We start from the raw sequence: 141,302 nt of genomic DNA on the forward strand, positions 1-141,302 counted from the left end.
TGGCTTTAAAAATAACCGTCAAGGGCTCAGTAGCAGTGCATGTAAATAGCAACATAGTATCCCTAATAACTACTAAAAACCTTCTGTCAGTCGTCTCCTTCTACATGCAAGCTTCTCTTTATTCACCAGCCATAAATTACCATTTAAAATACTCCATATTTTCCCCTCTTTTCTCACAATTAGTCTCTTTCTCTGCTGAGAAGCTGCTTTGAGTCATTTTTTGTATGTATATCAATGAGGCATGGGTGTGTGTGGTGGGGCTTAGGCCAGAGACCAGTTAATGAAGGTCTGATAATGTGAAGCTACTGCCACCATGTGGCCATTTAAAAATGATGTTGCCTTTTAGCACATTACTCTTTACACGACATTACAGCTACATTTCTTCTTTTATAATTTTACTGTTTTTAGTTATAAAAATAAATAAAGAGTCAAAACGTATTTCACTGTCCGTATGTAATCCCAGAAGACACGGGCATTTTGACTAACTACTTACAGTAGTGCATATAACATGCAAGCAGACATAATAAAATCATCAATAATAAAATCTACAGTCCTCGTCATTCCAAACTCTTAAAGGAGGAACACTGGCTTGTGGTTGTCGTTTTCCTTCCTCACCTTCACATCTCCTAATCCCTCCTACTTCCTTTGGAGATGAACAACTCTGACAAAACCTCTCCACAAGAAAGAGTACCTGCTGCACACCCAGAGTCCTCAAAACCTGAGCCCACCTTATTATGTTCTACAGGTGGTCTTAAAAAACACATTTATTGCCTCACCTCATTTAAGTCATTCAGCCATTTAATTAATTATTTTATTTATTTTGACATGTCTGACTCTCTCCCTGTTTTATTTTCCCCAGAGACCTCGGTTAGCTTCCTTTCTCTCTCTCCTTGCATTGTGAGGCTGAGGAGGCTCTCTAGCTTGCCCGGTTAGAAATTTTAATTTTATAATTTTTCCCTGTTTTATTGTGAGCTTGCTCTGCTAACTGTAAACACTGCTATCAGCAAGATTGAATTAACTAACACACAAAAAAAAACTAAATTTAGCTGACATAAAAAAATACATTAATAACAAAAGAAATGTAAAAAGCTACATTTAAATCTTCTATGAATGTATAAAATCTGATACCTTTATACTACATAAAGTATTGAAACTCTGGAACAATATGACTTATTAGGGTCCCATATAGGTTCTTTTTAAAGTAAAATAATCTACTCAGTCTGACTCCAGACTGCGCTCAACTGAATGTACTGTAGCGTTCCTTCAACACCACTCTCCGCCGCTAGATGTCGCTGGTCCCTGCGTGTTGTGGCTTGTGGGCTGGGGGGGGTGGGCTGGCTGGATGTGGACTGCTGGGGGCAGCTGGGTATGTCTGTGAGTGTGTTTAAGACGCGTCGACTCGAGCAGGAGCAGCAGCAGCAGCAGCAGGAGGGGGACTTGAAAACTTCACTGCGTCCAGTAAGAGCGGGGATTTGGCGATTTAGAGGCTTCCAGTCCAGCTGCGATCGTCGGAGAGGAGGACCGATCCGGTTCTCGGCACTGGAACCATTTCCGGCCAACATGGATGATTTAGGTAAGTTCGTTCGCCGCGGAGGCAACATTAAAGCAGACCGCGTGAGAGTGTGTGCTTTTAGCGTAAACACACAATGCTAGCGCTGGAGGGCTGACCAGCCCGACGACGAAGAGGAGGGGGGCTTTTCCGCAGGTGGTCAGTAGATGTAGTTGGCTTGTTTAAGTCGCAAGTGTTCCCCGTTGCCAGGTGGGCTGAGTTATCCAGGTTCAGCTGCGAGCAAGTGCGGGGTTAAATGCACAAAAGGGCCTCGCGTGCTGCTGGCACGGGGAGGCATCTCGTTACGATAATGAATGTAACAGTCGTCTTATTAGCTGGTAACGTGAAGATAGTCCGCTGAACGGTACGTTTGCACTGTCCTCCTCAAAAATGGGTGACGGAGTCGTGCAGGACTGCCGGAACTTTTTCATGCGCACACCTGGGATGAATGCGTGAATCAAACCGCTGCTCATTTGGCTTTTTTTTTTCACTGGTACACTGACCTATGCAGCCCCTCCTGTTGGGTGTCAGGATTATATAAGTGCCGCAGCAGGTGGGAGAGAAACAGTCCCATTAGTGCAGACTCTGGTGACACGCGATCATTGACAGAGTAACACAGTTTGTTTGATCAGTTGGATTCAGCTGATTGTTGTCAAGCACGCGCAGACGAATCCAAGAGACCCGTGTTGCTTCTGCCAGTAAAAATCAGGTTAACCTGACTTATAGTAGACTTTATAGTGATATCAGAAAATAATACATAGCGGGGGGGCTAGGTTCTGACAGTTCTCTTGCTTTAGTAGTTTAACATTCTCACTATGAGCCAGTCAATCCTCAACTTGCCTTAGGTTGACAAGCTTACAACCGTGCATTTAAAAAACTGTGGAAGAAGCAGCAAGAGGCTGGTACATAAAGTGGTACATAAAGGAACAGTTTAGGAACATTTTCAGTCAGTGAGATGATTGCTTATAGAAAAACATTTTAGAGAGGTAGAGTTTCTCTGATGGGCCGGGGTTTACAAATCTGGAGGGAATCTGTAGAAATCTCTGTGTGCAAGGGGACAAGGCCAAAAATTGGGAATTCTTCCAGAAATCATTGTCTGTGAACACGGTTTGTCATGCTATCTGCAAATGCAGGTTAAAGATCTATCGTGCAAAGAAGGAGCCAAACGTGAACATGATCCAGAAACGCTGCAGTTTAAAATGGACTGAGGCGAAGTAGAAAGCTGTTCTTTGGTCACACGATTTGAAGTTTGAAATTGTTTTAGGAAAATATAAGGGAGACCATCCAGCTTGTTACCAACGCTCAGTTCAAAAGCCTGCCTCTGTGACCCATCAGTGCGCGTGGAATTGACACTTTGCACATCTGGAAAAGCACCATCCATGCTGAAAGGGATATACAGATTTTAAAGCAACACATGCTCCCATCCTGGTGACGCCTTTTTTAGGGAAGGCTTTACGTATTTTAGCGAGACAATGGTGAACAGCATACTGGATCAATTACAACCACATGGCCTGCCTGCAGTCCCGACCTTTCACCAGCTGAAAACATTTGGATACAGGACTGTTGAGCAGCTTATATCAGACAAGAATGGGACAACAATCCTCTCACAAACGTTCAGCAGCTGCTCTCCTCTGTTTCCAGATGTTTATAGATTGTTGTTAACAGAAGATTGGTGCTAAACGGTGGTAAACATGATCCTGTCCCAGATTTTTTTGAAATGTGTTGCGGCCATCAATTTCAGAATGACCTTTATTTATTTATTTATTTATTTTGTAAGATTTGTAAGATTTTCTCAATTTAAACATTTGATATGTTTTTTATGTTCTACAGTGATTAAATTAGGAGTTTATGAGATTTGCAAGTCATTGCATTCTGTTTTTATTTACATTTTACACTGCATCCCAACTTTTTTGGGAATTGCGATTTATCTCCAGGGAGATAAAAGCATCCAGTGTAATTAAAAACTAAATAGAAGTAAAGAGGCTTGCACACGGCTATCGGGATCAGCAGTTTCTTGTTAGTTTTTCCCCGGTGACTGCATGGTTAAGTTTAGCAGGACATCCACGAAATGCATAGGAGTCAGGTTCATTGGTTGCTATAAAAAACACAACCAGTGTGTTTTTGTGAAGTCAAAGATGATGAATGCCTTGCAAAAGCCATCCAAAGGGGATTAGCACCCTCTGAGAGCTGCAGGTGGACTTGCTGGGAAGAATGTTGCAGGCACGGCTTCTGCTTTCAAGTTCTGCATGCTTAAAATATCAAAAAAGGAATGAAACAATGGTGTTTCTTTTTTTTTTTTTCTGTTTTCACCTGGATGTAAGCCTTTCGGGCCAAAACCCAGATCTCTGCTTCATGCGTTGGTAGTGGGAGTGTACCAAGAAGTCACTCTATATCCAGTCAGCGTTTATGGATACATTCTCAGCTTACACGGGCGAAGGGCTTTCCTTAAAGTAGCTATGTAAAAAAATCCAGCCAAGGGTAATTACCATGTCACAGGGCTGTAAATTCTGTCATCATTTTAGCACAGATATGTAAAAACTGTTGCACACATACGTAGCGAAACGTTGACACCAGATCCTCCCCGTGCGATTGATAGATCTCTGTTATCACGCTGGAGCTATGGAGCTACAGCAGGAAACTTTACCTCCACCTGCTTATGAAAATTGGATGCGCTGAAGGTTTAAAATGGCTTTAGAAGCAGTAGGGGATATAAAGAAGCACCACCGGTGGAGTTTGAGTGAGCCAGTCTGTCTAGTACACAACTCAAAGAGGACAACGAAGTCTAGGTGTATTTTTAGCCCGAGGAGAGTCCGTCTTCAAGAGCTGAGCCAGCAGGAGCACCAGGAAACCTTTCACCAACCTGCTCTCATCGCTCTCTGCCCTGTTTTCCTCACTTTTCATTCAGTTTTTTTTTCTGTCAATTAACTGGCTTGTCTTTACTCCAAAGCAATTTTTCTGTGATCCACACATGTTCACACCCAGGGCTTTTGTTATATCACTGTGTTCCTTCCGCAGCGGCCGCGAGAGCAGAGCACCGCTGATCTCAGGCTGGATGTCAGGGTGAATCAGGCCCACATGCAGGGTTTGGGCCTCAGCCAAAATTTATCCTCTTTAAAAATGCTGCACTGCCCCACCCTCTCTCTTCCTACTCCCCACCATTCCTGTGGTGAGCCACATGGGAAACTGCAGGCTCCAATCTATTGACAGTTTTAAGCTGGCTGAGTTTGCAAGAGGGGAGGTTATTTGGCTCAAAGCAGATCGCAAAGCTTGATCACTTGCAATTATCAGCTTTTTTTTTTTTGTTCCTCCCCCTCCTTTGTTTTTCTTATGCAAGACGTGTAATTGTGTTATTTGCATCTCCTTTTGTTTGTGCAGTCCTTGTGGTCTAGGTGCTGTGGCATGTTCTGAGGCAAACTTTCATTGACCTCCCCTCCTCAGCTATCAGTGCTGCAGAGCGTTGCTCCGTGCTTCACTGCCCTGGGCCTGCAACAACACGACATGAATGTCAAACAGCCTAAAAAGTTAACTTCCCTTTTACTGACTAATGCGCAGCACCTTTCAGTATTTCCTTTTTATGTCTGCAAATACAGTAACCGCTGCGTTTGTCTCTCACTCAGATTAATACGTTTCACTGTCACTTTCTCGGCATCACTTCAAGTGGAACGATTCCTCAGAGCACTGGCGGCGCAGCAGCTGCAGTGTTGGAAATGTCACTCACCTAGTGGGCGTGGGCAAAGCAGTTCTTTTACAAAGTCCAAATGAGATGTGATGTAGCCTAGATACCCAGCAGAGTCTAAATTTAGGTTGGCTCATTGTTTGTAGACCAAAGCAAACATCAGACGCCGCTCACGTGAACATCTGTCATTTTTTCCCCCGCGTGTTCTGTGTTACACTGCGACACAGATGTCATGTATGCCTGAGCGGTACTTTTTTATTCTGTCAGCGACGCAAAACGAGCTAGAAACTTTCCCCTTCTCTTTTTTGCACTCACTCGTTTCCAGCAATTGTTCTATTTCTAATTCCAGATTTAGCTAGAAGGCCGTTAATGTTGTCTGCCATCAACAAAGCAGTTGAAGAAAATATCACGAAACCTGCCCCGGTAGTTTTTTGCATAATCTTGTGCCGTCTGACCTAAGAAATTATTTTGCAATTTTACGTCAATAGATGGTGTAAGGAGAAGCGAACGAGATGAATTTGCAAATAGATGAAGTACATACCTGAATTTCATGCTAACGTAATGACCTGACTTTCCTTTGATGTATTATTAAGATTCTTTGAACGAATAGTGTGACAGTTACAGCTACATATGTCAACGGGGGATCTTTCTGAGGTGTCGGGAAGCAAATTTTGTGATCTTTGGACTAGCCATGCTTTTGGAAAGGACAGCCACCAAGAGAGGAAATGTTTCACTGAGCCTGATGCTGTCGAAAGCAAGGCAGGAAGTCTACGTTGTGACCGCCAAATTACACTTCCCAAGTGTACCATATTCAGATACAGAATATGTAGATTTACAATTACTTGTAAAAAAAACAAAACAAAACATGGAAACATATTCAATTATTTTATGTAGCTAAGTGTTCAGTTATTAGGCTTAAAGCAGCGATGTCACACTGATTTTTTTTGTTGTAGCCGATGTACAGCGCACTTGGAGAGAAGTTTAATCACACATTAATTCCCTGAGATATTTTAATATATAAAAAAAGTTCAGTTTCAATTATACATCTCACTGTTTCTACATGATAAAGAAATAATACATTTTTATAGTGGCAAAACGGGACCTTTCTTTCATTTAATGGTTTATTGATTACTTGATGACTTTGGTGTAGTGAATGGTCATGGAGGAGGTCTTTATCAGTAGGAAAAGCTGTAAAACTTGTGGAAATACAGCTAAAAGCCTCAAATTTATTTCACATTTTCTTTGCGCATTCTCTTTGGCGGGCTCATTCTGCCCCCTTAGCCTTATGCTTGACGTCCCTTAAAGAAAAAGAAGACAGATTATCTTTACTGTTGAAGAAAACCTTCATTATCTTTACAAGGACACAATATATTTATTTCCTATTGGGCAAAGGTGTTGTTGCTCTTCTTTTTTTGCTCATCGATTTTGCATTGCAGCTTAAAAAATAATTTGAAAGTTATTTACCAGGAGTTGAGATTTCTGCAGAAGATGACACTAATTTGCGTTATTTGAAATAGTGAGTTCAGTACTTTTTGAGTTTAAAAGAAAAGTTGCAGTGTAGCTTTGTCTGCTTCTGTTTTTGATTATGGTTGCTCATTGCTGTGCTGAGGTGCAGCTCTAAATCACCTTAGTACTGTGAAGTGTAAAAATGTGACTAAGCTTGAAAGTTCACATTATTCAAAATCCTCTGTTTTTCTTTTCAGTAGACCACAGAAAAACCCCTGCAACCACTTGTCTGTAGTGACTCTTGCCCACGCTCGATGATAAGTCTCTAGTGACACATGCGTGCAAGTCAGACATTCAGTGTGGCAGCTAAAGGCTTGAGAGAATAGCTCACCTCCTCCTCGGTTTGTCCATCTGTTTGACTTTTAAAAATAACGATTCTGCAGGGCTTTGAAACATATGGTGCACTTACACACACACACACAAACACACACACTCACTTATATGCACTGAAAACAGAACTTATTCACGCTACTGATCACAGAGTGTTGGTGTGGACACACATCTCTGAATAGGAAGCTGACTAAGCAGCAGCAGCCGTCGCGTTATCTCTTATGGTCTCAGCACACGGTAACAGCAGCCTGCCAGGTCGATACTCAAGCAGCTACTATAGAAAAAGCCCTCAAGTTAAAAACAAAAAAACATATTTAGAGTCACAAGATACAAGCGAAATCTCTCCATCTTTATAGTCTATAGTCTAACCACAAGCCAGACTGTTGTTACCACAATGTGCACTATTTTTTTTTTTTTTGTCAGCTGATTTTTTTTTCTGCACTTTTTTATTGGGCAGCTTCACATTCAGCTTGTAGCCATGAGGTTTCTACACTGCTAACTGACATCCTGGTGGGTTGTAGTTTTGGTCATTCTAAATGATGAAGCTGCCACATCTTGTTCCATATTGACTCTCCGAATGACTTCCTCGCTCGAGTTCTTGTCTTTGTTGCTTTTTTCTGATGTTTCCATTATTTGTGTATACACCAGAAGCCGTTGTCAGCCTTCCTCATCCCCGCTAAGCTCTGATGAGTTGTGCTCCCTGCTGACTTTGCTGCAAGACTCTCATCCCTGCCAGTCCATCAGTGACTGACAGCTCAGTTGATGCGATGCTGCGGCTCCTTTGATGCGAGCCGGGGAACAGCTGGTGTAACGGTTTTGCATAGACGATGGTAATTGTGAAATTTTGTTTGGTCGCGGTAAGAGGAAGCACCATGTTTTTGTAACTATACTGGCGTTAAAAAAGTGGCCCAGTGCTTCCATTTAAAGCCTCTCCAGCTCCCGTGAATATCACATGGCCTTTCAGATGCTTTTAAGCCTCTCCCCTAATTGCTTCCTAAATGTCATTTTTCATAGAGGTGGCACGTTGATGTGGCTGCAGGCTGAGATAAGACATCGCTGCGTTATTAGGAAATGTGTTTGCGCCTAGCAGGTTTCCTCTGCCCTTGGCACAGGTTTAAATAGTCACTAACGCACTGCCGGTGCTGCCCTACTTGGGGTATAGAGCTACCACAATGAAAGCCTTTGATGAAATTGGGAAGTTGGGAGAGTGGAGGAAAAATGAGTGTGTGCAAAAGTGTTTGTGTGCGCGAGCGTCTCAGCTGGACTGAGCATTAGCTCTGTTTACAATCAACATCTGGCTTGGTTAAAAGGGTCACTGCGGACACTCCGATCAGCTCCCATTAATGTTAATGGCAACACTCATGTGAGGATTAGTGCTCCTCAGGTTTATACGGGTGTAGTATTAACATGAGAATACACAATTATAAGTGGCTTCTGGCACTTGGATGGAGTTGATTGTTTTTCAGTGAAATGATCTGGCCCACTTTGCAGACCTCGCTAACTCTCCTCTTCATCCCCTTTCCTTCTGTCCTTGTCTTGCCAGAGGGGACAAAGAGCTGCTTTTTTTCTGGTGCTATGACCTACTTCAGCCCAGGAAAAGACAGAACCCGAAAGAGCTGATTAATAAAAGGGGGAAATTGCCCATCTTTTTGTTTTATTTTGCATAGCAAGCTTTGCAAAGTAACATAAAAACTGAGAATCATTTTCAGCTTAAGATCTATTAAGAAATCACTTATCTACTTACACGCTTTCTCTGGAGATTTCTCAATTTCTATGATATGATATTATGCATGATGCATGAAGCTTAAAGTACGTCAGTTCTTAAGCCAGATTTGTATTAATTCGACCCTGTAACGATTATCTGCAGTTTTATTCGCTTCATTTGAACTATAACAAAGAAAATAGCTGGTATTTGTGTTTTATAGTTACTGTTGTATCAGAAACTGAAGCCATATAACTCACTGGTCTATGCTGCAGTTTGTATTTTCACATTTATCTAAAGAAGGAACAGTTAAATCTTAACAGTAAAGTGGAGTTTTGCACGCACACATGCATATATGGTATATATAGAATTGGGTCAGGGATAATGCACAAAATCTACAGACAGTGTGGCACTTCTGCTTCTCTCTAGATCGGTAACCTGTAGTGTGCCCTCAATTACTCCCTAAATCAGTAGATTCAGCGGCTGACAGCAAACACTGGCATTCTCTGTTTGGTGGTAGGGCTGAAAAAGGTTTGGTTTAATGGGGAAACGTCATCACAGCAGAGACTTCTTTGTAGTCCAGTGCAGACTTCCTGTTATAATTATAAAACCTCAGCATGGCTTTATGCAGATATTCAGGAAGCGCTTCTTTTGCTCGTGGCTCTGCTGTGTATTTTTGCTCTTACTTTCAGTGGAGAGTCATCTTATGCAATTCAGTATAACACTGAAAATGATTGTCTCTTTTAGTAGATGACCCCACCCTGCCCTCCCGCATGGTACTGCTGAAGTAATTTCAAGCAGCTTTCACTTCATTCACATGCACACAGTCTCTCAAAACAACCAGACTGGGCATCGGTTAAACCCCAAACTGCCTCAGCCTTTCTTTAAAAACCTTTGAGTTAACGAGGGTTTTGAGCGAGAATAGGATGGAAGTGAGAAAAAGCAAGAGGGTTTTTTTATTATGATTTTATTTTTAGTTTCTGCTATTATGTACAGCACTTTGTGAACCCTGGTTTTATGTTAAAGTTCTCTATAAATAAAGGTCGTATAGTATGGTAAGAGGACATGTTGTATCTTTTCCCTGGTTTTGTTTCACTTGCAGATACTCTCCTCGTTAGTCCCATGTATATTATTTGAACATTAAAATTGCTGCTTCCATTACTTTCCTCTTCCCTTCAAATGTAATAATTCCATTTAGTTGATAACAGGAGAGCAAGAGAGCAACAAAAACAGCAGAAGCCAAGTAAACCAAGCAACAGCCGACATGTAAATAAGCGGCAGAGACAAGAAGAAGAAGCGGAACTATTAATAACAACAAATGTCTCAGTGTGATATTAATAATAACGATAGTACTGAAATGTGAATTGTGACTTTTTTTTAAAAGCATCTCAGCGATCTCTGTCACGTTCCCGCCGTGCAGAGTGAAAAGAAAATATAAAAAGAGGACAAATGTGTAATTGTGTAAAAGCAAAGCTGAAATAATATCACTAATGGACTTACTTGCTTTCTTGGATGAAAAGCTCCCAGAGATCTTACCAAGGAGCCACCTGGATATAAATGCTATAAATATGTTATAAAAGTTAAGATATGGCACAGTTTTTGTGTCAGTTGGGTTTGATTGGATGAACTTGCAGTGGCGGTTTGACACTTTGAAGTGGTACTTCCTCCGTGGAACTTGACAGAGATGAGGTGTCATAGTAGTTCAGCAGTTAGCATGATGTGGTTCAACCCTTCTCAGAACAAAAGTGTGATCAGTGTTAGAAGAAGGTTTTTTTTTTTTTTTTTTTAAATCAAATAGCTGACCTAACTTTCCCTCTCGCCTCAAGTCACAGTAGACTAATCGCCTCTTTCTCAGACAAAGGAGTATGCATGTAACACAGAAAGAGAATCATTATGAGCTTTGAAGTTTATTTGGTGAATAGTTATCAATTTGATACCCAGCAGGATCAAAGTTTGCATTTATTTTTATTAGTAACTGGTGGAGTGAGTTTAATATTGGCTCTTCTATTAGCTTTTTTTTTTTTTTTTTTGGTCATTAAATCCTGGGAAATATTACCTCCTCCTGTGTTAAACGCTTTAATTTGCTCAGCAAACATTCAGTGTCTTTGAAGCTCTGCTGTTAGTTGCTGGGGAGGTTTGTGTATAGCGGGTTTGTCATAGTGTTTTGCAGAAAATTAGCTGCCTGCTGGGGCAGAAAATGGTGAAATGAGAGCAGAGAGGTTGAACCAAAACAGTGAAGTTATGCCCTGGGGTTCTGCTTTTTATGAAATTTCCACCATGCAAATTGCAAGTTGCAACATGAGATCATCCTGTCTGGTGGTAATTTTGGCACTTATGACTGTTAAAAAGAGGCCAAAACCTCCCACAAGGCTTTATAGAGCTGAAGGAACCGGAAGAGTCTTAGTCATTTTGTCCAGTGTTAAAATAAACAAAGTGATAGCCTTGCAGGATTAGGCTTAAAGGCACTAAAAAGGTTGATTCTTTTTAAAAAGAAATCTAAAGATAAACTGTAAAAGATGTCTGTTTACTTGTTTTTGCATTTGTCATTTAGATGTAGAAAGAAAATACTGGGTGCAAGGCAGAAACACAACTAGAACTACATCTAATGATAAATTCCTTTGATTAGTCATCAGATTATTTAATGTTATTGCTATGTTAATATTAAAATACTTGATGTTGATCTTCTCCTGCTTTGTGTTATGTTTTGTGTGTGCTCGCTTTGCATACATCGATGTACTCTCACACTGGAGTGCATGCTGCTGTGTAAGCAGCTGCATTCTGTCTGCATAAAATAGCATCTGTAGCACTTAATTGATCTTAGAGTTACTGTGTATTAAAATATGAAACTGCATTGATTCTAATGGTCTGCAGGAGGTGACAGGTTAGTTTGCCAAAAGAAAATGACTTGCATGTGAGAATGAGAGAATTACAGTACTGTTAATTGTTATATGACCTCATTAAAACACTTTCTTAATAAGTTTGTGGTCTCAGTCGCTTGTTTGAAGTCTAATTTGCCGCTACATTATATTCCGCTGATACCACCAGTAAAAGTAAAGTAGATAATAAAAGGTATTCTTCAGGGCTGTGGTGCCCTTTGCTTTCACAGTCAAATTCAGCTCTCACTCAGCACACCTGATGATGATGATGATCTGTCAAGATTGGTGACCTATCCAGGGTGTACCCTGCCTGCAGCAGCTAGGACATTGTAAGGTTTGGTTTTGGTGGTCATACACTCTGTGGTCATTAACAAGAAAGTTTTATTTTGAGCATTACTCTCAGAACATTCAGATCAAAGAAATTACATCATATTTCTTTTTCTATAGAGTACAAGTGCATACATGTTAGAGCAGATGTAATTTACAAGTGCAGAACTTGCTGGGTGGTCTGTAACGCATGACTATTGCTTTGACCATCGTGGTCATCCATCATCTGCTTCGTGTCTCTTCTCCCACAGGTCAGGGTCAGCAGGAAAGTATTTATAGCGTGCCTAGATGCCTCAGTGTGTCTCTCCGGTATGAGTAGTCAGCCATGCTGAAAGGCACCTGCGTTCAGTGTCGCCGTCCACTGTTGCACCCGTGTGTGCGTTAGTTTCCTGCGTGATTCAATTTTGTGCTCACGTAGCCGTTGAAGCGCTCCAAATGAACGCAGGCACAGGCCTTCTGCTATCTAACACGAGCCCGGAGGGCTGTACGGCACATGTTTTTTCTTCTTCCTCTTCTGGTACAAGCAAAGAGAAGGATTCATCATTTCATGTGATGGTGTGTCAGGTTGTGTCACATTGAAAGGCTAGTCCTGTCTGAACTGCACATGAAAGGCTACGTGTCACCACATAAGTCTCAGAACAGCACAATACTAAGATTGTTCCACACATTTTATTGCATTTTGAAGCGTTGCTGTTTTTTTCCTCCCTCAAAGCGGATCTTAAACCAAAAGTCTGACTTTTTACCTTTTCTTTCTTGCCTTCAGTCCCTACTTTTCTGTCCTATCGCACTGTCTCGTTAAGCTGGCATGCACCTCGCATTTTTCTCCGCCTCTCCTTCTTTTTCTCTCACATGGAAGACGAGCTGTGGCACGCAAGAAATTTGTATCAGCCGGCGTGCACCTTGCAGAACGACAGATGCACAGTGAAGAAATGAAAAGAATGAGGATAGAAAGATGTAGAGAGGTCAGAGAACATGGGTAAACTCGCTGCACAGCCAGGATCTTGCCGCTTAAATTTTCCTTGTAGTTTCACTTTGGTGTCAGCTCATATCTCAGTAAATGTCTTGGCATTTATGAACCTAGCAGATAAAGACTTTTCTGTATACCAGCCCTGAGAAGGGAAGGGGGGGAAAAAGCTTGAGCTTGGCACTTGCACGTAGCTCAACATCATCCCCTGCAGGCTGATAAATGTACTGCGCTGTTGCGTTGAAATGAACTGCTACCAGCTGGGTTAAATAAACAGGAGTAGATGTGTTGAATAGTGAACAGCATTGATTCACTCCTAGCAGCGGTCAGCACTTATAGAAGCTCATGCAGTGAGTGCAGGGTCAAACAGACAGGACATCCTGTCAGGGATAATGGAGACTTGCCTTTGTTGACATTCAGGATGAAAACTGTTAGGAGCACGAGTCTTCCTGTTTGTCTAATTGGATTCTGTTCACATTTTATGTTGAGTTTGACTGTGAAAAGTAGTGATTTACATGCTGGCCTTCACTGTCGACATAGTTGAGTCTTGAAATTGTTTCCTTCTCAAACCCTCCCTAACCTCTCCCTTCATTCCTCATTTTCCTGTCTTTTTCATCTCTTCTTCTTTCCACTCGAGTTTTCCTAGTCCCCCTTTTATCTTTCTCTTTCTCTTTCCTATAATGAGCCCCATGTGAAACTGTCTTCGTGTAATTAAAATGCACACCATTCATCTGGGAGGAAGGGAGTCTCCTTAATCTGCGTCAACCCACATTTTAGCCTCTGAGGATTGCCTGCTGCATGCCACACTCACACACACTTCCCAGTTTCACTCCTCTCTCTCTCGACACTCCTACCACCATTCCTCATTGTTTGAGCCCAGCTGTGCTCTGCCGTGTCACATTCAGTGTCGTGCACGCAGAAACCGACTGAATGCTGGTGTTTTTCTGTGTTCATTGGCTGCAAATTAAGAGGGATGACTGCGTTTAATTGATGTATTCAGGCTGTTAGCTCTACGTGCAGCCTGTTTTTTCTCCAGGTGCTGAAAAGCAGATTTGTCCCCCTTATAAAACCTCCTTCTTCCCAAGAACTCCAGGGAATTAACCTGCGCTCACTAACAAAATACAAAAACAAGCTCACCTTCACCTTTCAGTAGAAGACATGAAACCATGTTTCAGTAGATATTTAGCACAGGTTTTTATGTGTTCTTTATGTTATTCCTCTTTTCATTTTTGGCCTTTGGAGACCTTGTGTGTGTTTTGCACTGGAGTCTGTGTCACGGTATGTTCTCTTGGCAGAGGAAGCTGACACACCTCGGTGTGCTTGTGTAGTTTGTGGATGGGTCAGAGCACGTCTAACATGCTGCGTTCACTAAACAAACACAGCCCTAAAACTTAGCTAAATTATATTCTGTTAATTAGGACTGCGCGCTAATGACATTGCCGTGGGAAATGAGCTGTTGATTTCAATTAGCGTGCCTTATTTTGGTAAAGCCTCTCTCTTGTATTTGAAGTCAGTATTCTGGTGTAAGGCAGTGCCAAACAGAGTATGCGTATCTGTAGCCTGGAGGTTCATGTTTTAGCAGTAACTGTATTTTAGAGAAGCAGATTCTTTATTACCAGGGTTAAATCTAGTTCAGCTTGAGAGCTAAGTTGATTAACATCTCTTGTGTAAACCATCTGGACTAACATCTGTTCACTGAAGTCTCCACCAGCTGTAGTAAAACTTTGTTCTGACATCAGTAACAGATATGAGCCCTGCAGATATTTGTACCATTTATTTATGCAGTATTTCAGAAAAGTATCTGATGAAACCTAAATTGTGTTCTGCTGTGATTTGAGTTAGTTCTGATTTATTCACATCAGATTTTTTTAGGTTGTTCTTCTGAATGCTTTACATAGTTATGTGGTGTGGTGTAGCATGGCTCAAATTAGGGTAAAAAATGTTGGACTAAAGTAAAGTGCTGTTCATAAATGATGTTTTGTAAGCTAAATGTACATGGAAAAATTCATTATTCATTACAATACAAAAACAAAAGTTGATCTGTGTATAAAAGATGGGACCCAACTTCAGCAGGGGGCGAGCCCTGTGGTTGCCAAAAACTCAGATAAAAAATGGTTGTATGGAGCTCCACAATGGTAATCTTAAAGTAAAAATCCAATTCATATTCTCCATAGGGATTTAGATTATGAGCCATAATGCTGTAGGCATTGAGAGTAGACTTTCAACGAGCTGTGACGCTAAAACGATGGTATGATATCAACCTTGTTTTAATAAAATCCTGTGTTATTCACGATGTCATGGAAAAGAAATTATTCTTCCCACAATCCTCAAAGACTGATGGATGGAGACTGTTGTTACTATGGAAGCGTTTAAACCACAAAATGTCAGGTCACTTGAAAACCCATGAGTAGTTACTTCACTGTTAAAAGTGAACAATCTTATACCTTTGGCTTTTCCATGTTCTGTTTTTTTGTGATGCAGATCAAATCTTTGTGTGTAGCTGCTTGGCTTGGTTCGGTTCAAGGCTTTAAACCCTTTATATAAAGATCTGATGAAATGGCAGTGGAGAAAATGGATGGGAGGTTCACTTCCGAAACCGGGCCTCTTAAAAAAAATAGGTCTTTTGGGAAATTATCCTACTGCTGTTTTTATTTTAAAAATTTCCACGTGAATTTATGCTTAAAATCGCCGGTTTCAGATTTGATTGAATACAGCGTGGCGTTCAGTTTGGAAATTATGGCTCTCTGAGGATGAAGCAAGCTATGAGCCTACCTTGTGATTGAAAAGTCATGACCCCACATAAAAGTGCAGTGTCCCTCGCTTTTTAAGTCAGGTCCACCCCTCACGTGTGAGGGTTTTAAAACACCAAGATGGTGACAGCCACTAAACACTGGGTGACGTAATTGTGGCTATGGTGGTATTTTGTAGACTGTGGTGTGGAGAAAGATGTGCTTTTGTGATCTTGTATACAGATACGAAGCACAAAACTCCATGTAGATCGCCACAGATCAAAGCTCCCAGTACAAAATCTGACCCTCTGATCTGATTGGATTTCCTCGATCTTGAGATACATTGTAACGATTGTAAATTGGTCCAATCAGAAGAGAGATAGTGATGGTTGCTTTACCAGTTATGTTTCTGGCCTAATTGCTGCTGCAGGTCCCAAAAGGAGAAGTAGATTTACAAAACGCACTGTTGCGTAGGGCCTTCAGCAACCAGAGGATTTTGAAAACGCACTACACTTTTCAGGAAATGGAACCAGCTGCTCTCTGATTGGACACTTTAAGCCCATACAGAAAACAATTTTGTGTAGATTTGTTTTACAAATTTTCAGATGTTTAATTACAACTACAAACTTTAGACCTATCTATGAGCATCACATTACATGATCAAACTCTCACTACTTGCTAAATCCAAAGGATCTAGTGGACTGTTTCCTAAAAGTGCATCTCTGCCGCAGTTTCCTTGCGTGCTGTGCGTTATGTCACACTGTTAAAATCAGCTCTGGTGTGAGAAACGTTGTAAGGAAGAAGCGTCAACTTCATTTAAGCAAGCAAGCTCACAGTCCTCCTGACTTTGTCTTCTTGTGGACCAGAAGTCGAGCCGCACTGTTGAGTGTTAGGTACACCTGTGTGTGTGTGTGTGCTGGCCCTGCCGCTGCTTCTAGCCATCTTTCAATGGAAGGTTTTATCACACACCATACTTGGTATTTACTTTAAAGTGACAGATGTGTTGTTTCTGCCTCTTTGCTTTTATGGGTGTGCTTGTTTGCCGCTACCAAGTAAGAGATGAAGGTGCACGCAGAGCTGGCTGCAGTAGTGTAAACAGTGTGCTGCTGTGTCCATAATGAAACTCTGTGGAATGTATCCGGGCTTCTGTGTCCAGAGAGGAGACTCTGCCGTGAAACCCTGTCAACTGGCATTTTAACCACGTTAATTGTGTTTATCACGGTAGCGCTAAGGTGCTCCAAGTGGATCTGGTGTTGCTCTGGCTCAGTTTCTGCTGTGTCTCCTCTCTGTCTGGGAAACCTTGCAGACCGAATTACCACTGTACTCATGATAGTTCGGTATACCCAGCATGAGTTAGTCTCCACCTGAACTGTGGCAAGAAAACACACTTGTATATTTACGATTATAATTAAAGGACTAAATATAATGCAACATGCAGCATTAAAAAGTAGTCATGAGTCATGAGTAACCTGAGCAGAGCTTACGCTACCAGTGTGAAGGAGGGGCTGATTACAGCCCCTTATATACCTTTGTGATACCACTCCCATAGTTGGGCATGTCTGTGTTGATAAGGGCTCCGATTGCTTTCAACTTTCCTCAGTTCACCACATTGTGTACTCCTTCAGTTGCTCAGACCCTGGACACTTTTTCAGAGGATTGTCGTGATCTGTGTGAGTAGTTACTTAAGCTTTCTTACTTAAGCTTTCAGGCAGCTAGTTGGAGCTGGCATAGCAATGAGGGGATGAACCTTACCCCCCGGCATTATTTTTAACCCCTCCTTCCCCTCTCTCCGTGATCCTCTCCCCCTCCTCGTCTCTCGTTCTGCTGCACTGATGGTAGAGTTAAGAAAGGCAGTTCCTGCCTGGCAAACGTTGTGTTTAGGTTGCCCTCTTCCTCCTCTGATTCTTTTCGTCTCTGTATTTGTGCCTCTTCACTTCCTTGCGTGTACTGTCTTTGCCTTTCTCAGAGGTATGTCTCATGTGCTGGTTACTTTAGCTATGGGTTTGACTGCTGACCCAGTGTTTAATTTTAGGAAGTGGTTAAGCTTGCTAACCTATGTTGAATACTCCCTAGCTATATGTCAGACTTTGTAATAGAAGGTTAGAGAGTGCTGTGCGCTTTTTAAATATTTTTTTAGTCAGTGCTTTAGCGATACAGAATGAGACTTAATGCTGATCGTTACAGTTTTGGTTATATACTTTAACTTTGTTAGTTTTACTGCTTTAGATTGGCAGCAGTTGTGCCTTTACCTGTAACACACTGGTATCCTGACAGTGTGTTTAAACTGTAATTATTTATAGTTGCTTTATTCATAAAACACATCTTATTGGATCAAGTTTGTTCTTCAATTTAGGGTCTTATTTTTTAGGACTTGTGAAATTCTGCAAGAGAAACTAAACCCTGCTCTGGTGGGTGAGTATGCTAAAATAAGCCCGAGTATTCAGTAATACAGCCTGTGCTCTTCATTAAATCCCCTTTAATGTTATGTGTCCTTCTACCTACTTGCTGGGACTGCTTAATTAGTAGTTGTTTTCTTGGCCTGCATTCCTCTGGGGGACCTGTCTGCGTTTAGATGGTAAATATGTCCGTGTGTATACCTGTGTGCAGATTTGACAGCAACCCTTTAAACCATTTCACAATTGCAGGCAGGAGAGGGTCAATAAGTAACGACAGGAGTGGTCATGACTGTCTGCATGATTCAACTTTTACAACTCCACTCCCTCTGATGTCAGCGCTCTTGGGGGTTTTGACAGGTTGCGAAAGAAGCAGTAATTACTTGGTGTTCGTGTATGCAAGCAGCATATCATGAGTCGAATATTATTCACTAGAAGTTCATTGAAAGTACTAACTTTTCAGAAGTGCACCAACATGTCCGCTCAACATCGATATTGGCCTTGTTTTATGCTATTGGACTTTTAGCAGATTGGAGTGTTTGATAGATGGCGGTCGCTGACTTTTCCCCCCTGTTCCATCACATTGGTTTTGTGCTGAATGCTCAAAGATCTTGTGATAGCGCGCTCTGATTTCTTTCTTTCCCATAGACAGAGTCATGAGAGCTATGGTGTTAGAGGTTAGTAATACATTTTTAAAAAATGGCAGCTATTAAAGCTCTCAAGGATACCTAATACATCAAAGTACAAGACCATAAATAATTGAACGACAAAAGTTAAAATTCAAGATAGGATATGGCATAACCAGATGCTAATCAATCTGTGCTTTTTTTTGTTTATGTAGATGCTTTGTTGGCGGACCTCGAGTCCACAACATCCCACATCTCGAAACACCCCCTTTTCCTGTCTGAAGAGGCCGCCTACTCCTTTCCTGTGCGGGGTCAGACCCAGCAAGACATCTGCTCTCCATCCCAAGTCCCACCTACTCCCTCAGACCAAGCTCTGAATGGAGTAGAAGAAATAGAGGTAAATGCATGCATGCTGTAAATGTTGGGGAATTAACCAAAGACTGTTTCGTTTCAAATGCTGCTTGATGAACTCATGGATGAGAAGTGAATTAGTTGCTGCATTGATCCTCTAAATTCACTATTGTTATTTTACTTCCTTATTTCAGTCTGTCAGCACAGCGCAGAGAAGTCCTTGGTCTAGAGATAGCAGCAGTCTAGGCCAACCCACTGGTGGAGAGGACCACGTGTACAGGTTAGAGGTCATGTTAAGTCTCAACGAAGCTCTTGAGACATCTTTCCAACAACAACAACAACAACAAAAAACTCAGTACAACTAAAAAAAATTTAGAATATGTTTCTGAGTCGAAACTAATAAGTAAAAACATTTGATCAGAAATAACCATTTCCACTTGGTGCTAAGCTTGAAACAAGATGTTGTTGATAATAAATGTTGTTTCATGTCTCTGCCCTGTTCAGTCTCCCTAATAAACATAAGAGCAGTGACTCATCAGCTGGTGCAATGAACTCACTGGGCAGCAACCTGTCTGAGCTGGACCGCCTGCTGTTGGAGCTCAACGCTGTGCAGCAAAGCACCCCTGCCTTTGCCACAGAAGGTACAATTATGAGGGAGGTACATGAGGGAGCATTTCATAAACTGAAATGCTCCCTCATGTTTCTCTGAAGGAATGTCGATGTCACCGTCTAAATATGGTACTTCTGTTTTTGTGGTATTACACAATGGTCTCATTCTTTCCACTGTATTCTGTTACTGTTTCAGTGTTTGCACTTCACACTATGTATGCATTTTAGATCTAAGCAGGATATGCATTCATCTTTTTTCTTTTTTTCTTTATGCCGTAGAGGAAGCAGCTCCACCGCTGCCTGGCAGCAGCATTGTCCACCACGTACAGGAGAATGGAGTCTCCACTGCAGGTAAAGCCATTCCTCCTGTGGTGGAGAAGCCCAAACGTAGTGGACCCACTCGAGGAATCGAGGACGTTCGACCAAGTGTGGAGAGCCTTCTGAATGAATTGGAAAGCTCTGTCCCAGCACCGCAGTAAGACCAAAAATTGTTACAGAAAAACTGGATTTGTACTACCGAGAAATTTGTGCCCATGTATTTTATGCTAGCATGAACCACTTTTATACTGTACGTGGTTTATATTTGTATTTATTTTTTTAAAATCCAGTCATTTTGGTTGACGGTGGTGTTTTCCTCACTAGTCCCACACCGTTGGTGGTGTCAGATGAGCAAACAGATGGACAAGAAACGCTGTCACAACAACAAGCCAGAATGTCTGCCTCCTCTGCCACACGAGAGCTGGATGAGCTAATGGCCTCCCTGTCTGACTTCAAAGTGCAAAGCAATGTGAGTGTGGTTCAGAAGTGGGTTGACTTTGGGTTGATTGAGGACAGTTATTTTTGGTATGTGTGGCCGTTTAGAATTTAGCTGTACTGGATGTTTTTGCATCTCTTAATTATAGAAAGTTGCCAATTTTTTTTTTTTGGCATTTGCCTGTTTTTAAGTCTTATTTTTATGAGCAACATTACTGCAACATTGCAGTGACCAAGGTTTTTTTTATTTTTTTATTTGTTGTCAGTATTTGTGATGACATCATTCATTCGTGTTGAAACAACTAATTTTAGTATTACAGTAACTTTCCAGGTTTTGCTTTGTGATGCTCTTTACTGTCCTTTCTCTTTCACTCTCATCTCATTCTTTATTTTCCTGGTCTCTTTCTCTTTTCTCTACCACTGTGTATGTCTTGTCTTTGTATGTACATTGCGCCCTTCACATAATTGCACCTGATTTAGTCTGGCTCTCAGGTGTCTGTCAATCAAGATGCAGTTGACCTATTATTAGTTGCTGGTTCACCAGTTATCCACCCAATAACTAACCCACCTATAACGCCTCAGATTGGTTCCCCTGATACTCCTCTACCCAATAGTTACCCTGCTCCGTCCTGTACACCACTCCCGCTGGAACTCCACATAGATGAAGATGGTGGTTCAGCTCTTGCATCTTCACCTCTTTCTGCTGTAATAATAGCATCATCTAAGAGCCTTCAGTACTCTCAGATCCAACAGAAGGCTAATGATGGCACTGTCACTTCTGAGATCTCACATGTTGAGAGCTTTAGTATTTCCAGTACTGTAAAAACCTCCAGTGAAACTGAAGTTGACACCCCCACTCATATAATAACTAAAGAGTATGCTAGTCCAGGTCCTGCTGCCACGAGCTCCAAACCCGTGGTTGTTTCTAAAAGTCCTGTTACAGTCTCTAAAAGCCCGAGTCCCACTGTTAAAGGCAAGAGTCCCAGTCCTCCTGATGTTGAATGTAAAAGCCCGGTCCTTAAAAGTCTCAGTCCTGCTCCTGTAAGTCAAAGTCCACAAACAGCAATACAGAGGGATAGCCCAGTTACCGTGCCAACCACCATGGAAACAGTGCCCAAGTCAGCTAGTCCATTAACACTTCCGAGACTTTCAAGTCCAAAGATTTCAAGTCCTGTAACAATTCCTAATATCTCTAGTTCTCCAGCTGTATCTAAAAGCTCCAGTCCTGAAACAGTCCCAAAAGATACTTGTCCTAAGAGTCCTGCTCCAGTTAGGGGGAAAACATACACATTTCCAAGCAGCAGCAGTCCCAGAGGGTCTCCAGTTTCGGTCACCGCTGTGCCATCAAGTAGCTTGTATGCACCTCTTACAGAAAGTCAGGGAGGCGAAGTGCTGGGTTTAACGTGGCCATGCCGGGAGCCTTTTTTGGATGATACTTTAGAGAAACTCTTATCAATCGATTCCACTCGACTGGGTGAGAACCAGCCACCGACTGCTTTTGTGCCCGGGGAAGAAGACAGATCTTGGGAGGAAGAAGATGGATTTTATCCAGATCTCAGCCTAGAGGGAACCCTGACACCCATGACTGAGTCCAGCTGGATGGATGAGTGCTTTACCCCCTCCACCTGCCCTGGGACTCCAGATGCAACGCTGGACTTGCCCATACAGCAGCCCTCTGCTGTTGACCGTCTATCTGCTTCTGGTCAAGTAGGAGGCTCAGCTTGACTTTTCCAAAATAAGCTGCTGGCACGAAGCTATAGAGGATTTAATACTTTGTGGCTCCCTTTTAATTGGCATGTGGCTAAGATATAAATTATATCTGGAAGTAATGGCAGCAGGGTTGTATTAATTGGTTGTTCAAGCAAAATGCTGAAAAGCTTATTTTGGGCAAGCAGCTCTACAAGTACTCGAGGAGCTGTGCAATAGTACAAACATGTCAAGATGAGGAGAAATTCCTCAGTCTCTGTGGTGTGATGCATGTGGTGTCATATAGCAATTTCAGAATGGCTTGAGGGAGAAGTCGCTGTGTGGAGATCAGTTGTGGCTGATGTTGAAAGCTTTGCTGAAAAGATGTCTCTGCACGCCCCCACTTGCTTCATTGACATTGCTGTGTTAGTCATAGCACCTGACATGTCATGTTCAAGCTTTTAATCACTGACACTGCCAATACGGAAAGACCCAGACTCCACAGTAAAAGGGATATTTTTTACCTTCCCTTTTTTGCATTTGCAGATGAATTTAAAATGCACACTAGAGCTCTGTTGGTTTAATCTTTGGCCCTGCTTTGGCATGTGCAGAGTTTTATGAAGGCATTTTGTTATAGACGGGTGTTTTCCATCGAGCATGCCTTGCCATGGATTTCCGGCAGGTTTTATGTTGATATTAAAGAATGAGCCTGTGCAGGAGGCTGATGCTCGGCTTCTGCAAACAAAATCAATTAAATATGCCTGACAGAAAAACTGCATAGCATTTTGACCCCAGCCGCTGCGTGAGGGTTTTTTGCATTTGAGTGAGTAATCCACTTCTGAGCCCATCCTGCTTGTGATTGATTTTTTTTTTTTCGGCGTATGGCACAATTCCAGCTTCCCACACCAACTTGTTGTCTGCTCTCCAGCTCAAGTCAGTTATCCGCCGCACCAAAGAGACGTCCAACGTGCACCCAATGTACAGGGAGGGAATGTTGAGACGTAAAATGGGACCAATCATTATAAATAAAAGCAACTCGCAAGATCGACTTATTGAAGAGCTGCAGGGAAAACTGGGGATCGGGCGGTTGGAGCGCAGGCGTAAACAACAGCCCGATGACTGGTTGACGGAGGGAGTCATTGTTACATCCAACCCACAGCGGACACGAGAGGAAGGGATTCAGCCATCTGTGGATAAGGTAGCAGGATGAAGGTGGAGATGAAAAGCCTCACTGATGGTGTAGTTTATGCCTTTTTGGCTTTTGATCACAGGATTAACTGGCAGATATTAGATATTTATCATTTTTCAAACTTAACCATAAAATTTTACTTGTTATTGGCAAACAGTTTCACTTTTCGGGCCAATATAGTTTTCCTTTTTTTTTTGTCTGATGTTTCCTCTCCTTTCCTCGCTGCTTTCTGTTTCCTTCTTCCTCCCAGATCATCATCCCTCCTGAATCACCCGCCCCACAGAGAAAAGTCCTTCCCCCTCCACTGTCTCCCCCAGTTCTCAAAAAGCCACCCCCCATCAAGCAGACTCCTCCGCCACTACCTCCTCCCCCTCCAACCCCACCTCCTCCTCGAGAACCTACCCCTCCACCTCCCAAGGAACCTAGTCCTCCTCCTCTTCCTCCTCCTCCTCCCCCACCTCCTCCTCCTCCCAGGGAGCCCACACCTCCCCTTGTCCAACCTCCTCCATCACCTAGCCCTCCACCCAAGCCGGTCACGCCACCCCCGCCTGCCAAGCTCTTTGTATCAGTGGGTTGTCAGACAGAGTACGACCCCATCTTTCCACCGATTCAGGCACGGATCACCTTTCTTCCATCTTCCTCCTCTAACTTCATTCTTTCCACTTTCTGTCACACTTTGAATTGTTTTACTTGAGCTTGTTTGTTGGCTACTTGGATATGTATGGGCGTTAAGGAATTTGTCCAGACACTCGTTCTGATTTTGGCCCTTGGTGTCAAACAGGTAACCTCATGAAGGCTTTGTCTGCAGTCCAGTCACAGGGGTGCTGACATTCAGGCTAGAAGGACTGAGCCCACATTCTAATTCTGACATCCAGTGGCGCCAAGAACAGTGTGTTAGAGTGGAGAGGAGAATTTAAGAGCTTAGAGGAAAGCAGAGTGTAACTCCCTGATATTCCCGTTACACTAAGAGTCCTGCCATGCATAGGAATGGAAGGATTGCAGTGCCACTGAAACCTAATCTGCCGCATGACAGCACAGTTACCGTCACAATTATAGCATGTCTCACAAGACTTAAGTCAACATGTCCCATTATGTCAGACACCAACCAGTTGAAGCTGAATTTCTTATACAATCATGCTTTTAGAAAATATAGTGCCTTTAAGCAACTTTGTTAGAACCTGCTTTAGCAGAATAGCACAACCATGGTGAAATACCCAGGAAAAGGCTGTGTTTAATTTTATCAAATGTATGGAGGTCGTGGGTGTGGGTGGTGGTGGTGGGGGGCATGCAGCATAGGTGCTATTTTCTCCTTCAGTGGAATGTAGGAGTCATGAAGCTCCAATGACAACACCACCTGAGAAGGTCTGTGTTTGCTTGCATTACAGTCACCAGACACATTTACACATACATGTTAATATTTGAGGCCTGTTAACATAGATTAGGGCTGATCTAGGTGAAACTATTGGAGCTCAGACTTCATAGGCCATCAACTACAAAGACAGTAGAGACGCTGAGGTAACTTATAGCACACAAGTAGCCATTGTAGCTTCCACTGTCTGCATCCACTTGTGGTCAAAGCAACTACACCTCTAATAATCCTTTAAAAAACTATAAACTGCATTTTAGCGTTGAGTTTTCATTCCTGGAGGTTTCTAGGTTTCTTTGTAGTTTACATGTAAGTCTCACACCTCAAGGGTCCCTGGTTCAAAGCCAGGAGGAGACACAAATCCCTTTGGGGCTGCATCAGGAAGGGCATCCAGTGTGAAAATCTGCCAAATCAAATATGCTGAGCCATCTGCTGTGGTGAGCCCTTGTGAATAAGAGGGCAGCCAAAGGAAGCTTTTTAAATTAATAAACTCTCAGAAAATTTTATGTTTATACTATATCGACTTCCAGAAAGCACCACTGCGACTTTAAAATTGTTCCTCTGAGTGCAATTTAAATCCCAGTTACAAAGACAGCTACATGAAGTCAAGTACGTGTGCAAGAAAAATGAAAACACAAAATGTAGCAGTGGTGCGATTCACTCACACTAACTGATATTATACTGAGGTTGTTTATTGAAGCATCTGAATGGTGTAATTAAACACTTTGCTTTTCCATCTCTGTCAGATCCATTCACCGGGAATGACTTCTCCCTCTCCTGCCCCCAAACCAGCCAACAAGCTGGACAACATGCTGGGAAGCTTGCAGTCTGACCTCAACAAACTTGGCGTCCAGACAGTGGCTAAAGGGGTCTGCGGTGCTTGTAAGAAACCGATTGCTGGGCAGGTAACAGCACAGAAACATGTAAACATACATGTATGTTGAATGTGGCTCACATACTAAACTTTTAACTTGCCTATTTTTAGATGCGTGTGCTCGCAGGCTGTTATTTTTATGCACGAATACCCAGTGGGATTTTGCACACATTAATGCAGTTTTCTGTTAATGGTATGGTGAAGAGAAGATTACACTTTAGATTTATTTGCACAATGAGTGCAGTGTTGGCTCATGTTTCACTTGCTTCTGGCTGTTGCTTAACCTCAAAGCTGCTTAGTCTATCAATAGCTCACCTTTCATTTAGTTTACAGCCAATAAGTGGGGTAATAAATACAATGTGTGTTTCATTTTACCAAAGTGTAGCTTTAAGCTCAATATAAGTACATGATATCCAGATAAGTTAGTGAAACTAACTTATCTGGATTTCAGCAGCAGCTCTTCCAGAAAAATGATATTTTGCGATACTTTGAATTTACAGAGGCTTAATGTTTTCACAGGATTATAAAGATGTTTTACTTATGTGAAACAAGATGATTGTAAATATGAAGTAAATATGGTTGTTGTTCCTTTTAAACTTTGAGTTGCAAACATCTGCTGCTGTTTGCAGGATTCCCTTTGCTGCTCTCATGCTCTGCTGCAGAGATTTTCTCTGCTGAGCCAGGTCTTTTCTCCTTGCAGCTCATTAATTTTTCATGCACCGTGTCTCCCCACACCAGGTGGTGACTGCCATGGGCAGAACGTGGCACCCCGAGCACTTCGTGTGCACCCACTGTCAGGACGAGATCGGCTCTAGGAACTTCTTTGAGCGCGATGGGCACCCTTACTGCGAGAAAGATTACCACAACCTGTTCTCACCGCGATGCCACTACTGCAATGGACCCATACTGGATGTTAGTAATCCAAACTTCAACACAAACACACACACACGTATATGCATACATGGTTGTATACAGAGACTGGGCAGATGATATTTATTTATTCATAACTTAATGGATGAGGATCTTACTGAAAACAATGTGCTGGAAAGTGCTTTTCTTTCTCAATCACTTACGCTGATAGTCCGGCATATAAATATAGCATGCATGCACAAGGTCCTAGAAGCAGTTGGAGCAAAGTGACTTCTAGTTTCCTTGTGCATGTAGGAAGTAATGCATTATTCTGTAACACATGAACACATTACAAGTTAAGGTTACAGATGCTATTCATCCTCCTTCATATCCATTCATAAAGCTGCTGTTGACTGAGTTTGATATAGGCTTGGTTAGTGGTTTAGTGTTTTGTGTTCACTGGTTGGGATCTAACTGAGGTGCACGGTAGGTAGAGGCTTTTGCCAAAACAGTAGAAAGAGAATTTAAAGTGAAATTAGATTTTTGTTGTGTTGTTGGCTGGCTGTAGTGCAGTGACTGAGGCGGTAGGAGATGCAGGTCTGTAAAGCTTTCCAAATTGTTGGGCTGCTTCCTTGTTAAACTGCAATGTGTTGTGATATATATATTATATATTTTTTTTAATAGTTAAAAAACTGAATAATAAAATATGTATTTTAAAGATGCCTAATTAGGCGAGCAATGTCAGTATTTTGTTATAAGTATCGGATTGCAGATCTCAAATAACGTCCACAACGCTGATGCACACAGGCGAACTCGCTTTTTTCGTTTCTGTTATGTTCACGGTGACACACTCCCATTGAGGCCTTTTTTTCCCCACCCATTATTCACACTTGCACACGCATTATGCTCAGGGTACTGCAAGGGAAGCAGACAGTGAGCAGTGGACCAGTATGAGTCACTTCTAAGGCTTCCTGACTGATACTTATATAGTGTTTGACGTCTGCAATTCATCCAGCCTTGCTTGGTTCCTTCTCTGTTTTAAGAGTGGTTGAACTTAAAGTCTTCCTTTTTTGTTTCATTATCAGTGAAGGGGTAGGATTTTTATCTTGTGGATATGTGAGAAAACCACTGACATGAACATGTAGATAGTGCTGTGGAAAAAAGAAAATACATATATAGGAGAGAGATGTTATCGTCTGTTATGCATCTTTATTTTTAGCTGTTTTATTTGATCACGAGTTGCTCTTTTATTAATTTTAATTCACTTTGGTGATGATCAGTTGCATACATAGTTCTGTGTCCTGCTGTAATATCCTTAATTATCTTTGCATCTGCTTGTAGAGATGATAAATTGCATTTCTTAAGATTGCCTCATTGCACCTCCTGGTGGCAAAGTAGAGAATCACTTCCTAGAAGTTTGTGATTTACAGCAAATAGCTGTCGCTCAGCTGAAACTATGCAGTTGTGAACATGTTTAGATTTTTTGTTACGTGAACACTGTGGGTGTCCCTCCACCTGAAGCTGTTGGAAAGTGCTTGAAGGCCTGAGAAGCATGAGCTAAATGTCGCCATATTCATCTCTGTGAACGTGCCAGTCCTCTTGCACCTCAGTCACTGATGTCCATTTGCGTTATGCTTAATGTGAACTTCCATGAGAATCGGCTGGTTCTTTGTGTGTTTATATTGGCTTAAAGCAGGGATGTCAAACTCATTTTACATTGTAGACCACATATAGCCCACTTTGAACTTAAATGGGTCAGACCAGTGAAACCCATGAAAAATGTGCAAATTATAGAAAAAGTTAGTTAATTTCGCAGACTGTCCTGTAATTATAAAATATAAAGTTTATAAAGTTTTTGCTAATTTACCTTAGACAGCAACTTTCCTATCATTTAATTTTTTTGTCTGTTTAATAATTACTTTGGAGTATGAATGCCAATGGATATGAGCAATCTTTATCAACAGGATGATCTGTAAAACCTATGAAAATACAGGTAAAGGATAAAATCTATGCACTCCTTCACATTTTCTAAAGCCGCACAGTGGGCCGCATACATGTCTTCGCTGGGCTGATTCTGGCCCTCGGGCCTTATGTTTGACAGCCCTTCCTTAACGAGATTGTGAATGTCTAACCATTTACTTTGTCTTTTTGTTGACAGAAAGTAGTGACTGCTTTGGACAAGACTTGGCATCCAGACCACTTCTTCTGCGCTCAGTGTGGAGCCTTTTTTGGTCCAGAAGGTACCAGCACACAGTCTTTGGCATGTGTTGAACTAGAATGCTTTCATTATTATTATAAAAAGAAGAGTGCAGTGTGAATCGGTGATTCTTTGCTTCTCTTCTAGGTTTCCATGAGAAGGATGGAAAGGCGTACTGCAGAAAGGATTACTTTGACATGTTTGCCCCTAAATGTGGTGGATGTGCCCGTGCCATCCTTGAGAACTACATTTCTGCTCTTAACTCGCTCTGGCACCCTGAATGCTTTGTCTGCAGGGTGAGTCACCGGGTGTATCTGCAGTGTGTTAGAATCAAGAGAAGCCGCTCCACAGAGCACTTTTGTCATTAAAAACATCTGCTGTGTCTTCCAGGAGTGCTTCACGCCATTTATAAATGGCAGCTTCTTTGACCATGACGGCCAGCCATACTGCGAGGCTCACTACCACGAGCGGCGTGGCTCGCTGTGCTCTGGCTGCCAGAAGCCCATCACTGGCCGCTGCATCACAGCCATGGGCAAGAAGTTCCACCCCGAGCACTTTGTGTGCGCCTTCTGCCTCAAGCAGCTTAATAAGGGCACCTTCAAAGAGCAAAATGACAAGCCCTACTGCCACGCCTGCTTTGTTAAGCTCTTCAGTTAGACTCTGTGCCTGTGTGCCAATGTGTGTGTACCAATGTGTGTGTGTACATGCGTCTACACGTTTAATGTCTAAATGCACATGTGGATGTATGTGCACTTGTATGTCTATGTGCATCTATGAGTCAGTGGTTTTTCAGACAGGAGGTGTTAAGGTGAGAAATGTTTCCTGACTCTTAGCTCCTGATACTGGAGGGACTTTCCGGGTTGCCCAACCTCTTAGGTTTGGCCTTTTACACTTTTACTAAAGAGATTTTTAACAGAGCCCAAAGAGATTTTTATTTTGCTCCTGTGCTTGACAGGATAAGGGAAATTGTTGTTTTTTTTGTTTTTTTTTTAATTTCCCCTTCTGTGTGTGTGTGTGTGTGTGTGTGTGTGTGTGTGTGTGTGTGTGTACATAAGTAAGCATATGAGAATCAAGATAAGAGCCCTGATTTGCAAATGATTTTCTGCCCCCGCTGCAGGACAACATCCTGCATCATGTGGCAGCGAGTCTATGTTGGCTAGTTTAATGCAGATATGTAACAGTTGCTTGATTGCATGGACCACGGAGAGTTGAGTTGCGCAGTTTAAATGTATGTGGAGAGTTGAATACACAGTGCTTGGCTAACGAGTGTTTAAAAAAAATATGTATTTTTCTAGATTTGGAAACTATTGAGGTGCCATTTAAAATAACTATGAAAACTCCCCATATGTACATAAATATGTATATGGAGCGCATATGTACACTGAGACACACACTGAACCATTTCTCCTTTACTTGTTTAAAATACTCGTCCAGTCTCAGCACACGCCAACAGCAGCTCTTGATGAGACCATCTTCAGGTGCATTTTCTAAGTTGGTCCTCCTGACATGAGTTCTTGTTTTTTCTACAGTTTTTCTATGGAAATGAACCCAGGTGTTTTCACAGTTTAAACATAGGTTACTCACATTTCTGCTCACATTTCTAGCGTGATTATTTCCCAATAAAAGTGAAATTAAACATTTCATTTGATTTCACTTATAATATTCTAATTATATACATTAGAATATAATCATATTGGATCTGTTTTCGGAACTGGTGCAACCTCGGTGTGTGTGTGTGTGTGTGTGTGTGTGTGTTCTTTACGTAAACAACTTTCAGATGAAATCGAATTACTACAAAAATAAACATGGGTCAGTGAGGACGGTATAAATAGTTTGGTTGACATTGTGAGAATTTTTATATATTTTTTTAATTTATGAGGAAAAAATGCCAAAACAAAGCTGATTTCACAATAAATGAAAGCAAATTTTAATCAAAATAAACAATGTCTCATTTACACATTTTCCACATTTTGCTGTTGCTACTAACGTACATTTATCACTGTTTTAAATCGTATTAATAAGGCCGGGGTAAAGATTTAAGATGTGTTTGTCCTTTTTATTTCAATGCATGCTGACTTCTTATATGTGGAGTTTGATCAGCACCAGCTGCCAGTTGCTGTTACAATCAGAATCTAAATTTGTATACGTGTGAAACGCTCGAGTCTGTGACACAACTGTGTTTTGTCACAGTTTTGATGGAAATTTATATATTTTTGAGCTGCAGAGGCTCGGCCTGATATGCAAAGAGCTGGCTCTGTTGACATGTAGCCTGACAGTAGTTTACCCTGGTCTCATTCCTTCACACACACGCACGCGTATACCAGCTTGGATTCCAGTGTGTCAGTATTTTCTTCAGTATTATTATTTTTTTTTTTTATATGAATTGTTATCCTGCTGTCGGAGTGATATTGCTGCAAAGCTCACAGATGGAAGTTTGATGTGAGCGTTAGCTGGACAGAAATCACAACATGAAACCAAGCCAGGGCCAAGCCTTTAGCAAAATTCACTTAATGACTTTTAGCAGCTTTTTTGTTTTGAATTGTATCTTCTTTTTTTTTTTTTTTGCCACATAAAGATTGTGGGTTTTTTTTCTTTTTGACATTAATCTCTATAAATTTAAAACTATTAATACACGGTATCCATATCCAGATTGTTTTTACTTTGAGAAAATATCTCTTGTGCCAAATGTGTCAATGCAATAAGGTCTTATACACTGTGGAGTTCTCAGCCTTTTCCTGTGATTCGACTCCTTTTGGGCTGAACTCTGGGAGGGCTTCATCTGCTGTGGTGCATCTTAACCCCAAACTATACACTGTAACAGACAAACCGAGGTGAAGCCTGCTGTACCAAGTCATTCAGCAGACACTGTGGTGTCCACCTGTAGCAGATTGAGAGTACTGGATGTAGCAGGGGCAATGTCGACGTTCGATTACGGGGTTGAGTCTTCAGTTAAAATGAGAATGCCTCATAAAAAGAAAATGAATTCTGCTCGTGTATATTTGTCTTCTTACAGGTATTGCCTTATAGTTTTTGCTTCTTTCAATGAATTCATGAGAGAAATTTAAGCTTTTTACTGTTAATGCAGTTAAATGGACTTTGCTTTTTAAATGGAGACCTTCATGTGATCTTTTCTCTTTGTGGGTGGGGCGTAAGCCTATGTGGGTCCTGATTCTTCTGCAAATAAAATATTAAATACTTATTTCTGGCCTTGTTTTTTCATTTTTACATTGTGTGCACAGTACTGTGCAAAAGTATTGAGTCACTCTCAATTTTATATTTTGCTTTCAAGGAGTCAGACTGGTGTTTTTCTTTGTTTTTTTTTTAAGTCTTGTCTAAAGTAGTAGTTCTCCAAGATTTCTGAAGGTCTTTCAGTTTGACTTTGGCCATTGGCTTCTTTCTTCCACTCATTCTCAGTCTACTCCTTGCCTTTGACCATTTTCAGAGGAATTATTTCTTTTTTCTATTGTTTGCTAAGCCACTTAACACAGAGCTATGAATCATTCATGCTCCTGGCTCAATAGATGAACTAATGTATCTTTAGGAACTGTCTTGCTGGTCTCATCAGAAATTGTGTCAGTGGAAGGGTGACTGTCAAGAAGCCATTCTTAAAGAAGGGAAATGGCAAGTAAATCAGTATTGATCTGATGGAGTGATAAATCCAAATTTTTACATTTTTGGTTCAAATAATCAGTATGAACAGAGGTAAGGAAAGAAGTACAACAGTGAGTGTCTACAGCCTTCTGTAAAACATGGTGGAGGCTCTATCATGATTTGGGGCTGCATTTGGTGTTGGGACTCTTTTCAAAGCTGATGAATTATGAATGCAGAAAAGTACAGCTAGGTTTTGATCCATGCAGTACCATCTGGAAAGTGTCTGATTAGTAACAACTTTAATTTTCAGTATAACAGTGATCCAAAACAGTGTTAATGCAATAAAAGCATGCTTGGATAGTGTCCCATTATGTTGTTTTTTTTTTTAAACTGTTAAAAGTACAAACCCTTGTAAACTGAATTTTCATGTTTCAATGAATTGTCATTTTCCTTGTAACTTTTAAAAAAAGATGAGGGTGGGTTTAAAATTTTGCATAGTGATGTACATTGTTCAGAAACTCAGGACTGTATTAAAGTTGGACTGTAAATAGAGTGATGCAGAAGAAATTTTAGTCAACATTGTACAAGCACACACTGTGTACGTCTAACAATTTTTATTTCACATTATCAAAGGGATCATTAGAGTTGGTAGGAAACATTTATGCTGGTTCTACCCTTTCAGCTTACAACCTTAAAACAGGTGCATGTCTGCTGAAATAATAATTAAAAGACAAAAATCTTTAAAAACATTTTAATTTATTCAAACCTTTATAAGAGGTTGATTCCCCTGAATAAGTTAAATAATCCAAGGTATGGCAAGGCATTTTGGATTCCTGAGGTGAAATAAAACTACCTCAAAAAGTTCAGTAAACATCGATTATGAGCAAGTCTCCGTGTTCCCACTCAAATAAAAAAGTTACCAGATCACCAGGTTAATAAACGTGACAAACACAAGGACATGACAGTGCATCTCTCCGGTAAGGAAAGATTCTGATCTGAAGTCTGAACTCGGTGAGAGCTTGAAGCTTGCCAGTGAGCACAGACAGCTGTGGAGTGCTGTCCAGAATCTCCAAGTATCTAAGATGTTGCAGGTGACGAAGCTGCAAGAAATCTTGCTCCGGCACACGTTCATGGCGGATTTTAAGACTTTTGAGCTTTGGAAACAGCCGTGGGATTTCAGCGGTGCGAGTTCCCAGATGTGAGGGCCAGGTGTCTATATGGAGGTGGAGGAGATTTGGCAGCTGCACCGCTATGGCAGCCATGTCCTTTGAAGTGATTCCTGCAACACACAGTGTGAGACTGGTCACGGTGGCTGGAATGGAGGTGATGTACTTATTAACCGGGGGGCCCTTAACGATGATCAGGGTTGAGAGCTGAGGTAGGTCATGCAACCATGTTTTGAGGCGACAAGGAGACAGTGACCACATTTCTGGAATGTCGTGATGTGAGTGCTTGAAGAAGACAGACAGACGTTTCAGGCCAGGCAGGAACTGCAACCCGTGCGCCGGCAATGAAGGATCCATGCAGTCGATGAGCTCCAAACTAGCCAAGGCCAGTGCACCAGCGTCCCCTGAGGGACCTGGACTTGGCTTAGGATCACTGTGACGATAGGTACACAATATATGCACACCTGACAAGGAGAGATGCTTCAGTTTAGGCAGGCACGCGAGTGTGGAGTGCAACATCCACATCGTTTCTCCAACGATGCCCACCTGATGACAGATAAGAGAGTCGAGGTTTTTAAACTGGGACAGCACAGAAATGAATTTACTCACTGATGTGGTAGGGAACATAACGCCACACATGCTTAAGTAAGTCAGCTTCTCGGGAAGAAACAATGGGAATCTGGAAATGTCTAACAAAAGATCAGAGCAACTGCTTCTTAAAACCAGACGTCTCATATTTGGGAAGTCCTTTAAGCAGCTGAAACACTCCTGGGAGCTTTGGTCCATTACCACCGTGGTGAGGATAGGAAGGAACAGAGCGAGCTGTTTCCAGTGTTTCACTTTGGTGCTCTTCATTACTGCGCTGGAGACTTTTCTATGACGAAGAGTGTCCCAGAACTTCCTGTTGTATGAGCCGTTTTTAAAATCCAAAACCACTGTCCAGTTTTTCCACAGAGATCGGTGATCGACAATTGTCTTGAAATACTTGCAGGTTGCCCGGACGTTTAACTTTTCTGTCGCTGACAGATACCCAAAGACGTTATTCCAGACCTCAGGAGGCAGCTTCGAAGGGTTCTGTGCCATCACTTTGCTCTGCGGGCAGATGTCTAAGCGGGCTCGATAACACCGTCACACTAACGCAGTCCCAGAAATCCTTCAAGTAGAGTGCCATAAACCACGCTTTCTGCATGAAAACTGCCACGGAAGTACTAATAGTGACTTTAAAGTGATTGACACAGAATTCACCCAATAGTTATGAAGGTAACGCCCATAGCTGAGTTGTGATTGGTTATCTTTTTTAATACATATCCCTCCCGCGCCTGTCCTCTTCCTCTTTCTTTCACGCGACCCTACGGCGAGGTACGTTTTTTTTTCCCTCGCTTGTTAATAAGCCGAAATGCTCGGTCTTTATAGGATTGGGCCAAATATTAGTTTTGTGTTCGTGAGATAAACATTTAAACCACTTAACGGGATATGTTTTGTATATTTTAAACATTCAATAGGTGTCATTTAGCCAAGCGAGGCCTGTTAATAGAGCGCTAGGGTAGCTAAGGGTAGCCGGCTAACCTTAACTATCGGCCACATGTCCGGAGTGCAAAGTACTGACCAATTTCGAAAGTACCGTTAATATCCTTGTTTTTCGTCCTTTATTTGCAGATCCATCCTTGTCTTTAAACCAGCTGTGTAGCGATCCTTGGAAGCACTGCAGAGATGCCCAGGGAAGACAGGGCCACGTGGAAGTCCAACTATTTTTTGAAAATCATCGTGAGTACCTTTTAACATAAATGCACTAGGTCTTTGATTCTATAGCATGGGCACCATAATGAAATTTATGTGACGCACAGTGGTGTATTTACAGCAACTTTTGGATGACTATCCAAAATGCTTCATCGTGGGAGCAGACAATGTGGGCTCCAAGCAGATGCAGACCATCCGTCTGTCCCTGCGTGGGAAGGCTGTGGTGCTGATGGGTAAAAACACCATGATGCGCAAAGCCATCCGTGGCCATCTGGAGAACAATCCTGCACTGGAGAAGTGAGTTTACTGACAACCTTTGTTTTATGATGCATTGAATTATCAGTTTCTGTGTAGCAGGTTAGTTACGGTGCAGCTTGTGTCGTGCTGTATTGTCGTTCCCCCTGCTAAAATTAACCTGTTTCCAGCTATCCCTGTCTGTCTACACCCCTCGGACAGCCAGGGACGCAAGGTCTCAGACATCTGATAACTGCTCATGTTGGTAGAAATGATAATCTGCTTGTGTAATTTAAGTTTATGCTGTGATTTCACAGGCTCCTGCCCCACATTAAGGGTAATGTGGGCTTTGTCTTCACGAAGGAGGATCTGACTGAGATCAGAGACCTGCTGCTGGCCAACAAGGTGAGAGCCCTAGAGAAGAAAATTGACACTTAATTGTTGGGGCAAGCATAATCTTTTAAAGTCAATGTTGTGCACCACTTTTTTCCCTTTAATAAAAAAGCTTATAGATAATTTAGATCTTGTCAAAGTGCAGGATAAGTTACAATGCAGCTTTTGCAGTACTGCATTGTCGTTCCCCCTGCAAACAGTAAATTGTTTCCTCGCTATACCTGTCTGCCTGCATCATTTGGCTGCCAGGGACGTAAGGTTTCAGACACCATAACCTGAGTAGTTAAGATCTTAAAGATTTGGTTCTAACAGAGTGGTCTATTAAGGGTTACCCTCTCTTGTATCCCAGGTACCTGCAGCTGCCCGTGCTGGAGCCATCGCCCCTTGTGATGTGACAGTGCCGGCCCAGAATACTGGTCTTGGTCCTGAGAAGACCTCTTTCTTCCAGGCTCTGGGTATCACCACCAAAATCTCCAGGGGAACCATTGAAATCTTGGTGAGTTTGATAATTATACTGTTGAAGAAACTGTTTTACACATAGGTATTACTCACAATGCTAATGTGTACTTTAAAAAGGGTAAGATTTGAAAATCTCTGCATCCACTAATCACTCTGTATGTCTTTGTCCGCCAGAGCGATGTCGGTCTGATCAAGACTGGAGACAAGGTTGGTGCTAGCGAGGCCACACTGCTAAACATGCTGAACATCTCTCCGTTCTCCTATGGACTCATCATCCAGCAGGTTTATGACAATGGCAGTGTTTACAGCCCAGAGGTGCTCGACATCACAGAGGCTTCTCTACATGCCAGGTTCCTGGAGGTGAGAATTGGCTGAAATAATTTGGCATGAGTTGTATCTGAATTTTCAGTTTCTCAAAAGTTATTTTGCCCTCCTAGGGTGTGAGGAATATTGCTAGTGTGTGTCTGGAGATTGGCTACCCCACTTTGGCTTCTGTCCCCCACTCCGTCATCAATGGCTACAAGAGAGTCCTGGCTGTTGCTGTGGAGACGGACTACTCCTTCCCCCTGGCAGATAAAGTATGGTTTTTACATTTTTCAGACAGCTCTTGCCATTCTCAGTGTTAACACACGATACTTGACTTGGACTTGAAAGTGAAGTTTTGCATTAACAGAGAACTAATGACATCCTTCACCCTCACAGGTCAAAGCCTTCCTGGCTGACCCATCTGCATTTGCTGTCGCAGCACCTGCAGCAGCTGCTGAGACTGCCGCAGCTCCAGCTGCTGCTGCTAAGGAGGAGGCCAAGGAGGAGTCTGAGGAATCAGATGGCGAGATGGGCTTCGGTTTGTTCGACGAATAAAATACAGCGAACAGAACCACATCTAATCAGAACATGATTCAATAAATAATGCAAGATCCATGTGCTGGTGTCGTCTCTTTGTTAGTACAACTAAAAGGAGATTGTAGTCTTTGTGGTTGAAAATGACACTTTGTAGTTGAAATGGAAAGATGTAACAAGGGGAGTGGGTCCTTTTTATAAGAACATTTCAAAAGCAAATGGACTGTAGACATGTAGTCATCTCACAAGTTGAACTGTAAAAGCTCATACATCCAGAATTGGCGCACTGCAGAAATTGAGCACTAATTCCTAACCGGTCATACAACCAGTTCCAAATATCTTGAGACCTTCGGCAACGTCGACTTTCTACCGGAAGCTCATCTGACAACATTTCCTGTTTGGGCGTGTCGTATTTCGGAATAAAATGTTTGAGATGTGTCGTTTCATGTTTACATTAGAATTGTTACATTGAGAAAATAGCAAACCAACGCATTTATTAGTTTGAAACCCCTAATACTTAGTGTAAATGTTGTGCGTTCACTTGCATTTCGAGGTTAAAACTAAATTACTGCCTTGTACATCCGTTTGACAGCATGTCATCTGCAATACGTCTTTGGAATGATTTCCTTTTGCCAGTTCAGAAATTCTTGAAATGAAATCTACACCACTTTCTACAATTTAAAAAAAAAAAAAAAAAAAAAAAAAAAAAAAAATTTAAAATCTGGACTCCAGAGGGTAATGCAATTGTCAAAGCAATAAACTGTTGTTAAGAAATACTGTCGTCACAACAATTTTCCAGTAAATACTCAAATCACATTTTATTTTGAAAGCTTTGGGCCGGAAGTTGCATTTCTTTGGCGTGGCTGGAAAGAAACAGACGCGCATCAGCTAGTGGGGCGAACCTCTGCTATGGCTGAGGTAAGCGTTTTTGACTTATTTGATCTGAAAATACTGTGTTAGATGAATCTTTAATCGGATTTACACGTCTGGTGAGATTTGTTGCTTTGGGTAATGATTAAAGCTTAGATTGCCATACTTTCTAGCGACGGTATTGGTCGTCAGCGCAAGCTAATATTTTTTAAGCTAACATTAGCCCATAACCGAAGCGGGTGTTGGTGCGAAGTGTAGTTTTTGACAATTTTCAACATTATAAATATAGTTATTTTCATCATAGGGTCATAAAAAAAAGCCAGCTGTTACGATGACTGTTTGCTTTTAGGTTATGTAATGTAGTGTGTGTCTGGTTAACGTTGGATATTAGTACTGTTCGGGTAAACAGAGTTTAGGTGTTGTTAGCTTACAACAGATGCTTGCTTTTCCAACCATTCTGCTCATTAAATTAATATGCATAAGAGTAAATTCTTTGTGTAGACCCACAGCTTACAGGACCTCCAGCAACCAGCTGTGTCCTCCAAGGTGTTCATCCAAAGAGACTACAGCTCAGGCACCATATGCAAGTTCCAGACCAAGTTCCCCTCAGAGCTTGAGTCAAGGGTATGTACAGAGTTAACCTCCATGCCATGGTTGTTTCCTCACTGCTTTAAGTTTATGTTTTTAAAACTGCTCCTGTGGTTTCAGATCGATAAGCAGCAGTTTGAGGAGACCATTCAGACGCTAAACAACCTGTATGCAGAAGCAGAAAAACTCGGGGGGAAGTCCTACCTGGAGGGCTGTCTGGCTTGCCTAACTGCCTACACCATCTTCCTCTGCATGGAAACACATTATGAAAAGGTAAAACAAAAAAAGAGCTCAAAAAGAATTTTCATTGGTTCCCCCCCCCCCCCCTTTTTTTTTTTTTTTTTTAATTTTAGCCTCAAAATTGAACCAGTATGTGTAATTCATGACAGATGTACAAAAATGTTTTGGCTAATTGGCTTGGCTAAAAGAAAAAAAAATTGAGACCAACTGTCTTGGAGTAGTTTTATAATATAGGTTGTGTTTAAAATATACTAAGAGGTTTAAAAACTTCACAAGTACAGATGTAATTTTTCTTGTGCATGAAAATAAATTTAGCAACACAATTAAGAGGGCATTAATAGCTTGTCTCACGCGAATGGTTTTGCAAGGACAAGTTGTTGTGTCTCCAGCACTGGGTAGTCCGATAAAAGACCCTGACCCTAAACGCCTCTAACCCAAACCTAACCCTGATAACTGCCTCTTAGTTTATTTTAAACTTAACCTGAATTAAATGACTTCTCTAGGGCAACGTGCACACTTACAGAGTGACTGTAAAAAAAAAAAAAAAAAAAAAAAAGATGGAATGACTCTTACATCGCCCTCTTTCTGTGCTCAGGTGTTAAAGAAGATTGCCAGATACATTAAGGACCAGAATGAGAAGATCTATGCTCCCAGAGGCTTGCTGCTGACTGACCCCATAGAGAGAGGCCTCCGAGTGGTATCCTTAATTCAGCTGCATGCTTACTAGAGCTAAGTTATAACTGTTATAACAACAGTCATCATGCCCCACAAACCACCAACCCTTGGTCTATTTATACCTATATACTCAAACAGCGTATTTCTGTCACTTTGTGAGCACCTCAGTTACACATTAAGTCAAATATAAATGTTTATTGACTTTATTGATTTCATTTTATATCTCTACAGTAGTTAAGTATGCTTTTGTTCTATAGACAAAGGTGGATTATCTTCAGTTACTCTACCCTTTTTTAAGAATCATGCGAGAATTGTAAGCTGGAGTCATGTGGCAGTGAATCTGCTTAAATTGTGTTGTATATTGAATGAATTGAGAAATGTTGGAAAAATAAATATAAGTAAAAGTAAAATCAGTGTCTACAACCTGTAGATTTTAATAAAAGTACTGATATTTGTGGCAGTTGTTTAGAAACATTGCAAAAAGAAATCGGAGTATATTTTATGCATTTTTTTTTTGCCCCCCTCCTAAACACAGATTATTTTTGTTGATCACATAGCACTTTGTATTGGCCTTAACTTGTTCTCTTCAAGGTTGAAATTACCATCTTTGAAGACAGAAGTATTGGCTCTGGAAGATAAAAGAATCCATTCAGGTGCAGCTTTGATAAAGATTTGACTTCGCTCCACTGTGTTGTTCATTTCTATTGTTAAGGAAATCTTTATAATTCAACTGCATAATATAAAATAAGCCAAGACAACACTAGAAATGTGATTTACTTTCAGTTGTAACAGGGTTCTCTCTCTCTCTCTCTATTGCTGTACTCTGTAGGTTGAAGACTCCTTATCTGTCTGACATCACATAATCAGAGTCCCGCTTCACCTAAATGTTGTATAGAATTTTGATCTGATCCTCCTTTTTTCCTCGTTATTTATAAGTGCTCTACTTTCTGCCTAACCTTATGTTTATAAATGTCTTCATGTCTTTTTATACTCATCATGACCTTAGTTGATAAAGACCAGTCTCTATGAATTGTGCCATTGTGTTAAATGCCATTTTTGATTATGGTAGTTTTGTGTGATTTGACTTGTGTGTTTTATAAAAGACAAAGTAAAAAAAAAAACCCTCAAAAAACATTACTGCTGTAGAAACAGGTTGGGATGGAGTTGTTGGTATGGTTTTGGGTAGTTCTCCACACAGTGTGTTTAGCCACATTACGGTTGTTGGCATTGATGATGCAGATGTTCTATCCGTGTATGAATGTCACCTTTTTTCTTGTGCTGGAGCAGATCATGTCTTTTTCACATTTGCATATTGGGAGTTGTGAGCTGGAGTTGGGTGACTTCCAAGATGGAGCATGTTTACCTTTTTAATAAGATCACTTCAATAGTAACATGTCCTTCTCCTTCACTAAAATCTTCCTGAATCGTGCTCATCAGCCCTACATGTTTGTCAAACTTCCTGCAATGTTGCAAACAACATCCCCTTGTTCACAATCACCAAACAGTCCGTGATTGCTGTATATGGTGTTCGGACAACTGGTCTACTTTTCTTACAATTATTATGGTTTATCTAAATAAATAATTTCCTGAAAACTGTTGGGCTGCTGTTGATTAATTTCAGAGTACGCATTTATTACACATTTAGTTTTTTTCTTTTAAAAGAGAATGAGATGTGATATTTTGTGTTTGACACATTTCACTCACGATGAATATGAAAACCTTTATTTTGAAGTAGTCAGAGCGGAAGTCTTGCTGCGTTGGTCTGACCCAAGTCAACGTTTGTTTCCGGAAGCCAAAGGATACTAGCTACCCTGCGACTTTTATTTGTAGGCGCTTTCCCTTGTTCGAGCTCCCCATCGTGCTGAAACTACAACAAGTCAACACTGTACGCTTCAGCCTCAGCTGTAAGAGTATTCAATTTAATATTCACAGTTATTAACGTAGCTAGAAAGGCGGTTAACATTAGCACCACTCATGAATTAATGTTAAGCAAAGAAAGCTAGCTTTGGTTTAACTTTTAATTGAACATGTAAACACCGAAGATGCAGCTAGTTTTACGTGTTTGTTTGGCATTAGCAAACGCTTATCATTGCCTTGTTCAAGTTATGTTGCTAGCTAGCAGTGGTGATCACTGTCACTTTTCATTTTGATTTTTAATTAGGGCGAGCGAGGAAGTTCACTTCACCCTGTTGTCAGCAGGACCCGGCTTTCTTTCTTCGTCCACCCTGGCGTTCCCCTGTTTCGATGGAGTGTATCTCCCAAAACAAGAAAACAACTTCTTGCATCATGTCCTGGATGAGCTGGAAACATACCAACAGAAAAACAGCCACAACAGGTAAAGTTAAGAAAGATGGAGCAACCCGAGCAGTTTCATCACATGAAGTGAAGTGATCACTTCCTTCTCGGTTATAGTGATTTATTAGTGAACCTGTTTAGTAAACATACACAGGTTAACACTGTGTAAACAAATGGCACAGGTGTTGAAACCCCGGTTTCCTACATTCTAAAGAAAACGAATAGGATAGAAACAGACAGTCATGCCTGATTATCACTGTGCCTTTTGTTTCATTATGGAGATAATAAACACGGGGCACGGGAAATCAAAATATCCGATCAGAAATTAAAAAAAAACCCAACAATGTAGAAAACACTGGGTATCATATTCAGATTTTCTACCACGGAAGCCAGTGGTCTCGATTTGCTTGAACCTCAATTTTTTAATACATTTTTTAATTCTCTTTCTTTACTGAGCTACATTACTGTAACCATTTTCAGTCATGCACTTGAGCCCAGACACAAACACAAAGTGAGTTCAGAATGGTTCAGAATCACTTACCCTAGCACTGGCAGTCAGAATGTGATCACACGAAGATGGTTAGCAGCCTGCTGAGTTAACACAGAGTGCTAACATGTTAACTGTGCGTGCACATGAAAGGGGGGGGGGGCACCATCTGACCAATCACATTTACTGATAACTGTACTGGCCACAGAAGGGCTGATTTTCCAAATCAAGATTAAACTATTAAACATGTAGCGCTTTGGTTAGTGAGACTGGGAAAAAGTTACTGTATTAATTAGTTTGGCCTATTTGAAGCCAAGAAAATAAGTGAGCAAAAAATGCTGAATCTAAGTTAACAGACCTCAATATGAAAACTGTCATTAAAACATGGAAGAATCTGATGCATTAAAATCAAGTAGTTTAATAATTCAAGTTTAAAATTCAGTTTTTATTTTTTCAGCTGCAGCCTCAGTGTTGTCTGCCGATCTGAGAATAAAATGATAAATATAAAAACAAAATTAAAACGTAGCTTAGTCTATTTGGTTATTTGAAATAAGGTCAAGTACTAGTAGGTGCTCTGCTTTACAATCAGATATTGACGCTTATACAGAAATATAATTGTAGTTAGAAAACAATAATTAATTATAACAATAAAAGTCAAGGAATAAAGTTACATATGGGAATCTGTATTCAGTACCGTTGTTCATCAGGGAAACCCAAAGTCATTAGAAAAACTTTAGACCCTCTTAGTGTCTGTGGACAGAAATCCGAGGGATCTTCCTGGAATGGTGACACTATTTTCCAGAGAACTGATTCTTTCCAAAAGATGTCAGCGTCTGCATGTCCAAACTGTCAAGTAGTGTTTCAATTTAGGGTCATGGGGTGAACTGGAGCTTTATCCACCTCCCACTGGGCGAGGTGCACTGTTGATGTGTTGCCAGTCCAATACATGGGTCGTGCATAGAGACAGACAACTATTCAAACTTAAGGCCAATTTAGAACCATTCATTAACACAGCATGTATACCGTTAGGCTCTGGGTGAAAGCTTAAATACACCTATACAAACACAGAGAGAACATGCAGTGGGCATTTTTCCTGTCCTGTCGCCATGCCTCCTATCGCCCTCATATCCTGGTGTTTCCAAACAATCTGAGTCCATAGAATTTCCAAAACTCAATTTTAGTGCTCAGAATAGTATGGGAGCTCAGCATAAAATCAGTTTTAGCCGTTATTATGGGGTTGAACTTTGGTTCATAGAGGCAATATTAAAAAAAAAGGCACTGCAGCTATGAGAAAAATGTCTTGTCATCATGAAAGCATTATTCTAAGTCCCCAAACTATAATGAGCCTGTTAATGGGTCTAATAAAAACTGTTTAACCAAATATTGAATTGCAAAGTTCTTTCAGACTTTAATATTAACAGTTTACTTTGGAGTTTTCTGTGATTGTGTTTGAAATTTATGTTTTGTGTGTTTGTTTATAACACATCTTTAATGTGTACTGTGATCTTTAAGCCTAATCGCTCCAAGAACTATGTGAATAAAAAAGCTGCTGTGTTTACTTGATCAAATAATGTCTGCTGCCCTGTGTGTCCCTGTCCAGTGTGCTGCTGTTTCCTCCCTTACCCAGCAGACTGCGATACCTGATTCACAAAACCATAGAAGACCTGCCAGAGCTCACCACCTTCTCAGTAGGGGAGAGCTGGTGCCGTAGGGTGGTGGTCTGCCCTTGTGAGCTCAGGTTTGTTGGCCAAACTTTGGTCTTTATGTCTCATGCATTTTGAAAAAGATGTTTATTAACTTTAAGAAAAAATGTTTCTGTAGGAGTGAGGTAGAGGAAGACAGCGACTTGGAGAGCAACAGCAGCTTGTGTGAAGAGCCCCTAAGTATTAGGGAAGAGAGGGAACGCAATATCAAGCCTAAACCTTCAATCCCACCACGAAGCCGAGCACCTAAGAGGCCCGACAAGCCCCTCTACATGCCACGAGCCGCTCGAGAGAGGCTGTCATTACGAAACTCACAAGGCTCCACAGCTGGCTCTGAGTCATTGAGTTCAGCTTGTGTTGATAGAAGCTCTGTCAACAGTTTGTCTGACTCTTGTACTTGTCCTGAATCTACAGAAAACACAAAGCACTCACTATCTAAACAGGAATCATTCCCCAGTGTAGCAGACAGAGTCCCTAAACTGTCTGCAGACAGTTCAGCAATGTGTCCTCAGGAAGAAGAAAAGCTGGTGCTCAGGCTGGATGAAGATGAAGCTCCAGTCTTGGAACAGACTCAGTCCCAGTTTGCTGAACTGACTGTGGAGGAGGATGAGAAGGTGAAGGACGAGACTGCAAGTGTGTCACGCAGTCTCCAGACAGAAGACACAAGCACAGACAAAGATGGTGTAACTGCAGAGGTCAGTTCTCACAGACTTAATTTCATGGTGTGGATGTATGCATACAGTCTTTTAGTGTTGCTGTACTTGCTGCCTTTTGGATTAATCTGTGCATTTCAGAAACTTAAATATAATGGTAACATTACATATATGTGTTTCTTATTTTAGATCAAGGCACATCTAAAAGAAGGAGTCTCTGTTGCCATTGAGCACGTCCACAATGACTACTCTATGTATGAGAATGTTTCCATCGACTCAGACGACTTTCGCCACGTGATTGAGATCTATGACTTCCCGGTTATGTTCAAGACCGATGACCTTCTTGATGCTTTCTCAGAGTACAGGTGAGAGATGACACACCTGTTCACTGCTCTGTCCCTTTGTTTCCAGTCATATTTTATTTTACAATGTGGCCCACGTACCAGTGAAAGTTCTCTTTGTGATAGTGTAAAGGAGTTTAATGACACATTTAATCCCTCAGATATTTTAATATTAAAAAAAAAAAAGAAATATAATTTCAACAACACATCTCAGTTTTTCTGCATGATAAAGAAATGCTGCTTTGGGCAAAAACTGTAAGAAATAAATATGTATGAATGTTACAGAAAAAGTTCTGTTAGGTGTGCAGACGGCCTTTTAATTCAAATGAAATGAAATTAAAATGATCATTTTTGTTACAGAATGTCCTCTTTTAAAAAAAAACAAAACAAAAACCCTTTGAACCCGCTATAAAACCCATAAATTTCCACAGTTGATAGTGAAAAAAACTGGAAATTTCTGTTATTCAATGGTTTGTCTATTAGTTATTTACTTTGGTGTAGTATGAATGGTCATGCATGAGGTCTTTATCAGTGGGAAAAGCTATAAAACATGTGAAAACACAGTTTAAATGTCTAAAATTTACATCCTTCTTCCCATTTTCCAAAGCTGTCCAAGATTGCTAGGCCAGATTGGAGTCCTCGGCAGGCTGATCCTGGCCCCCAGACCTTATGTTTGACACCCTTTGTCTAGAGTGTTCTGCTAATTCATTGTACACAACAAATCTGTCAATGCTTTCAACTGTCACCTTTAATATGAAACATACATGAATTTATATATTCTAAAAATGTCACTAAAAACTGAACCTTAATATGGTACAATTACACAGGTATATATTACTTTAGCTATCTCAGTTTTCGTTGAAACAGTCTGATGTAAATCCAGAAAATATTTCACCCTCAACCGACTGATGTGGCCACAAAATTGCTTAAAGTGCTCTCTGTCTGCCTCAGTGATGGTGGAATGAAGATCAAGTGGGTGGACAACACACACGCTTTAGGGATTTTTTCCAGCGAGTCAGCAGGTGAGCGCTTTCACTGCACGATGAATGAGATGTTGGGTTTGAGGTTTAAGGCTTATGATGTGAATAAAAAAAGAAATGTGTCTTCTTACAGCACTCCATGCTCTCTCTATCTGCCACCCACTGCTAAAGGCGCGAGCACTGGCTGATGGGAGTAAAAAAGCTCAAGGCAAGGCCATCAGACGAGCAGGTGGGAGATCCATAGCAGTGATATATATATAATGTATAATATGGCGTTTTTTTTTTGTTTTTTTTTTTTTTTTAAACAATATGGTCATTTATGTGCCTCCTTCCAGAGTTCATCCAGCCAGTGAAGGAACGTCCAAGGACAGACTGTGCTGTTGCTAGGCGGATGGTAACCAGAGCCTTGGGCATTCAGGGGCGAGGCAGAGTGCAGCGATATTGAGGAGTGCCAACATCCACTACAGGTGAGCGCGCTAATAACAGCGACAGGTTAGGTTTTAGGTTCCCGCAGCTCACATGTTGGAAATATTTTTATGACACAGAAGCACTTGTTGCTTGTCAAGCATTTCATTTTATTGAAAACACAATGCTTTCCCACATTCATCCATGCATACAAAATAAAAACAGACAGCAACCAACAAGTATCCTTGTAACATGAAGCACACTTGAATTGCCACATTTAGAAAAACAAAATGTACAAAACCACGAAGAGGCATTTTCACATACATGTGTGGTTGTTACAGCACTTCCACAATGTAATCAAATTCCCTGATGGTAATAATTTAACACAACTCAGACACCGATAAAGAAAGGGAGAGGATGTGCAGAACAAGAAGATGAAAATGTGTGTGTGGTGTGAATAAATTAAAAATATTTTCAGGAATGTATGTGTCAAGTATGTGAAAGGCTCTTTGCAAGATGTTGGTACATTAAGTGCACGGAGGCTCTAATAGAAATTTTAAAATGAATCCTGTTTTCAGTTTGTTATAATGAATCCCTCTGAGAGCAGGAGTTACTTATCAGACATGCTGTATCCACAGATTGTAGCACATTGCTCTGCAGAGATAATCATAGTCATGTAATGTATTATTATTAAAACTGCTCACAGTTTTGAGTCAGTAATTCCTTTAACTATTTACTGTTGAGGCAAATGTCTCTCGGTTCAGCTGTGAGGCAACAGTACAGGCTGTAGCACCAGATTAAGCACAACACTACTTTTACCCGTTCAAACAGAGCTCAGTCTAAGAGTCGTGGTCTCTCATGTCGTGATTTTTCTTTGGTTTAAAATGTTCTCCCAAACACTGGAAACTTTTACGCAGGCGGCCCTCGTTGGCATGGGTTATTTAACGAGTTACCTGGCTACAATCCTCATGGCATCTCTCCTGGTAAATAAACATCAGATCAAATCTACACTGTACTAACACTTTTTGAACATCTGAATGCAGTTAATGGTTTAGTAAGCAAGCATTTCATTTTCCCATTGAGTCATTGTTTATTGTACCGGATGAGCCCGGAGCTCAACAACAATCCAGCACTGCTCCAAGGAAGCGCATCCGCCCAGGCCCCCCCCTCTAGTGGTTGTCAAATATTAGTCTGCACCCCCCATCCACCAATGCTGACCTGTCCTTCTCAGGTCTACCTGTGAGAAAGCTGGTTGGTAAGCAATCCAGGAAACGTTTCCTCCGTTTCTGAACTCAGTGTGCCACCTGTTAAGTCAGACAGGAAGAAGACAGTGAAGAGATTAGCAACAAAAGCCAAATGTTCTAGCTAAAGATCTCCTTATTAAACCCTTTATAAAGCTCCCGGGTAAACAGATTAATGTTAATTAAAGACAGTAACAATTGCTTTAAAATGGATAAAAGTGCACCATTTGTTCATGACTGGTGATGTAATGTGATGATAAAGTGATAGCACAGCTATAAAAAAATCCAGTTTGTGATTTTTTTTTTTTTTTTTATACACTAAATTAGTAAAACTTTTGTCTAAAGGCAGACTTTGTCCTTTTGTTTTCTACAAAAAGGTCCAGCAGAGGTCTGCCCTCCTTTCCTTTCTCTGAAAAGACTCAAAAGTGGCCATGTTTGAATCAGTGACCATGATGAGTGATGACTGCTCACCCTCACTGATCAGCACAGCAGGCACAGCTAAGAAGAGGCCTGAGAGTTTAATGCCCATGCCGCCATCATCATCATCCATCCTGAATGATCTTTGAGCAGGAGCTGCTGTGCTGTATTTGAAGCTGACCTCTGACCTTTGTACATTACTGCGGTGGTGCCTCTTGTTCACTGTTAGCCTGACTAATAATGCAATTATCATAGTGATTTCAGATGGGAGGCTTATTTTGATTTTATTGCATGCTGACTCAGAACCCGAAATTTCTTTCAAGGGTGTTTGATTTCCAGGCAGGGTTTTTTTTTTGTTTCAGATTAATTGGAAGGATCCATGGATGGATGGATGTGTTTTTTCCCCTGTTCTCGTCTTGCCCTGCTGATGCAGGTGATGAATTGGTTGTGTAATTCTACAGAAGTATTCATTCCTTTTTAACTTCATTTGAAGTATCTCAGGATTTGGTCAGAGAAGTACATTGTGTATAGATAAGAGTAATGCAGATCCGCTAACAAACAGATTTCATAAATAAGATAAAACACTATTTGTTTTTTTAATTCTAAGATTTTAAGTTTCCGTTTCTGTTTTAAAAAACACTTTTTTTAAAACTTGTATAATAATAGGTTGTTACCTGTGTAATTAACACACAAATACTTAAAGTATAAAGTTCTTCACATTACAGGAAGCTTTGGGAGGGAGCTTTGAAATGTTCAGTGTTACCTGTTCCTCTAATGTTATGTTGGCTTGTTTTAATGCCATTTTTGTCACTGATGTCTCATCAAACATCTCCTGTTTGTAAAATATCAAAATGTCATTGAGAAACTGTAAAAGTTTGTATTTAGTAAAGGTTCTACATAAAAAGGGGGCTTCCTCTGAAATCATCCTCTGTGCCTGTGAGTCAATTAAATCTAAATCTATTGAGTCGTTTCGGTGCTAAAGACGATTCTGCACAATTCTGTGAAAACAGGAAAACTACAAGTTTTAATGTTATATTTTATATGACATAAGAAAAGTTTTTATTATGTAGACCTGTCCTGCACGATCCCAAAGTTAAAACTACTGACTATGCTGCTGTGAACTGGGCACTTAAACATCACACAGATACAGTAGAACAGTTATTTTTATAAATGGTCAAATAAGGTTAGGAGAAGGGGAGTTAGCATTTAACGCTCAGGCTATTCAGGTGCAGTCTCTTTGTGGCTGAAAACCTCAGTATTAAACTGAGTTTGTTTAAATGTAGACCTTTCTAAAGTACAGTCCCAAGCACCACTAATTTTTTTTTACTGAAGAATATTTTGTCCTTAATGCAGAGGGTAAAAGATCCTTTTTACCTGTATGACAGTTATATGTCCACATCCGATGCCCATCGTATCGGGAGCGGCACTTCATTATGTTGTTAGTGTAATCTGATTCCGCGACCTCATAGTTTGGGTTAATTACAACCTGGAAGAAGGAAAAACAATGGTTGTTAAAGCATTTCTCTTGACACATTTCAAGTCTTTAATTAGTTTTTATGAGAACCAAATAACACAAGTGTAAAGACCAGCACTCGAATAAGATGATAATAGAATGACTGATAATGCACAAAAGAGACTGAAAGAGTTCATCCTTCATCTTAGATACTATAAATCTATGCTGGACTAAATTTGTTCTAATATAAAAGTTTGACTTAACCAACTCCTGCTCATTTGGTTTAGAACCGCAATCAGAGGCTCCTTGGGCTTACAGCCAGAAACGGGCAGATGCAGAGCTGTGGAAACTGTTCGTGCCTGTTTGATCTAACAGACTCTGCTGGCTGGAGATGAGACATCTTTCCAGCAGCAGATGTGCCGTGTGGACTACAACCAGACAACCACAGCAGACGTTTTACCTGCAAGATGTAGTCGCCGGGCTTCACGTCTGTGATGTCGATCCACTGGCAGTCAATGTCATGCCTGTAGGTATCCCAGCAGCCAACAGTGATGCCCTGTGCGCCGAAATTTGCACACTCGTACCTCTTTTGAATTCCTGGATTAGGAAAAGGTTACAAATTTTGTGATGAGGTCACACTTATACAGCCCGGTAAGCTATTATTATTGTATTTGAATGTATAATTTGCTAATATAAGGAGTGTCTGTATTTACCCTCATCACAATAGGTGTCTTCAAGACAGAAGCTGGCCTTGTGGCCCTCTGCCACTTTAGTGCCGTTCAGACTCATCAAGTCATAGTGGGTGAAAACTTCCATACTGTGGTAATGCCTTGATTATAAAAAAATAAATAAAATCATTTCACACTAATATAAATATTTGTAACCTTTACACTTTTATCTAGTGGCTTTCCTGTCAGATAAGTTTGGCTTCCTCTGAATTTTTACAGGAAAAAGCAAAAAGTTTTCCGTTTGCACATATCTGTTCCAGATGCGTCACCTGTGACAGTCGTGCCAGACCCACGACTGAGGTGATGCCCGAGGTCTGAAGTCTGACTGGCCATTGTTGTGGATCTGGGAGGAGAAGCGAAGAAGGCGGCGGTAGGAGCTAGGGTCAGCTTTGTCAGCACTGCCGGACAGACAACGCTCTTCATGGGCACACTGCAGAGCATACATGGGTCTGTCCTCCAGATATGTGGTCTGCTCCACAACCTGAGCGTTCAGGACCAAGTCAGGGGCCGCTGCGAGCAACAAGGAATTGTGCTGATTTAGAACATGAGGGTGCACAGAAACTTACACTGAAACTTTTATTACATTTATATTGAACAGCTACAAAACCACAAGTGTTTCATTCTTTTTAAGTGACCCAGTCACAACCCTCAGTCAGCATGTACTACACCAATGTCCTCAAACTATTTTTCCATTTCCACAATAAATACTTTAGAAACATAGCTCCTAACCCATGTAAGGTTCTAAATATATATGTTATGGTTTTCTGCACTTTCTTACTCATTGTACAAGAGACCCCAGCAGCAAAGCGTCCACCCCCTTTGGGACAGACAACATGTTTCCCGTGATGCAGGCACTGCTCCAGAGTCAGCTCAGTTCCTGAACACCTCACCCCGCTCATCACCACAGCATCAGCTGATGAGTCTCCTTGCCAGTACCATGTTTCCTGTTATAAGAGAAGCACAGGAAACACATTATACACTACATAGCATCAAGACTTTGATGCAAAGCTTGATACCCCTATGTTACTGTTAAAAAGTTCAAAAACAGAGCTTGGCTATAACAAAACTCACCAGCAACATATCTAACTACAGTCCTGGATGTTTGTTTAATCTATACAAAACTTACTGCTGCTAAGCTATGCATATACAGCTAGGCTCACTTCTTTCTGTTAGCTGCAATCAAACAGATACAGATCAGCCTCCTCAAAGTGTTGTGGAAACCGTGATCTGTATGGGAGATAGGTTTTCAACAGCAACATAATCTTATTTGTCCTCCTGTATTTAATTTTCAGACTTGCCATACCAGGTGTCCCACAAGCCAAATGTAGTCTAATCAAAGTATCTAGCATCCACACAGGGAGAGATGCTCTCTTGTCCTCTCACGCCTGACTCAGCCTTATTACAACATTTTGCAGACCACAGGGAAAACCTTCTGTTAGGAAAACTCATACTTTCCATCATCTACCCAGGAAGTGGAGGAGTCATGAGAAGTAAATTAAGCTGAGGGATATGGATGTGGGAGTATTTGCTGGTGGGCTGAGGAGAAGGACAGACATAAAGCTGTATAGCTGTAAGCTCAGTGTCATTCTTTCCATCTGGTGGTGGGGTTTGCCTGGAGAAGCAGTTAAAAGTCAGACAGGAAAGAGGCTCTAGAGGGCCAGAGGTCCTGCTCTGTGATAGCAAAGAGTTAGACATCTATTACTCTTAACACGATAACCCCATACGTAATGATAACTTACAGCGTTCGGTAATAAAGGGGACATGTTATTATAATGCCTGGACTGGACTAGATGACTTGGCATAGATAGGCACACTTTAGTCAGATAGCCCCCCTGCTGTTATAAATGCACCTCCCCATGATTCACACACATACTTTCCAGAAGATTTGAAACCACAAATGCAAAATGCCTTTAAACAGAAAAATAAAAAAACCTAAGAAAGGTCTTAACACATCTCTCACATCATATTGTAAAGGGAGTTTGGGGTCTTCTTTAAAAATCAAGAAGGAAACGTAAGCAGGACAAGAGTAACGCTAGGAAGTAATGCCAGGGGCTTTACTGGTGGAGCGTCCACTAAACTTCAAACAAAATAAATCAAGCTCCTTCTCACTGCTTCCCTGCCCTTCTGTGCTGACTGTGTGCTTTTGATGTTTGCAAGGAAGTGATGTCTTTCTTTTGCCCTTAGGGATCAATAAAGCTCAAGCTTATTAAAGTGAGAGTTAATGGTATTCACTGACTTTGAGCATGCTGAAAGTCTGTGCTGCAAAGATAAGCTCATTTTAAAAATGATTGGATGTAAGAGGGCTTAAAGGAAAACCTTACCTGAAAAGCATTGCTGGCAAAGCCCAAGCCCAGCTGTCTGCACACTACCATGGCCTCCATAGTCCCCCAGCTGTCACTGCACACCGTGCCCCACACCAAAGAGCCATTTCTCTCCCCCAGGACCTCCACACGGCCCTCATATGGGTTACGGCCGCCACTTAACCGAAGCTGAGGGAAGGGATATATACATTTAGGCATCTCCTGAACTGTTACACACACATGGTTTTTTGTTCTATATGGTAGACAGAGTTTACTCACTCTATTGTGGAAGCCCATGGCAGGAACATTACATTTGACTGCTGCATCTTCCTCATGGCTGCAGCCCAAAGAGTTAGGGTTGAAGTAGCACTCGGTCAGAGACTTTTCGAAACCGGAGCACTCCACCTCGTTCATGTGGACCGGTCCAATGCCTGCAGGTACACATTAGGCACATTAACAAAGAGTACTGCTGTCATAAAACTCACTGCTGAGGTATTCATATTGTGTACATTACAGAGGAGAAAAGCTAGTTTCAGATTACTGGACGGAAGACGTGATCAATTTGGGTTACACAATGGTTTTACAACCCTGTTTCCAAAAATGTTTGGATGAATTTACTGAAAATAGTAGATCATTGGATTTTGATCGTATTTTGAAAAATATAATTTTGTATTGAAATGGATTCCAGGAAAATATTTAGTTTTTGTTGTACCTGTCCCAACCTTTTAGTGACATGCTGTGCAATGTAAAACAAAACAGACAAAGAAACAAAACAACTCTTGGGAAATCACGACTAATGATGTTAATTAGCAACATGACTAAAATAAGTCCCCGGTCTGTGAAAGACCGCAGGACTTAGTATCATTAAAAAGCACTCTGGGGAGATGTCTGTTTGTATGGGGCAAGGCCAAAAACCAATATTAAATGTCTGTGTTCTTTGGACCGTTAACATTAAAAACAGACCCAGTTTTATAGTGGGAATTTGGAATTTCCGAAAGACAATGTGAGCAAATCCAGTGTTTAGATGGCACTTCAAATGCAAGTTTAAATTCTACCAGGCAAGGAAAGAAATTGAAAAAGATTCAGAATCGCATTTGCTTTGTCTGAGTCCAAGCTCATTTAAAATGGACTGAGATCAAGTGGAAAACTGTCCTGTGGGCAAACTAAAAACAACTGAAAAAGGAAAGGCCACCATCTGTAATGGTCTTGTGACACCTGCACTGCACTTACTGTGAAGGCTCTATTAATGCTAAACAACACTTAAAGATTATGGAGCAATGTTTGCTGACATTCACATCTTTTTCAGAGAAGTTCTTCAATATTTTAGCAAGAAAATGAAGATGTATTATGACATGTCCCTACAGAAAGAGTCCAGGTGCTAAATTTCAGTTTAGACATGTAACCTGATGGAAACGATAAAGGAGGCCTGAACTTGTTCAAACCTGTGATGCAACACAGCGATAAACATGCCTCTATTCTGTTGTTTTTTTTTTTTTTTACATTTTGCTGCTAATTTAAAATAATAATATTTTTTAATAAAGCAATAAAATTCTCCAGTGAAACAGTTGACATGTTTTCATTGCACTTCTTCAGTTTAAATCTATGGTTCAAATTGCATTCTGCTTTAAACGGCATCAGAACTAGAGCCGCAGGAAACACAAGCTTTTACTGCCAACTACTACAGACTAAAACAGCAGCTGTCTTACCTACCAGAGTGTTTTGTCTGTCCAAAGATATGTACTTATACTGCAAAGGAAACAAGCAGTCGCCTATGTCAAATGAAAATGAGACACGTAAGGCCTGTAAAAAATGCAAATTCTCTCTCCATGTGGTGCAGTTTCCACAATAACATGTGAGTGCTAACTTTATGCTGCTACTCTTCCCGTGAGATTGAGCAGGAATGTGATACAAGCTTGCAAAATAGTGACAGGGAGCCAATAGAGAGGTATAAATTTAGTGGAACAGCAGGAACACAGTGCCGTTGTAACCATGCAGCCAATATTAAGGTTTGACAAATGACTATAATCCGTGAAATCTATTTTATAATAACATGCATTTAAACAATTACAAAATAGGATACATTTAGAAATTATTAAACCCATCAATGCATAACACAAAACTGCTACACAAAGAGCGAAATCCTCTACCAGCTGAAAAAAGTAAATATGACATCCAGAAATTCTTCTTTTCATCCACTTCCCTCAATACAGTAGAACAAATCAGGAAATCTACCAACATGCTTGTTTAGTCCACTTTGTTGACTTCTGAAAACAAACACAACAAGGTATTTCAAGAGTGTGTTGTGCCATCTTTGGATCCAGTGGTCAGCTCATAAAAAAACAAAAGAAAAAAAACGATCCCTCACATAACCTCGTTTATTCTCCAACAAAGAATTCCTTTTCTGTAACCCATAAAAGCTGTTCTCTGTACTGGAACATTTTGTGCACGTTTCTGTTTTGCTATGAGAATCAGGCAGAGAAAAAGGCAACTGTTCCAGTGAACATGTGATTCTCATAAGGCTGTGGTATATTTCATTTCACAGAATCAGGTCTTGGGTCAATGTATAAACACGAATGTGCTGCTCTATACATTCCCTAATGCCTTGATGTGCTGACTTAAGGTCTAGACTGACTGAGGTGAGAAAAAAAAAACAGACTGATCAGATTTAAGGTGGAAGGTCTCCAGTCCTGAGTCCCACACCTTTCATTTTCACAGCTGGGAATGAGGTCTGGTCAGGCTGTATTTGGGCTCTTGCTGAGTAATACCATTTAAAAAGAAAAGAAAAGTATTCTATACCTACAACTATAGTTGTGTACCACTATATGCATCAATAATATGCTAGTGACAAATCTGCGAGTACCTTGTCCCATTCGGGCGCCAGTCAGGGCCTCTTTGGCGCTGCCGAACCCCAGCTCTCGACACACCACGGTGGCAGTGCGAATGTTCCAGTTGTCGTCGCACACTGTTCCCCACTCTCCATTCTTCAGGACTTCCACTCGCCCCTCACCTATCATGGCACCACCTCTTAGACGTACTAGGGGTTGCTATGGAAACAGTACAATAAAAAAGCTAAAATTAGTAGATATCTTACAGAGAATGACCTTAAGGATTCTAATTGTTATTACATTTTGGAAGAAAACTAAAACAGTTTAATGGATGATTGGATGAATTCATTTATTTATTTATTTTTAGCTTGAAAACACTAAGAGTGAGCCTGAAAAGTTTACAAAACTAGACCTTCTTAATGATCTCAGCATCCAGTGATGCAACACTATGGTTGGTTGGCTATTAATACCCAGTAAATGTTGTAATCCATTACTGGACTTCTATGTGAATACTGAACTATGTAGACAAAAATAATGCAGTGTAAACATGCAGCAGTATGCTCTATTTGTAAAGCAAACAGACTCTAAATTGAGCTTTCATGTCTCTCTTTTAAGATAAGTGAATAACTGTGGCTAATCTAGAAGAAATACAAACATTTGCATTTTGACAAATTTCAACTACAGACAGAGACATGTGACAACATAAACAAAACCTAAGTAAAGTTTATGATTTTTGTCCTGCAAGGAAGTCTTCCAGAAGCGATTAACCTTCAAAAACTATGAAGCTGATGTGATTAAAGGTTAGGCTTTCAAACCTAAGAACACTGTACCATCTGCAAAGCATGGCGGTGGTAGCCTCATCCTCTGGGAATGTATTAGACTACCTGCAACAACAGCTAGATGGCTAAAAAAGTGGGCGCTCCAACAGGACAATGAGCCCAAACACACATCAAAACTCGTTTTGGAATGGACAAAACAAGCTAACATTAATAGCCGTAAATTACCAAGACATTCATGTCCATAACGAGGTGTAGTTATGGTGTAGTTATTTAATTATGTATGGTAGTTATGTAGTGACCTGTATATAAGAAATACTCCATGTACTACTACTTAGTCTAAGAAAACCAACTAAACACTACCCTTTTTTATGCCACATGAAGTCCCACAGACAAATCTTTTCTCTTTGTAGAGTTTATAATAGACAGTGTCATGAACGTAGATCAGTATGAAGATGTTTTTCCTTTTACAATCCAACCAAGACCAATTTTTGTACCTTGTTAAAAAAGCAAGTAATGTAATATGCACCATACACACATCAAGAATGAATGTTGACTTTTGAAACTAAGACTTTGTATAGTGTGTTTAATCTGACTAACCTCCACCCTGTAGGCTTTTCTGAACCCGATGCTGACGCTAGGAGCAAAGACCCGTCCAGGCACACAGCTGACCACTACAGGCATGCCCTTTCCACAGGTGCTGTTGCCTTTCTTCTCTATCTCTCGGCCCAGTTTACAATCAGAAAGGTCAGCCTCGTTGCCTGTGCAGTTGATAGAGAAGCCCCAGTAGTTCTTCTTTCGACGGCTGGCCAGCAATCTGAGAAAGAATCATAAAGTAAAACAAACTATTACAACATATAATGTCAAATTTTGGGTAATTTTGCATGATTTACGAACCGTATTAGAAAACACATCATATTTATTCTCCTCTTTGGTTGAAGAATGACACATGCCAACATTTTTCCAACCACTGGTATTAGTTGATGCCAAAAGTAACAGATTTGTAACTTTCCAGGGAAAGGAACTTCATTATTGTTATGGTCCTGGGTCTTGGACTCAGCTTTTGAGGTTGCTCTGGACTCTTTGATTGTTGTATTCTTTTAGTGCATCTGACTTTGTTGTTTATAGTTCTTAATTTACAGTTTGTTGTTTGTTCTCCTCCATGTCCAGTCGTCACTGTCTCATCTCTGTGCCCTGTCCTCTTTTCCCCAGTATTTGTTTACCTCCAATTTCCAGTCATGTTCCCATGTTTTTCTCTCTGTGTTTCATCATTGTTCTTCCCAGTCCGTCATATCTCCTTAATATCCGTTCCAGTGTCAAGTACACGTGTCTTAGTCTGAGTCTGTGTGTGAGTGTTACTTGCTGTTTTGCTTTGATAATCTCTTGTCTCGTGTGTTTGATGTTTGGTTCAGCTTCTCCTGTCTCGTTAGTTTTGCTTTTGTTGAGCTGTGTTCCCATTTGTCTCCACTCCTGGAATCACCCTCCCGTGTATTTACTGTCTGCATCGCCCTCTGCTTGTTGTCGTGTTCTCCCTTATTGTGGGTGTTACTTTCGTCTGTTTGTTAGTTTAGCTTCTGTTCAGTTTGTAGTTAGTCTGCTTGTTTGTTCCACGTTCCGGTGTCGTTCTGCTTTTGTTTTTCAGTTCAAACCTCTGTTTGCCAAGTCCTTCATTACAGGTCCACTCCCTGCCTTTAGTAGACCCCAGACTATGGGATAATTATAGTCAATATTTATTCACTACTAGTGCTGTGTTATGTCATACTGCTGTTTATAATATTTTAAGTGTTTTGCTTGGGATTCCCACTGAACCATTAATCACTTACTGAAACAGATACCACAAAAGTCTACTATCAACTAAGTTATGTAAAATAAAGTTTCTAAAAATGCAGTTTTATACCATATTAGAATTGCAGGAAAAAAAAGAAGCTTAAAGTTGGATTGGGAGTACTATATAGTCACACATCACTTCTTTCATATTAAAAGACAAATAAAAGATTTCACCATTCTTTCTTACACATTACTAAAATCATAAGCAGATGTTTTGAGGAATGGACTTTTTTTTTTTTAGTGAGAGGAATTCAGCAGTCTTCTCCTTTTTGCTGTGAAGCACAATGGGAGTATTGTGAAAATACCTTAACATTCCTATGACCCCAAACTTGAATGGAGGTAATCAACTAGGGGTCACTGAAGAAGCCAACAAGAGTGGATCCTGAAGCAGCATACCATGTAGTGAAACCAGCAGGAGCTTTATTTACAACCTTTTAGTCCTTAAACCTTGTTTAGAAGTTTAAATTTAAATTCAAGTTGGTATGAACATGAGGGCAATACACAGTCTTTTAAAGTGATGCCAAATTTAGATTGAGAGAGTGAATCATGTGAAACCACAGCAGAATCACATGTTTTACAACCACATCAGCTTCATGCTCTCAAGTAATAAACAAAGTTAAACGCTGGTTTCCTGTTCCATATATTTCCTTTGGTTGAAATGCATTACTATCAAATTAAATGATCATGATTTTCTTTGAATGAACACCACCTTCTTTGCTTTGATCTTACCAGATCATTGATATCCTTACCCAGAAACATCAATGAGAAAATCCAGTTGCAGACCTGCTCGGCAGTACTTGTAAATATATTCTTGTGTCTTTCAGGTCTCGATTTCACTGATTTTACACCGCTGTCATTCTGGGAGGCTTTAGATGCCAGCACACAGACTGGGAGAGAGATTTGCTCTTGTGATTGCTTTCTCATGTGCAGCAGCTACGAAACATCTGTATTCCGTTGTGTCAGACTGCATGTTGCCTGTGACACTTGAAAAGCTTTGTGATAAAACCACTGAGGCGGAAAAGTAGAGCCAGAAGAGCCACTGTTTCATAATGTACTGCACTCATCCTGCATATGCCAAAGCTTCCTCTGGTGGTGTTTGGCTTCTTGTCAGGAATCTACAGGCCCGAGTGTGTTTACTCTGGTAGAAAATGGATGAAGGCGTGAGTGACGGCCACAGTAAACAAACCTGGTTATTATGTAACGTTTCATAACATCAGGCTAAACATTCTTAAGTAAACTAGGCAGTAATAAAGTTTTATGTTTCCTGCCAGAAAATATGATATAGTTTATAAATGGATTGTTTAGCCTATAAGAATGTCTGTTTTGATATTTTACACCAGTGTGAAATTGAAAGGATTCATATGTAGCGCTGCAATAACCTGGGCTGTATTTAGCCGGACTAAATGTTAAATGTTTAACTCACGTGAAGTTTTTTCATTACATCTAGTTGAAATTGTTTAAACGCTAATGCTGACCCCAGCAACATTACTCACTTGTAGGGTCTGGTATTGAAGCGTTTCTCCCCAGGGAAGCCCTGCATGCCACAGATGACCCTGCTATTCATCTGGTTCCAATCCTCATTGCAGATCTGCCTCCACTTGCCGCCGTCTTTTACCTCCAAAAATCCCTCAGTAATGGGAATCCTTTTTCTGTGAGAATATGTGGCCCTGATCCTCACCTCTTCCACTTGTACCGTCAAGCCCTGACAAACAGAACAGAGATAATGTTTCATGCTCTCCTGTATATAACACATGTAAAAACACAGAGTATTATACTTTTAGTCCAATGGAAAAAAATGACCTCTGACTACAGTATGACTTTTTATTCAATTGAATATTGCAAGTTTTCCAGAATTTCTAATAAATTTGTAACAGATGGCTGTGGTCTATTGTAAATGGATAGGGGTGGGCAATTACTTTTCCCAATAGGCCACAAAAAACAAACAAAAAACAAAACAAAACAAGAAAGAGTAGATGTAACAATTAGGCTCTAATTGTGGCCCCTTGGGAACATTAATTGCCCAGACTTGGATTCGCACATATTGGCAAGCTTAGCTTATATTTTCTATTTATTATATAAAGTTCCCATCAACTTGCATAATGATATTTTTGCATAAGCCTCTTCACCACCCCACCATCAAGAGTGAATTCTGTTTCACTGACACACAGACAATGAGGAGAAAAACTAGTGTCTCTGCAAATGCACCATAATGTTAAGGTCTAAGTTAAACTCAGACCAACAGATGGCTTTAACTCTGTCTGCTTATGGGTCTAGAAGTGGAGTCAAGTCCCCCCTTGACATGAGAAATGCATCAGGTATTAGCAGTTATTCAAAACATAACAAGGCTCTGAGATCACTGTCTGTCAACAGAATGACTTGTGTGAGGCACACACTTCAATTCATAGTTTTGTCAAAACTGGCAAACAGTGTTTGGATTTCCTCAGAAAAAGCGCTGAAAGGGAATAGTTCATACGTGATATGCTGCTGGGTCTTTTATCAATGTCACTATTCTCTGTCAGGAGCAAAGATGAAACAAGCAGAGCACAAAGGGATACATACAAGTCTTTTCCCTTTGGCCAAATCTGGAAGGAATGTAGGTCAAATGTATTTTTAAAAGAACTCACATCTCATATCTCATAAGATATGAACATACTTGTGTGCGATACAAAGCAAGTATGACTGCAGGAGTATCAGAAAATGGGAAGCAGTGAAACAAAAATTTTAAAATCCATGCAATCCATGACATTTTGTAAAATTCAATTTTAAGCAAGTTAAGGCTAAAGACAGAAGATAGGGCGAGCGAAGAGAGTGAGGTTGGCGAATGTGCAGAATAGCCCAAAGCTATCTACTGAGGGCTGTAAATGTCGGTCAGAGCGAAGGCCACCGGTGCTCACAATTAGCATCATGTGTGCCGATACAGCAAAGAATGGTACCCTTTGACGTAAGGGCTTTAGCAGCTACCTAATAACTCTGCCTTCCTTCATTTCTCTCCATGAGCCAAGTGCTGCCGTTTGTTCCTGACTGAGTGTGAAGTTGCACTGAGGGTGCCAAAAAGAGCCAAAACTCTGAGCTGCTCTGTGGTATGCTGAACTCAGTAATTTTATAACAGCCAGTTTCTTCAACATTGAAAAACCCCAACATTCAGGCATGTCTCCCAGAATATCAAATGTTTGCCCACAGGGTGGTTTCCTGAGATGGCGTCAGCCTCAGGGAATGTTCAAGGCTTCAGGGTCTTGCAGGGAAGGAGGAGCCTCCACTAACACTGCTTCAGCAGTGACCCTGGTCCTCCCTCTGACCGCAGTGGTTAGAGCGGGTAAAAACCACTCTTTCATGAGAAGATTCCTGCTGGCCATAGCATGACAGAGTGTTTTCCGTGTCTAGCAGGGGAAGGTGAGGAGACATGACTATGATCACGCAGCTGTCTCTCTCCAATTAAAATGTAATCATAGGATTTTAGATTGTTTTTTAATTCACAATAAACAAAGAAAATAAAAGAACGTGCCACAACAAAAACAAAAAAGACCAAGTTCAATAAATAAATAGTCAAATAAATAAATAGTAAGAAAAATCACTCAGATATGAGGTTATTAAGACACATCTGACCATTGTTGCATTTGGCTCATAGGCAGGAAACTGGCCTTCTGAAAGTGTGCGCTGAAGAGAAAAGGACAGATATGCACAGCTGGGATCAGTCTGGGCGTCCCCCTAACTTAGCATAATCCTGTTTGGCCTAGGCCCAACTCGATACACTGGCCACATTTGAGCACTTTTTCAAAGAGAGTCAGAAATAAATAAATAAATGAATAAATAAATTTCAGCTCCTGTGTTGGAATAAGACAAACTGTTATGAGTTACACAGCTACAAAAATGCATTATCCCATTACAACAGAAGAAAATACAGAATCACTAAAATATACAGAGGGAAATACTTTAATACAAGCAGTTAAGTGAGAAGATCAATACCACTGGTGTGGTAAATATGAGGATGTTGCCAGCAGTCAGTTCAAAGCCTACAGCCAGTTTTGGATCTGTTTAAGAGCATGGTTTGTATCTAACTAAGAACACGATGTGCTTCAGAGACTGGCAAATTTTTTTAAAGAACTGTAGATGATTTTGTTTATTTCCATTAGTTGTCTCAAACTTTTCACTTTTCAGTAATTTTTATGTAATTCTTTCCAGAAAAGCAAAGAAAAACAGGAAACAACAACAACAACGAAGAAAACAAATAAGTACATTTCCTAAAGTGTCAACATATTCCTGAAGTGCTCAGTAGGATTTATATTTTGATTTTATTTGAATCAGTGTGACGTGACAAACAGACCAGTCCAAATAGGTACTGGGTGAAAGTTTTTCCTCCTACCGATTACATTGAGGTTAATACGAGCATTTCTACAAGGTTACCTCATCTCATTTCCCAACTTCCTGTAATGTTAATGAGTAATTTACTCATTCTACAGCTTTTTTTAAAATCCAAAAATAATAATTCATATAGGGGTTTTTTGGCTTGTAAGTAACAACTGAAAAAAGTGAACATCCTTCCTTCAGATCTATTCGGTGCTAGTCTGTGAAGTGAGCTCTGTCCATTACTGAACTATTTCCAGCTGGGGAGCAGACTGTTTTTCTGACTGGGTCCCCTCTCAGAATGTAAATGTGTGGACACGAGCCTGTGGTCTAGCCGGTGACTAATGCTTCCACTACTGTGCACTTCTTTCACTTCAATCAGCTTTCCAGATCCTGCTGCACGTTCATCTACACGTGCCCAACTCATCCCCCGCCTGCCCCGCCCAACGGTACACAGCAAGTATGAATGCTAATCAGCCAAAGTTTAGTTGAAAAAGCAAAGGAACAGTACGGCTCTTTGAAATGACTTTTACATCTGCCCCATCTAACTTTCTGCCTCATTGGCCCCCCTTCTGTCTGACTGACTATAGCAAGTGTGTGTGTGTGTGGGGGGAAAGAAAGAGAGTGAGTTTCAGTGGTCACTGCATCTGGAATACCTATTAGAGTACACTTCTCCCACTGCGATAGGAAAAAAAGAACAACCCCCCCCAACCAACACACATGTTTACAGGTGTCTGTGCTGAGTATAAAATAAAGGAAATGAAACACAAGCATTTGATTGACTGTGGAACTATACTAATAAACTCCAGTCAAAATGCTTTAATATAATAAAAAAACATTCAGTAGCAAACATATTTACTTGCTATTCATGACAGAGTCAAATCAGAAGAGCTGATCCACTCTGTGTGTTTTCACTAAACGAGTCTACAGCTGGCAAGTTTATCTTAGAATAAACACGCTTTCACGACTGTTTCACAACTTGTTTCAGAACAATCTCATTTGTGTAAACTTTACAAAACAGACACTTAGATTGTGTTACATTCAAACGAGAGGCTCACATGAGTCAGCGAAATGTGCACGTGAAGTTCAAGAATGAATAATAAAAATCAGAACTTGGGAGCTGTGCAACCCAGAACTGAAACGAGGCTCCAGCTGCTGAACATGTGTTAAATGTCTTGCACAGTTCTATCTGCTAGAGAGAGACTGACTTCAGCCTTCTGACAGGCATCGACCTTTTCTCCCGTTGATCACTCATCTCCTCAAAAGCCTCTGCTATACATCATCCCGAATAGGCTTATCCTACTTTGGCTCGGGTTTCCTTCTTTTTGTCCTACAGCAGACTGTGTGAATAACTGAAATTCTCATGAGCCAGCCCCATCTCATCTGATGGAGTAAAGTGCAACCTCTACCCTTGTTACTTGTGTAAAAGATCGGAAGGTTTTTAAGTGCCGCATTCTGTGATTAGAAAGGCTGGGTTTTGATTCTTGATGAAAGTGTTTGTTTGAAGTAAACATGATGAATAGTCTATTGGTCAACTACTTTTACTCCTTCTTTTCAGGAAGAAGTTAATCTCTGTTCGCTGGACCATAGAATAGAATCTGTTTATAATCATGTTCTGCAAGCAGTGGTGTGCGATTTCTTTATGTGAAAACTACTTAGAAAAAGATACATATAAAACCAAATCCATCTTATGTACATTTGCATTGGATTTTCCTTTTCGGCAGTGAAAGTCTGCCTGATTATGTACCAAGTACACAGCAGTGCCAACTTCTTGGAAAACACAAAGTAAAGAACATCCTGCAATGACTCCTATGAATCCTTACCATGAACCAGGGGCATAATTTCCAGGGTGTTAGGGGGGTTATGACTCCCCCAATAATTAGACCCAACCAATATAACCCCTCCAATAAAATTATAAATTATCTTGCATAAATAGGCTGTTGATTTTCTTTACTCATTTCAGTTATTACCAGCAAAATAGTCACATGTTCAATCATCTGGGAATTTACCCACATTTATTTATTTATTTAGACAGACATCTTGACCCCCCCAATGTTCAGCACAAAGTTATGCTGATGCCATGAACCTATAATTATCTTCGTATGAGACATCACGATCTGTACTGTCCCATTCCCACATAAAAACCCGAACCTGGCAAAGCTTGTGTAATCATCACTACTAACTACAGATTAAACAAAGTCTTCTGCTTGTAACCACTGTACTGTTAGAAAGATCTCTTCTGCCAGGATGTTCCATCCGTGTGTGAAACAAACACATGCTAGTAGTAAACTGGCTGTGTTGGGTTAGACAGACAAAAGCAAAAGTATCCATCATGCACAATAAAACAGTTATTGTGTGTGTATGTGCATTATGTGCTGCATGCTAAAATAATTAATATTATAATGATTCAGTCACAGAGGAATGTTTGTTGTGTTATTGTTTCAGGAGCGTTACATAACCAGCTGAGAATGGTTGCACTGGCAGGACTCGTTGATCAGATCAGTAGCAGACTGCAGCAAAGTGGACCAGGCTTCCACAAATCAGAGCTTGGGAATATTTGAGGTTAACTGAGTTTGGACTGTCAAGCTGTTTTTCAGCAACGTTACTTGATATTTTGTAAATGCTACTTTTAGGATTTTATGTTTTTGACTGACACCGCAAAAATACTAACTGGGCAACCCATGCCAGCAGCAGGACACATACTATTATTTGTGGTCAAAGCAGGACTTGATAGAGAGAGCCATCTTTGATAAAGTGTAACGCAATCTCCGGATTTTTTTCCTCACAAAGACAATATTATTGTCTGTGGCAAATTTGTGCACTGTAGAGATGCACTATTTAATTTTATAAATCAAGACATTGCTTGCAGTGCTAGTGATGTAGTGATTCTAGTGATTCATGCTCACTTAAATTATTTAAAAATCAGCAGGCACAGCACCAAAACAGTGTTTATAAAAGGAGATGTAATGTCCTAGGAAACTCTTCACATTTCAGACGAGTGTTCGTCATTTTGAAGGAAATATTCTTCATAGCATCCACATAGTTATAAAGAACACCGTGCTTCATTGGCCCTTACTTAAAATTTCCACACTGAACACAGAATGTCAATTCATGCTGTGAATAAACAGATTTCAGGAAGAGTGCTGCTCTTTGCTGGTGTCAGTTCAAGTATAGTTCAGAGGTGTAGCTACACCTTTTTCCCATTCCTCTCTCCTGTGACTTAAAAGGCTTTCAGCCAAACCAAGGAAACACTTAGAGGGTGGGGGACTGAACTAAAGCAACACCCCAGAGGCCCTAAATACACAAGACACACAATAAACAAGATGTTGTGCTTATATATAAAACTTATATAAATAAGAGTATTGTGAATAAGGTTCAACAGTCCATAATTAAACATTTCAGTTTCACCTTTCTTCTACTTTCAGCCCTCTTACATGACTGGACTAGACATTAACAAAACAAAGAAGGACTTAAGATGCTATCCTCGGGCGTGTGTTCGCAACTAAATCCGGTGAAAAATACAGTCCCTGTTCTGGCTGCTGTACAGAGTCCTGTAACGCAGCCAAGTCTACCACCCCACACGTAGTGTGAGCAAACAAAGAAACTGTACTTAGCCCAGTTGCAAAGAAAGTAAAGCATAAATTAAAGACTGCCAAATAAAACTCATCTCTATCAGTGTGGTCTTAAATAGGGAAACCTCATTATTAAAAGGAAGTTGCTTTCAGACAAGCTGAAGGAATGCTTTCCTCTAATAATCTCCCTCCCTTTCTCCTGTCACATGCACAAGCCCACACTGACTTTCCATCCAGTACTGAGGCATTTTCAGCAGCCAGGCTGGAAGGACTTCTTGGCGTCTGAGTCATCTTTGCAATCTCAGTGTGCAGAGTGGGGGACTGGTGTGGGCAGTAACAGACTAATAGTGTCCTGACAAAGTCATTAGTATAACATGGAACAGACAGCTAAATATTTTAGCTTACTCATGGATCATTTCAGTTGCATGATGCCATAGCAGACGTGACTTCTTGCACAGAAGGGCTTACCTCAGTGTATCCTTTTAACCATCCAAACTCTTCAAATAAGGCATTTGGAAGTTGGTGTTTGCTTAGCATAATCACAGTATAACAGTGTTTGAAACATGGGGATTTACCTGTTACTAGTTTAAAATTCAAATGAAAAACATATATATTTGTTCTTAGATAGTAATTAGTTGTTACTAATCATTTAAAAAAACAACGCTACACCAATACGTAAGCGTCGTATATTCTTTAGCTTCTTAAAACTTTTTAATATTATGTTACACCTTCTTTCAACAGTTCAGCTGCTTTAAAAAAACAAACTTGGAGCCATTTGAAGCAATAAATTATGATAAGGTTTTCTTTCATCCCAAGCCTAACCTGATGTAACCTGAACTGATGCAGAACATCATTTCAGGTTTCATGTCTGTGCTTTAACCATGTGTGCATTCTACCAAAGTGTTTAGTGATACTGCAATCAAGTTACGCTAGCCTTTTTTAACATTTGTGAAAGATTTTATGCAAATATGCACATATTAATTGTACTGCAATTGTACCATATGCATGTATTTTGATTGTCAATATGTTGGTCCTACCTCCTGGCTGTTGGCCTGGTTCCGAATGAACTTGAATCCTGGAATGCGCTTCGAACTGCACACCACGCCGACATCTTCTGAATGTTTGCAGTCGGATACCCCGAAGCCGTTGGACTCACAATGAGCCAGACTCTTTTCGCTACCTGTGCAGTGCACGTTGTCTAGCCAGATACGACCTGGAACAAACAGAAACAGAGAAACACACAGATGGATGTGTGTTCAGATGCTGATTCACTTTGCCCACGATGGCTTTTCTTGGATGGTAGTGATGACGGTGCTTTTGAAGGAACTTTATTTATTTTTTATAAAAAACAAGTATTCAGCTTATCATAGGCCAACATTATCTTGTGACAGGCTGATGTGAAAATCTTTAACAGATCAGAACACAGAGAAAGATGCTTGGCGGTATTTAGAAATGGTGTCATCACATAATTAGTCCAAAAGAGCAGTTCCAACTAAATTGTCAACAATACTGTCAGCCGTGTCTGCAGCACATATAAGAGTATCGCAGTTGAGCAGACAATGGTGCACAGTCAAGATCATTTTTTTAAGTACATTTATAAAAAATATTAAACAATAACACTATGTTTTCCCTTTAACATACATACTATATGTGTATACTGCAGCAAGTACAAAAGATTATCTGCCAATCGTCTTGGCTTTCATATTTTGTTCACTTAATCATTAACTGTTTTTCCAACCAATTAATATACAAACAATCAATTATAACATAATCATTATTTGTGTTAGAATATGTTGTTATACTCTGACTGTTTGCAACTATTATGTCTGCTTCATCCTGAGCCACAATTTCTCCTAACCCTGAGTTTTCACTAGCTTTCCCTAACATGGGTCAACCTCATTTAAAAAAAATGCAAATGAAAGAATGTCTTAAATGTTATACCCTGACAGGCGTTGTAAATCATACCCTATTGGCTTCTGTTCTAGCATGTCCACTGAAGTCTAGCCGTAGACACAATAAACTTGCTCACGTGGAGATGTGTTTGGTCTCTGACATAACCTGGTGCATTTTTTCAGCCAAAAACCTGCCTAATAAATGTTGTCATGGCTGAAGGGAATCATCTGTTGTCCAGCTGGCTGTTCTGAATCAGCCGTGAGGGAAACCACCAACTCATTATTCTGGCAGTCTCAACATGTTGCAAGGGAACATCCTGATCATACCAAGAAAGTGACTGGATATAATGGTCACGTAGCTTCCTCCTGGCAGAGAAGTGATTACCCCTGGATCATCGTTATAATAAGAGCCAAGCACTCTGTTTCTGGAATACAGCAGAGGGAGAACCCGCTCAGTCTCAGCACACCTTTATCTAAGCAAATACTCAGCATTGCCAGCTGTTCTAAGCCTAGACTGCATTGGTAGGAACATCATTTGCAGGCCTTATGGAGATTTAACAAGCACTGAAAAAAACAGAGAGGACAGTCTACATGGGGCTATAAATGTATAAATTAAGCCTTTATTAGCACTTTATGTCAATATCATAGCCAAAGAGCTCAAAACAAACCTAAAGGGATTTGCATAACATGGATTAAATGGATTTTGTAGAAAATTTAAATCATAGCCAAAACCTTTGTAACACTTGCAAACTTTCTTCCCCCCCCCCTTTTTTTTGGGGGGGGGGGGGGGAGGAGGAGGGGGGGCACACTGGGATTGCAAACAGCATTTGTGCAACAGCAGCTGGGGATATGATTTGCATCCTTGCAGGAAAAACGCTCATCCAAGTACGATGTCCTTATAACTGTTCTGCTGTTATGTCTTCAATTGGAAACATTTGGTTGCTTTCAACAGCGCATTAGTCATCACGATGGGAAATTTGAAATCCTCTTGATCACTTTTATAGCCATCTGTCTCCACCAAAAACAAAAAAAACAAACAGATAAAGCTAGTTTCCATATACACACATGTGAGAACATGTCTTTTTAAAGTGATTCCACTACAAATTTGACATCCACTCAGGAAAACAGGGACCTCCTTCTCTTTTTGACCAACACAAAGATCATTTTATTTCAGATTGTGCAACTTTTTAAATTAGTGTAAAATATAATTTGCAGCTTTCCTATTCATAACTGCCATTTCACTGAGTTTGTAAAACATTTGAGGGGCACACCCTTCCCAAAGCCATGTCCCAGAGGACATCATCTTTATATACCGAACCACTGCTAAAATGGAGCCCAAACAACTGCTTCACACAGGATGCACACACAGCTATATAGTACAAACTATTTGTTAAATGCTTCCTATAAAACACTATAGGTATATAATAGTATATGCATAAAGCTGCAAAACACTTGAATTGAAATTTCCATAATGACAGCAATGCTGTGAAAAGTTAACCTAACTGTTGAAGTGGCTCCCTGAGTGAAGAAATGCTTTGGCAGCTCTAAATGAACTCTTTAATAAGAGTTCTTTAATAAGAGTTCATTTAGCGCTACCAACATACATTCACCTCCAGCAGCCAGCAGCTAACACATTTACAGAGCTGGGAATCTTGTTAGTATTTTTACTGCTATGGTGGAAATCATAAGATACAAAAGGCTATAAAAGAGGAGATGAGATTACGTCTGTGTATGCGTCTGGTTAACGCTCCAAATCTTTCCAGTCTTTCCTTCTTCCAGTGCTCTGAACTGATTGGTGTGTCTCAGTTCTCCTCTGATGGGAAAACCAGTACCTCAGGGTATAAGCATTTAGACAAGGGGAAACCTGTCTTTCATGGAAATTATGAAACTGCATGTAGTGATAGGTTATTTCTGAGTAGATGTGGTTAAGTAGCTCAGGGATGCTCAGATTATTTCACTATAACTTGCACCTCACTTTCTGCACCAATCTGAAGTCGAACTTTGGAGGGTTTTGATTAGATGAAGTTGTAGATGGTTGTCCTGGTGACTAACACACACATCTCATTAACTTAGTGCGTTTTTTTCTTACCTTCCCCTTTTCCGTACTTGGCTGAGGGCAACCAGGACTCGGCACCCGTGAAGCCCAGCTCTCTGCATACCACTTGGGCAGCATAGATGGAGAAGTCATCATCGCACACCGTCCCCCACTCTCCATTGTAAAAGACTTCGACCCGACCCTCGTAGTGTTTCTTCTTCTCCCCGGCTAGACGTAGCTGGATCACAGGCTGGTTAGAGTCTGACTGGGCGCTGGATGGCACCAGCAAGGTGTAAAGGAGACAGCAGATAACAGCCAGGAGCAGCATGATGCAGAATGATGAGGGAAAAGATTAATACCCTAAAGAGAGATACAAAGAGACAAAGAACTGTGACCATCGGCTGTATGACACTGCAATAAAGTGTGTTTTTGGCATTTTTATAAGTGGCTTTTCTCAATTCCAAGGATTTAACCTGGAGAGTTATCTGAAGACAGGCTAAGGAAGACAGTCATTTGTGGCATGTGGTAGTTCAGTTTATTTGAGAGTAAGCGGTATCTGTATAAAATGCTGAGCTTGGTTTGGCTCTCATATCAGGCTTCAAGAGAACTGACACTAGAAACTTTGCAACCACAAGTATAGTAAAAAAAATGACCACAATTTTACAGTATATTAAGCAAACGTATGGACACGACTGCCAAAAAAAGGGAAATTTGGGGAAAATCTGGGAAAGAACATAGGTTAGGTGGCAAGAATTTTTCTCTCCATTGTCTGACAGCCTAATGGAGAGCAAATGTGGGCTCCTCCAGGGAGGGGGCTGCCCGTCTTAGTTATCTGCTAATCTGTGCCTGGAGGCCAAGGTAAACTCTCTGAACCTGTATTCACAAAGAAAGTTGATTCATGGCAAACCATGAATGTCTCAATGTTGGGACAATGAGCCCTGGGGGAGTAAAGGGAGGGATGGAGGAGAGGAAACATTAGGACACCTTCACATCATCCTGTTCTGAATAGTAAGGGAGGAGATTTGGGAGGAGATTTGGGAGGGGGGGGGGGATTCCTGTGTTGACGTCATGGTAACCAAACACAAACAAACTTCAGACTTGAAAAACCTCCTCTGGAGTACACAGCCTATAAATTATCAGACTGTGAAGCATATGTTTCGCGATACGGAAACATCTGGTCAATCTCCCCGTGAAATGAACACAGGTTCAGCATGAGTATGGAGACACTTTAATTTGGCTTTTCAGTATTCAGTCTTGTACTTTATTAAACCAAGGGAGTGAAAAAGCGCACTGTAATGGTTTTAAATCAGTCAGTCAGAGTCTGAGTGAATTTCTGAACAGCTGTGCGTGCACAAACTATACTCCAACCAGCACGTGTACAATTATGGTGTATTTAAAATGGTAAATGGCCTGTATTTGTATAGCGCTTTACTATACTGATGGATTTTGTATTTAATACAAAATTTAATACACAATCCATGAGTAAACAATACTTCTAAATAAATACTTCTACATATTGCATGTCATAGGCAACACTTCTGTAGACATACCCATATGTTACAGAAGAATCTACTCTTAACAGTTAAAACTTGTGGTCCCAGAAAGGTGGTGAATGGACATTTTTACATCATATGCTGTGTCATGCAAAGCTTAAAACGTGTAGTTGCAAAGAAACAATAGGATCAAACAATAATTAAATACTGCTTGCCCTTTAAAATAGGAATTCTCAAATCCTACATGCTTTTATTGCTTTTTCAGGCAAAATCAGGGCTCTTGTGCTGTCTGTTGTTCATCTGAATTAGTCACCGATAAAGAGATATTAAGCCCTGACCAGAGTGAAGAAAGATCGACTACAAAATCGGTAGGTGTTGAAGGGTCCTTAGCACAGCTGTCTACTGTCATCACCAGAGTTAGCATGCATGATAAAAGTTTGTTACTAGCAGGACTGCAGTTCGTGTTCTGATACAGCAAACCCCAGCGCGCTTCGACACATAAATAGGAAAAAAGAAAAAACAGTTGATATAAAATACATTTTCAATGAATATAAAAGAGACAAAACATGCAAATATAAATCCTGCCAGGTTTTTAAGTTTCCGAAGAGAACCCATTAGGCAAAACCCAGTCTGAACAAAGTGTGATATCTCAAAGTTTCACACACTCATGCACGTGCCAAACAACATCCAGTCAGCGGTCGGACAGCAGGAGGGAGGGAGGCTGTCTCCAAAGTGAAAGGACTTACTCTGACAGACGGAGGACAGTCAGCGCAGTCTTTTGAGGACGCTGAGGTTTCCAACCTGTCTTAAAGGATGGCATGTGAAGCAGGGGCTCTCTGTCCCTTTAGTACTCTGCGGGCCGTTTCCTCTGCTCCCCTCACAGCTGGCAGCGCCCGTCCGTCCCACTCCTCACAAACTCAACAGCCAATGGGAGGGTGCCTCAGCATCCTAAACCCGCCCCCCTCAGACCCGATTACCGACGTTACAAAATCTAAGAGTCCTGGTCTCTTTGTATCTGGAAATGAGTAATTTTTTACTCGTTCTAGGAGTTTTAAATGATAGTTTCCCTGCGTTATAATATTAGTTAAGATGGTTTTGTCAATTCATGCCTTCTATGATTGACTAATTTTCTCCAACGTATTGTTCAACACGCCAAAGTAAGAGAAAAGCAGAAAACTGTCAATAAAGGGACATATAACTGATAATGATGATGATTTCCTCCTATTTTTCGCTGTTGAACACATCTGGTGTTGTCCACTATACAATAATGATCTTGAGTGCGAGAAAGTGAAATGGCTGGTCAATTAGAATAAAGGGGGTGGTGCTGAGTTTCTGCTTCTACTGGGCTTTCCAAATATTTTTTTTTTACCTTGATTAGACAGGACAGTGTGGAAATAGAGGCTGACTGACTTAAAATAGAGGAAAATGACATGTCAAGCAAGCTCTTTCACACCTGGAACATTTTGGTTATTTGGTATGTGCCTTAACCATGAGGGTATCCCAGCACACTGGTGTTAAGGACACCATCATGTGGAAAGAATGTGTAGTAAAAAAGACTGAAGTGCCAGGCTTGGAACAGGCCAGCTTGATATGTACTGTTGGCCTGTGCAAGAAGTGTAATTCAGAATAACAAGCAAGTCTTCATATCAGTCATCATCAGGTGTCAGATACTAAAAATTATAGTATGTTGATCAAAAAAAGTTGCACAAATCCTCTCTTCTTCTCTCTGCTATCTAAAAACCCAGACTCCAGATAGAAATTAGCCTAATTTTGAAATTAACTAGTGTGACACTCGATCTTAATTGATCCCACAAAACCAGTAACCTCATAACTGCTTCACTAGGAGAAATACTGTGTTTCTACAGTGAATCAGATGGCATCCGTAGCAACATTTGGCAAAGTCCTAATGTTTCTAACAGCTCAAGTGGGAAACTGGGATTTAATGAAGACAAAGCCAAACAAGCAAAATTAGTGATTATTGGGTAACAATGACCTGCTTTCCACAGATTCTGTTACATGTAAATGATTGACAGCCCCACTCTAGCCCAGAGGAACAGGAAGCAGGCTGTATTTTCATTCAAGCTGCTACATAACATGGGGATGTTAAAGCAGACTGAAGACATAACTATTAAACCACATTTAACATAGGTGACTGAAGTTTTTTTTTGGTAGTCTACACATCTAAATCAATTTGTTGTTGAAATTAGGGCAGCATGGTGGCACAGTAGTTAGCACTGTTGCCGCACAGCAAGCAGGTACTGAGTTCAATTCCACCATCAGGCCGGAGTCTTTCTGTGTGGTGTTTGCGTGGGTTCCCTCCGGCTTCCTCCCACCGTCCAAAGACATGTAGCTTGGGATAGGTTAATTGGATAATCCAAATTGCAGTAAGCAGTAAAAATCAGCAGTTCATTTAATGTAAGTAGTAGGCAATGACTCCTATTTAGCTTGCCTCTGTTTTCATTTATTTATTGCTACAACAGAAGCTGATGATTTAAATGAGCTTAAATGATTGTCACCAAGAAGGAGAGTGGCATATTATTAAATCTTAACCATTTATTAAGGAATGCACAAAATATAACAGTTGACATACAATCTGAGTATACGTAATTCTTTCATTTTACAAACATTAGCAACACAATTATGAATACTCTTTTTATAAAGTATAAAATGTACTATAACTGTGAATTTTAAAAGCACCTTCCAACTAATGTTAACACCACCACGACGGGACATGAGGTCACACTGAAACCCACTTCATTTTGCTGTGACATTTGGCAATTGATTGTGCTGATGTAATGAAGGCTACTGTACAAAATGTGTCTTTTATACACTTCGGACCAAAAATGCACTCGTGTGCTTATTCAAGTGAAATCAGACCAGAAAATATTGATACAGCAAAAGATGTACAATGAACCCGACAGGCCTCGCTGATCTATTGCTGAAGGTGATAGCACTGAAACCGCAAATCCACTGCAACTGACTGCAGTTCAATCATACAAGAAATACACTGACTACAGTACTCTTTGCAAACAGCTTGGAAACAACTGCACAAAGAAAAAAAATAAACCTGTTTGTCTTTCTTTTGTTTTCTCTCAAAAGGCACAAGCAATGTTTTGGCTCATAAATAAAATATGGACACAACCCCAAATCATTTTTATGGCAACTGGTAACTTTTCCACACTCAAACGCAGAGCAGTCGAAAATGAAACATGCCACATGGTTTTATACTACAGCATAATAAAAGCAGGTTTTACTATATTAAAGTCAAAGTATCATCAAAGTGATTAAAAACTTGGATTTAATATTTGATTCTTTTGAAGTGCTCTTCATATTTAACAATCCCCAAGATTCAAAAACGGCTTAATGTAAACCCACGTATAACTGAAGGACACACTGTGTAAACCTGTGAAATAAGAAATACAGACTGAAAGGCAACTTACTTAAGCTGAGATAAACGACCTGAAAACTATACAAAATGATCCATTTAGGCACTCAGCACATGGATTGTATTATTAACGCAGTTAATTGCAGTATAAATGTGCTCTGGTGCAAAGAAAACGTGCATGCATCCCTGCCAGCGTCATATTTTCCCTTAGTTCCTGCACACGTGCAGTGTAAAATGAGGGTGGAAAATCCTTATGAGACGAGACGTGATGAGACGACACTTGAAAATGGGTAAATCCCAGAAACGTAAAATGATACTTTACTGTAAATCCTGAAGCAAAGGTTTACAAATCATTGAGTGACTTATTTTTAAAAAAAACAACAACATTACATCCTGTTATAATTGTGTGCTTCTTCAATGGTCCTGACATGATTAATGCAACAATAGTTGTACTCTCATCGTATTTCAGTCTGAAAGGAGAAAATGAGCAAGTGCAACCATACTGTCCTTCAGTAATATACTGTATATTTAAACAAACAAGCAATGAAAGTTGCAATGTGCCTGATCTATGATCATGTAAAAGATTTAAAGCACATGTTGTTGTGAGAAAAATCTGGAGCTGAAGAGGAAGCAATTAAGAGCCACAGAGTTTGATGAAAGGCGTCCTATTCTGTTCCCAGTTTGGCGATCAGTTCATCACAGATCTTGGTGAGCTCTTCAATCTCTTGATTCTGTAAAGGACAGAAAAAAATAGAGTTAAATGTGCTAAAACTTAAACATTTAAGCCATTCAGAATTTATGGAGTTAGTGGGACTCTGCAGTTTGTCCTTCTTTTGACGATTTTGCTTTAAGTAAACAGAACATTGCCCTCTAGTGGGCAGTTCAGATCATTGTAAATGAAGTGCATTTAAAATCACTATTCTGCTGGACTGTGTTCTATTTATAGAAGTAAAATAAGGAAAACAGGAAATCATCTCTTTCACTATCTTGAAGATAAACCCAAACAAAAAAGAAGTGACAGGAAACATGAGGTTTTGCGTGAAGCAGTGACTAAAAACTGCTAATTGTTTAACTTCCAGGAAAAATGACTGCACACAGCAGTTCATTCAATAGTCAGACACTGATGCTTAAACTCGTCTTGTTTGACATCTTTTTGCAGAAGAAAATGAAAAGTGTGTTCAGCACACAGACAAGACCCAGTAGAGCTTTCAGTCTTAATTACCTAGGTTTTTCAGCACAATTTTCCATCACTAACACAGTTAAACACAGTCAGATCACTTTAATTAAATTTGCTCTTATCCTACCTTCTGAAGGACAGCTCTTTCAAGTGACTCCACCTTCATCTGCTCCTTTCTCAGGCTTGCGTTTAGGGCCACACTCTCACCGTTTGCCTTGGCACGTACCTGGGCTATGTCCTCATTAGCCCTGTTACAGAAGAAACGATGTCAGACAATGTCAGAATGAGAAATGACGCCTAGCTTTGAAATGTAAATGGAATTTCAGGAGTCAGTTTTTGAATAGAAATCTTGGAAGCCTAAATTGCAGACTTACTTGTCGAGTTTCTCCTCAGCGTGGATTTTGAGGGTTTGATATCGCTGCTCCTCTTGCTTGATCCGCATCAGGTAGTCTTGAGCACACTTCTTTAGCACCTCCTCGTTCTGGAGAGACACATGTAAAACAGGTCTAGTCAAGTTATGCGAAGGTGGCCCACACAGCTTCTCATGTGATTCATACTGAGACTCTACTGACCTTCTTAAAGCCCTCCAAGACTCCCTTCATGTTCTCATACCGCCTGAAGAGGTCAGCAAAGGAGCGCTCCACTGAGTTGAGGTCAGCCAGGGCCTGATCTCTCTCTAAGGTCAGCTGTCTCACTGACTTACTACATGACAGGGTCTTCTGCTGCTGCTCATCCTCTGTAAATAAATGAGCCAGAGTATAAAATAAGGGCTAAAAACACACAACAGCTGTGAGACAAAACAGTGTAATGCAATAACACATGAGTGCACATTAAAAATGCAGAATAGACAGTGTAGAAATAATGTTTTATGACAATGCTGTGTTTTTTCTGAAGTAACTGATAAATACAAGATTAATAATAATAATAATAATAGCTGTTGACCAATAAGGCAAAACCCCCCAAAAAAGAGTAAAGGCACTGACTGTGCTGTTCTGTTCCACCACACTGTAACTGTAATACAGCCTTACATATTACCTATAGGCTGTTAAAAACAAATTAAAAAGACTGCAGTCTATTAGACTGTCTATTACACAGTAGGCTGGTATTACACGTGTAGATTATATGCATAGAATGTTAAAAAAAACATATACAAAATAAAATGCACGGCTGAAGTGTGCTCAGCTGTTGCACTGCATCCATGCATCTGCTATGATGTACATTATGAATTTAATAGTCTGATGGCGGTTGCGCAAAAGAACGTGTAATGGATACATAATGGTTTCCTTTTTGTATAAATATCCACATAGATCAGAGAAACAAAATGTACATCTGATTTGGGGGTTTGTTTGAAGAAGTCACACAGTTATTGGAGCAGTAACGTAGTGCATAATAACAAATTCATGGAGAGCAAAATCACCACTAGGTGGCAGCAACTTACCGATCATCTGTGCGACTGTTTTCTCATATTCTGCAACTATTTTCCTGTCAGAATAAAAACCCAAAGCAGTTACTGTCAGCTTTGTTTTCACATGTTCAGTTGTGTTTAATATAACATAGACAGGAGCACTCAGACAAACAAATGCCTCGTACCTCATTTCCATAACCTCTGCTCGGCTTTCTTCATATTTTCTCTTCCATTCATTGACCTCAATCTCTTTAACGATGATCTGTTTAGACAGGAGAGACATAAAATTAAAAACCCAGCTATGATCTCAAATAAACAGTTAAGCATAATAACAACCGGCCCTTTCTCATACCTCTTCTCTGATCAGGGTTAGCACTGCAGCTTTGTCCATCTCGCTCAGAGGCACGCTGTCCTGGGACAGGGCTGCTGTGTCAGGGCCCTCATTGCAGGTCAGTTTTGTTGTTGTGGACATCGCACTCTGTGGAAGGAAACATATTGTTTGAGGCTGTTTTGAGGCAAGTAGCTACACTACAATAAATATTACAAAATCTGGTTTGGCCTTAAGGTGCAAGTGATGTTATCTTAGACAAATATTGTGATTCATTGAGCAGAAATAGCTATGAATGAGAGCATTAAAAACTGAAATAGTTGGACCTGTTATTGCTAACCTGAAGAACAGCTGACAATGCAAAACAATCCTGTCATGCTAAAATATTTATACCCCCTTGCTATTGTTCCTATAGTCCACTTACTATATCATCTTTCAGACCGAAGCTGTCCTTCTCCTCCAGCTGGTCTGCAACCTTTGTCTCAGAACCTTTGAGAAGATCAAACACATAACTCAATGAGAAAAACTACTGTAACTATCCATATCACAGATTTTAAAAACAATCAAATGCACATGAAGTAAAGAGTTCATACTTACTATTTGTCTAGTTCTGTGCTTTTTTTTTTATTATTTTTTTTATTGAAAAGACTGCATGGCTGGTCCTTATGCACAACTGTGGGGAGCAGTATAAATACTGCCCAGTGTAGTATTTATACATTTCTTTTATCCAGGACAGAATACTGCTGAGCATGCCTGGTACATTTTTCTTTCCCTCCCTTAAGCGTGACGCAGTAGTTGTTGAGAAAATTATGTAACCGCATCACCTTCCTCGTTCACATCGTCTTATCAGTTTTATTAATAGAACTTGCTGTGTAAGCATCCTTTCCACTGAGGCTGATTTAAAAGAAAATCTAAGATATTGTGCTTTTTGACTTAAAAACATTGTCCTCAGACGTTACCTTAACTTTTAGCCAAGTTCTATCCAAGCAAAGCCTCCGTTCACTCTATATTACCGTCTTAAATACTTAAATACTCATACTTCTAAACAGAAATAGGCCATGTCTTATACAAATGTCACTGTAGAGCTTACCATCCATTATAGCTCTGTCACTGCTTAGCTGCTTTTTTACAGGTGCTTTATTGCATTCTGGCTCCTCTCTCTCCTGCTGGCTGTCTGTTGTCTGTCCCATGATACAAGTGGAGGCCAGCTTCTCCTCATCGGTGGCATGATGAACTCTCTGAGTGATTTCTGGGGTCTGTACCACCACTTCATCCTCATCCTGGACATGAGAGAGCGAGGTATCTGTACATATATCCTGCATCACAGTGGAATTTATTCTATTTATGAGATTCTGAAGCCCTTCCCCTTCCCAACACACACACACACACACACACACAGCCTAAAGGCACTGTTGGTGAATGCGTGGGCACAAAATATTACTTTAGGCACTAGTACTGTGCAAAAGTCCTGACTATGCCTCCAGCATAATGATTGATAACTATTCAGACCAAAAATGTCACATTTGGATTCATCACTCAATCATGCCTCAGCCTTTCTCCCTGTTTCCCAGCTTCTTGGCAGCCACCCTTGTGCTGAGTCCATTTCTAACGAGGATTCAGTGAACTGTAGGTTGATCAACTGAAGCGTCAGATGCATCTCTCGGTTCCTGTGTCAGGTCTTTGCTGGAGTCTTGCTGTTTTTTTTAAGATCGTTCATCTGCTGTAGATAGTTTTTTAGGGCAGCTACCTTTTCTTTTGTTCTCCATTTGTCCAGTTTGGGGGTAATTGGTTGTTGGGATACACTGTGTTGGTGCCAAAATGTTATTTAATCAGTATATTATCATGCTTATTGAACTGTGGTATCTTTGGCATTTTTTGTAGATTCAGCTAAAGAAATGAGAACAAATTACATTTTTTTGTGAAAGACTGCTAGTAACAAAGTTTTCTGTTATGCATAGACACAACACTGGTTCATCTACCGGATCAGGTGCATTTTTATGCTTTAATGAGTCATAGGTCAGAATTGTTGTAGTTTTGCATTTTCTCATTAGATTTTGTAAATTTTCTCTTTGACTTTTTGCTTTTAATTCGCTCTTAAGTTTCACTTTAGTTTCCAGAGTTGATTTGCTTATTTCCATTTAGCTTTTATTGTTTGAAAATGTTTAGTTTTAGTTTAGTTTTTAATAGTTTCAGTATTCACTTTAGTAGTTTACTTGTAATTAGTTTATAGAGTGTGCATATCAGAGGGAAGATTTAGGAAAGTTAGTAGAGATACTGATTGACTCACAGACATCAGGCAAGTTTTTCATAAAACTAATAGATACTAAAACAAAGCACATTACCATGTATTTGTATTTTATTTTAGTTATTTTGCTTTTTGTCCTTCTCACTACCAGTACTGTGAAACAATACCTGCAGTTTATTCGGGTGCCACGGGTAGTCCAGAAGGAAGGTTTGCTGTGTCCTCTAGCACAGTCTTAAGTGTGTGGAGGTGTTATCAGGAGAAGGGCTCTTACATGAGGAGAGCTACAGAGGGCCAACGTGGGGGTTAACAGAGACCTCCACGCGTTAGCCAGTTAACAGTACTCTGACTGCTCTTAGGGGCCTGAAGCCATGCCACATTACTGATCGTTTGGTCAGAAACATCATCATGATGGAGGTGATTTTCACAGGACTCTGGCACTTCTCCACCCATTCCTCCTTGTACAAAGGAACAGATCCTAGCCCGTTCCATGGGCATTTTTTACACGGTATATTTTAGGTCAGCAGCAAGCAGTTCCACTGAGATAACCATGAAGGTCTTCACAATATTGTTAAAGTAAGTTAAGTATTCTGTAGTGACGCCATATCTTCAGGATTTCTCCTGAGGATGATGAAGGTGTTGCTGCTGAGGACATGTGGAAGCAGGAGACTAATATGTTGACTGCAGAGTGATAAGTCACAATTTTGTCAGCATGCCAAGACAGTACTGCAGAGCTGGAGACACTGCTGATGCTTCTCTGTCTCTCGCTCTCACTGTGTGTGTGTTCAGAGGTGATGGTGGACAGAGCTGCTGAATAATGAACATTGCGGTGTCACTGCAGTAAGGTGAAGCAGTCGCACACACATACACACATCCTCACATCCTCACAAACACTTATATTACCTGATTACACACGTCAAGGACCAAGGACTGGCTTTCATCGTATTTCTCTACTTTACAGGAATTCCTACAAAACAAGCACAAAAAAATAATGCAAGAAGTTACAATCTATAGACTAAACGTGCTGTGACACTTTAATTAACACACACTGTTTCCACAACCATTGAGCTGTGAGCATTTCTCTGCTTTGGTGTTTAGACAGATATCAAAGAAAGACCAGTGATGCACATACACACATGTAGAACCATACTGGTGCTGCTAAACGTCTGGAGAGCTCACAAGATGTAACATACTACATCTCTAACATGTGAAATGAAAGTGAGGAAGACATATATTGCCCTCACATGCTTCTTTGTAAGCCGGTCCTGTTGCAGCGCATACCACGATGAGAGTAAAATGCGAAGCAAGCATGCGTGAGAGAAACGTGCATCAGTACTTACAACAGAAAACAGAGAAACTTGACTTGTTCAGATGTCCTGAGGCCAATAGAATAGGACAAAAGCAGAAAAGTTTGCGGGTTGCACAACAGACGAGGGGGAGGAAAGATGAAGGATGAAAGGGATTAAGCAAGTGAAGGAGGGATTTTGATAAGGGAACAAAGAACAAGAGACAAAGGAGAGCAAGTGAGCGACTGGAGGTGCTTGGCTCAGCATTTTTAATACTCAGCAGATAAAGTTTGGCAATAAACACAAGATGCCGACAGACATGGAAAAGCTGAAACTGGTCCAACGGCTACAGCTGTAACAGCACTTTAAGAGTCTGAATATAACATGTTTGAGAACTGTGTGAATATCCAGTGTATCGGTGATAATGTTATGACCTCAGAGCTTCTAGCTCATGGGGCAAGAAAGAAGGTTTTCATGTTTTTGAGACTTACTTGATTGTTCTCTCTTTGTTTTTCTTGGGAATCTGCCTCACTTTCTTCTCCACCTGAGGTTGCCTTGCCTTTTGTTTCTCTCCTTCTTTTACTTTTTTCTCCGGCAGAGACGAGGTATTGGACGTGTCCTCATTGCTCAGAGATTTTGAAGGTTTAAAAGGGTCCACAGAATCATCAACATTGTCAAAGCTGTAGGAGCTTCTAGGAAGCACTGGAGAGTTGTTCACCTTGCTATTGCTACCAAATGGATTGAAGTTTGGGTCATCTGACTGACTGGGATCAAAGTTATATGATCCTGTCTTAAGAATAGGAACATCGTCCAAGTTCAAAGGTGTAGAAGAGTCTGAAACTGGAAGAGAAACTTCCAGATCAGGCTCTGAAACTGGCTCTGGTATAGACTTGGGGACTGGTTCTGGTGCTGGCTGTGAAAGTGTTTCTAACACTGTGGGTTCTGGTTCAGGTTTGCAGGAAGCCTCGGATCCTTTGGGCTTCTGCTTCTTTGTAGCAAGTTTACTGATTGTCTTTTTCCCTCCTAGGTTCTTTGGAGGAGGCCTGCTGGCTGGTCCTTCATCCAGGCCAAACTCCATCATCACGGGCTTAACCTCAGATGATGGATTTGTTGTTTCCGAGTGTGCTTGTGCTGCTGAGCTGGCCTCTCCGAGCGGCTCGAGTCTGGGGAAAGAGCCCGGTTCACACGGTGGGGGAGAGTTTTGGATTTTTGATCCGCCGCTGGTGAATGGGTTAAAGCTCTCATCCAAAAGGTCAAAGTTATATGTGACCTTAGGGACAGGAAGCTCTTCTTCCTCGTTTGTGTTAGCAGCGTCATTCAGCGAGGACTTCATTTTCAGAGACGGAGGTTTGGATTTCCTCGTTTTACTCTTTTGAGTAGGCTCTGCCTCGTTGGACAGGCCATTGTATTGTGCCTCTGGTTCAGCAGGAGGTTTCTCCTCAGGGGGCTCTGGAGCTGAGAGGATTTCAGGTTCACTGCTCAGGATTGAATCTGGTTCAGAGGAAAGAGCAGGACCCAGAGCTGGAGCCAGATCTGGGACTGGATCAGCTGCTAGAAGAGTAGCTGGGACTTGGGATGACTCAGAGGATGGAGCCACTTCCTTCTCTGTGGATAAATCAGCAGCAGGCAAAGAGCCCAAATCTGCTGGAAATTTCACTGTTTGTTCTTCTTCTAGGGTCTGAATGTTTATTTCGAGCGGGCCACCCATGGGGACTGCAGGCTCATCCTGACCCATGTTGTGGCTGAGCAGAGTGTCCTGATCCCTGATAGGAGCAGTCACTATCAGGTTCTCCTCCTGCTCCAACTCTGTGGAAGAAATGAGACCCAAAACACCAGAATTAATCATAAAACCAAAACAAGTCTTAAAAATTAATACACACTCCTGCTGCCAGTGCTGTTCTGTGCTTTAATAACACGCCAGCTCAGATGTCAGTGATATCTGATTGGCTCTCTGAAAGCAGGTTAGTCACCAGCCAACTGTTCCAATTGCTGCTGTTGCCATGGTAATATGTTACTATGAGGGCCATGACATTTGTACAAACTCATGCATATGAAAATAAAAATAAAAAGGTGGAGTGGTTTATCATGTTGTGTGTGTTTTAGACAGTAGTGATGGTGGCTGCTATGGCGCAATCATTAGCTCCAGGGAAGATTTTGAGACCACAGCATATTTCAGCATGCCTGTCATACTCGCCGTGTTCATGTAACATTATGTTGCCAGGAAACAAGCAAAGCCTGCCGATACTTCTACCCAGTTCCAGTCGGATGTCGCCAAAGTGTCACTTTTGACTCCTTTAGTACAAATATAAACTCTGTTGGTGGCGCTTGTCATGTCAGGTAGATCTCACTAAGCTGCACTGCCTGTTTTACCAATAACATGAAAATTATCTATCTGATAAAATGTTATATGTGCCTTAAATAGTATAGGCAGTGATCTGTACTTGTAGTGACCCCAGGCAGATGTCAGTCACATCTCTAACTGTGACCACACCTTTAACTCTGCAGATAAGGGAGAAGGCCAAAACCACACTACCAAAAGGTCCTCATTAATACTTAATACATAATCCTAATTAATCCTACTTTTATTGATCTATAGACGCTGTTTGAATCCTAAAGATTAAAGTACTATATTAAGCTACAGTAGTATTAAAAACTGTTGTTATGCAGATCCAAAATTCTCTACACGTGATGGTTTTCGGTTCTTGTAGATCGACTGTGATCTGTACACTTATAAAGAAAGCCCACTGAGTCAGTGTGGAGAAAATTTCCCTGAGATTGCATCTCAGTTACATTGTCAACAGAAAACAGTTTAATAGGTTATAATATAATAGTGATTCATTTAACCCCGCTGAGATCAAATTGGGCTTATATGGTCCGTCATCTAAAGTGAGTTGCACACCCATAAAATAGTTATAAACTGTCATCACGCAGATGCTGATGTAGTAATGGAGACTTTGGATGGACACAGGCAAACACTGGCATTAGCATGTTTACTTTCAACGATGTTTCCAGAGATGCTTCAGCTCCTCCCTGCCCGAGATCAAACTTAGAAACAGCTGTAGGGAGAGATGTTTGCAGTTTGAATGGAAACTCCCACCTCTCTCCACACTTCCTGACCTTTGCAACTTACTCTTTTATAAAATGTTGTTGGAGCTGTTTTACAGGATGGACTTAATCCTACTAAAACCACAACAGCCACACAAATATGAGGACTACTAAAAATCAACTTTAAAAAAAAGGAAGCTGCATGATAGCTTTGGGCCCATGGCTTGCTTTGTGCAGTTGCTCCCTTCATACTGACCTCTGTCAGTGACTACTACAAAGCAGGGCGGGGCTTTAGATGAAGCTTTTGTTGAACCTGTTGAATTCCAGAGCAAAGGCCTTTCCCACACTCTGCTACAGGCTCCTCCTTTTGGTGATTCAAAGGACAAAGTCAAGGCTTCATCACACCCAAAATCCTTCCTCATCTGCAAACCAGCTTACATACCAAGCATGCAGAGCATATTTGGCCACCTTCAGGTATTAACCTTAATTATGTTTAATGAAGTGCATTCTGCATTTGACTGCTTGTCTGTACCCCACATCGTAAGTCATTACTCAATCACACAAACGTTCATTTTAGCATTAAAAAAACATTATTTTGTTGACACACTCTAAACACATGTCCCTCTTGTTGACTATGAAGATAAACACAAATGTGACACCTGAGCATTTAGTGAAGCATCTACTCTTGTTTCCATGGCAACCTTGAGGCTACTGCTTTGTGTTGTGCACTCGAACACGCATTTCTTCTCATATATTGAATATTGTAGAGCTACTGCTATTAAGATGTTACAGTGGACAGCTTCTCATCATCGCATTTCTGTCTGTCTGCTGTTGGCCTCACCTGTTTTGTCTGCATCAGTGTTGTTGTTCTCCAGCTCTCCTGGGATGGTCGGAGGGGTGCGGACAGGAGTCGCTGCCTCAGGAGTGTCAAAATGACCCTCTGAGTCAGAGCTGTGGTAGTCAGTGAGAGATACATATGAGAGAGAGAAAGATTAAAACATTCAAAACATTAGAAAGGAGCACAGAAGTGATCATATTACAAAAACAGAGAGCACGAGACAGAAAAACTCCTGCTGCCAAAAATAAAAATGAAAGACAAATAAAAATGAAAACCAAACCAAACAAAACAAAAAAACAGATGCACTATATTGATTCATGGTATCATAATGTACAGATGGTCCCAGGTCAGACCAAGGGTGGAATTCGCCTCTTGTGCTACATAAATAAATACTTTTTAGAAGCATGAAGAGGTGAAAATACAACATCTTGCAACCCCCTGGTGGTAGCATCACCACCTGGGGATTAATAGTACTACAGAATACCCGGAAATGATTTCTATATTGATTTAGAGCAGGGGTGTTAAACATTAGGCCTGGGACCAGAACTGGCCCAACAAAAACTGTGCATTGTCGGTCTTTGGGAGATGTAAAGGAGGGCAAACAAATTGTTAAAATTAATTTTACTTATAAAAAACTCCCCCATGGAAAATCATAACACAGCAAAGTAATTAAGTAATTGATAAACAATTAAATAAGAGAAAAATTCACGTTTTTTTTTTTTTTACATTTTCTTTGTTCCTTTTCACAATTACAGGACAGTCAGGGCAACAAGCAACCAGAATTTCTTTCTAAAATTTTAAGCATTCATTTCTTATCATTTATGCCCAAAGAATTGTGCTGACAGACGTCTTTCATTTACTACAGCAGCATTTCTTTATCATGTAGAAAAGCTGAGATGAAATGTTGAAAATGTACATGTTTTTCTTATATAAAGATATCTGCAAGTGACAATGCATATTTAAACCTACACTGAAAGGAAGAGCAATTTCACAAGTGACGCATGATGTAAATCAAGTTTGACATCTAGAGGATTCTGAGTAACAAAAATCAAATATAAAAATCACATTTTATTGCAACTTAAATGTGCCACTGTCCCAGCTATTATCCTCTGCTGTTGCATTATGCCTTGGAAAGACTCAGTATTGTCTGAACTGGTGAAGGAGTGAAATACAGATAAAGTGAAAGATACATAGAGGAAGAGGAAGTGCAAGTAAGCCAGCCCACTATTTCCTGTTACATTGCTAGAATCATGGGGTATGAAGTATGAAACTGTAACATCCAAGCTGTAAATGATGTATTAAATCAGAATATGAACATTAAAACAGAATAAAATGATGTGTGATTTTATAACATTGCATCATTCGATTAGATCTAGCAGTAAGAATTGCTGTTGCTCTGGTTGAATCTAATTTCACAGGATAGTAAACATGGATTTTGTCATTTGATTACTTGATACCCGATGACAGGATATTGTGTCTAGTTGAGTGTGCAAGAGTGGAAACAGTTGTGAGTTTACTTGGAGCAATAGTAAGTATCCATAGTGTCAAAGCAGGTACATGAGGACCTGATAACTTGGGAGCCTGTCGTGTTTGTGTGATCTGAGCAATGATTACCTCATTGAGCTACCTGCCTGTGCAGTGTGAGTGTGTGCGTTCTTGTACAGATCTGACAACGTGCCAGTGAGTCTAAGAAAAACACTCAAACGTGGTGACAATCGAAAGCACAGCCACACCGCAAATGTGTCCGCCCTGCAGGACAACGCAGCACGCGAAATATAAAAAATGACACCAATATTTTTTCTCCTCCTCCCTTTCCTCGGCCTATTTCATCAAACCCTTAAAACAGCAGAGATTCTTCAACCTGACAGGTCGACGAGCAGGTAAATAAAACTGTTTGAGCCACACTATCAGTAGTCACGGGGGCTCCAGTGCAACACTTGCCTGCAGCCTTGAGATCTCTCCTCCTCGTCTTCGTCTACTCTCTCTCCACGTTGCTCCCTCTCCTCGCTGGCCTCCTGCCCGTCTTCATCCTCCTCTCCCTCTCCCCCGCGCACTGCCGTCCATGTCCATTTAGCCCATGACACGGGTGAGAGCCAAGACATCACTCTTTATTCCAGCAGGGTCCTCTGACCCTCTCTCACCGATAGCCGTGGATTGGTTTCCAGCACTTGACTGATCCTTTTCTGATTCTTCCTCAGGTTTCCACCCAACCAACAGCTCTCACATCTTTCTATAGAGGTTCCCACTTCTCACACTTCTCAGTTTCCCATGAAGGGAACTACACATTTTTACACTACCCAACTTCTATATCACTAATCTCAAAATTACAAAGACTTGAGCTGCGTTCTCTGCCCTTCTTATTCTTATTTCCAGTCACGCTCTCTTCTCTGTCGCTCTCTCTCCCTCTGTCTCTGTGACTGAATACCTCAGCTCTGATCAGCTGGTTTATCAAATGCTGTGCTCACTCTCTTCTCCTCTCAACCCCCTACAAACTCTCCCCTCCACCTCGGAACAGCTCACTGACAGAAAATGCAGTGGGGGAAGGCAGTGAGCTGTCAGCTCAAAGAATGAATGCAGCTTCTCTTTAGGCTTCTACATGACTTCCCCCACGGTTGAAGAATGGTATGTCCCTGTCAGGCCGCTCTTCCACTCTGAAGCAGAAGGAGGGAGTCACAAAACACACACCGAGGGAGGAGGAGGAGGAGAAGGCCTAGGGAGTGGAGGTAGAGGAGGAGCAGAGCTGTTTGGGGCTCCACATTTTATAGTCCAGAGAGAGGTTAGGAATGTGGGGCTGGATCTTAAAGCCCCTCCACCCCCACTCCTTTGTAGACTGTTTAACAGTTAACTGTTTCTCCCATCCAGTGGCAGCCAGACATGCATGACCAGGGGAACCAGTTCTGCATTTCTGTTGGAAAGCCCCAGGAGATATACCTGGCTGGATTCAATTTGTCTGAGGTAGCAGTTCAGACCACTGAACTGGCAGGAAACCAAAGTCTTCAACGCAGTCAGGAATGGGTGGTAAAAAAAACCCACCCCAGTGTAGCAACTTAGAAGGAGAAAATTGGGTCTTAAATCTCTCAACAGAGCAATAAAATAGCCCTCTAAATACAGCAAAAAAGTCATTCACTACATTTCCATGAAAACCAACAGAAAAAAAATATCTGTATATATATATATATATATATATATATATATATATACACGTGTGTGTGTGTGTGTGTGTGTGTGTGTGTGTGTGTTACAGAGAGAACCCAAAAGTGGCTTGCTTCTAGGACAATGATTTCAAATGTGCTTTTTTAATTACATGCAATAAAAGGGGAACTTCTTAAAAGTTGAGAAAATCTATCATCCTGCCAACTATATCAGTCCTTTATTTACTTTTACACAAGACAAACACAGCAACAGATCATCTGGAGAATAGTTTAAGTTGATCTAGGTGGTTCTAGATACAAGAGAAGTCTAGAAATATCCCCTCAGTTGTGTGAATTTATAAAAACAAAGCTTACAGAGCTCCATAGTTGCTTAATTTGCAGATGTTAAGCTACTGACAATGTCTGTAAATTAATATATCACATGAAGAGACAATCTCAAGCAAATGATGTCAGTAAAGAAGAAAAACACTCACAATACACATACAGAACAGGGGGCAGTGACAAATCCATGTATAACTGGCTAATAAGAGCCATACAGCAGTTTTTGCTGTAGATTTTCTGCACTCCTTCAACCACCTGCTGCAACAGCAAAACCTTCTTGTGTTCACCCAGACAGACAGCACAATAATACATCCTATTTCTGTAGTCTTGTTGTATTAAGGTGCCAGAAAATTCAAGGCTTGGTTCGTCTGCTGAGCTGCTAAACTCCTCCCAAGTTCCCATCGAGGAGCAAATACACAGACGTGCTTCAGTCAGGCTCAAAGTTTCCACATTTGACCAGAAAGGGTGGAGTTTTCTACCCGCTTATTTACAGTCTGATTCTGGTAAAGATTGTGCCTGGAGTGAGGACAAAAACTGTTCCTGCATACTAAAGACATCATCTCACAAGCATGAAGAACTACTTGTGCTTTTATCTTTGAGTTGGTATCTGTTTATTTTATTTTTTTGCCTGTGAAATGTTTGTTTGTGAAAGACAACATTTTTACTTTTTTTTTTTTAAAAAGTCACAGAGTAGCAGCAAAGTCCTACCTTGGGTTGGGTTTTACTAGGAGAATAGATTAGCATCTTCCCACAAGTTACACGAGTGGTAATCCTGATCACTGATCGATATTTACGTCACGTTTGCGTGATAGAAACAAAGGTGTGTTTCAGTGCAGAAGAGGAAGTCTGCATATTTAAACCTTATAAGCCTTATAAATAGCTCCTTCTATCGGTGGTGAGGGGTCTCTGAAGATGCATGCGAGACAGGGATAAGCATGTTATATAAGTAAAGGTGCCTATGACTTCCCCTACTAAAAAATATACATATAAAATGAGAACTATACGTTGAGATCTATTTTTTTTTTTTTTTTTTAAAAAGCCAGAAAATAACATTGAACTGAGTACAAACATCTTTTGTTTGCCGTTTACAAACCATCGAGGTTTGTGGACCAGTGCTTTACTTATCTAAAAACGGCATCAATAAACATCAGCATGAGGCAGCTGTGTGTGTGAATGTGTGTGTGTGTCTCCAGATAAAAGACCACCCCATACTTAACGGCTGCCACAGCTACAGACCAGAAAGCTTCAGCCAAGGAGTCTGAAGCACCACCAGAATCCAAACACAACTCAAAAGAGCTCAGATTTCAAGCCCAGCACGAGGTAGCCAACAGGCATTTTCTAGAAAACAGAAAGTCACTAGTAACAGACAGAATAACAATCTGGCCTCTCCCGCTACTGTGATGTTTATTCTAAGCTGACACATCAGCTGAAATTCTGACTTTCCTACTACAAATGCACTAACTGCACACTTATGTTTAGTCTCTGTGTCAATATGGCTGTAACCGATATTGGAAACAATGCGGAGATCAAATGTGCAAACTGTATTCAGGCTGTGTCAACAGTCATCACTTTAAATGTTCTATCACCATAAATAGAGTGGGAGACAATAGAGGAACCATGTGATTATATAACAGCCATTCCTGTGGAGCCTAAAATAAGTGCAGACACACAAAGAGATGGCTTGGTCTCAGCAAATCCCAGAAAACTAACTGAATGTTCCCGGAAATTAATTAACGTAAAAAGAATGGGACATAAAGGGCAGAGGATGAAGAGCCGAGGAGAAGGAAAACAAAGAGGAAGGAAAATAATGAGCACGCTGCCACAAGACTGCAGTAGCTATGTGTGTGTGTGTTTGAGGAACAGAAATGGGAGAGGAAGAACCTGCAAATAAATAACCCATGCTAGCACAATGGTTTCTTACTTCTGCCTTGTGAGGAAAACTAACACGTCAGGCCAGCAAATGTGTGAAGCTCCAAGTGACACAGTTGCAGTAATGTGACATGGCACTTTCAACAGCTAGCTGAAGAAAAAACTAAAAGATGTGATCACATTCTTCTAGAGATGAGTGCAAGCAAAACTACTGCAAATGTCACACCACGCCTCAGTAATCTGCTCCTCTGAGCTGGCAAGCTGCAGAATCAGTGGACTGCACAGGCATCTAGTGGTCAAAAAGCATAATAACAACCAGAAAAACTTCACAAAATTTCGTCAGGTGAAAAACTTAATAAAAACCATGCATTATCTTTTTTTTTTTTTTTTTTACCATAATTGCTATATGACAAGCACGCATAGAGTAAAGTCTCGGTTCATAGTCAACAGGCTCAGTATTGCTAAGAAGGTATTTTTGTGTGTATTACTCAGAAAACTGACTTTTCCCATCCATCCATCCATCTTCTTCCGCTTATCCAGGGGGCCAGTTCACGGGGGCAGCAGCCTAAGCAGAGAAGCCCAGACCTCCCTCTCTCCAGCCACCTCCTCCAGCTTGTCTGGGGGAGCACCAAGGCGTTCCCAGGCCAGCCGAGAGATATAATCTCTGCAGTGTGTCCTGGGTCTGCCCCGGGGCCTCCTCCCGGTGGGACATACCCGGAACACCTCACCCAGGAGGCATCCTTGTCAGATGTCCAAGCCACCTCAGCTGGCTCCTTTCGATGTGACTTTTTCCATGACGTGCTTAACTTCATGGAAGTGATTGTTAAACTGGTTCTCTGTCTTGAAAAAATATTTGTCCCCTTCCTGATTTCTTAGTTTTTGTGAAAATTACTAACCCTTACACTACCAGTCAAAGGTTAGGCCACACCTTCACATTCAATGGTTTTACTTTATTTTTACTACTTTCTAAATTGTAGATACATGCTGAAGACATCAAAGATATGAAGCAAGATATATGGAAATATGTAGCAAAGAAAGAAAATGATAAATAACTCTAAATATGTTTATATTTTTGATTCCTGAAAGTAGCCACCGTTTGCTTTGCTGACAGCACTGCAAATCCTTGGCCAATGAAACCTAAAATGCCTGAAATGATTTTCAGGGTTCATCTGTGGAATTTCTTGCCTTCTTAATGGAGTTGGGACCATCAGTTGTGTTGTGCAGAAGTCAGGTTGGTACACAGCTAACAGCCCTATTTGACAACTGTTAGAATTCATATGACATTAACCACTCAGCTAAGTAAAGAGAAACAACAGTCCATCATTACTTTAAGAGCTGAATAGTCAAAACTTTGACTATTTCCCCAAGTGCAGTTGCAAAAACCATCAAGTGCTATGATGAAACTGGCTCACATGAGGCCCGCCCCAGGAAAGGAAGCCGAAGAATCACCTCTGCTGCTGAGGATAGATTCATCCAAGTCACCAGCCTCAGAAATCGCAAGTTAACAGCACCTCAGATTAGAGCCCAGATAAATGCCACACAGAGTTCCAGTAGCAGACACACCTATACATCAGCTGTTCAGAGGAGACTTCTCGAATCAGGCCTTTATGGTCAAGAAACCACTACTAAGAAAAAGCAACAAGCAGAAGAAATTTATTTGGGCCAAGAAACACAAGGGATGGACATCAGATTAGTGGAAATCTGTGCTTTGGTCTGATGAGTTCAAATTTTGAGATCTTTGGCATCCTGCAGCGACATGCCATCCCATCTAGTTTGTGTTTAGTTGGACCATGATTTTTTTTGACCCCAAACACCCCCCCAGGCCATGTAAGGGCTGTCTGACCAAGAAGGAGAGTGATGGAGTGCTGCGCCAGATGGCCTGGCTTCCACAGTCACCTGACCTAAACCCAGTCGAGATGGTTTGGGATGAGATGGACCGCAGAGTGAAGGAAAAAGGGCCAAAATTGCTCAGCATCTCGGGGAACTCCTTCAAGACTGTTGGAAAACCATTACAGGTGACGACCACATGAAAGCTCATCGAGATAAAGCAGTAATCAAAGCAAAGGGTGGCTGTTTTGAAGAATCTAAAATATAAAACATGTTTTGAGTTATTTCACACTTTTTTGTTTTTTGTTTTGTTTTGTTTTTTCCGTTATGTTCAGGCCTACCTCACCCCATGTAAAGACATAAATGCCCCCTAAACATAATAACTGGTGTTGCCACCCTTAAGAGCAAGAACTACAATCAAGCATTTCTGATAATGAATCTTTGACGTCACAATTTTGGTCATGTCTTCTTTACAGAATTGTTTTAATTTAGCCACATTGACGGGTTTGATAATGAATGGTTTAAGGTCAAAGCATCTCAGATGGGTTTTATTCCAGACTCTGATTAGGTCGCTTAAAAATGTTCACTTTTTTTTCTTCTTCTTTTGAGGCTTTCAGAGGCGGACTTGCTGGTGTGTTTTGGGTCATTTGCTTGCCGCATAACTCAAGTGAGCTTGAGATTCAGAACTGATGGCCGGACATTCTCCTTCAGGATTTTCTAGTAAACAGCGGAATTCATGGTTCCATCAATTACTGTGAGTCGTCCAGGTCCTGAAGCAGCAAAACAGCCCCAGACCATCACACTACCACTACTACTAAAATACTGTGTTAGTTTTATGCAGATGTGACTTAGATCTTTTGTCTCATCAGTCAACAGAATATTTTCCCCAAAGTCTTGGGGATCATCAAGATGTTTTTTGGCAAATGTGAGATGAGACTTTGCGTTGTTTTGGTCAGCAGTGGTTTTCTCCTTGGAGCTCTCCGGTGGATGATATATTCACACTTTCTTATTGTTGAATATTGTTGAACTCTGACCTTAATTGAAGCAAGCGAGGACTGCAGTTTTTCAGATGTTGTTCTGGGTTCTTTTGTGATCTCCTGGATGAGCCGTTCATGTGCTCTTGGAATAATTTTGTTAAGCCGAACATTTCTGTTCCACAAATAGAGAAAATTGCTTCTTGTTTTCTCCATTTGTCCATAACGGCTCTTCCTGTGGTTAATTCAACAGGTCTGGCAGTAATTAGGTTTAGGTGTCATTAGCGAAACTGAACTTAGTGTTGAAAAAAAAGTAGTTAATCATGGTTAATTCAGGATTTAACAAGATGGGCAATTACTGTTCCACACAAGGCCAAGTAGATTTGGAGCCCCCCCCCCGCCGCCGCCGCCGAAATCAACATTTAAAAACTGCATTTTATGTAATTAGGTTATAATGTCTGATGATCTGAAACATGTGTGACAAATATACAAAAATAAAAAATACAATGAAAATCAGAAAAGGGACAATGCTTTTTCACAGCATTGCAACCTATTAAAGCCTTTTGAATGCCAGTATATTCATTCAAGAAAATCCAGATAAATGTGATAGCGTAGCATAACAAAACAAAATAACTATATCTATGGTTTTTATGATAGTTAATGCTTGCAAATTAACATTAGCAATAATTTTCTTAGCCTCCTGGTAACAGGGCCAGCATTTTGCTGGGTTTCTGTTCCCTCTTATGTAAAATTGAACTAAAACAGTAATTTAAATGAGAAGCTGACATCTACAAAGTAAGTCAAAACAAATCAAAAATGAAATGTGAACGCACAAAAAGATAGGAAAGACAAGAAAAGACGAACAGTTAGATTAATTGTTAATTTTAGTGGTTTGTGTAACTATGAACGCGGCCCACCGTTAGGTGGCGGTAAAGTTCCTCATAACAGGGAAAGAAGTCCGCCACACCTAAAGAAGACGTACTTCCGTCGTGACGCAATCGTTAGTAGTAAATGGCGGTCACCAACAGGCCGGACTATAAACATTTCCACGGTTCCAACTGTAACTGTCTAATTATCATCAAAACATGTACTCGGCTGTATCGCACATGCAGGATAGTTATAAGATGTTTATTTTCAACTTTCAGGTCGGCTCATGCTCCGTGCTGAGAGGAAGTTTACAACTAAAAGGACCAAGAAAACGAAAAAAGCGGTAAGAAGAAACAGAGGTATTAATATCTGTGCTCAGTTAGCTTATACACGCGTGCAGTTACATGACTTGATAAACACCCCGTGTGTTACATATGCGGACAGGTCTACAGGTTTTTTCATATACCCGCTGCTGCCTGCTAAGCGCTATCGTTTTGTTTTAGGTTAACAAATGGAGAACGACGACAGTCACGAAGAAAAAGACACGGAGCCTGAAGTGGCCGAACTCCGGCTGAAAGTCGAATCTTTGAAACAGGAGCTCAAAGAGTGCCGAGCCGAGCTGGCCAAGTTACAGAAGCAGCTGAGCCACTCCGAAAGACTGCAGCGGAGCACGGAGGGCTATAACGAAGACCTGAGGAAGCAGGTCAGTTCAAATGAAAAGAAGCCAAACATATCATAGAGATGAGAGACATATCCTCCAAATTATATCACGATGCAACAAAAGATTTTGCGATAAAGAAATTCTCACAATATGGAGAAAGATTTTATTTTCCAATGAGCTACTGTCATTGATTACCGACTTCCTAATTTAAAGCAGCAGCACTGTTACAGTGAGATAGTAGCACAGCATTAATCAAACGTGGGCACAACATTAGCCTAAGTGGTGTTTTCATCTGGAAATTTTTAGTTGTAGTATAAAGTAACTGCTTCGTGCTTTACTTTAAAGGTAATTAGAATCACTTCACTGTCTAACTCTTTAGGAGCTGCACAATATTATCACAGAACAAACATTGAATAATCTCTACCTGGTTTGTGTATTTAAACCATCTGCTTAAAGTCTATATTTTCCACCAAATAACTTCATCGTTTTTTTCCATTTGTGTTTGATCTTCCTGTTACATGGAGTGTAACTAGTGAGTGCTCTGAATGATGCTCGATGGAGTCAAATGTTTACTTTTATGTTGCACATCATAAGTTGCCAGTATCTCCTCTTTCTCAGCCTGATTGTACTTTGCGGTGTGTTTTTGTGGTGGTCAAACAAATTTGTCACTTTGCTTTGTTGGAGGTACTAAATGGTAACTGGAGGCTAGCACTCGGATATAACCAGGCTTGTCTTATTGTTGCGTACCAGGGAACGTAAACGAGTTGAATTACTATAGCAATGATAATGAGATATGACATTTTTAATATGATGCAAAAATCTACACCGGCATTAATGCAGATAATCTAGACAGTCTAGATCTAAATGATGTCATATAGTAGTTTTGTTTGTTCTGAGGTGTATTTTGAGCCAGTTTAATGTTTAAAGTGGCAAAAGGGCCAAGGTTTATTTATTTTTTTAACCTAAGTTGTGCTCTATTTTTCTGCATTATGGTTTAAACCAAGAAAGGAAATCAATTTGAATTTTTGAATGTTTGCGCACTGAATTTTATCTCAATGTGTGTTGGTTCAGGTCGACCAGCTGAGTGCAGAGATTCATGAACGGAAGAAAAAAGATAAAGACAAAGTCGACTGTGAAACTCAAACAGAAGAATATGTATGGACAGAAACCGGTGTGTTACTTTCACATGCGCATGAATGAAATTTGCTCATTGTGTCATTAAGTTTAAAAACAGCCTAAAACTGTTTTAATATTCCTTTTCAGATTATTATAATTACTACTATGGAGACTACGGTCTGAACTCGGAGGGAGCAGACACTCAGGAAAGCCTGAACACGGCGTCAGCTGATTATGAGGCAGCAGAGAGCTCAACAACAAATGAAGCAACAGCTGCAGATGTGTCAGTTCAGCCAGACCAGACCAGTTTGGCGGTCACAACAGAGGTATCCATGTGTGTCATTTTTATTTTTATGTTAGCATTCCTATACTTATAAAAAGAGTCATATTAAATTTATAGTCACCATTATAAAACTATTTGTGTTTCAGGGGAGCGATGGAGGATCTATAGCAGATATGTTGAGGGCCACTGCTGAGGAAGCTATGACACAGACTGGGTTTGTGTTTGATGAGACTTCTGGGATGTATTATGACCACAGCACGGGCTTCTACTACGACTCGGTGTGTGAGCTGTAAAGTTTGGCAGTTTATAGTAGAAATTATTTTAGAGGAAGTTTAGTTTGGCACACATTTCTGATATTTTTCACCCCTCTCCATCAGGCCAGTCAGTTGTACTATGATGCCAACTCTGGCATTTACTACTACTACGATGCAGAGAGTGGACGATACCAGTTTCATTCCAGGATTGAGGTTCCTGCTGTGCAGAGTAGTGCAGAGCCGTATCAAGAAAAAACGAACGCTGATAAGAAAGGCAGAAAATTCAAGAAAGGAGTCAAGAAAACATCACAGGATGATAGGGTATGTAATAGTGCAATATTTTATTTATGCATTCCTTAAAAATGTTACATTTTGTTGCTGACAGCTGGCTTTTGACCTTTCAGTTCCCTCTTTAAAATCCAATTTGTTTTGTTGGTCTCAGTCTTCAAATAGATATTTTTTTTCTTTCTATATGAAGCTAGTTGACTTAAAGACTATTCCTCTGACCTAGGTGCAAGAGGTGACTAACTCTTTGGCTAAAATGAAGATTTCCTCTTACTGGAAAACTCCTTCCTACAGAGGTATACCTTTTTAATATTAATGTGCAAAAGATTTAAAAGTATGTGTTTGCTTTTTGTTCTTTAAAAAACTGAAAATTAGCTTCTTATTGTACACAGCACCTTAACAATCTTTAAAGGTGACACAGTGAGTCAAACACTGACCCTGGTCTCTGTGTTGCCTGCATTCAATCCTGTTGTGTGAGATACGGCTAATAAAGAGTTAGTGAAGTGAAAAAGTAAACCCATGAACCTCAAAGGACGCAAATAATAGGTTGTTGAAGCTCAGCTCAACACTTAGAATTTGCTGTCTGGCCTGATTTAACCTGGTAAAGGTCTTTAGTGTATTCTCTTTGAAGACTGAGACCGTCTATAAGCTTTCTGTGCCAAAAGATTGGGGGTCCACAGAACAAAGTCCAGCTTTCACAGCAGATGGTAGTTTCACTGCTCACTGTCTTAATGACAGGAAGTGAAAAGTGACGATGTAAAGCTGGAAGAAGACGAGGCCGACTGGGTTGAAAGGCAAACGACTAAGAAGAAGACAGAATCACGGAAAGCGAATCGAAGGTCTCGCAGTCCAGATGTGGCTCCACGGAGAAAAGACTCGTCCAAACGCAAGGAAGACGGCGACAAATATCCATCAAAGAGAAAAAAGCAGAAAAACGGCTCGCACCATGACGATAAGGGAGACTCGAGGAAGAAAAGGAAGAAATCTAAGTCGGAAAAACATAAAAAGAAAAAGAAGGCCACTCGGAGTGATGGATCTGAGGGGAACAGTGAACCAGAAGAGGGTGAGATCACAGAGTCGGAGAGGGAAGAATGGGAGTCTACCCCCTCGTTCTCGTCGCCCTCGAGCGCAGCCTCAATGGAAAGTCCTGAATCAGAAATGGACACACAGAGTCAAGAAGGTGAGAAGTAAGAGTAGTCTGAATTAACTCACATGGCGTGCACACAGTTTGTTTTATCTGGGGCAAGTTTGTTTGATGGACCCGTCACTTTTTGGTAATGCTTGTAGCTGTCTGAGACTTGTCATATTTTTGTGAATATGAGTATGTGGTGCTTTATTTTTTTTCCTTGTAGTCAAGGACATCTGGCCTCCCTGTGTAAGAGTGACTGTGGTCAGGTCTCCTGTGCTGCAGGTGGGCACTCTGTTCATCATCACAGCCGACTCTCCAGCCACCATTGGCAGGTCTGTGGGGTTGTTTTCTGTTGCTGTTTGGTGATTGCATGGCAGCAGAAGTGTATTTTGTTCACACATTCCAACAGTGGGAAATTTTAGCACTTTAGTTGCAGTTTGAATTAAATCACTCACAAGATTTCAGAGCCGTTGTTAAAACACACCTCTCTGTGAGACTATGAGTAGTCAGTAAAAAGAGGTTAAATTGATCTCTGTCATATAATAGCCAAGTGAAGACAACATGCTGTCTTTTGTGTTTTCAGAGAGAAAGATATGAACCACGCAATCCGAATACCGGAAATGGGAGTCAGCAAGGTACCTCTCCTTTCCGCTTTCCTGCAGGGATTGAAGTTACTCTGTTATGAATGATTGTTTTTTGTTAACACAGGCTTATGTGATCTTTCTAAATGCCAGTATGTTTGTGGTTCCAGTTCCATGCAGAGGTGTATTTTGACCAGGAGCAGCAGAGCTACATGCTGGTGGACCAGGGAAGCCAGAATGGAACGGTGATCAATGGCAACCGCATCTTACAGGTGAGCATTTTGTTTACGTTTGAGTTGAAAAGAAAAAAGCAAAAAAAACCTGAACTTAGCCGATACCACGTCAATGATACTTTCATCTGCAGCCCAAAACCAAGTCTGAGCCACATGCACTGATGCACGGCGATGAAGTGAAGATGGGAGAGACTGTGTTGTCCTTCCATATCCATTCAGGGAACGATACCTGTGATGGCTGTGAGCCCGGTCAGGTGATGGCTCACCTCAGCAAGCACAAGAGAGAAGACAACACTGGTGAGCTACTTAAAGTGAAACACATCCACAGAGAGGGGAATACCTTTTTTTTTTTTTTTTTTTTTTTTTTTTGCATAGATTCATGAAACAACAGTGAGCCTGCTCTTGTTGTAAAAGCTGTGCTCTTTCCTAGTGTGAGATTACACTCCTGAGTTTGCCGCTGTTGTTTTCTAAAGGTCCTGCTCTCACCAAAGAGGATAAAGAATCACTGCGACAGAAAGAGCTGAAGCAGATGAAGGCCAAATATGGCCTGCAAGTGAGTGCAAACCTTGGTGCAGTCATAAGTTTTAACCCTCTTGTCTTTTCTTTTCCTTTTTTATAATAATGGAGGCACTCATTTCTCTGCTTTTCTGCAAACAGAGCGGTGACTTTGAGGAGACGAAAGCCTTGAAGAACCCCAAATATAAGGATCGAGCAGAATCTCGAAGGCAAACAGTGGGCAGTGAGGGTGCTTTCCAACGCGATGATGCACCGGCTTCTGTTCATGAGTAAGTGTTAGCAAATGGCTGTAGTTCCACCTGATGGGAAATGCTAGATTCAAGTGTTGATCATTCACTGTGTCTGTTTTCCAAAAGGGAGATCAGTGAAGTGAATAAAGGACGGAAGATGCTGGAAAAGATGGGCTGGAAGAAAGGAGAGGGACTGGGTAAAATGGGAACCGGAATGAAAGACCCGGTAAGACGATCCGCTGATTCTGCTGGTGGAAGTTCTCCTTTGTTTCAGTGCAAAACAGCAATGTAATTCAATTGTCTTCCTTTTCCGTTCTTGTCTTCACAGATTCAACTGAAAATCCGAAAGTCCCAGTCGGGTTTGGGAGCAGCTGCCGCCATGTCTCTGGACGACGCGTCTTTGACTAAATCAAAGTCCCAAAAGAACTGGGAGAAGGCGCGAGAGAGGTTCGCTGATACCTGCCAGCCTGACTTGCTCGTGCCCAAAACCCAGAAGAACACTTCACCCAAAGCCTGGGTCAGATCAGAAGAGACGGAGACCACACAGACCAGCTTTGAAACAGAAGGCCAAAGTTAGGAGTCAGAAGAGAATTTCCAGACTTTCCACAGATTTAAAAACTGGGCGTTTACGCATATTGACACCAAGAGGAAATGTGTCGTTTTTATTTATTTCCTCAGCTGTCAAGAGTCATGCAACCAATTGAGACTGAATTGAGTTTTACCTCTATTCTTAAGAGAACAGGATATGCCCTCATTATTTTACTGCCACCGTAAAAACAAACAAATAAACATTATTGACCTGTCTTTTAGTGCTGTGCAGTTATATCCTCACTTACAGTGGTTAGGTAACTCTTATTTAATGTAATCCACAATAAGAGTTGCTGAAGGATTGACCTGGAGTGTCGCCTACACACACACACACACACACAGAGGGCAGAGGTGCCACTGTTCCTGCTAGTACAAACAAGGATGTGAATAACCTCAAGCAAACATTGACACAGTGAAGCAATATTTCTCGCATTGAGATCTTTTTTTCTTTCCTTTTTTATGATGACGACTGAGGATCTGTTCAGACAAATCAAAGCTCATCATGTCAAGTCACAACTTCTCTGTGTTTCTGTCCCCAACCCCCCCAAGCCTTTAAAAAAGAAAAACAATATTCTGAACAAGCTAAACTTATCTGTGCTGTTTGATTTACTTTGACATATTGTGGCATTGCGTCTTTTATTGTCACTTCTATGTTTGCTAAAAGCAGAGGGACAACCACATCCACATACTTGGAACTACAGTGAGCAAACATTTAACAGTCCCATCTCTATGCAACCTTATCTACGGGTTCATTTTTAGGGTGTGTGAATATTTGCATGTGTGCGCAAGTCAGTCTCACACCGAGCGCAAAGAGAAGGGAAATCTAGCACAAGGTCTGTATTTTAGTTTGTATAGTACAGCCCATGAAAAGCCATTAGAACGTTTAAAGTGTCTTTGCTGATGCTGTTATAACTGCATGAGTTAGTCATGTAGCAGAGGTGGAAATCCTCATTCTGTATCAGCTCAAAGTGCCGTAAAATTATCAAACAGCTGAGAGGCTGGACTCACGTGACAGTGTTGGTGTAACTCCTTGAGCTGGATCTCCTGCTGTTCTTCCTCTGACTTTGAGTGCCACCCATTTTGAGCTTTCCACTCTTCAACAGATGAACAGACACCTTCCACTACTGTATTTATTTTCCTCAGCTAGCAGTCATCGTCCTCATCGGTGCACTGCTGTCAGATTTCTTTCTTGACAGGTAGGTCCTCCCTCCTCTGCTCAGCTACTTTCGCAAGTCTCCTCCTTCAGTTTAACTGCGCTCACCGAGAGTAAACGTTCAATTTGTAAAACTACTGTAATAAAATTGGGAGGGATCTGCTTGTGTCTTGTGTTGCTCAGTTGTTTTGTGTATAAAGTCTAAGGCATAAAAAGATATTGTTAGTCATGAGATAAAGTGGGATGTGGCTCAGGGCTTTTGAGAGATCTGGCTTGACCAGTTCCCGATGCTGAAAGAGTATTCAGAAGAACACAGAGCCACTGTTCTTTGAAGTGCAGGCTTTTCTATTTCTATTTTCTTTTCGCAAGTTTTTATGCAGTTTGTGTGAAACGACTCTTCGTACAATCGGAAACAAACAGCTGCTTTGATTGGTGCTGTGAAAATGTCTTGGGTGTTTTGATGAAGTGCATTTTCCCATCTCTACAACACAATCAGTGCCAGTGAAAATCATTCTGAAGAGTAAAAAATCCATAATGCTCAATGTCAAATGACTATCAGAAACTATGCACTGTGTGAGTCCCATTAATGCTGCTAAAATGGCCCTGACCCGTAATGTAGTCTGGCATCAAAACATTCAGCGTGGATCCTTTGAGTGCTGCAGGCTACTGTGTGAGGCATATTTTACTTGACTGGATGTGTTAATAAATTAATATATGTCAATATGAACACCAGCACCCAAGGTTACCTATCTGGGGATTGCATTGCGAGGAAATGATCAATTTTTAAATTTACCTCAACTGTCTGTCGTTTATTAGTTGTGGCTGATTTGCGATTAATCCTGACGCAATAGCTCTTTATTGGACCGCACCATCACAAGCAAGTGGAAACAAGTCTCCTCAAGTCCCTGGAGCTGGAAAAGTATCTTAGTTATGTGACAGTAATCTGCAAACACGGAGTTAGTATTTAGAGGGTGGAAAGTTTCATCAAGGAAAATGTGGTGTGGCCCAAGGAAGATACCTTAAATATTGTGATCCTAGCTAGCTGGTTAAACAAGCCATAAATGGGGAAACCACAGCCGTAGTTTTGAAACAACTGGAACATTATTAAACTGATATCTGCCTCGCACAAAGATGCCTTGTTTTGCGCCCGATCATGCTTTGAGCTGTAAATTCTGTCAAGAGCCAAGGAGCATGAAAAGGTCAGCTCCTTTTCATACCACACATTGCATCACATGGAATATACTGGGCGACACAGACTTGCAAAAAACAGACATTCATTCAACTAGTATCTGATAATAAACAAAAGGACTCCCATATGCCTGACAGAGGGCACTATGAAGGGTGTGTCAGGTATTTGGGTGTATCTTACCTCCAATCTTGATCGTTTAGATGAGTATTTCCTGCAGTAATTTTCTATTTGATGTAGTATATGGATATTTAAAATGAAGAAAGCAAAATATATTTTGTTAAATAATTTTTAAGTGTAAACAAGAATAGAAGACTATAAAAGCTGGGTTTGAAATAACCCAGTAAGTTTCTAATTATAGGAAACTATCTATGCTATTTAACTAGGATTAACAAAATTGGATGAAATGAAATGGTATAAATTACATTTAGTACACGAAACAGTTATTTTAATGGAAGGTAATTATTAAACTATAAATCCAATCCAATATTTGAATAAACTCAGCTGTGAAATTTACTTAATAATGCCTCAATAACATTTAATTTTCATAGATGAGCAAAATTAAGATGAACATGTGGCCTGATATCTCTAAGTTGTTGAGAAAACTCGGTGGACTGTTCAGGGTTAACAAAAAAGAGAGAGGGAGAAAAGCCTTATAATCTGCAGAATTATAATCTCTCACACCCAAGTGAAAAAAAATGCCGCAGACATAAAATTATAATCATCTGTCTTTGAGTGAAGCCTGACCTCATGTGACAGACTGGTATGAAACCAGAATCTGTGTAGTTTAATGTTTGTTGGAATGACCACAGGCTTTAATGAGAGAAAAACTCCTCCCTCCATCATCAGTCGCAGGACGTAAATCATTTCTGTGGGTTTCCATAATAGTTAAGGACCGTAATGCAAGCACGGGTGACAGCAACATGAATTACGGTAAATATATGTCAGGAATACAGTTCAGTGAGTAAAGTGTCACCAGGGTTTCATTATTTAGAAAATAAGTTGAAGTCTGTGTGGTGTATTACATAGCAGGGAGCAGTAAGAAAACACAGTTAAAATTGGATTCGGAGTAATTCTAGCGGCTGTGTGCCAAAGTAAAGCCGCTGTACTGTATGTAATATACAACAGAAGCAGCAGTGAGCAGAGGGAGCAGGGTCACAGCCACAAAATGAAGCCTTTACATACAGCAGGGAGTCCTCTTGTCATTATAGTATGTCTGTGTGTGTTTCTACAATGATGAAAATGTATGATTTTTTGCTATTTTATTGCTACAGCTTACTTTCTTTTTCCCTTTGGCCACACCATGACCGTCTGCCCCAATCTAACACTGTGTTATCTCAGTCTCCGTCTGTGCATGTGAGCCTATTGAGAGGCATGAGACCAGAAGTGACACGTCGGAGGAACAGTACTGCAGTGACTCAACAACCCCCACTTCTGCTTCCGCCTCTGTCGGCCCTCTCGGCCCTCTCGGCCATATCCGTTTACATAAAATCTCAGTTTCTGGGCCTCTCGACATCAGAGCAAAGCTGAAGACGCAATATTACTATTTTTAAACCTGACTGTGACTCAAAAAGAAATTCCACTTGATATATGTAAACATAAAAAATCACATGAGGAGAGCAGAGGTGGGGATGTGGGGGGTTAAATATCCACAGGTCATCCATCTTGATCTTTTCAGCCAAGAGGAAATAAACCTCATTCCAGCCACATTCCAGCAGCTGGAGCCAGCTCTTACTGTTTTACTCCTTTTTATATCTGCACTCTTTGAAACTCAAGCATCTTAACAGAATAGGAACTTGTGTAGAACTAAAGCATACAGCCTCTAACTGTGTATTTGAATAAGAGCTGTCTGTGTATGTGACGCCATCCAGCTCAGTTTAAATATCCAGGTTAAAACCTCTGTGCTCCACACTGAAAGGAAATTCCAACAGCACTGCAGCTTTCTCATGGCAAGTGACTCACTCAAAGCCACTGATGAATGTCTTCCACCCGTGGCCTTTCCTGCTCGGAAAACGCCCCTCTGGGTGTGTCTCCCTGTGACCTCATCTTCCCAGAAAATTCTCCAGAAACTTCAGCAGCACATGATGTAGCCCCTGTGCAAGACACCGGCAATAACAAACCAGTCTGTCTCTAAAAGAGTCTCACTTGGCTTATCACGTCATCTCTTACGGTGGTGTGTCTGTGCCTTAGTCTGCTCAGTCAATCAGAGCATCACTGTCTGTGCGTAAATGTGTGAGTGTGTGAAGGCAAGCGTCCTGTTTACTGCTGGCTGTGACAGTTTGAACAAACAAAACAGTCAATATTAACCTAATTGTCCTTGCCAACATTGTTTGCCTTTAAATCTTTGTGCCTAATTCCTCCTCTAAGGCGACTAAATGTCATGTGTGCAAGCTTTCACCAACCTGCCAGTTACAGCCTTCACAGGAGAACCACTAATGAGCAGAGCTACTTTACAAACTACCACAAACTACAAAACTGCTGGGTCAACAAGAGAGGGGAATTATAGATTTGTGAAAAGAGGCTTTGTATTCATGCAAAAAAAAAGAAAAGAAAAAGACAATAGTGCTCACATGGCAGCAGAACGAAACAGACACGACACATTCAAAGAGTCATCTGACACACTGTCCAAAAAGTAGCTGATCAGAACCAGAAAACACACTGTTAACAAAAGCAAGCATGTAAACTACACACACCACTTACTTACATGAATAACGGTGCACCTGACTGGCAGGAGAAAAAAATAACTGTTCAAAAGCTCTCAGTTTTTAAATAATACCTCAAATCTCTGTTGACTGACAAGCTGTGGCAGATCTGCTGCGAGGTTTAAGTCCTTCACCGAGCCGTGGATGTAGAAATCCCTGGTCAAAGATTAAAGTCCTGTGTTCAGGACAGCTGCTGGAGTTGCCGCTCTCAGAGTGGAAATTCTTGTTCGCTCTGCGTGGTGGTGATCAGTCCATGTGGCTGGATGGGAAATGGGAAATAAACTTTCTGGGCAAGGAGCCAAGAGCAGGGTTTTAAAGACACAGCCGTAGCAGTGCTATATGAGGCTGAGTCACACTTTACACTACACTACAGCCGAGCGGAAACACTGCTTTTAAACCACTCCTTGATAACTTTAGATCATTTTAAAAGTTCATATTCCTAGTGAGATTATGATAACACTTAACTGATCTCTTTATGATTAAAGTACAGACCCAAAATATATAATACAGTTGCTTCTTATTTCTTGTAAATTTAGACTACAATAAGTAGTTTCTTATATAATCTGGTGCTTAGAACTAAGTTTTTGTTATTTTTGGAAAAAGTAGAAACTCGTTTGCTAGTCCGTTATTGTTTTTTTTTTTTTTTTTTTTTTTTATCTCACTCAGAAAATCACATAAAGATAAAAAAGTGTGAATAAAAAAGAAAACTTGTTTATTTATTGACCTAATTTCATTGATTTCTTTAGCGCAGTGATTGCTTAAGAAATCAGTGAGCTGGTGTCTCCCTCTAGTGTTCATTCGCGAGAAGGCATCTGCAACAAAGTGGAGCTGTCAGCAAAAACTACAGCAGACCCTTTACAGTTGTAAATCAGTAAATAAACGCTTGCCTCATTTATATATGATGGAGTTTATTATGTCATTTCATTATGTGCTACTTTGCGTTTCTGCCAGTCAGAGCTTTTAAAGGAAATCAGCATCCATACAAGCCTGCTGTTTTCAACTGTGCTGGTAATCTCTGCGGAGAACCTTCCTGGAAAGGCAAAAACGACTTCTCTGCTGAGGCATTAAAAACTTGAACAACACAGCTGCACTGCACTGTGCACTTGCATGCCTAGGGCTTAATAAACAAAAAACAAAATCTTAAAAAACTCGAAATGTTTTGATGTTTTCAAAATTGATTTCTTCAGTCTCAGCTGACTGCGGGTTTTCCCAACTTTATAAACAGTACATTTGCATAATGACTGAAACTAGCACCACTGTTGAACAATGGCCTGTAAGGTCAGTTTCTGGATCATTAATATGCAAATTGTGATGAACATTGATCAGTGAGTATTGATCAATGACCAATAATAGGTGAATTATTTAAATGTATAGCATACAACCCATAGCAAACCCATGTTACTGCCTGTAGTACTGACCCTTGTATGTGAATTATATGAAATGAAGACACAGTTCCAACATCAAACACACTTGGTTGGTTCTGAGAGTTGTCCTGTTGCTGAGGTTGGGGTCATCCTGTAATCTCTCATGAACTACCTCCACTGAAACACAAGTGAAGAGAGATGTAACATCGTACGAGACCATTATTTCATCTGCCTCCATAATGACAGCTTTCACCTTATCAACAAAATCCAAGGTGTTCTGGATGTGGTGTTTAGAGCTGCCTACCAGCCAGTTGAGGTTGAAGACAGAAACTTTTAGATGTTATAGGTGACTGAATTGATCATACAGACAATTGGTCTTAAAGATACACCCTGTTTATATATCTGCGGTGAACCATATACACTTGGTGTAGCTTCCCCTGGGTATATCCTGTGGTATGAGGTCTGGTAAATGCATTGTCTTTGATCTTGTTTCAGGGGCTCGCAAGTATTTTTGTCACTGAGCAGTGAAACATGCAGTGAAACGCTCCTTGAAGGCTCGATGATCCCCAAGGACAACATTAAGTCAACTTACTTCTTTAGAGATGCCAAAAGACATTCAGGAATCCTGTAACTCAGACGCCTTCCCATGGCTCCCTCTTTAATGACAGAGTTGTCATTCAGCAATACCTGTTCTGCCAGGATTCACTTGATATACTTCAGAGTTCCACTCACCCTTCGCCTGAAGCTGTTTATCCTCTGGCAGATGGCTAAGGTCACAGTCTGCCACAGCAGCAGAATGTAAGTATTGCTCCCCTTCCTCTGCACCTCTTCCTTCAAAAGGTTTATATGCAGAACCCTGCTGGAGCTGGAGTGTAGACATCCAGTAAGTAGTGGAACCCAATTTCTTCTGAACCTTAAAGGGTCCTTGCCACTTAGGAAGTAGCTTATTGTTGTCAGTAAGGAGGCACACCAACACTTTTTGTCCAGGACTAAGGGGCTGATCAGTCATACCAGAACTTATGCTTCTGCAGGATTTTGGTCGTGTTCGACTGGACACTCATTTTCTGAAGTCACTCCCTCATCTGCACAACATAGTAAACAATGTTAACAGATTCCAACTTTGCCTCGTCTTCCTCCCAAATGTTTCTCAACAAGGTTAGAGGTCCTGAAACTCATAACCATACAAGAGTTCAAACAGAGAGAAACCAGTGGAGGCTTGTGGTACTTCCTGTAGGCAAAGAGAAGATAAGGAAGCCCTTCCATTCTCATCTACCACCTTTCGAAGCATCTGCTTTAGAGTCTGATTAAACTGCTCCATTAGTCCATCAGTCAGAGGGATTTATGAAGTGGTCCTCAGGCTTTTAATACCCAGCAGCTTGTACACCTGACATAAAGTTAGTCGGCAGCCGACATGTATTCACACTGTGCAAATGAAAGTGCCAGCAGGAGCACTGGAGGGGCAACAAGACAACCCCCAAAAATTAAAAGTGTTGCAGGTGGTGACCACAGACCACTGCTCTCTGTTTATCCCTCCTGACTGAATTTTCTCTTGTATCGCTTTTTGTTAGTATTCTTGTCACTATTGGTAGCATCAGATGGCACCTGCAGCCCATTCAGGTTGCACCGGAAGTCCAGCTTCTCCAGGATAGGACACACTATCCTGCCATACCAAACTGTCAGAGTCCATAAGGTTTCCTTGAGGGCCTGACGTGGATCTCTGCTCACAGACCAGCAATATGCAGCTTTAGTGGGATTCACCAGAATCCTCTTTACAAATGAGAGCATGTTCACAAAAAGCACATGTAATTTGACAGTGGGTCATGGATGCTTCAGAGAGTCATATCCATGGAGAGTCACACAGACCTTTGTATATTTCAGTCCTCACAACTGTTATGCAGGGGGGTGTGGAATAAGGAAAATATTTTACTGCTACTCATACTCATCATATTACCATTGCATTAATTAACTTTGCATTAAGTCATTACCATTGCATTAATCAAATTAATCATCATTTCATTAAAACATTTAGTGAAACTGTTGGCATTACATTAACATTTTTATTACAAGTGCAGCTATGACCATTTTATACACATTGCATTTTGTGCTTATTAAAGAGTTGGAGCTCAGTCAATTAATTGGAGGTTGTAAGCCTCGTTCGGCGCGATATCCGGACGATCTATTGTGCAAGTGACTTGGAGCTATAGAAGGTTAAAACTGCATACACGCCTACAAAACACATATAATACATATAATCTAGAAACAGGCCTGAGTGAAGGCCTGAATGTATTCAGCTTCTTGTTGCATTTGAGTTTGCTTAGTAACAGGTGACAGAAGATGGGCCAAAGAGGAGAACAAGTCCCTGGGGATCTTCAGGGCCTGAATTCATCGCCATATTTGGATGAAGATGCTAGAGAGGGGAACTTCGGTGTCTGCGTTTATCTCTTAAAATGATCATTGTCTGTAAAAGATGCAAATGATGTTCTTAAGGTACAAATTATGTTCTTGTAAAACGCGAGAAGGGGCGTTAACCAACCCTGACACACTCAAAAAAATGAAATTGGGTGGTTGTTACATGCACAAGATCCAGACTTGTAATTTGAACTAAATAATTCCATGTTTCTATGGGGAACGTAATTAAATCATTTAGTATCTGCATGAAATTCAGCAACTTAATTTGTTCTTGTTGAGATGACATCATACAATCTAGTAAGAGTGGTTAGTTGCCTGGATCCAGCCACTCTTACTGGATTGTATGATGTCATCTCAACAAGACCAAATTAAGTTGCTGAATTTCATGCAGATACTAAATGATTTAATTACGTTCCCCATAGAAACATGGAATTATTTAGTTCAAATTACAAGTCTGGATCTTGTGCATGTAACAACCACCCAATTTCATTTTTTTGAGTCGACTCACTAAATTCACAAGATCACATCCATGTCAATCCACAGGAAAATCACTGGGGTTACAAGAGGCAGACAACCACACCACGTGTATGCTGTTGCTATTTCTTATGGTTTAACTTGTCAAGGACAACAACATAAAGCATCATCAAGCATAGCTTTCCTACTTTTGTTAAGTCTGTATTGACAGATTAATGCCATGGTGGTTCGTGCTGTTGCCTCAGAGCAAGAAGATCCTGGGTTCAAATCCACAATGTGGCGAAGTTTGCAGTGGGTTCTCTCTGTGTACTCTAGTTTCCCCCACAGTTAAAAGTCATGCAGTTGTAAGGGTAACTGGTTATTCTAAATTACCCAGATGTGTTGAAGTGCAAATGGTTGTTTGTCTCTGTATGATAGACTAGCGACCTGTCCAGTGTGTACCCTGCCCCTGTTACTCTATCACTTCTGCAGCCCAGATAAAGATAAGAAGATGGGTGGATTGGAAGTTGCTGTAAATCCGTTGAATTGTTTTTGTTGAACATTATGTAATATGAATACAACATGTACTACAGACATAAGTTAGATTTCATTCATTCAACAAGATTATCATTGGTGTAACAAACAAATATTTTACTAGTTCACGTAACAAGACTGACTTTTGATGTGCCAAAGTGTTTAAACAATATAAGATGAATTTAAATAAATCTAATTAGACTAACGTGGTACAAACATGTTGATTGAACAAAAGTCAAATTAATTGAATGTTAATGATAATATTATGTTAAACCTACACACATATATCGTGTTGACACAACACAACCAAGATGGATTAATATAACATGATTTGTTTAGATGGAATATAAGTGGCAAGATAAAATTATGTTCATCCAATTAATTATTTTTTTGAGTGCATTATAAAAGAAATCTGAAGTGTAGTTTTGGGCAGAGATCTACATCTGATGTTTTGCAGTGTACATCTTCCCACGCGTGTGTTCAATAAACTCATCTGTTTGATTGCATCCTTCTGGGCCTTTGGTATTTTGTTTTGGTTCTCAACATCGGGACAGGGGCAAGAGGGGTGGCATGATGATACAATACATAGCTTTAAGTTGTTTTTGTGGACATTTTGTTGACTTTATTTATACACAGGGGATTTTCACATAGTTCACTGAAGAGGTATGCGCCACCCTGCCTAGACCTCTTGGCCCTCCTTCGCACCCCCATGTAAAATTTTCTAAATCTGCCACTGACTCCCACAGCATACCAGAACCAGATCAAACCCAGCACAGTTTAAGTTTTTTTTTTTTTTTTTTTTTTTTTTAACCATAAGGAAGCAGAACCTCACTGAGCCCCTGAAACTGTGGTGATCACCTGGAAGAACCAGCAGAGTGCCATATAGCTTGCAGTGTGTGTGTGTGTGTGTGTGTGTGTGTGTGTGTGTGTGTGTGTGTGTGTGTGTGTGTGTGTGTGTGTGTGTTTCAAATCTCAAAAACAGATGAGCTCATTGTCATCCTGTCCTTAAACCCATTACTCACGCGGTAGCCAGGCAACAAGCTACTGGATACAATAAAGAAACATGCTAGCTTCAGTCCAGGATTTTTATAGGGTGGCGGCATAATAAGGATATAGAATAAACCAAGTCTAATAAAAAATATTATGACCAAGGTTCGTGTAGTTGTGGATCGCGTGTTGCTTGTTAATAGACAGGGTGTATCTATAAGGTGTCTTTTTCTCATTGATCCACACGTTTCGGTGTGTAAGCTTCATGTTGAGAACCTTTGATATTAAAATCCAAACAACTAATCACCAATAAATGAATAATAAAAAGGATGAAGTAGCATCTAAGTTTGTTCCTCCCTTTCAAATATCTTATGTACATATACTACTACTACAGCAAACTTAAATGTGGATGCCCATAAACAAGCGCTCTTTTCTTTCACCTGGATCGCCTTATGATTGGGCAAAGTGACATTTCATCCTAACTGTAAATCTTACTGTAGTTGGAGAGCAGAGGGTTTACAGCCGCTGGTCGGAGTGGGTTCCTGCGTGTGTGTGTGTGTGTGTGTATGGATGGATGTAATGAGGACGTTACATCACTTGCAGTGCAGCCAGACACCAGCAGCAGCATCCAGCTCGGAGGTAACGCGGCGCACAAACCCAGCTGGCCATATTGTGCACCAGCTCCCCGCAAATCGGCTGCGTCACACCTCAAGAAGGCACAAAGCAGTACTGCAGGAATAAAACCACTACACTGCGAGAGGCTCACGGATCAACCCCCCTGTATCGCTTGAGCTGGTAAGTGCTTGGATGCATTAACGCGTATTTCTGTGTATATTTTCCCCATTCACGGTGATGCATCAGCCCGAGCTTTGCTTGTCCTCTGCTGCGCTTTTGTGCTCAATGGGTTTTCTCGTGGCCCACAAAACGCCCCACATCGTGCACATTACACTGATTGGATTGCATTGTTGTTTTCGTGTGAGAGAAACAAAAACATAATGCACAATTCCTGGAATATTTATGCAATCTTGTGGGGCAGAGGACGATGGATAATGCCTTTCCTTTAGGTTTAATGAGCGCTTGTTTTTTTTGTTTTTGCTTTTTGACCCCCTCAGGTTGGCGTTTTTCCGTGCAGGGAAAATGGTTAAACTGGGCAATAATTTCAGCGAGAAAACCAACGGGAAGGTGGTTTCTGAAGACGGGTTTGACACCATCCCTCTTATAACACCATTAGATGCCAGTCAGCTGCAGTTCCCCCCACCGGATAAGGTATGATTTTTGATTTACCAAAATGTCCATTGATATTTGTGATTCAAAGCGAGGGAACCAGCGCGTTTAGTGGTATTGCCATCACTCCAATTAGGGGGGGAAACGGGTAACCAGTCTTACACATCTCTCCAGTATTACACATCACTTCAGTCATATTGCTTATAACTGTATCACTTGCATTAAAAATAAACATGTCGATGATTTTACCAGTCATGTTTTTTTCTTCTTCTCATGAAGCGGCTGTGTTTTATTTTCCTGCCAGGTGGTGGTGAAGACAAAGGCAGATTATGATGGTGAGAGCAAAAAGGGAAAACTACGATCTCCCAAAATCGCAGAGTTCTCAATAAGCATCATTGAAGGCGTTTCTGAGCGACTCAAAGTAAGAATAACAGAGCTGCTACAATCTGTGTTTCATGCATCATCCATTTCTCAGTATACTCCCACACATGCACATCCCTGAGAGCAGACATGTGTCTGCCTGCTGCTCAGGACATTTTTCATCCCCCCCTCCATAATATACATAATATTTCCTCCCCAGCACAGCTCATACCTTTTGGCTCCTTCATTCAGCCCTCTTTCGCCTCCCTGTCCTCCCTTGTTGCCTGTAATCTTGGCCGGCTATACAGAGAGACATAATGCTCACTGATTCACTTAACCCCGCCCTGAGACTCTCATTAATTCAGCTGCTGCCATGGTGATGGCCTCCAAATGGCAGCATCTCTCCCACCTTTTAATGCTCATTTGATTAGAAGATAGATTTTTCTGTGCACACCTATAAAATGATTGAAACGCGTGTTTTGCTTTTAAAAGAAACGAATGCGTAAAAGATGCCCTTTCTCCCTATAAATCCATCTCCGCATGTCCTGTGCCCACACTGAGCGATCGTCCCTCTACATTCATAATCAACAGATGAAAAAATATCTCTGAGCAGTGCCAGGCTCTCTTTGTAGGGCTTTAATTCTCAAACATAAAGCCACCGAGGCACATCACTGCCTGAGAGAACACAGCCTACATCCTCACGTCTGTGCTTTGAAATGTTGCAGGCGGGCCTTTCATCACAGAGAGTCTCTGTAATAAGCTCCTGTTGCTCTGCTTTGTGCACGCTGCACTGTGTGCTCTGCTGTGTAACTGTCCAATTCAAGAAAACAGATAAAAAGCAAACACTGCCATTCATATCGACGCACAGTGTTAAGAATCTTATCAAATCTGAGCCAAACACAGTGGGCCAAAAAAACAAAAAAAAAACAAAAAAACAACAACAATCCCTCAAAGAGTTGTTGGATGTGTGGCACATTGCTCATAATGTGTGAAGTCTTGTTTCTCTGCTGCAACTGTGAAATTTCACAGATACAGAACCATTTCACTGACATTGCTTTAAAATAGAAATTTTCCCTCCCTCCAAATAACTTAGCATATTCATTTATTCTGCTGCATAAAGCACACCTTTGAGGGGGGGTTACATCTTGGGTAATAATGAGGCGCTCACTCCCACTGCCCAGAAGCTCCAGTAGGTGTTACATAACTCCCCTGAGAGGTGGGAGCTGAACTGTACAGGTGGCCGCACAAACTGTGTTCTTGTCGAGTTAATTTATTCAGATTATTCTGTAGACCTGACTGGATGTTACTGTCACCGTTTTACTTTATGACCTTCCACATAATTGTCTACATCTTTTTTTTTTTCTTTTGCTTCAATATGGCAACCTTTTACTCTCGCTCAACCTTTAATATCAAAGAAGCTATTACAGGTTGCTCCAGTCTGCCCACTCGCTTCCTTTCATCAGGATGTAGGGAGTCTATTTATGGTGTCCTTTAACGGAGCTGTCTCGTAGGTCTTCTGCTGACAATGACACTGTGCGTCTCCTTTAGGTGACCTTGCTGGTGATCTGTGCTCTGGCTTTCCTGATGTGCGTAGTGTTCCTCGTGGTCTACAAGGTCTACCAGTATGAACAGCCTTGTCCTGACAGCTTTGTTTACACGGTAAGCAAAACATTTCACCGTGTTGCTGTGTTCTTTTCTCTCTCTCTCTTTTTTTTTTTACCTTTACCCGGATAAACCTTTGCCCTTCATGCAGTAAAGCATTTTTGTTGCATTATTTTAAATGTCTAATTTAAATGAGGATTTAACTGATCATGAGTGCTGACACTACATTCACTGATACAATTTAAGCTGACATAAATAGAGAATGTATTTTTACCATGGATCTTTTAAAAAAATAACTCTTATCTGAACTTCCTTAGATCCCCAATAAATCTAAATTTTATTACCAGTGCCACCTGTTTGTGTGAAAATATGTAATTTTTGAGAGGTCAAACAGTACATTTTTCATATTACAGACAAAATGTTCAGTCAATAAGCAATAAAACACATTAAATAGCTTTGCTGAAACAGCCATGATGGTCAGCAATTTGCAATAGCTTAACATGGCTACTTTTAATAAAACATTTCGTTATTAATTTTGTTGACTGGTTTCCAGTTGTGTTCCTGTTCCAGGAGCAGTTTAGATTAATCCTTACCTAAAGCTTTTATCGTCCCATACTGCTGGTCTGCAAAAATGACATATTCTCACAATAAAAGCTGTGGTTCTGAGGTTATCGATTATTATCTCACCACAAAGCCTTAATCCCTCTACCTACAGTGCTGGGAAAAAGTCTTGAGTCACCCTTTATTTCTTTAGATTTTGCCTCCAATACTTTTGCTTCCAGCACTTTTGCACCGACAAGGTGATTCCCATAGAGCTATTACCCAAACACCTGGCACATCGTGACATGGTGTCCTTAAGAAATCGGGGAAAAAAATCCAGCAAAAACCTGACACGGGACCAGAGAGATGAATCTGGCCCCTCAGGTGACCTTTCTACTGTCCAGTAAAGCCTAATCAGAAATGGTCTCAGTAGAAGTGTTGCTGTCAAGAAGCCATTTTCAGGGAAGGTGAACAGGTAGAGTTATGCCAGATTATACAAGAACTAGTCTGAAAGTCTAATTTGAAACTTGTGGTTGAAATTGCTCAATGTACAGAGGAGGCCAGGAGAGAGGTAGCACAGTGAGTTTCTGTAGCCATCTGTAAAATAAGGTTGGAGGTTCATGGTTCATGGCTGTATTCCTCCAGTGATGTTGGCCATCTTGCCAAAGTTCCATCACATTTTGATCAACAATGCAATACCATCTGGAAAAAATCTGAGTGTCAATGGCTTAACTTTCTAGGGTGACATTGATCCCAAACAAACTGCTAATGCAGTAAAAGCATACCTGGGTATAGGAACAGCGGGAAACAATATCAGTCATGGATTGGCCTTCAAAGAGCCCAGAGCTCAACATTACTGAAGCACTGTGGGGTCATCTTGTCAGGGAACAAAAGAAAAAGGAGCCAACATCCAAAGTCTGGAGAACTATTCTTGAAGACTACTTAAATAAATGACAAGAAAGCTTGTCTAAGAGACTGTGTTGAAGAATAAAGGCGGTCATACCAAATATTTAGACTTTCAAGCTAATTACAACTGTATACATTTCCCCCTTATATACATGCATGTTTGCACATGTTAGAATAAATCACTGCAGCAATTTTCCAAAGCAAAATTTAAGACACAAATTGTGCCTCCAGACTTTTGCACAGCACTGTATAACTGTTTAAATGATAAGATTTAACTTGCGTTGTTTTCTGTGCTCTTTTGCTCCAATCTATATTCTGTTGTCGTCACCTATTGTGTGCACTGAATGAGTTAACTCCCAGTATGTTTAATTCTCTCTTTCTGGAGCAGCAAGGTCGCTGCATGCCAGCTGGGCTGTATGGCAACTACCCCCCTCAGGGCCCTGGGGGCCGCGGACGTCTCTTCACATTCATTAACCACTACAACATAGCCAAGCAGACCATCACTCGGTCAGTATCACCATGGGTGACCATCATGTCTGAGGAGAAGGTCACCCAGCAGGAGACGGAGACTGCCCAGAAACTGGCTTAACCAACCTGGGATCAGGTGGTGGCTTCGCCTGCTGCAGAAAAATAAATAATATGGTTGTGCCATTCAAGCAAACCTCTCAGTCCTGTGGCTTTAATGGTTAAAAATCCACTTCTCTTGGCTGAGGTGCTATGCTGCCTTGTTGATGTAGTTTGGTCAGCTGATGCTTACAGTAGGAGGAATTTCTGCAAGTGAGGCTAACAGCTGGGTGGATTTACAGGTTTGTTTGAATAGCATACACTGTTATTTATTTACACTTTGAGTGGCAAACGTGTAGAAAAAAAGCCACAGAAACAAACACTGACACACACATTCACTGTCTTTGTACATACACATATGTAACAGAGCTCACTTTAGTACTCAGATTGTGAAACGACTGTGAACCATCTCGTGTCTGCGTTGCTTGTTTTATGCACGCACGACTCTTAATAACAATCAGTTTGCTTTGAATCTCTTTGTATTCCAATACATCAAGTACTGATATGAGCATGTTGGAAATCTCGAGGTTGGGCGAGTGGTAAATTTCTCATGAAGTGACAGGATATTTGCCACTGAGGCCATCTGTATGAAAATGTCTTAGTGTTATGGTATTGTGAACAAAGGCTTGACTTGGAGGAAATGTACCAGCAGAAAACATATTTTAAATTGTGCTGTACTGCTCTCTGCATATAGTGCTTTAAAAAAAACTGAGTGTTTGATCAAGTTTCTCTTTCTTTTTTTCCCCTCAAACAGACATGAATGATTGTTTCCATTCATTTGGATTCTGTGAACACAACGTGCTTTGATTTTCTGGCTACACAACACTTATTTAAGGATTACTTTACAGAGCATAACTTTTAAGCTACTGTACTGAATGTTTTTTGCATTGCTAGTGAAGACACTGTATTGCGCAATGCTTCGCATTGATTAATGTCGCCATATATGGCTATAAGCAGCCACCACAGATACTAGAGTTAGGCTGATGTAGTGGAACAATCTGACAGTAGTTGCTTGTCCTGTTGTTTCCTTTCTGTATTTGTCATTTAACTTAACTTGCCACAAATTATGTACCTTTTTCAAACAATGTAATGATTGCCATTGAAGTGCATTTGCTACATAAAAAAAATGTCAAATGAAAAACTCAAATAAAGTGCCCACATTTCACACCGACGTCTATGTGCAATCCATTTATGCAAAAGAAGATTTTTATTCATTACTTTGAGAGCAAGTCATGTCAGAGCTGCTGAAAACTCCCTCGGCACAGAAAATAAACTCAGTTAAAAGTTCCAGTAGCTCTTGAGCTGACATCAAAGGAAAAAAAATGTTCAAAGCACTTTAATGCTGTCACTGGAATCTGGGTTAATCATTATAAACAGATTAACAGAAACATCAGAAGTCAACAGCTACTTTCTCCTTAGCTGACACGAACCAAGGCAGGCAGCGGCTTCAGCTGCCTTTGATGTTATCTGCAAACCCACATAGATACGAATTATAAAAATTGTTTTATATCATGAAATATCATCATGAATTAATGAGAGAAGGTACACATTAAATTTGCTATAAATTAGTTGAGAATCATTTGCTTTTACTTGAATGTATCTGATGTGCCAGTACAGTTTATTCGGCTCCAATCTGCAAACCATTTTGAACATTTAGAGTAATTTATTTTACATAAAGAACAAATCTTCTTGAATACACGGGACTGTGTTGTCAAGATGCAAATACGCACTAGTGCATAAAACAGTTTTGGAAGAGATTCACAGGGATCGAAATCCAGTCAAACCATTGTTACTCATGGCTGAGAAAGGCAAGATGTTAAAATACAAGTGCATTTTTATATTAAAGCTACCCTAGATAGAATCAGGGAAGAATTAAGTGCCATTTAAACTTGAGGACATAATCTCACGTTCAGTCTCGCTGTTGCCATCACTTCACTTCTCAGTTAGTTGTACAATCACTTCTGAGATAGGCATTGTGTATCAGCTTCAGGCAGGTTCTTGTTGTCCAGAGTCCATTTGGGCAGTCGTGTTAACTGTCATACCAGTCCAGGAAGAGAAGAGAAAAAGAGCACATAACGAGGAAAAAGAGGATCCATACCCTAAATCCAGCGTTGTTTTTGATAGCCTTGAAAAGAAGTAAACACAATGACATTTTACTGGGTGGAAATATAAGTCACATATATACTCACCGGTACATCTGTTCAACTGGTTGTCAATATAAATACCTAATTAGCCAATCACAGTGCAGCAGCTCAACGCATTTAGACATGCAGAAGACCTGCTGAAGTTCAAGCTGAGCATCAGAATGGGGAAAAAAAAGTGATTTAAGTGACTTTGAACGTGGCACGGTTGTTGAAATCACTGTCCAGTGAATGGCAGTTCTCTAGGCCAAAATGCCTTGTTCATGCCAGAGGTCCAAAGAAAATGGCCAGACTGCTGTGAGCCAAAAAGAAGGCAATAACAACACAAATGACCACTTGTTACAACCAAGGTATGCAAAAGAGCATCTCTGAACATATGTTCTTGAAGCAGATGCACTACAGCAACATAACATCACACCACGTGCCACTCTTGTCAGATAAGAACAGGAAACCGATGCTACAACTCACCAACATTGGAGAACAGTAAATTGGTCAAATTTGGCCTGGTCTGAAAATTATTGATGTCTGCTGCAACATGAAAGCATGGATTCACCCTGCCTTGTATCAACAGTTCAAGGCAGTTCAGTGCTGGTGGTGTAATATTGTGCAAGAATTTCTTGGCACACTTTGAGTCCCTTAGTGCCAACTGAGCATTATTTAAATGCCAAACCCTACCTGAATATGGTTACCAACAAGCTCATCCACAGTCCACAGAGTACCTATCTTCTGATGGCTGCTTACAAATCATCTCAAACTGGTTTCTCAAATATGAAAACAGGATCTGGTGACCTCCACAGTCACCAACAGAGCACTTTTAGGATGTGAAACAGGAGCATCACATCATGGATGTGGAGCTGATAAATGTGCCGCATGTGTGTGACGCTATCATGTGAACATGAAACAAAATCTTAGAGGTTTTTTTTTTTAGCACCTTGTTGAATCTGTTGAAATTAAAGCAGTTCTGAAGGTAGAAGGGGGTCTAACACCCAAGTGTATCTAATAAAGTGACCGGAGAATGTACAGCCAATATATGTGATGCAGATGTGTGGTTTTCCCCCACTGCAGTAAAAGGTACCTCTCGTATATCCTCATTGCCTTCTTTGACGTTCTCTGTAGCACCAACGACGAGCTGATGAATGTTGTCTATTTCTGCTTCCTGTCATGGAGAATAAGATGGACAATAAGTCTGTGTACAACAATGCACCGTGCACTTAACAGACTGCCTGTGTGAAACCGAAGGAACCCAGCTCACTTGTTGCAGGACTTTCTCAGCAAAGATTTCTTGAAGTCGTGAGATCTCTACCACCTTCCCTTCGATTTGCCTGGTGGGTACAAACACTGGCATGAAGCATCCAATGAAAATAATGTGGCTAGCATATATAAGCCCTTCCAGATGATGTTAGGGGAACATTTAGTGTTTTTTATCACAAGTGTTTCAGATCCATGTCATTTAGTTTTATTAGCCACCAGAGGACTAATCTGCAAACACTAAAATCTTTGGGTAATTTTAATCCTGTCTTGATCAACATCTAACATTTCAGCCATGCTGTTTAAAACAGACTTATCAAAAACAGAAGGGAACATACACAGATGGAGACTCACCTCACTTCATCCACCAGGCTGTTCATCTCACTGATCAACCTCTGGTTTTCCTGCTCAAACTAGACATAAACACAGTACTGAATAAATATGTATAATGCAGATGTCAAATGCTAATTTAGTGTAAATATATTTCCACTTTTATTTGCCTTATCAGGCAATCCCTGTAAGCTGCTTTTGTGATGACAAATAACAATCCAAATTAGTCTGACATTTGCTGCTCTAAATCTTTAACCCTTCAAACCTCTGGCAAAAATCAACAACGAGTTGTCCCTGTGCACCGACACGCTGTCAAAGTACAACATTAACGTTTGAAACATGCAGATCTATTCATTCATTATTCTGTATACATAAATATTTTCTAAGGTGTCACACCATCTGAATTTCCTCTGGGGAGAGCTCATCTTCCACTCGGCTCTCCTCCCACAGGTTTACAGGGTTGTCCTGGACCTCTGATGATGCAGTCTTCTCTAAAGGGCGAAAGACAAAAGACTTTTAAAGACAACTTTAGACGTGTTACAATAAGAAACCTCTCTGAAAATATAACCTTGAGCAGTTATTATGATGGAGTTTTTTAAATGGAATATCCTCAGTTAGTTTATTATTTAGTCCATACTCCATTATTGCCTTTGGTAAGCTATTCCAACATTCAGTAACTTATTTTTTAGAGTGAGTGTGTTGTGAGTCCAGATGAGCTTTGAAATTGGTTTAACTGCCTTCAGGAAGCAGTCTCTTAAAGCAGTTTTCACGTTCAAATACAAATCAAGTTGACAAGATTATAATAATAAATGTCCTTTTTGACTACTGTAATTATAACTAGGGATAGGTACCGGTATCCGATGCCATTATGGCAGCGGTTCTGACATTAACAGTAGTAACCAGACCGAAAAGCAGCACACATTTCGGTGCTTTTTTTTTTTTCCTGAGATGTCATACACTTTGGATTCTAGCCAATCATTTTACCTTTGCAAGGATAGTAGGCGGGGCCAGGTACGTACGTTCTTTTTGAGCTACAGATTAAAAATGCCCAAGGCGAAGCCGCCAAAAGTCTGGCTGTACTTCACAGCAAAAGATGCAAACTCAGCAGCCTGCAACAAGTGCTTTAAGGTGATACTGTGATACTGTGCAAAGGAGGTAACACCTCAAATCTGACGACCAACCTGGCGACGCATAGCGTTTTTTTAAAAGCCGAGAAATGCACAGAGTTAGCAACATTCCCCAAGAACCCGAAGAGGAGAGTCCTGGCCCCCAGCCCTGCCAGTGTAGCAGAAATGATGACGGATGATGATGGCAGCAGCAGCAGCAGCCGTTCTTCTCTGCGTGAGTAGCTTAATGTTGTCCGTGTGTAATTTACGTTGAGTAGGCTAACCACATTACATTAATGCATGTAAGGTGAACTAGCAAACACTGTCGTAGTTACATGCAGCTGTCTTCTTGTTTGATGGCAGGTACTCCCTTCACCCTGGCCAAAAAGGCTAAAATGACCAAAGAAAAAGTGGAAAACAGCTAAAAATGAAAGGTTTTTGGACAAAGTTTGTGTTTTTTTTCCATTGTTTAAGCACTGCTTCCAGCCAAGAGTGATATAATATATGCCCTATAGCTGCAGAAAAGGCTAACATTGTTATCTTTTTACAAAAAAACAACTGAACACGAGAGGTTTTTGGACAGAGTGTGTGTTCTCCATTCTTTAAGCACCAGTTCGAGCACCGTTTAAGCACCGGCACCGTTTCAAAAGTACTGGTTTGACACCGGTATCGGATAAAACCTAAACGATACCCATCCCTAATTATAACATTTAATACATTTAACTGATGCAAATAGTGCTACATATTGCTTCCTGTCTGCCAATGTTGGCTATGGATGATGATATGAATAATACTCATACTTAACTCAATCTTAACTGAGATCACAAAGAATCATCATCATCATCATGTGCAATGACACTGTGATAAGACACCATGACATTATATATATTATATATGTTTTTAAAAAAAAGCTGAAATATATAAGATCACAAAAAAGTAGAAGAAGAAAGCATAATTTGGAGTCAGGTAAGTTCTAATAAAATGCAGCAGGGCTTGTCGTGTCAGGCTTTGCATGTTGACTTACCAGAACTTCCCTCCTTAACGGTGTCCTCCTCTGTGGGCTCCACTTCCACTTTTTTCTCCACTGGACCGTGATGCTCTGGTACCAGTCTTGATCTGTGACCACAGAACACAATATTACGTGAATCACAAGCAGTTTAAAAATGATGAGTGACAACAGGTCAGTGAGGAATGCAAATACTCACAGCCTCTTCTTGTCCACCATTCTCTTGACTCTAATTGCTCTCTGCTCAGAGTACAGCTTGCATACACCTTAAAACCAAAGATGCAAGGTATGACCAAATTGTGTCAGATGCATTATGAAACAATTATGAAGTATTAAAACAGGTAACAGAGGACTCACTAGAAGTTCAGTAATTAGCTACAAACTCACCTTTTAGGTATGTTTCAATGAGGTCTAGCACCGCTCCCCTGTGCTCCTTTATCTGAGCTGACATCACCTGTTTTTCAGCTGAGATGACAACAATAATACATTTACAGTCAAGACTTCCTGACTTGGAAAGCATGCATTATGAACAAGACCATATCAGCATTTCCAGATATGTTATGTTTAAATTTCCATTTAAGTTGATTTGTTGCACAGAAATAAAAGACACACCTTCATTGCGTAGCTGCTTGATGGCTTCAGAGCAGGTTCTCATAAAGATCTGAGCATCCTGGTCGATCTGGTCACGGTCATTGTCTGTCATGCGGGAAAGGTCCGATGAAATGAGACTGTAAAACACACACCAGAGCAATGAGAGTGAGCTTGAAGACTTTTACAAACAACATATTTAGTTTTACAACAACACACATGCCGTAATGTGAATAGTTTCAAGTTGAGAAAGCACTTGTCCAAATACTCCTTCCCTCATTTCCACGCGCAGCTTTAAACAGTGTACTCCAAATTTGTCCTAAGTGAGCACCATGTTAAGCATCCCATCATGCAATGCATACTTTGCGGGGAGAAACCTAAGGAAGCAAGGCAGTAAGCAAACTAAAGTCTGTATTTTGCTTTAGCTAAGTGTTTTAAACTTTAAAAAGTAAACATGACAATCCACATTTGAGTCTTTTCCCTTTATATTATTAGTTTGTGGGTGGCTGTCCAGGAAATAGAGATGTCACTTGACAACAAATAATTGATAATAATTACAAGATTTGAAGCTGAACAAGCCATCCATTGAAGGACTTTAGTTTCATTACCATTACATCATGTTATAAAATAACATGATGTAATTTTATAACATCAGTGTAAATAAATCAGTTATCAACTATAGGTCACAATTACTCTGAGGACTAAGAGGTTAACAGGAAATCTGGAAGATAGTAACAGCTATGGGAAAAGCTGAATGTATATAAGACCTGCAAACATATCAGTGGACAGTCCCATCACTAAATACTACCACACTCAACCCACTGACATGTCTAATGCTTAGTTAATGTTTTCTTTTGAGGTTTCATCAACAACTCGTTCCCAACAGTGGCTACTCACACACACACACACACACACACACGCGCACACACATGCACGCACACACACACACACAAAACGCAGAGGGGCCTTGGAGAGAGGAAGGCCTGGATTAGTCCCTGGGTGTGATTTGCTCTACACTTGGTTGCAGCTCAATTATTCCAGACAATTAGACTGGAGTCTGCCTCTACAGACCACCCGACTCGCTGCTGACCTTGTGCCAGCAGGCAGCCCCTGTAGCGCGCGCACACAGACACACACACACACACACACACACGCTGAAAATAACCCTGACTTCTGACCTTCTCTGAATTTTGTCAGAATTAAAGTGTTTGTGCCCTCATCAGCTTTCCCTGCAGCCTTGAAGGGTTTTGCCGTTGCTGTTGTTGATTGTGGTGGATTACTGTGACTGTTTGGAGAAGCTTACCTTCCGGCGCTCACATAATCTTTTCTGTGCTGTAGCAGAAAGTCTTTGAGCTTGGTGATGTTCGTGATCTGCCAAGATAAAGTGAGAAGTAGCATTACTCGACCCCATCACCGTCATGTCAAAAAGTCTTTAAATACGCAGTTGCACCTTCAAATATGTTAATTTCGGTCAACATTGTTTTTTTTTCCAGACATGTATGAGGAAACTATTTTCTCCCAGTTACATTCCAACAGAGCCAGAGTAAATGCATAATTTAACATTTATTGGAAGTGACAGGAAACCAGTGTCCTTCTATCTCTGTGAATTCTCAATAATTACTTATGGCAATTTATCAACTCCAGGACATACAAAAATCAAACCAGCAATTTGCCCGTCAAACAGCTCTCATAAATAAAACCAAGGGCTTACAGAGCATACAGAGCACTGACAGAGCCATTTCCAATAAGCTTTAAATTTATGATGTTGCTATTTATCACAGAGAGAAAGTCCAGGAGTGTGTGTGTGTGCAAAGGGAAACCAGAGGAAACTTGGTTCAATCCAATATTTGCTCGTGTAATTCAGTCAAATATTAAAAAAGACCAAATTGCTTCCCTGTCCACAGACTTCTGCTGGCAGGCTACAAGAGGGTGTGAAAGCACACACAGCAGGCTCTGTTGGATCCACAAGACAGAACTAAGACAGGAGACAGGCGCAGGACTGAAAAATGACACAATGAGTTTGACTGTGACAGCGAGCACAGAGCGTGGGGGATTATTTTGATAGCATAACGACGCTGTCTTCAGCCTTCACTTTTTCACCCTAACAGCCTCAATTATCAAATTGCTTTGGCTGTAAAGAGTAACCTGGCACCAGTCGTCTAATAATGTCTCTAAACATTCATTCCTAGCGTCACAGTGACTTAAAGCGGTGTTTTATTTGAGCTGACGCTTGAAAAATGACTCGTTTGTCAGGCATAAAGAAGGTGTTGTGATAAACAGAGCCGAGCAATTTGTTAGAAACCTAGAAGTCCTTCTCTGGTTTAGAGGGTGACGTACGACACTGCTGTGGGGGGCATGCTAACGCAGGCAAGGGCAAGGCAGGCTGACCCCCGCTAATAATACAATTATTTGTGAGGTCAGGAGTTAATTGATGTTCAGTGCAGTTGAGCTTGGAGGGTTCAGGGAGAACAGAACCGTACTTATATTTTAAAGTCATTCAGATCAGCATTAGTTACTAGTTTAGAGCCTATTCAAAACATGCCTGTTTGAAATTGGCTCTAGTAAATCTCTAGTTTTACTGTTGCAGCATTCTCAATCAATCACTGACCAACCATAATTATGACTGTACACACTTAAAGTCTAGAAAATATTGCATGGGAGCAGACGGCAATAATGTTTGGGTGAGCATCATCGTGTCATGTGACATTTTATGATGCAACTCATTAAGTATTATATCTGTAATCAAACATTAATGTTACACCATAAATGTATATTATTTTAATATATTCTTCATTTGACATGATTATAATGTCTAAATATGACATCTAAAAATGTTTTTAATATTATTACAACTAGGGCTGCCACAAACGATTATTTTGATAGTCGACTAGTCACCGATTATTTTTGCGATTAGTCGACTAATCAGATCATGCATCCATTGGACGTAAAACATACAGCTTATTCCACCAGCATGCATCTGCTCTTACATAACTATCATTAGCTTACAGCTTTAAGTGTTTAAGGTATGTGCTAACTAAAAATAAAGACAAGATGATAGTTTATTAAATTTTAATGAAATTTGCAGATTGTTTCGGTGAAGTTTAATAAACTCAGCCGTCTGCTCCTTGCTATCTAAAATATAATGGGACACCGGAGTATATTCTCGAGCATCTCACATTTCTGATAATCAGTTGTCTGCTTGACGTTTAGTCAGCTGTGTAAAAACTGTAACTTTAATCTCTTCCAAACCGATTTACTCAGGAACAAATAAAATACTAAAAAAAGCCAAACAATAACATTTTGAAGTTATCTAAGTGACTTATATATATTTAACCTGAGTAGCGAAAGACGGCGGTGGGTTCCGGTGTTCTCACGGGCTCTAGTGAGCCTTGCCCCCGGTTAGCTATCGAGCTAGTGGGTAACAGACGTCTCCGAAAACGTCGGAGCGCTTCTGAAAATATGTGGTGTCTTGATAAACTGAGCAAATATTTGAGGTTTATACAGTTACATTCTCGCCTGAAAATATTTTAATCATTTATTTTGTGACCCAGAAAGAATAATAAGAGTAATATTAAAACTAACTAGCTGCCGCCATTGTTGTAAACTGAGCTGGGCTGCGCTATGAATTCTGGGATACAGCTTCTTCTTCTTTGGGGTTTAACGGCAGCTGGCATCCTTGTACATACAGTGCTGCCATCTTCTGTTTCAGTCCGTTATTACACTCTTAAATCCTACTACTTATTCCTGCGTCTTTTGTGATGCTTCAAACGAGGCGTCGACTATTAAATCAGTCGTCGACGATTTTGATAGTCGACGTAATCGTGACTAGTCGACTAATCGTGGCAGCCCTAATTACAACCACTCTGTTCGGTAAATTTAACAGTATCTTGACTACCAAACAAAAGACCTATGATTAAAACACAGGGGTTTGTCAGTTATCACAATAATAACAGACCTTTTTTCAGATGCCTGATCAGAATAATATTGAAGCACAACTTCAAAAGGACTCCTGTGACACTGTTATATTAATCTGCATACGTATCAGTCGACGCTTCCCTTAACTGACAAATCAGTGCTTTCACTTGACTTAAAATCCTTAACACATTCTGAATTCACCTCATCTCTGGAGTTAACACAGTTAATATGACCACTGTTAAAACAAATACAAAAAATACAATATAAAATGGCCCACGACAATGTTAAGACGATGCATGGAGAGGAAAGAGTTGGTAAAAATCCCTTTTTAGGCAACTACTACAAACAGAATACACTCAGTACCTTGACAGTTGTAGTATATAATGCTTAAGTGAGGACAGGACGATGTCTTGTTAATAGCTGCAGATACAGCTGTACTGGCATAATAAGCCATTTGCAATGCACCACACTGTTGACTGTGTTTCTGAAACATTCCCACACTGTAGAGGCTCATGAACAATCCTTCCAGCTTGCTGTTTGGAGAGTATTAACTGGACACAGCCATCTTTGCAACACAGTCTTATTGCAACCATTTAGATGAATTATATTAATGACATGAAGTAGTACGTAGAGTCACGGACTGCTCTTTGAAGTTAATCAGACACATGCAAAGAATCCTTCATATAATTAAAATCTATCATGTCAGTGAATAAGACTGGTTATCATTGTAACAACCTTTATAAGTTTTTTATAGCTTTAAACTGCAAACAAACTTGGAAACAACATCTTATAGCAAAAATTGGACTGTTTGGTTTTTGTTTTTTTAATTAAAAGTTGCTTTGTGTTGTTGCTGTAACATTTCAACTCGTTCGTTGTGGTTTAGAGTCTTTTGGTATGATTTTGTGAGGAACAAATAAAGTGAAATGTTATGTCCAAGTTCCTAAATGAAACACAGAGATATTTATGTAATCTAGACTTGAAATTAGAAAATATAAACTCCTCCACACCAAGAACGATTTGTCTTGTCTTTACTATAAACTGTTTCCTGCTTGCAATTAACACTCGGTTTCAGCTTTGTACAAAGTTTATCTGACTACAAACCTCTACTCGTGGTACTACACCTTTTTCACCAGCAGGCAGTGCTAAGCCCAAAGCACTGGAACACAGTGGAAGGTCTGTGTGTGTGTGTGTGTGTGTGTGTGTGTGTGTGTGTGTGTGTGTGTGTTAGAGTGTGGGGGTTGTGGGGGTGCTGGGGAGTGTCAAAGACTGCTGCTCTGGGGGTTGAGCTGCCTCCTGTGTGTATACATTGGAGCTTGGATTCCCAGCACAACCTCAAGGGTTTGCAGGGGGTCAGAGGGATCAATTGCTCTTGTAACGTAAGACCTTAAAGAGCAAGTAATTCCTGAACAATGAGGAAGGGGGTGGCCTTGTGCATGCGGCTCACCACATATGTGTATGCATAGGTACGCGTGAGCGTGTGTGTGAGTGTAACGTGTAGCTGCCGCAGGTGTGTGTGAGGCAGAGCTTGCAGGGAAGGCAAGAGGAGACAGTCTGCCGGGCTATATCTAATCTCGTCATCATCAAAGACCCCCACTTTACCTCCTCACTTTCTCCTTCCCCTTGGTTCCCTCCAGCTCTGACTGAGCCCAAACAAACCATCAGGGGGGATTATTATGAGGAAGAAAAGAGAAAAGGCTTAGCTAGCAGATTTTCTAAAGAGCCTGGATAGCTCTTTGTTTTGTTTAATCCAGGTAACTGACAGAATTTGATGATGACTGCCCTGCTTTGGTTCAAGTCCCTGTGTGTCCTGACTGTGGGCTATCCATACTGACGCCACGTTATGTTGTGTTTAGGAATGTGGCCCTGATGCAGAGAGGATGCTTCAGAGGAGAACGCTGAGCCACATGTTGACTCTATTATCATGTTTATGTCTGACTCTCTAATGGGTTGAGTTTTGTCTTCTCATGTCTATTCACAGTTAGGAAGCTTTAGCCAGCTCTATAAACAAACGAGGAGTAATCAAAGAAAGCTTTTAAGAATATTTACCAACCGGGTCCTCGACCCTTTTGATATGTGCTAAAGTTATATTAATCTGTCACGAGTTTAACCGGCCAATTCACTTCGATACAAAGATGTGGAAAGCAGCGCTTGCATGCAGTCTCGGTGCTTCTTCATCTACCGTCACAGATTTTCAAATACTGAGGAATATCATATGTATAGTCTGCGGTAAAGAGTACAAAGCTGAAATGACCACATTACCGCTATTGTATTTTACAACTGTGTCACATTTCTCCCCTTCAAGACAGATGGAAAGCATTCAGCAATCATCTCTGTTCAATCACAACTTGTAATGGTCCTGCTGCTGGAGCTTAGTGAGATGGACTGAGTCAGTGGCAAAACTATTGAGGAAGGTTTACAGCCTGCCTAAACCGATTTCAAGCATGCTTTCAAAGCCATCATATCTTAATAATCAATTTCATATGAAACAGATGTGAAGGGCGGGGCTGTAACGTTTCACTAAAACACAAACGGACAACACGGGACAAAAAATTAATTAATAAACAAAAGGCAAAGCTGGCAGCTGAAGAGAAGGTGACGTTAAGCATGTGAGATAAACAGAACTGTTTTTAAAAAAGGACACCACATAATATAATAGATACATACAGTGCCTACCATTAGATTCAAAATATTGTTGTGTAAGTATTTGTATTTATTGATATTCCTTAGAGAGTATACTTAATCACGTTTTGTGATTATTTCAGCATATTTTTGAATTATAAGACCATCTCTCTTTTGTTTACTTAAGTCCGGTCAAGTTGCCTTAGTTGGACTGACGCAAACCTGTGTCTGTTTTTCAGAACTGCCGAAATATTATCACAGCAAACTGGAATTATGGTTTGCAAGTCCACGTGTTTGTTTCAGCCCAGGAGGAAATCTTGTATTACACTTTATTAATGTTCAATATTCATATACAATATAATGCAAACAGTGCTGCACACAGTGGGTCATAGAAGAGTAAGAAACGTACTGTCCACATTGCCATCCCCCTGGTGAAACAAGTAAATAAAAGAAAGCTCACCCCTGCTTAGGACAGCAGGATACACAGGCAGAAATCCTGACAACAAAAGGAAATAAATCAGCAAAATCACTAGCTCTATAACCTAGATGTACTTAATGTGCATCTCCTGCCAACCTGGTATCAGTTGTCATGGTCATTACAATAAATATGTTTTTTCCCCTGCATACAGTAGCACTGAAAACACCTAAAAAGTACCAGAAATGTAATTTCAGTTTAAGTGACACTGCAACTTTCCTTCAGTGTATTATACATCACTGAAGTGATATCATTCACTTCCAAAAAAAGAAACAAATAAAAAACCACTTGAGTTAAAATTTAGTTTCAAAAACACGAGCAAGAAAAAGACATCACTTATAAAGACAGAAAACACTTCAGTGATTTAATAAAGCAAAATAATTTGAGGAGTGCATGGAAAATCCAGACGTTTGATCGGAGTCAGATTCTCACAGTACTGGAAAACTCAAACCTACTTGAGTCTTTACCTCTAAGACAGTAAACAAACTCGTCTTTTGACCTTTGCTTTAAAAACAAAACAAAACCCTGAAACAGTATCATCTGCTTTAGTTTTATTTTGTGCATTCAGTATCAATGTGAAATGACAACAAATAATGAATACCCCATGACTTATTTCCACATTTTATCCTGTAACAAAAGGCCCACTTGTATTCTTTATAGTTGTCATTTGCTTAAACAGATAAGTACACATCTGTTGTAGTTTCATGGCTCGGATTTTAGTGTTAAGAGTGGTGAATGCAGTCTGCTGTCATTAGTATTGGGAAATCGCAACATTTGCCTAATGATAATGCCGTAAGACAGTATTTAAAGTATCCACAGCTGCTGCTTGTTCATCTCTAACAATCGTGTCTACAGAAAAGCAATGACTGCCTCATGACTTAGAGCTTGTCATGCATCTGTAAAACTACTTTTAACCACTTTTTGCTCGTTAGTTTCATTTTCACGAGTCCTTCCAAAACCTTTAGTTGCGTGCAGTAAAACAAAGATCACGATCCTGCTCAGGGCTGACAGCAGATGCCTCAAAATTCAATTTGCCTGGCTTTCATGGGAAAACAGTGCAGCGATTAGGCCAACTGGTAAAAGAGACCATTTAGCAGCACTGTTCATCTGAGCGTGATCCCTGAAAATCGCTCAGCATAGACTTGGCTTAGGCAGCTGTATGCGACCGTGTTTTACCTTTTGTGTTGTACTTTGGTAATGTGATGAGCAGAAGCATAATATAAAATTACTGACTGCAAACTTGCAAAATGTGGCTAAATAAGACGCTACCATTGCTTTAGTACATATTATGTACAATATCAATTCTTTTATTTTTCACTGATCTGGCTTTTGGGCTTTTTAACATCCCTATGATAAATGTTTTACCTTTTTTTGACTGCCAATTACTTTTACTTCCACAAAGACTGTTGGGGGGGGCGCATACTTGTGCACCACATTCCCTAAACAACTCATAAATGTCATGTAACATCTGCTGCTGTGGCTGTACACCATCTGTATGTGATCCGTTAAGCACAAGAAGAAATGTGCAAATTCATTCCAGTTTCATCTGAAGCAAAACACCCACAGGCTCTTAAACACATCTCTAACGATTATTTCACCTTTGATCTGTGACTCTGACCTTTGCAAGTTCACTGATCCTCTTTAACGTCCCGGTGTGATACAAGGTGATAATTTTAACTTCACTTTCACAACGGTTTAGCTTGATTTAGTTTATAACATCTCAAACATAAAATGAAATTTCAATTGTTTAAAAAAAAAAAAGAAAACACACTGGAGTTGGAAACTTAACCATCGTCGAAAAAATTCAGACTAAATGTTATGAAAATACTAGAGCATACCATTTCACTGTAAAGTTTTCACAGCGAAGAGCCCCTCTAACAACACAACATCATTTTAAGAGCTGGCCCACTTTTCAGTGTTTCAAAGAAAACAGTGTGAGAAGGAGCCAATTTTGGAATACCAATACTGAAGGCAGAGTGGGGAGCCAAGCGCTATTTTCTACACCCAATTTGACAATTTTAGAGTGACCTTCCCCATTTAAACTCGAGAAAGGTAGCATGCTGCGGAGAGCGACGAGGTGAGCGGTGAAACGGAGATCACAGCGCCCAAAACCAACCCCTATGAGGTAAAAGATTCCCTTTACCAAACCCCACCCTGCAAACACTGGCCCTCTTATTAGTCAATCAAACCCTTCTTGAATCGACTTGAAAGTAGCTACATTTCCTTTCTCATTGTGTTGACTTTTGAGTGGAAAAAGAAAAAAGTCTCAGAGGTCCACTGTGTATTTGTCAACTTTGATGTTTTCTTTCTATTTTTGCGAAGCTTCAATGGGAATTTAGGAGGGAGAGTTAGCGGGAGAGTTATGCATGTCTTGAAGGGCACCCACATCTGTTGTGCATTAGGTGCCGGCCGTCAACATTGTTACTGGGGACCTAATTTAATATTTTCTCTGTTTTGATCTTCCACCTTTAATCACTGGCTCTTGGGAGGATCAGCTTTCCCCAGAAATTGTTTGAGAGCCGAAAGAAAATGTTATTGCAGCATGTTTATGGAATCATACATGGGAAGAGGCGACCTGCATAAAAATTACTGCCTATGTGATGCCGAATAGAGACAGAAAAGGATAGCTGAGCCGGGGAGACGTGGGTGAAAACCGCGACATAACTGTAAGCAGTCAGGACATTCCAAGCTCACATTTTCAATTTCGGCAAAAACGGCTTCACTGAGATGGTCGGAGATGATATCTGCAATGCGAAGGAGACAGCAGTAGGGGGGGAGGAGAGCAGGGTGCAGCCACCACAGGATAGGTTTGGGTTTCTCTTGAATAAGCAGCAGTGCCTTTATTAAACCACCATTTCTAATATCAATGTAACAGAACATAACAAAAACCTGGTTGTGCAGAGCTGCAGCAAATGGGCTCATGTTTGCCTCGGGCTGATGGCTGAAGACATCGGGTACAACTTAAAGCCCTGACTCTCCTTGGGATACGTAAAGTGGTTCTTCAAGGTACCTTTGAAGAGGTTTGTTTTTGAGATATTCATGTCAGGCCAAAGAGTAGCAGTAGACGTACAAGCAACATGTACACTGCTAGATCTTGTACCATCAACCATAGAGGATGGGTCTGTATTTCAGTGGGAAAAGATCATTTAAGATGTTTTTCATGACATTTCCTGAATCAACATCTCATAAAATGAGATCCAAAACTGTTTACCCCAATATATTTAGTCTTATGTGAAATTCTACAAATAAATTTATATTATTACAGTATTAGAGGAGATGAAGTCTAAATTCCATTACTGACAGTGTATTAAAAAGCTAGCATTTTTCAGTGAGACCAAGGTCATTTTAACTGGCTATTACCAGAAAACTAAGAAAGGAAGAAAATAAAACATACTTCTTCAGTTGTGTAGCTGTTCATATTTATATAGTTTCTGAAAAAATAACCATATCAACTGCTGATCCAAGCGTGTAAATTTTTTCTGAATATCAGTTGCAGGCCTCATGTTGTGGAAAATAAATTGCACAATTTACAATTAAACTGCGATATAAATGAACTGTTCTGGTGAAAAGAAGAGGCTTCACTGAGTTCAATGATATATATGTATATGTATATATATATATATATATATATATATATATATATATTTATTTATTATGTGACACTTTTGTCCTTGAGTGATTGTTTTCATGAGAATTTGGTCAAATATGAGAATATAGACTGGGAGACTGCACACCAGCAGCTATGAAACAACATTTCTGACTTATTTCTCTCCCTATGATGCCCACACCTATCAATCTGTGCCAAGAATGTTTTATATGAAGTGGCGTATGCACTTATAATATGCACTTATAATAACGGCATACTCCAACAAATACAGTTATTATAATAATAACCAGGAATTGTAAAACACAGTTGAGCACACATGTAGCAAGCCTGGACATCCCCAGATAACTTTAATGAGTGAATATTGTATCTGTAAAAGTTGTAGATTACCAAAGCATATACAGGAAAGGGCATAAGACATTTCTGTTGTAAACCCCCCCCCTCCCAAAAAAGCATTTCATTAACATCGATGGTATATTCTTCTTCTTCTTTCAGCTGCCTTTACAAAATACCATAGCAGATAATTTGCCTCTATTTCACCCTATCTCTGGCACCCTCCTTTATCACAAAAACCCTCTGCATGTGCTCCTTCACTACATCCATGAGTCTCCTCTTAGGTGTTCCTCTCTTCCTCCTGCCTGGCACCTCCACGTTCAGCATCCTTTGCCTAGTGTATTTTCTCTTCCGACTGTGCATATACCCAAGCCATCTCATCCTTGCCTATTTAACTTTGCCTCCACACTGCTCAACCCGAGCTGCCCCTCTGATGCGTTTGTTTCTAATTTCGTCCATCCTGGTGACTCCCAGTGAAGATCTTAACATCTTCAGTTCAGCCTCCGGTCGTTTTTGTCAGTGCCACCACCTCCAAGCCATACATCATAGTAGGTCTAGTCTTGCAAACCTTCCCTTTCCCTCTTGGTGCTATCCTTCTCTCACAAATCACCCCTGACATTGCCTCAACCTTCTTCACCCTGTCTGCAAACTCTTTTTCACACCTCTTATGCATTATTCGTTGCTTTGGATGGTTGACCCCAGATATCTAAACTACTCAAACTTCAGTACCTCTGCTCCTTGCAGCTTCACTGTTACACCTGTCTCCCTCTCATTCACACAAATGTATTCTGTCTTGCTTCTACTGACTTTCATCTTCTCTCAAAGCATACCTGCACATCTCCAGGCTCTATTTCACCTGCTCCCTACTCTCAGTACAGATCCTCAAAGTCTTCAACAAACGATTAACTGGCCACTTATTGTATTAGTCAAAATCACAACCTTTATATTTCAAATCTCAACGTATCATAATATTATCTATTCTATGACAAATTTGGAACATAATTTGCATATATTCAATATAAATTAAAAAAAAAATCTAATCCAATTTAAGTTCATGCTGCATTTAGCAAAGTTATAGTCTGCAAATGTTGACAGAACACCGGCTAACCACGAACAGCGCCAACACACCAAAGGAAACAGAAGTGGTAAGCATCGTATATGCACTGTATTTCACTGGCTGCTGTTGCTCCTACAAAGTAGTAGTAAGTTTAGAAGCTGCCATTAAACGTAAAGCACTTTGGCCACTGTGCTAGCAAAGTTAGCTAACGCTAGCCTGAATGAACACTCACCACTTCTTTCGCCCTCGGTGAGAAGCCACTCTTCGGTCTGCTTCTCTTGAAAATTTCCTCTTTGGTCGAGTCGAAGCCAATCCCTATGGCCTTGTTCCTGGTTTTGACCGTCTTAACGCTGGCTTTGAAAAGTAACGTGATATCAACAGCCATGTCTGAGCAGCTGCAGCCGACTGCTCACCGCTGTAAACAAACTGACACGTCACCCGGTGAGGACGTCATCTTCGTGGGACGCGCTGGATTTCTCCTGTAATACGGGTACGAAAGCGTTACGTTTCACCTTAAAGATTTCATCAGTATTTATTTATTATAACTAATATTCACATCATAATAATTGAATTCTGCTACAGTCCGATCGTATATTTAGAGACTGGTCGCTTAGAATCAACTTTTGTAGGGAAAATCTTAAAATATCTTTAATTTTAAAAAAATCTATTAATATTTTAACTGAAACCTTGAGTCTGAAAGCATTAACTTGAAGCCTTTACCTGTATGTGCCAAATTTCAGCTTTGTTTTAGGCATGTTTTAGGGAGCACAGACATAACAGATAATCCATCACAGATAATCAATCTGTGTGTATCTCTTAGATAATTGCCTCTAAAGGCTCTTAAAGTGATGTCCAGCAGAATGCAGGAGAAGAGAAACACAGTCAGAGGAAAATACATCACTGGTGTATCCATAGAAGACAAGAGACAAGTCTGGGAAACGACAGTCCAAACCATAAATGCTGCCATCCCACAGGTCAATTGTACAGTTTCAGACTGCAACAAAAATGGGAAAATCTGACAGCAAATACAAGGGAGGAGATCAAACGACAGAAATACACAGAGGTAAAGGTGAGGAAAATCAAGAAGTTGAAGAAAAATGTATAGGATAGTGAAAAACAAGGAAAAAGCATTTAAACATAGAGAGACAAAATAGGGAGTATGCATCATTAATTATTTAATAAACTCGTTATATTTATCAATAAATAATGCAAGCAACGATTCTTTGTTAACAGATAAAAGCCTGTCCATTGAGCAGTTCATTACAGAGACCCGAACAGTTATTTCTGTAATGAACCTCTGAGACGTGCTGCAACAAGAGAGAGACGACTCTTTAGCCCCACAGCTGATGGAGACTCTTAGTTTATCAAATCAGAACGAGTTTTGGGGATTATTTACTAAAAGTTTTCTGAAAGATTGCCCATTCATTTCAAATTTAAAATAACATTTATCGGATAAATTAATGGATAAAAGTTTTTATTCGTGCTGTGTTTGAGATGAAAATATTCCCACAATAGATGAAGGATTCCCAAACAAGAAGCAGCTGACACAGCGACAGCTCCCCACATATACGAATCTCTGCAGCATAACCAAAGATGGCACTTAGTAATGTAGCTAAATCACTGGCAGTGCAGTTGAGTACGCCACATGCTACTGACATTACCGACTCTAGTGAACATCTGGATAACATTTTACTTCTCTGTCACCAGCCTACTGCACAATCAACAAATTAAACTATACAGTTTATTGTTTTAAATGTGTAGTGTTTTCTGTGAAACGATAAGAAATATTTAGTCTGAAGGAAGACACTAGTTTTGTTCCACCTCACTAAGGAGGTGAAAGGTACCTCCTGACCTGGTGGACTAGGTGAGCTATAAGAATATTTATATGCCAGTGCATTTTCAAAATGCGCACATTCAACTTATTTCCGAGTTTTCTGCCACCTATGAATGCAACCCATGTTCCTAACAATGGGCTGATTTATGCTGTGTGGGATGTGTTGGATGGTTTTCAATGTCTTTGTGGAGACTTGTGCTCAGAGACTGTACAATATCTGAGCTGTGCAGTGCAGTTTTTCTACACTCCCTCTACCTGGTAGCAATGTGATGAATAAGGAAATGTTTTGATGTTTACATCACAGTGAATACTGACAGATGATAGCTGTGTATTGGCGCTAATCAAAACTATTATTCATGCCAGAACTTCTGTCTGTTGTTCTAATGATTATATTTTGGTATTGTGTTGTAACTGCCACAATAATGAGTGATTGTCAATACAGTCTGTGTCCAAAACAAATGAACAAATAAAAAAACAGCTGATGCAGTGTGTTTATATTAAAGTACATCGGTGTAAGTACTGGAGGCTAAGATACATAATAGCTTTGCTTTTCCTCCTGATTACGTAATTTGTCGTGTAAAAAGAAAATCAATGTGTTAACTCAGAGCGCTTGTTATCACTAAAAATCTCCTGAAAGAGACGGTATTTACTTTAAATTTTCCATTCAAGACTGCATTTAAGCTTGTGTTATTTCGGTTTTTGGCATGGACATGAAGTTTTAGATTTTAAAGACAATCCATGTTGCAGTTACTGATCGACAGTAGTTATAGTAAAAGAATGGGGGGTGGATCTAAATTGCCTGTACATATGAACGTGAATGATTGTCTGTCTCTCCCGGTTAGCCCTGTGACAGACTGGTGACCTCTCCAGCCAGACTGTACTCTGCCTCACACCCTATGACAGCTGGGGTAGGTTCCAGCCCGTCTGTGGACTTGAATTGGATAAGCAGAAGAAATTGGATGGATGGATGTAGTACTTGGGAGCAGTATAGTGACAACAGCAATACAGTGCTTTTTGGTGAAGGGGCATAGTGGTTAGCACTGTCACATTACAGCAAGAAGAGCCTGGGTTTGAATCCACTAGCTGGCTGGAGACTTTCTGTGTGGAGTTTGTATGTTCTCCCTACAGATAACCAGAAGAAGATGGATGATTAAATGGCCACATAAAATTTTTTTTATGTAATATTTAAATATTTTTTGCAGGGAATGAGTTATTCCATATAAATACTGAATTTCAGCTATTTTCACATTCAGCTTTTCTTTGAAGGAGGCAAAATTTGTCTTTTTCTTCTTCTGTTAGAAATGTAGTTTATTTGCTGAGTCACCTAATTCACTCTTAAGTGCAAATTTGGAGACTGTCAAGATCTGACATATACCAATATACATATTCATAAAACTCCAGCTTAATCTTGCCAGTATAAGTAAAGCTAGAATAATGTCCTGTCTAGACAAATGTAGCAATTTGTGTGTACTATTTCTCATAAATCTGTTTATTTGCAAGTGACTGGGATTGGCACTCAGATATAAGCAGTTGGGCTTAGAGTGTTGAATAAAAGTCTGTTATTTGCTATGTGGTTTGCTCATTTCCTTTGTTAGCGTTGTGCCAGACTGTTTTACAGCTGAGTGCTGCGACTGTCTCACCCTTTCTGCAGTCTCAGCATTTAAAATTCTTATAGTTTTGACTTTAGTAAGAGTGTATGTCTTGAAGCATGGTGTGCATGGGCACGCATAAAGGAATGATTTCCTTTAAGATGCTGCAAGAAATCTAACCGATCACTGAATTTTCACTACAGTACACATCACACTATACTAAGCTAGAAGAAAAAGGTGACTGAATGAAGTTTCAGGAGCATATTTTCTTTCATAGATCCACAATGTGTTCTTTTAAGTGCAAAAAGCCATGCTTTCTGTAATTACATTTGCTCTCTAGTGTAGTGGGTGTGAACTTTAATAGAGTTTATTGATGAGCTAGGCTTTACTTAAAGGGAATATGCTAAGAATCATAAACTGGATGCAGTATATCCAGCTGTTTTTTTCTATTAGCATTCCCAGCTGTTTAGTTATCACTTCTAGCTTGTTAGAGTGCCATGAAAAAGTATTTACCTCCTTTGTGAGTTCTGAGATTTGTTTTTGCATTTGTCAAACTTAGATGTTTCAGTTTCATCAAACAAATGTTAACATTTGACAAAGATAATTTGAGAAAATCCAAAATGCAGTTTTTAAATGATGATTTGTTAAGGGGGAAAAAGCTATCCAAACTTATCCTGGCCTTGTGTGAAAAAGTAATTGGCCCCTTGTTAAATTATAAATTAACTGTGATTAACCACAATTTTTTGGAAAGCATACAAGTTCAGTTTCACTAAACACACCCAGGCTTGATTACTGCCAGACCCGTTGAATCAAGAAATCACTTAAATAAACCTGTCTGACAAAGTAAGGGTAGCTAAGAGATCTCAAAGAGCAACACATCATGCCACAATTTAAAGTCATTGGCATCTGTCAGTCTGGAAAGTTTTACAAAGCAATTTCCAAGTCTTTGGGACTCCAGCAAACCCCAGTTAAAGCCATTATCCACAAATCAAGAAAACGTAGGACAGTGTTGAACCTTCCCAGGGGTGGCCAGCCTGCTACAATTACTCCAAGAGCACATCAACAGCTCATCCAGGAAAAAAACCTCACTTGCCATAGGGTCAGGGTTCAACAATAAGAAAGAGACTCGGGGGGGGAAAGAATGACATTCATGAGAGAATTCAAAGGCAAACACCACTGCTGGCCAAAAAGAACACAAAAGCTCGTCTCACATTTGTGAAAAAGAAAAAAAAACATCTCTAAGATTATCAAAACTTTTGGGAAAATATTCTGTGGACTGACAAAATGACTGACAAAATGTGAACTTTTTTTGGATGGTTTAAGTGGTTTGAACGCAGCATTTTATAGTAAGATCATCATCCCATGTAACCATGAATTCTGCTCTCTATGAGAAAATCCTGAAGGAGAGCCATCCGACCATCAGTTTGTGCCCTGAAGCTCAAACGAACTTGTGTTATGCAGCAGAACAAGGCAAGCAAGGTAAGCAGTGCTTGCCTTATCAAACCTAAAAATAGACATAAATTAAATCATACCAAAATGAAGCAATCTCCCCCTTTAATCTCCGACAGTGCTTTCATAGAGCTACTCACTTGTCAATTAATATGTGCATTCAGCCTTCACATTACAGCCATCTCGTTGCTGCAGTCGACTATTGTTGCAGTAAGGTGTGCTTATTTCAGTCTCACAGAAAAGTGTAGTCGCCTGTGTCTTTGAGGGCGTGTCCGTCTCGTGTTTACAATGAATGACAGCAGGAAAGCTGAGAGGTCAGCACCTTGTTTCTGTGAATAAGCTGCTCTTCTGTGACTGTAAACTGATGGGAGAACAACATGCCAGGCAAGGTGCTTATGGTCTGCTTTCATTGCTCTGGGCAAGCATTAGCAAGTAAACGAGCTTCAGTGATTTAGGATCATAACAGTGTTTTTGAACTTGTAAAATGTGTTGTTGTTTTTTTTCAGAGTTCCTCGCAGGACAACCACTGCATATGCTTTATAGAATATGATTGATTAAAGAGCATAAAAAGTATATCAGTTTCATTGCCACAATGATAATAAATATTCTGAATCAATGATCTTAATTAATGACATCTATGACATTTTTTGCGGATTAATTATTGGGGTTTTTTTATACTTTAGGTACAATTTTCCAATAATAGTTTCATGTGTACTGAGGTGTTTTCATAGTGTTTTGTTCCTTCTTTTCCTAAAGGAATGGTTTGACAAATTCTTCCATCACTTGTCATTTTCAGCTACTAATAAATAATTTTCAGTAATATAGTAGCTATCTATTCAACTAAGAAGTAATAATATTTTATAATTCTTCATCCAGGAAGGAGTGCAGAAAGGTGATGAAGTCCCTGTTGAGTGCAGGGCACTCCAATTTATCTTGTTAAATAGGTAAATAGTGTAGGAAAATGTGTGTGTGTGTGTGTGTGTGTGTGTGTGTGTGTGTGTGTGTGTGTGTGTGTGTGTGTGTGTGTGTGTATTGGAAGGAGCAATCGACCCTAAATGCCCTTCTGTAAAAGTCATCGCATGCCACTGGAAACACACCAGCAACTCCACCTGTGTCTGGCTAAAAAAGTAAATAAAATAAAATAAAATGAAATAAAGGTTTTGGAGTGAGCTAGTCAAAGTCCAAACAAATCTGAAAAGCTTTGGCATGAGCTTAACGGATCAAAAACCCACCAATGTGGCTGAATTAAAAAAAAAAATCTGCAAAGGAGAGTAGGCCAAAACTCAGTGATGTGAAACACTCATTGTCAGGTATTGCAAATGTCTCATTGTGGTTCTTGTTGCCAAGGGTGGCACAACCAGTTATTAGCTTTAGGAGGTAATTACTTTTTCACACAGGGCCAAATTAATTGGTCTCTAAAGCTGTTTCCCCTTAATAAATCGAATCATCGTCACTGCATTTGTTTGATGAAACTGAAACATTTAAATTTGTCAAATATTCAAAAAACTAACAAAACAGAAAAGGGGCAAATACTTTTTAAATGCACTGTATAGGAAATCAGCTATAAATCATTTATTGGTCACTTTAACTGTTTTGAACATTTCCCTTTTTCCTGTTTTATTTAAATTACTCTGAATCATTCATGCACAGAGATGACCCCTGTGGTTGGGAATGCCTCTTCTAAAAGATGATTTCTGTTTATTCTCCTTCACCTCAGCCTTGCCTGCCCTTTGACCCTTTCTCTCTAGTTCTGCTTATTCTTAGGAACCTACTTTGTGCTGTTGCCTTTTTAATCTCATTCCTCTAAACAGGACAATCAGCTAAATATTCACACTAACATAATAATATAAATATGCGACATAAAGTAAACACTACTGACAATAACCTGAATATAATGCAACAGACGATGCATTCTTTATAGGCATTCCTAGATACTATCTATGGCTGGATGAAGCGTCGATGATGGTATCCATTCTCCCCCACCCCTGACAGTTGAGCCATGTTTTGGAGTGTCCTCTGGGCAGTCCACTTAACTCCCTGAAAGGGAACCCCTTAATCTCCACTTTCTCTTTGTTTGGACTATTATCAGACCTGTCAGTCCTGCCTGCTTTATCTTCACAAGACTCATCTGCCGGCCGTTTGACGTTGGCTTAATTATATCAAAGGCCCTTATCTCTGTTTTGCCTGAGGATGCAGCCTTCCTCTGACTTGCTAGAATGGGTACAGCAGTGATAAGAAGATCACTTTTTGGGGTAAATAAATACAACTGTTTTGTGTAACAGCTTTTTTCTTTTTTAATGTCACTGGATCAGGAAAACCTTCC

The 141,302-nt window shown here is 40.5% G+C and overlaps 10 protein-coding genes and 1 non-coding gene across 18 annotated transcripts; 7 read left to right on the forward strand and 4 right to left on the reverse strand.

Moving 5' to 3' along the window:
• Positions 1-1,335: 1,335 nt before the first annotated feature.
• Positions 1,336-31,751, forward strand: LOC146386690 (paxillin-like). 2 transcript variants are annotated; one of them, XM_084927915.1, is made up of 14 exons: positions 1,336-1,573; positions 18,894-19,075; positions 19,224-19,309; positions 19,534-19,670; positions 19,918-20,113; positions 20,281-20,425; positions 20,872-22,098; positions 23,006-23,275; positions 23,517-23,879; positions 25,379-25,537; positions 26,245-26,418; positions 28,514-28,595; positions 28,700-28,848; positions 28,943-31,751. In XM_084927915.1, the coding sequence occupies exons 1-14, from the start codon at positions 1,369-1,371 to the stop codon at positions 29,207-29,209; spliced, it is 3,642 nt and encodes a 1,213-aa protein (XP_084784041.1). In that variant the 5' UTR covers positions 1,336-1,368; the 3' UTR covers positions 29,210-31,751. The 2 variants fall into 2 exon arrangements, with proteins under 2 accessions (XP_084784041.1, XP_084784040.1); XM_084927914.1 differs by lacking the exons at positions 20,872-22,098; positions 23,006-23,275; positions 23,517-23,879.
• A 922-nt stretch (positions 31,752-32,673) lies between these two features.
• Positions 32,674-34,518, reverse strand: LOC146386691 (uncharacterized). The gene has a single exon (XM_084927913.1). The coding sequence runs from the start codon at positions 34,390-34,392 to the stop codon at positions 33,076-33,078; it is 1,317 nt and encodes a 438-aa protein (XP_084784039.1). The 5' UTR covers positions 34,393-34,518; the 3' UTR covers positions 32,674-33,075.
• A 76-nt stretch (positions 34,519-34,594) lies between these two features.
• rplp0 (ribosomal protein, large, P0) lies at positions 34,595-37,053 on the forward strand. The gene is made up of 8 exons (XM_084927917.1): positions 34,595-34,668; positions 34,966-35,073; positions 35,168-35,343; positions 35,598-35,685; positions 36,023-36,169; positions 36,307-36,492; positions 36,570-36,710; positions 36,835-37,053. The coding sequence occupies exons 2-8, from the start codon at positions 35,020-35,022 to the stop codon at positions 36,991-36,993; spliced, it is 951 nt and encodes a 316-aa protein (XP_084784043.1). The 5' UTR covers positions 34,595-34,668; positions 34,966-35,019; the 3' UTR covers positions 36,994-37,053.
• On the forward strand, positions 35,813-35,942 carry LOC146386693 (small nucleolar RNA SNORA63). The gene has a single exon (XR_014800345.1). It is a non-coding gene; the product is annotated as a small nucleolar RNA SNORA63 (small nucleolar RNA).
• A 736-nt stretch (positions 37,054-37,789) lies between the features above and the next one.
• LOC146386694 (golgin subfamily A member 7-like) lies at positions 37,790-40,938 on the forward strand. The gene is made up of 6 exons (XM_084927918.1): positions 37,790-37,890; positions 38,344-38,466; positions 38,551-38,703; positions 39,266-39,367; positions 39,937-39,998; positions 40,175-40,938. Exons 1-5 carry the CDS (start codon positions 37,882-37,884, stop codon positions 39,982-39,984), a joined length of 435 nt encoding a protein of 144 aa, XP_084784044.1. The 5' UTR covers positions 37,790-37,881; the 3' UTR covers positions 39,985-39,998; positions 40,175-40,938.
• Positions 40,738-48,791, forward strand: r3hcc1 (R3H domain and coiled-coil containing 1). The gene is made up of 9 exons (XM_084927279.1): positions 40,738-40,790; positions 41,507-41,680; positions 43,728-43,865; positions 43,949-44,525; positions 44,673-44,848; positions 45,776-45,846; positions 45,938-46,033; positions 46,140-46,271; positions 47,828-48,791. The coding sequence occupies exons 1-8, from the start codon at positions 40,738-40,740 to the stop codon at positions 46,247-46,249; spliced, it is 1,395 nt and encodes a 464-aa protein (XP_084783405.1). The 3' UTR covers positions 46,250-46,271; positions 47,828-48,791.
• On the reverse strand, positions 46,271-71,961 carry loxl2a (lysyl oxidase-like 2a). The gene is made up of 14 exons (XM_084927912.1): positions 71,856-71,961; positions 69,671-69,976; positions 66,727-66,902; positions 59,270-59,478; positions 56,550-56,766; positions 55,209-55,392; positions 52,628-52,779; positions 52,370-52,537; positions 50,827-50,992; positions 50,318-50,558; positions 50,034-50,149; positions 49,781-49,917; positions 49,242-49,353; positions 46,271-47,513 (listed from the first exon to the last, which is right to left on the reverse strand). The coding sequence occupies exons 2-14, from the start codon at positions 69,942-69,944 to the stop codon at positions 47,443-47,445; spliced, it is 2,223 nt and encodes a 740-aa protein (XP_084784038.1). The 5' UTR covers positions 69,945-69,976; positions 71,856-71,961; the 3' UTR covers positions 46,271-47,442.
• Positions 71,962-73,642: 1,681 nt separating this feature from the next.
• On the reverse strand, positions 73,643-104,942 carry tacc1 (transforming, acidic coiled-coil containing protein 1). 5 transcript variants are annotated; one of them, XM_084927926.1, is made up of 14 exons: positions 104,817-104,942; positions 84,819-84,928; positions 81,424-82,738; positions 80,987-81,022; positions 80,550-80,613; positions 78,495-78,720; positions 77,829-77,893; positions 77,429-77,554; positions 77,262-77,338; positions 77,110-77,153; positions 76,244-76,407; positions 76,046-76,152; positions 75,799-75,919; positions 73,643-75,225 (listed from the first exon to the last, which is right to left on the reverse strand). In XM_084927926.1, exons 3-14 carry the CDS (start codon positions 82,665-82,667, stop codon positions 75,160-75,162), a joined length of 2,340 nt encoding a protein of 779 aa, XP_084784052.1. In that variant the 5' UTR covers positions 82,668-82,738; positions 84,819-84,928; positions 104,817-104,942; the 3' UTR covers positions 73,643-75,159. The 5 variants fall into 5 exon arrangements, with proteins under 5 accessions (XP_084784052.1, XP_084784048.1, XP_084784049.1 ...); XM_084927922.1 differs by lacking the exon at positions 104,817-104,942 and adding an exon at positions 86,757-87,454; XM_084927923.1 differs by lacking the exon at positions 104,817-104,942 and adding an exon at positions 86,757-87,448 and having other exon boundaries at positions 78,495-78,684.
• Positions 93,929-100,288, forward strand: aggf1 (angiogenic factor with G patch and FHA domains 1). 3 transcript variants are annotated; one of them, XM_084927920.1, is made up of 16 exons: positions 93,929-94,018; positions 94,104-94,168; positions 94,329-94,528; positions 95,558-95,657; positions 95,750-95,928; positions 96,032-96,163; positions 96,263-96,460; positions 97,163-97,604; positions 97,777-97,885; positions 98,137-98,188; positions 98,305-98,406; positions 98,499-98,664; positions 98,841-98,920; positions 99,025-99,152; positions 99,240-99,339; positions 99,442-100,288. In XM_084927920.1, exons 3-16 carry the CDS (start codon positions 94,337-94,339, stop codon positions 99,688-99,690), a joined length of 2,229 nt encoding a protein of 742 aa, XP_084784046.1. In that variant the 5' UTR covers positions 93,929-94,018; positions 94,104-94,168; positions 94,329-94,336; the 3' UTR covers positions 99,691-100,288. The 3 variants fall into 3 exon arrangements, with proteins under 3 accessions (XP_084784046.1, XP_084784047.1, XP_084784045.1); XM_084927921.1 differs by lacking the exon at positions 97,163-97,604 and adding an exon at positions 96,651-96,720 and having other exon boundaries at positions 93,946-94,168; XM_084927919.1 differs by having other exon boundaries at positions 93,946-94,168.
• Positions 104,943-111,007: 6,065 nt separating the features above from the next.
• Positions 111,008-116,850, forward strand: LOC146386699 (neuronal vesicle trafficking-associated protein 1-like). The gene is made up of 5 exons (XM_084927928.1): positions 111,008-111,284; positions 111,602-111,755; positions 112,018-112,134; positions 113,622-113,732; positions 115,510-116,850. The coding sequence occupies exons 2-5, from the start codon at positions 111,627-111,629 to the stop codon at positions 115,708-115,710; spliced, it is 558 nt and encodes a 185-aa protein (XP_084784054.1). The 5' UTR covers positions 111,008-111,284; positions 111,602-111,626; the 3' UTR covers positions 115,711-116,850.
• Positions 116,851-116,858: 8 nt separating this feature from the next.
• Positions 116,859-134,553, reverse strand: stx18 (syntaxin 18). The gene is made up of 11 exons (XM_084927927.1): positions 134,340-134,553; positions 123,408-123,475; positions 122,129-122,244; positions 121,904-121,981; positions 121,716-121,782; positions 121,535-121,626; positions 119,801-119,895; positions 119,429-119,487; positions 119,079-119,148; positions 118,902-118,982; positions 116,859-117,810 (listed from the first exon to the last, which is right to left on the reverse strand). Exons 1-11 carry the CDS (start codon positions 134,490-134,492, stop codon positions 117,715-117,717), a joined length of 975 nt encoding a protein of 324 aa, XP_084784053.1. The 5' UTR covers positions 134,493-134,553; the 3' UTR covers positions 116,859-117,714.
• Between the last annotated feature and the right edge of the window lie 6,749 nt (positions 134,554-141,302).

Source organism: Perissodus microlepis, chromosome 5 (assembly GCF_051167445.1).
Source record: "Perissodus microlepis isolate ML-2025 ecotype Zambia chromosome 5, ASM5116744v1, whole genome shotgun sequence".
Taxonomy (NCBI): Eukaryota; Metazoa; Chordata; class Actinopteri; order Cichliformes; family Cichlidae; genus Perissodus; species Perissodus microlepis.

Excerpts from the sequence above, each read along its gene's own strand:
- LOC146386690 (XM_084927915.1), top strand. The coding sequence starts at position 1,369 with ATGTCTGTGAGTGTGTTTAAGACGCGTCGACTCGAGCAGGAGCAGCAG. Across the intron at positions 23,880-25,378 it reads CCATCTTTCCACCGATTCAG|ATCCATTCACCGGGAATGAC; the intron begins GCACGGATCACC and ends CATCTCTGTCAG. Across the intron at positions 28,849-28,942 it reads CTGAATGCTTTGTCTGCAGG|GAGTGCTTCACGCCATTTAT; the intron begins GTGAGTCACCGG and ends TGTGTCTTCCAG.
- LOC146386691 (XM_084927913.1), bottom strand. The coding sequence starts at position 34,392 with ATGGCACAGAACCCTTCGAAGCTGCCTCCTGAGGTCTGGAATAACGTC.
- rplp0 (XM_084927917.1), top strand. The coding sequence starts at position 35,020 with ATGCCCAGGGAAGACAGGGCCACGTGGAAGTCCAACTATTTTTTGAAA. Across the intron at positions 35,074-35,167 it reads ACTATTTTTTGAAAATCATC|CAACTTTTGGATGACTATCC; the intron begins GTGAGTACCTTT and ends GTGTATTTACAG. Across the intron at positions 36,170-36,306 it reads GGGGAACCATTGAAATCTTG|AGCGATGTCGGTCTGATCAA; the intron begins GTGAGTTTGATA and ends TTTGTCCGCCAG.
- LOC146386694 (XM_084927918.1), top strand. Across the intron at positions 38,467-38,550 it reads CCTCAGAGCTTGAGTCAAGG|ATCGATAAGCAGCAGTTTGA; the intron begins GTATGTACAGAG and ends CTGTGGTTTCAG. Across the intron at positions 39,368-39,936 it reads TAGAGAGAGGCCTCCGAGTG|GTTGAAATTACCATCTTTGA; the intron begins GTATCCTTAATT and ends GTTCTCTTCAAG.
- r3hcc1 (XM_084927279.1), top strand. The coding sequence starts at position 40,738 with ATGTCCTTCTCCTTCACTAAAATCTTCCTGAATCGTGCTCATCAGCCC. Across the intron at positions 43,866-43,948 it reads GTCTGCCCTTGTGAGCTCAG|GAGTGAGGTAGAGGAAGACA; the intron begins GTTTGTTGGCCA and ends ATGTTTCTGTAG. Across the intron at positions 45,847-45,937 it reads TTTTTCCAGCGAGTCAGCAG|CACTCCATGCTCTCTCTATC; the intron begins GTGAGCGCTTTC and ends GTCTTCTTACAG.
- loxl2a (XM_084927912.1), bottom strand. The coding sequence starts at position 69,944 with ATGCTGCTCCTGGCTGTTATCTGCTGTCTCCTTTACACCTTGCTGGTG. Across the intron at positions 66,903-69,670 it reads CAAGTACGGAAAAGGGGAAG|GTCGTATCTGGCTAGACAAC; the intron begins GTAAGAAAAAAA and ends TGTTTGTTCCAG. Across the intron at positions 52,538-52,627 it reads CCATGGGCTTCCACAATAGA|CTTCGGTTAAGTGGCGGCCG; the intron begins GTGAGTAAACTC and ends CCCTTCCCTCAG.
- tacc1 (XM_084927922.1), bottom strand. The coding sequence starts at position 86,917 with ATGTCTTGGCTCTCACCCGTGTCATGGGCTAAATGGACATGGACGGCA. Across the intron at positions 84,929-86,756 it reads GAGAGATCTCAAGGCTGCAG|CTCTGACTCAGAGGGTCATT; the intron begins GCAAGTGTTGCA and ends TGACTACCACAG. Across the intron at positions 82,739-84,818 it reads CACTGATGCAGACAAAACAG|AGTTGGAGCAGGAGGAGAAC; the intron begins GTGAGGCCAACA and ends TTTCTTCCACAG.
- aggf1 (XM_084927920.1), top strand. The coding sequence starts at position 94,337 with ATGGAGAACGACGACAGTCACGAAGAAAAAGACACGGAGCCTGAAGTG. Across the intron at positions 96,461-97,162 it reads AAACATCACAGGATGATAGG|GAAGTGAAAAGTGACGATGT; the intron begins GTATGTAATAGT and ends TCTTAATGACAG. Across the intron at positions 98,665-98,840 it reads CAAGAGAGAAGACAACACTG|GTCCTGCTCTCACCAAAGAG; the intron begins GTGAGCTACTTA and ends TGTTTTCTAAAG.
- LOC146386699 (XM_084927928.1), top strand. The coding sequence starts at position 111,627 with ATGGTTAAACTGGGCAATAATTTCAGCGAGAAAACCAACGGGAAGGTG. Across the intron at positions 112,135-113,621 it reads GCGTTTCTGAGCGACTCAAA|GTGACCTTGCTGGTGATCTG; the intron begins GTAAGAATAACA and ends CGTCTCCTTTAG. Across the intron at positions 113,733-115,509 it reads CTGACAGCTTTGTTTACACG|CAAGGTCGCTGCATGCCAGC; the intron begins GTAAGCAAAACA and ends TTTCTGGAGCAG.
- stx18 (XM_084927927.1), bottom strand. The coding sequence starts at position 134,492 with ATGGCTGTTGATATCACGTTACTTTTCAAAGCCAGCGTTAAGACGGTC. Across the intron at positions 119,896-121,534 it reads CGTTAAGGAGGGAAGTTCTG|AGAAGACTGCATCATCAGAG; the intron begins GTAAGTCAACAT and ends TTCGCCCTTTAG. Across the intron at positions 118,983-119,078 it reads CTGAGAAAGTCCTGCAACAA|GAAGCAGAAATAGACAACAT; the intron begins GTGAGCTGGGTT and ends TCTCCATGACAG.